At 41.4% G+C, this 144,179-nt stretch overlaps 1 protein-coding gene across 1 annotated transcript; it reads right to left on the bottom strand.

The window, feature by feature from the left end:
- Positions 1-39,501: 39,501 nt before the first annotated feature.
- HFM1 (helicase for meiosis 1) lies at positions 39,502-137,580 on the bottom strand. Its single transcript, XM_054980361.1, has 38 exons — positions 137,519-137,580; positions 136,734-136,846; positions 135,395-135,437; positions 134,373-134,641; positions 128,430-128,477; positions 125,507-125,577; positions 121,657-121,789; positions 118,726-118,877; positions 109,850-109,927; positions 109,604-109,765; positions 101,715-101,915; positions 101,536-101,624; positions 99,184-99,227; positions 98,992-99,093; positions 91,687-91,832; positions 88,309-88,403; positions 86,661-86,794; positions 78,856-78,903; positions 76,462-76,542; positions 75,693-75,784; positions 74,669-74,775; positions 71,422-71,469; positions 71,087-71,184; positions 70,849-70,980; positions 70,267-70,352; positions 69,018-69,101; positions 65,745-65,902; positions 65,552-65,655; positions 64,611-64,748; positions 61,381-61,476; positions 60,811-60,929; positions 57,124-57,206; positions 56,879-56,982; positions 55,474-55,710; positions 54,842-54,947; positions 52,345-52,459; positions 49,656-49,807; positions 39,502-39,703 (listed from the first exon to the last, which is right to left on the bottom strand). The coding sequence occupies exons 1-38, from the start codon at positions 137,578-137,580 to the stop codon at positions 39,502-39,504; spliced, it is 4,332 nt and encodes a 1,443-aa protein (XP_054836336.1).
- Between the last annotated feature and the right edge of the window lie 6,599 nt (positions 137,581-144,179).

Genomic DNA, 144,179 nt, shown 5'->3' with positions numbered 1-144,179 from the left:
AGCATATGATAGCAATCACTCCCAAGCAGACAAGCCCTCCTCAATTAGCCACACTACACACAGGGAGAAACAAAGAGAAAGCCACTCCCTTTGCAAGCTAAGTTCACCACTCACCCTCAGATCAAAAGCTCCTCTTCACACATAATGCCATAGAGTCTACCTTCCAAGGCAGTAATTTTCTCCAACGGAACTCATCTCTGTCACCTTGAGATCAGTTGTAATTCTGGGAAATCTCCAGCTACCACCTGGAGGTTGGCAGCCTTACTGGGAACAGACCAAGAAAGGAAACAAGCAGCAGCTGGGGCCTGGGTGGGCCGAGCAGCCTCTTAAAACCTCTGAGGAGGGTGGGGCAGGAGAAGGGAGGGTCCAGCCAAGGAGGCAATTGGCCCAGATTCTCTTAACTCAGCTTTGGCCCACCCCTGAAGAGAGGGCATGGGAGGAAGTCCAGGGTCCACCCAGAAAATCCTGTATTAGGCCAGCCCAGGAACTGTACAGGATGGAGCAGAGGTCAGGGTGAACTGGAACCTTTTCCCCTCCATTGCAGCTGACAAAGAGAGCTAAGGCTCTCAAAAGCTTATGCTATAATAAAGTTGGTTAGTCTTAAAGGTGCTACTGGACTCTACTATTTTGCTACTACAGACTAACACGGCTAACTCCTCTGGATCTTTTCCCCTCCAGTGTCCCTGAGAAAAGGGGAGACTGGGGAGGGGACACTTTGACCTGCTACTGTGAGAATCTGACAATGTCATAAGTTCATCTGTCATTCGTGGTAATCTTTCAACCCAGCTTGTCTCTCCCTTTAATTGATAGTGGCCAAGGCTAGGGTTCCCAACTCTGGCTTGGAAGTTTCCTGGAGATTTGGCAGTGGTGTTGGGACAGGGGAAGAAGAAAAGGAAGCTCAGCAGGGATGTGATGTCACAGAGTCCCTGCTTCAAAGTTGTAATTTCAGCCAGTGGATTGATCTGTACTCTGAAGAATCAGTTGTAATTCTAAGAGATGTACAGCCCCACTTGCCTCACATTGGTTAGCAAGCCTGGGAGGACAGTTAGAAACAGTAATGAACTAATCCTGATAATGGATAGTGCTGGACCACCAGGCCCAAATGTTATTGTTAATAGCAGATAATTGGATGCGGAGGAGAGTCATGGCAGTGAGCACAGGCCTGGACGGAGCTACTACAGGAGCAGAGCTTGGTGGCAGCAGCAAGAATTCAAGAAAGAATTTTGGGGGGCAAATGTTTCAGCTAGTAAAGAATGATTAGATATCTTGGCAACAAGCTTTCATTGGAGAAGGAGCATGACCCAGTAGTGTTTTGGGCGTAGAACGTGAACCCCCTAATAGATTACTTTGGGTAAACCAAACTGGTGTTCGGTGGTGAATCAGATGCTGAGATGTACCCAAAAGTGATTCTGCTCTTGCTGATTTGTATTTCATAGCAACAAGAAGATCGAAGGATCAAAAAGTAACTTCACTATGAATGTTTGAGTAACCACAAACTTTGGCTGGATTTTTGTAAAAGACCTAAGGCCAAAGAGAATACAAAAGAAGATAGAACAAGCATAAGATTTCACATTTTGTCCATTTAATACTACAAGAAATAACAACATGATAAGAAAATTTTTAATCCATTAATTAGGTGAGCCTGCAGGTAATCTGGCATTTGGTCTTGTCAGATACAAAACCCATTCCCTGTTTGTATACTCACACCAGGCAAAATAAAGGATAGCCATTTTTGGACCACACATTACATTATCTTACCAGCAGATGGCAGCTCACCATTATTTTAACCCAAATTGTTTTTACATTGGGAAAATGTTTGGTAAGAGCCTTGATTATCTCAAATCAAATGTTAATTAAAACAAACTTACTTGTGCCATCAAAAACCAAAACCTGTTTTAGCTATTTCTTTTCAAAACTTAAGAAAGCAATTTTTTTTAAAGATGACTTCACAATCAACCAGATAAGCACTGTTGCTGCAGATGCCTGTATTTTGAGCATTTCCAGTTACTTATTGGAATGCTGTTGTCTTGTTATAATTCCACACTATTGACATTTCAGCACAACACTTTGCACTGACAATGTCCTAGGGTAGAGGGGAGTGTGGCCCACTCAGTTCTCATCAAGGACCATTCTGGTCCACTTAATTGTTGGAGTTGTTCTCCCTTGCCTTAGCGGATGAAAAAAGCAGGTGGGGGGTGGATTTGGAATTTCAAAAGGACCAGCAGGGAATAGCTTAAGTCGGCTTTCCACACTCATTTTGCTCAGATTTCAGAGAGATGGGTGACTTGACTAAAGGACAAACTAATCATTATAAATCTCTCTCTCTCTCTCTCTCTCTCTCTCTCTCTCTCTCTCTCTCTCTCTCTCTCTCTCATGCGCGCGCGCACACACACACACACAAAAGACTCTTTGGTACTCATTGTGCAATTTTAAATGGCATCATTTTTGTGGCAGAGAAGTCAACTAGTTCCCCCTACTTCTTTACACAGAGCTGTAGGTTTTAGGAAAATGGAGGAAAGAATCATGGAACTCCACTTAAACTGTGATTTGAGCTTCAGCCTGACCTAGAAAAAAACAACCTCTGACATTGAATTTCAGCTGACTCTCAACTCTCTTCCCTGTCTCTTGGAACCTAACTGATGGTCAACAGAAATAGACTCTCTGTGCTCTTACAGTCTCTAAAAGACTCACACTACAACACTAGAAAGACAAAAACCCACTTCCTAAAACTCATTGGAATGAAAACATTATAAACTTACTAACATTCGAACATATCACATATAGGTGGCAATTGCATATAGACTTGTTAAATATTTGGAAACCTTTTATAGTATATGTATAGATTTGCCAGTAGTGTTTTTGTTTTTGTTGTCAGCATTGTTTTTCTGGTGTTTTTGTTTCTTTTTTATTTTTGCACTAATAAATATTTTTTTAAAAAAAACCCTGACCTCTCAACTCAGATGGCAAGAACAGGCAAGGATGTTCCATCATTCACAAGTTTGGCTCACACAGCCTGATCTCAAGCTGCAATTTCTATGACCAAATGTTCATCATACTGTTTATGTTTGTTCAAACAGTTCAAACACATTTAATTGTAAAAAAGCTCACTGCACATGTGCAATCAGATACTGCTTTGCCACAGCTGCTTCCCTCCCTCCAGCTGCTGCCAGCATCTCCCTGCCTACTGTTTGACACATTAGTAAAACCCCCAAACATTAATGTTTCACATTTTGCAACTTACTAATGAGATATCTATCCATATCCTTTACAGCAATGTCACTCAGTGTTCATTAATGCTTGGCAAGCCATTTGGATTGGGATAAATTTGCACATATACATCCTTGCAGTGTCTCATGGGAACTGTAGTTTCCCTTGCCCAGAACCTGTCAAAATCTTACTTTTAAACTTGCTTGACTAATAAAGGATGTATCTTGGGGCTCTTTTTTTTAACCATGGTACTCCTTAATACACCATGTCTATATGACCTGGTGTTCATTATGTGTCTAGTAAAGGCAGGCAAGCCATTCAGATCTTAATCAGTTCATGCATGTATCTTCTTGCACAGCTTCACGAACATTGTACAGCAAGATTCAAGTCCAGTAGCACCTTAAAAACCAATGAGATTTCCAGGGTATGAGTTTTCAGGCGTCAAAGCTCCCTTCATACCTGATGAAGGAAGCTTTGACTCTTAAAAGCTCATGCCCTGGAATTCTTGTTGGCCTTTAGGGTGCTACTGGACTCAGATTTTACTCTTCTACTGCAGACCTACTCGGCTACCCACCTGAAACTATGAACATTCTAGTTTTTGGGTGGGGGTGGGAGGACATATTGTTTCCTAGGTCCTAGGCCTGTGCGTAACTGTTGTTCTACACATCACAGAGGAAAGCTGCTTTGGTTGGCTGCCATCACATGTTCATGGCGCTCTAGGACACAAAATAACTTAAAGCAGGGAAGTTGCTCGACATGGTGTGTGAGGTAAACTGCAAACAAAAACATCCAGGCAATCTGGTGAGAGGCTTGTATGGAACTGCGCAGTTTGCTCACGGTACCTTTGAATGGCGATTGTGTTTGCACAGAATTTCCCAGTATCCCTGTCTGTTACAGCAAACAGGAAAAAGGCAGCTGCACACAGCAGAAGTATTTTTGTTAGTATAATTTTGACTGCTAGTCACAGCAACCACAGTTATGAACTATTACTGTTCACATTGATTCTGACAAAACTAATAGGCCGGCCACAGCTGGGCTAAAGGCGCTTCCCAAGGAAGACAAAAAGAAAAACAGTTTTTAGAAGATCTGAATAGCAGTCCTAGGTATGTTTTCTAGGAATATGTCCCACTGTGTAAATAAGGAGGAAGGCATAGCTCTGTGGTAGAGCACATAAGCTTCATGTGCAAAGACTTCGGCATCTCCAGTTAAATAACCTCAGATGCCTGAAGAGGTTTTACCTGTCAGAGGAGACACTACTGGACTAGAGAAACCAATATTCAGCCTGGGCTGAAGGCTGTTTCATGTGTGTCATGGAACGGCAACTTGCAGTGATCCTATCTGTGGCAGGATGTTACCCCACGAACAACATCAGCACACATCCCTTAACATCTGTATGCTGGTGCAATGCCTGTTCTATCCCTGACTTTTAGGGACATGGGACGAACACTACAGTTCTGTGCCAGTAGGGAAATGAGCTGTATTTAGCCATAGTTCTTTCTCTCTGCATCCTCTGATCCAAGTTATGGTGGGACGAAAATTACTCTGTTCTTCTCAGAAGAATATAATTATGAAAACAAAAACATAATAATTGAGGTATAATACTAACCATCTGCATAGAAACAAATGGAAAATGAAAATATTTATGAAGCACTAACACCTTTAGAGTCTTTGATAGTTTCAGAAAGGCTCACACTGGCAGAAAAACACATTTGAATAAACCTTCCTAGTTAATATGTGCAACTGCTTAAGCAGAGCAGCAGCCCTGCAGATCCCGACAAGGTCCTGTCAATTTTTGTTTTCATCCTGGAAGTATTTTAAATAATATTCAAAGTAGGCTTAACATCTGTGATTACTTGGCTTGATTACTGCATTCCTAAGATAATGGTTTTCAAAATTGCATTTTCCAGTTGAAGATTAAAGAGTTACTCCTGAGTTACATTCTCCTTTCTTTAATAAAAGGAGACTCAATCTATCCTCAAAAGGGGAGCATTAATATAGAAAAGGCTTAGTGGCATCTTGATTAAGAGTTATTAGTAATCATTTAGTATTCTCATTATTTTCCCAAGCTAACCAACTTCTGTGTATATTGGGACACGGAGTTTGTTCTCTCTACTACTATACTAGAAGAGGCTTGAAATTAATGTTTTATTTGGAAAGAAAAGGAAAGACACCGACATTTTTCTCCATGTCTTTCACTATTTAATTTATGCATCCATTTTCTTCATTAGCATATCCTGTCTTTAAAAGTTTTATCTATCTGTCTCTTTCATTTTGATCTCACCCTCATTTTATCCTCACAACACCCTTATGAGGTACATTAGGCTGAGAATGAATGACTTGTTTGTACTCTTAATGTACAGAGATGGGGCAGTCCCTGATTGCTTCTGTCTTGACCAAGAAATGGAAGCCAGGCTGGGGTTATACAAATAAAGTGGCAGGCTGTAGTGGTTCCCAATTGTTCTCATTAAGTTCTAAGGGACAGAGCTGGGAAGAGGAACTCATTTGCCTATACACCCAGTTTACTCATTCCTCTTAATATAATCTACAGGCCTATACATACTTGGGAGTAAGTCCCATTAAACATAGCCTTACCTCTGAGCAAGCTTGCATAAAATTGTGCTGTTAGGCATTTTGTTTACTAAATCATTGTTAATATGCACAGTGGAAGACCATCGTAAACCAATTTGAAACAGCGAATCTTTACACAAAATGTAGCGTGATGTGTTAAAAGATATTAAACTATATAATTTTGACAAAATGAGATATTAATAACGTTTAGAAAACAGTGTCAAGTGCCCAAGTATTGTAAATGATCTTGGTGCCTTTTGGACAGAACACTGGCGTACCGGAGGAAGGATACTGACTACAATACTGCCTGCATGTTTTTCCTTGTATCTCTGTGAGTAAAAGATCCAAATTCCTAATGTTTTGTTTCCAAATAATAGCTGAAAGTTCAAGGGAGGGATATGGAATATCTGTGAGGTGTAAAATATGCCCATATACCAACGTTGCTAAGATGTACGGACTTAGGAAACAAAATTTCAGTGCCCCATAGTACTGGGGGTGGGGAGAGACCATGGAACTGCACACACCATGTGATTTGTTTTCATATAATATTTAGATTGAGGGTGGGGGGTCAGGTATGCCAGAGGAAATCTTTGTCTGGAGATTCCAGGTGGCTTTTGGCAGTCCTGACCAACACCCTTTACACAGGAGGTAGCTTCTAAGGATTATGTTATGACCTTCTCTCCCCACTCCCCTTTGTGGCCCAGATTCTATACCAAGGTTGGAACCAAGCCATCATGGTTCAACTGGAGTAGCTGCAAAGTATAGATACTTGCACCCACTGTGCAAATTACCCATGCGGTTGCACAAACTTGGGGCAAACCTATGGCATTGTCAGCATGCTGCATATTTGGAGGGCTGGATGTGCTGGTCTATAGAACAAATGTGAGACCGGCACAGATTGCACAGTCTACATGCCTAGTGCCCTTCCTTTGGCATGGAGAATAACTGGGAAGGAGGGGGGGTCCTACTTTTTTCCCCAGAAACACATCCTGTGGTGCAGCACGGACTCAAGAGGGCGGGTAACTGCCACATGAATATACAAGGATGTTCCTCTTGAGTGCACTGCAGAAGAACGTTGTCTTTCACTGATGGCCACTCTCACTAACCTGGTACATAGTCGAATCCAATGAGCACCAATTGTGGCTAGAAAACAGGGAGAGGAGTAGGATATTCTACATTTTATTTTCTTTGATAATGGCAACTAGCTGCCATCTTATTTTATTTATTTTATTTTATTACATTAGATTTTTAGTCCGCCTTCCCCACCAAGCAGGGAGGATGGACTTAAACTGTCCTCATGGACTTAAACTGTACGTAGCTAAGCCCTGAAAATTTATCAGCAGCCCCCTCATAGGTGAAAAATGTGTAGAATCAACAAAGTAACGCTTAATTTAAGCAACTAAGCAACTGATTCACAAGTTGTTTTCATATTTGGAGGGCAAGGGAATATCTGTGCTTTCTTCTCAATGGCTCTAAGTATTTTTATGGCTGTTAAAAGTCCCAAGTGGATAATCTACTACTAATAAGGACAATTGCTTAGATTTATCGCCCCATTGAGATCTTGTTAAAGATCTTTTTGAAAACTCCAATTGAAATGAAAACAACAATAGGAACTTGGGAAGTTACTGTGGGACCTAACTTTTTTTTAAGCACAGAAGAGAGAATTTGCATTATTAGAAGGAGGAAAACACCAACTGCAGTTTTAAAATTTGGTTCTCTCAAACTGTTTATTATAAAGCAAGTATCTATAGAGTCAAATGCATGGGATCATCCAATGAAATATACATCTGTTAAGAAACAAAAAATTATGAATGCACAGTGCTTTGATTTACAGTAATTATCCACAGGGCAGTATAAAATATAAGGAAACACAAAACATGAGTCAAAAATACTGTTTGCCAAGACCTCCTGAGTGAAATGACTGTGAATGAATTTCTGTATGGTACTAGGCTTGCCAACTGGTCAGAAATAAAGCCAACTATATTATTATCTTGCTCAGGCCAGTTGCAAGGGAAAAAAGAGTCTACCTTCTATTATACTTATAGCTATATATTTTAAGTGAACAGATGTCATTTGTCCTAGACTCCATCCCTTAACTAACCAGTTTATTCTGATGACAACCCTGCAAGGTAAGGTACATTAGGCTGAGAAAGACTGATGTGCCCAAAGGTTAGGGTTATCCAGCAAGCTTCCATGGCAGTCCTGCATATTCTAGTCCAGCACCAGTGGCACAAACTTCAGGGGGGCAAAGCAATGCTCAGCCAGGCTGCTCTGGCTGTCAAATTCAGTCTGTCCTGTTTGTCTTTGTAGAAACGTAGCAAGTTCATGTGAGACACAGCAGGACTGTTTCTGTTTCTTTAAAGGTAAGGGGGGAGGGGACCTTCAGTAGATAACATTTTCTGTGTGAAAAAACAAAGACAGAGAGAAGGAGCCTGGAGGGGAGGAAAGAGAAATATTAACACAACTGATGAGCCATCAAGCAATCAGGCCTCAGTGGTTGGACTGAAGCAGGTATTTCCTGTAGCCTGCTACTCAAACTCTGATGTAAGTAACGGATCAAGAGAATTATGGCTTGCTTTCTCTTATGGAACAGTAATAATTGCAGTATTACTGTGTCCTAGTGGGCCCTGCCTTACACACAAAAAATGGTCCCATCTCCATTTTATCTTTAGCTATCAGAGGAGGAAAACTGGCTCCCAAGGTTACTCAACGACCTAGACTTTCCTTTAAATAAAGAAATAGTTCCACCTCGATTTTATATTTAGCCTGGTGTGTTTGGGGGTACAAAATCCTGGTAATAAATTATAATGTGAGTTGCCTGGGGGTGCAGAGGTTTGTGGCTCAAATGGTGGAAGTTAATTTTGATATTCTGGAACCTGCTTTAGAGAAAAGGAAATGGAAGAGATTAAGATATTTTTGTCTGGCTTTTGTCTATCTCTGTGCATCTATACTTGGGGGGGATGCTTAAAGCTGGTGCCTCAGATATGGAAACTGATGTGATTCTGCTGTCCTGGACCCTACCTCAGTCAAACAAATGCTCCCATTCTCAGGTCGGGATATCTGACATTCTGAGATTCATGTGGAGATTCATATGGAGCATCAAGTATGTGAGTGGTGTAGTTGTTGGAGTGTTGGTCTAAGACTGGGGAGAGCAGATTTTAAATCCCCACTTAGCTATGAAGCTCACTGTGTGTCCTTAGGCCAGTCACACTCAATCTCACCTACCCCATAGTTGTGAGGAAAGGAGACAGAGGGAACAAGTATTTCCTTTCATACACAAATAAAACATTTAGTGGTCTCATTGGAGGAGTTTTGTGACATCTTTGCACATTGTGGTGACTTTAGCACATCAAAATAAATGTGAGAACTAAGGCTCAGAGCCAATATTTAAAAGTTTGATGGCAATGTATGAGTCTCATATAATATAGTGATGATAGTGCTGATGAACTGAACTTTATTAACCTATTGACTGTTGACCATTCACTACAGGGCATGGGGTTATACTAGGCTTGCCAACTCAGGTGGGGAAACTCCTGTAGATTTGGAGAAGGCAGAGCTTGGGGAGGGGAGGAACCTTTGCAGGGTATAATTCCATAGAATTAACTCTCAAAAGCAGCCATTTTCTCTGGGGGAAGTGCTCTCTATAGTCTGGAAATCAGCTGTAAATCTGGGAGATCTCCAGGTCCACCTGGTGGATGGCAACCCTAGGTTATAACTTGATTGCAATCTTGGAAAAAATGTCAAATTCATGAGCTATTATAATTCATTTTTAGCTATTTGCAGGGCTCATTTCGAGGGGGAACATGCAGGAACGCAGTTCCAGCAGTTCCCCAAAGAGGTCACGTCAGGTGGCCCCGCCCACCTGACTCGGCCATTTTGGGCCCATTTCAGCCTGGATTGGGGCTGAAACGGCCCAGATTGGGCCTCTGACGGGTGGTAGATCACTCTCCCCCTCAACAGTGACCCGATCCTGACCATTTTGGGCCCCTTTTCAGCCATTTTCAGCCCTTTTTGACATTTTGGGCCCAATTTCGGCTCTGAATGGCCAGGATTGGGTCCAAAACAGCCAGGATAAGTGATGTCAGGGGGTGTGGCATATGCAAATCAGTTATGCCAATGACACACTTCCAGTGAGGTCAAGGGGTGTGGCATATGCTAATGAGTTATGCTAATGAGCTATGCTAATGAGTTCCTCCTGCTCTTTTTCTACAAAATAACCCCTGGCTATTTGTAAATTATAATATCTAAAATAATAATCATATTGATTACAAAGACATTACTAGGAAATATTCATCCTTACCTTTATATTCAGTTTATTTTATGGTGCCCACACTTTTAATTGTTCACTTTGTAACAGGTCCTAACTGTTATCTAGCAGGCCTTTGAATTGCCAGGCATGTCATCAAAAACATACTTTTAAAAATTTGCTGTGATGGGATGGGATGAAATGCTGGTTTTTGTCTTGTTGTTGGCTAGCTTCTAACAATAATAATATCTGAAGAAATAAGCTGTCACAAAAGAGACATTGGGCTTTTGTTTTAAATAAGCAGTCTGCCACTGCCGAGGTTTCTTAAAATGCCTTCCCTGTTAGCATGAACAACATCAGAGTCCTTTCCAGAATTCTTTCCCTGAATCACCTCCGTTCTTGATTACAGCCCTGTTCACGTTACAGTGAACAGGCGTACAATCCAGGTACTGCGTTCTTGTTCTTTATATAAGCATTGAGTAATTTTCATGTGACATTCGGTGCATGTACGGCTGATCATGTGATCTAAACCCTACACTAATACATGTACTGGTTCCCCATTTCATTTGTTGTGTTGGTGCTTCGTTACAAACAGATGTACACGTGTACACACAGTAAGTATGTGTTCACTGTATCACAGGGCTTGTATGAGCCAAGATTCAGCAAACTGGAGAGAGCAGCTAGGTTGCATAAGAGCAGAATTCCAGCAAGCAGCAGTTGATTTCATTATGGAGAAAAAAGGGTTAAAGAACCCCAACACAACACAGCTTTGTTTGTGAGTGTATTACAGCCGCCGCCCCCCCCCCCCAGCCCCTGTGCACTTCCAACTCCAACCCTTTGATAATATACATTTTCATGGCACATTAAACGTTCTTCTTGCTTAAAAAGGAGTAAGGATTGTTTTACCTAGACAAGGTTTTCAAGTAGGCAGTGCCTCTTTAAAGATTTGCATTAGAAAGGGAAATGAGGAATGAGTACTTCTTTTTAAAGGGCCTTTTCTATGTATTTTTTTCCAAAGCAGATGGAGGATTCTTCAGCATGCCTCAGGCTGGAGGTTGTTAGCATAATTAAGAAGGGAAAATGTCCAATATGAGACCTGTACAAAAGCCATATTAAAACACTTAGTGTGCAGTGCATCATGGGGTTTGTATTCCTCCTTGACCTTTTAAACAAATATGTTCTGAAATCTCTTGTTGGAATCAGAATGCAAGCACAGATGTTTACAGATGTTAGCCAGTACATGAAACAATATTACCAATGCTGTTTCCTGCCAAATATTCATTTCTCATTCCACTTGTGTAGCAACTGGGAATATAAATGTAGGGATGATCTGTTTTTACATCTTTCAGCAGAGGAGCAAAACAAATGCTATTTAAGAAATTGCATATTGTTGGGAGGGGGAGCAGGGAAACCATTTAGTTTGCTTTAAAAAAGTTCTGGATGCATCAAGGACACAGCACAGAGCTTTGCAGGATGTGGTCCTCCCTGAATTAGTCCCAAATGCTTATTTGAGAATGGTCACAGAATGCCGATTAAAAGCTTTATGAGGCATGTGGTTTTTCATAACAGAGGTACAATGCCAAGGATAATCCTTATTAGGAAAAATCTGTCATTTCATATTCCCTGCTTCTCTGTGAGCAATAGGAAGTTCCAGGGAAGTTTCACATGGTTACTTTCCTCTGGAGAAGAGCAAGAAATAGAGATTTGTAGTGTTTTTGTAATGCCAGTTGATTTATTAGAACCTGGGTCAAGCAGCCAGTAAACTAGCAGGCACACAGCTAAGGGTGGTTGCAAAGTTGCTGAAGCAACTGGAATTTCTTTGATTTGCCCCATTTTACAGAGCAGCTAGAAGGGCAGGACCTTCTTTATAACAGATAATAATCCATTCTGCCTAAAGCAGCTGTAGCAAGAATGCTGCAAATTTCTCAAGGAATCCATGTGGATCAGCTGGTCTGATGAGCAGATCACCTGATCTGTTCAGTTTGCCACCAAGTGACTGTGCTGTCTGCTGAACAGGTTTTGAAAACTGCGCATGCATGAGAATGCTGCTGATCCAAACCAACTTTAGCAACTACTCAAAAGCTGACCTGTAAGACTTCTAAAAACCATAGCGTTCATGACTGGTTTAACTGTGACCTGCTGAGCAAAGCAGCAGCACAGCAAGGAAAATTGGAAACAAATCTATAGAGCTGTATGAGAAATTGCAAAAAGCCAGTTGTGCTGTACTGTACTGTTGGGAAGGAACAGCTGAAGCAATCTGCCCAACAGCCACAAACAGGTCAACAAAATGATGAACAGTCCATCAAAAAATCAGCTCAACAGGTGAACATGATGTGACCATCATTATGCTGTGGTACTATTAATTTATTTTAATCAATGTAAAAGAATGAGTAGTGTATTTTGCATGGACGGTTTTTAATAGACCATTCATCTTTTTGTAAAAGATCTTTACAATCTTAGTGATCTTTTTTGTTTGTTTTGCAGCTGGAGAGAAAGAAAGAACATCCCCCCAAAGCAGTTCAGGAGCTCCATCCTCCAAAAATTTTCTGGCTAAAACTGTTCCTCTTAGGGTCAAAAGAGAGATGATGCTGGGAGATCCATGGATGGTTTCTTGTCCTTTCTTTTCTCTATTAATAATGTGAGCTGGAGGGGTTTGGATTCAATTGGCAAAGAGGGGGAAAGGGTTAAACACCCTCTCTTTCCATATACCACATACCTGATCCAGATGTGTACTCTGTGCGACTGCGATTGTCCTTTTAGAAAAGCTATTCAGCCAGATGGGCAAGCAGGGCAGGATCAGAGCAGAGGCAGGATTACTGTCATACCAAAGCTGCAAAAGCCACAAATGATGCATGTGTTAATACGGGGACACCACATCCGTTTTGCAGTTCCCAAGGTAAAAGAAGCTCTTGCTTGGCACAGGAACTAGGGGTGTGTATCTCAAAACATGTTCAGGTTTCCAGCTTCAGTTTTCCTGAAGTGGGAAAAAAATTCGGGTAAATCCAAATCCCAAAGTGGCATATTACGCCCCCCACCCCCAAAGAAGGTGCCCCTATCCACCAACCTTCCCCTATCCTCCTATTTCCATTATTCCCTATGGGGAAAATTGGGGGGGGGGGTTCTAGGTGGCCGGAGGTAGAATTTAGCAAGAAAAATGCAACAAATTTGCAGAGGACCATCTCCTAACCCTCCTGTCACAACTATTGGGGGGCAAATTATGCCCCCCCAAAAGGTGCCCCTAGCCATCTCCAATCTCCATTATTCCCTATGGGGAAAATGGGGACGGGGTTCCAGGTGGCTGGGGGTAGCATTTTGCAAGCAAAATGCATCAAATTTGCAAAGTATCTACTCTTACCTCTCCTCTCACAACAACCCAACTTTCAGCAAGATTGGACTTCAGGGAGCCATTTTATAGCCCCCCCCCAAAGGTGCCCCTATCCTCCAATTTAAATCCCTGTAGCATTTTTTAAAAGGCACTCTACTACCAGAGAATCGCTGGAAGGAGAGATGCTGCAGGGATTGTCCACTCTTAGAGTCACCCCTCCCTTCCCTGATCCCCCTCCCTCCTCCTCCTGACTCTTACTCCATCTCCAACCCCCTCTTCCCCTCTCCCATCGGGTAAAAAAAGGCACAAAAGTGCAGGGAAACACTTTTTCTCTGCAAGGGAAAGAGTGCTGCCATGCTACCCAAAGCTTACCGAAGCATTCCCAAACACTTTGGTAAGCTTTGTTTCAGCATTTCCGAATCGCTTCAGCTATGCTGAGGCTGATTTGGAAATGCTGAATCTTTCCAGATCAGGTCCAAAACCCAAATCCCAAACCCAAAACGCACACCCCTAACAGGAACCCTATGAAACTGGGATTCATCTGATGAGGAAGGTAATTCTGCATCCTACCCTTTGGACCATGAGACTGAACTTCAACAATGGTGAACTTTTTCACTGGAGCTATATTATGGGATCTTCATCACATTCCCTCTGGTATTTTGTTTGTTTTGTTTCAGGAACAAGAAGCTGGGTTGGATCCAAATCATTACCAGCACAGCAAAGGTCATGGAGGGAGCCCTTTCCACTCTCCCCCCTCCTCTGCAGCTCTCTGAATCCTGCTAAATTCTTCTCATGGGTGGTAAAGGGACTCTCAGAAATAGCATGTGTATAAAGTGAAGGTCTGCAGTGAGGTGGGGAAATCAGCAAAAGTCATGTTCTCATGAAATGCTGCTACACTGGCATAAATATTGTGGCAGTGGTAGAATGACAGCTGTGGATCCAACCCACTGGCTTTGTCAGGTAAAATTACTTATTCCTGCATTTTTGAGATAGCTTTGTATTTTGTCCTATCTCTCATACCCAAAAACAGTCTTCCATACACAGCTAATGCAGATGCAAAGGCAATTCTGGATACACATGTGCTCAATCAAAATACTCATCCAACCCTTTGGATGGGTTTTTTATGTGGATTTACATCCTTATCCTGTCTAGTTTATGTTATTTATAGATCTTATAAATTGTTTTTAAAAAGTTTTTAAAAGTTTTTAAAAACTTTTTAAAGACTTATAAATTGTATTTAAAAACTTCTCAAAGTGATATACAATGAAATATAACATTGTGTGCATCTCCTAGTCCATGACTAGAGACTGAGTCCATAAATAATGAAATCAGTGCAAGCTACACCATAGGGCACACCTGTGGCTCAATGGCAGAGCACCTGCCTTTCATACAGAAGGTCTTAGGTTCAATCCCCAGCATTTCCAGTTAAAAGACTGAGGTAGCAGAGGGGATGTGAAAGACCTGACACCATGGAGAGCTGCTGCCAGCCACAGTAGAAAATACTGATCTTGATAGCCCTTTTACTCTGTGTTCCATTCCTATTTTTCTACCACTTTTATACTGCAAGTTAGGAAACAATATGAAGAACATGACATCACCTGTTGGAGGAAGACACACACACAAACACACATACACTATGAAATGTTATGGGACAAAAAAAAATCACAAAATATGTACTGTTGATCTAATTGCGAAAAGTGTGACAGCTTGGAATCTGGCAACTGGTAAAGATGTAGCAAATCCCTGTGCCTTAAAAAGCTGCTCAGGCAAGCTGCATGTAGCAGAAATATTACAAATGTGGAGTGCCTACTGCTCACTGAAAAAGGTTAGATGACACACATTTTGACTCATTCAGAACCACAGTATCCTGAAATGCATGTCAGTGCAGTATTTACAGCCGAATCCAGAAGGAAGTAGTGGTTCTAACATCACTCCCATTAATGAGAAAAATGTCAGTCTCCAAGAGCAATTGTTTTTTGTTCCTGTTTATCAGATCCTTCAAAAAGCTGATAACTAGTCTTTATAGATTGTGGGAGTCAGATATAACTCTGAATCTATTATTTTACTGGAACCCTTGGGGTAAACTTATCACCTGGAAAGCATTTTACATGGACAATTTGACTTTCATATGGAGTGTCATAATGTACCCTAGATGGAAATCTAAAATAAATTATATGGCATGCAGCCTTCCTGGTGCAGGAATTTATCGTTCCCACACTACAATAATTTTCAAAACTGTATCCCTTAAGCTACAAAGATGTGAAATATTATTAACCGCCTGAACTTGAAGAACATTCTGATTGGCTGGTATAAAATGTAGGGGCTGGGATTAATTTCTATGGAACCACAAGCTTATTGCAAACTGTTTTTTCAACCATCTAAACTGCCAAGTTTATCTTCTTCCAGGACACAATGTTCATTTTATCACCATCGTCCCCAATGTATGCTGGCATTTCAGTAAAGCTGTTCAAGGAAGTGAGAATGCCTCCAACCATCTCCTGGCATGGTTCTCTGAGACAATCATACCCCAGAGAAAGCAGGCAATGTTTACTCTGGTGCCTTGTGTTCCTTTTATATGACTTCAATGTCTCAACAACTCTCCTGACTGTAGAATGCATCATCTCAAATTGGCACAGGTTGAAGCATGCCAGTTTCATTACCCATTCTTTTTCCACTGTTGAAGAAAAAATATTTAAACTATAAGAACAAAGGTCAGGCATGATTGGTCTGGGTCAACTGTGGCCATAAAGAGGACCACAAAGAGTTGGTTCATGTAAATGAAGAGTCACCAACATGGTACCTATGGGTGCCATGGTGCCCACCAATACCTTTCTTGTGGCCCGCCAAGTGTTTTTGAAAAAAGTGGGGTCAGATGGAGCTTTTGCTTCTTATTAGCCATTAGAGATCTGATTGGCTGTGGTTGAAAAATGTTGCTTTGGTAGCAACCTGCCATCATGGCACAAGGATCTTCACTGAGTGACTAAAGGTATGCTGTGTGTATGCAGGGGAAAGATTTAAAACAATATGTTCATTTAAAAAGGCATCCTGTTAAACAGAGCTTCTGCCTTAAGCCTTGAAGATTTACTATTATAGTTATGCATAACCTCACTCCCTGGCATTTTGTGGTTGACTCCACCACCTATGGCAGTAATTTTGTGGTTGTGCCCACCACCTCATGGCAAAATTTGCCCACAGGCACAAAACAGTTGGGGACCCCAGATATAAACAGTTGCTCAGCACTCATAGTTCTGGGACGCAATCTATAGAAGGTATTTGAGCTTGGGCTTCCTTTTAATATGGCCTTGATGCTAGTAATAGACCATATGGATGAACAGATAATGCTGCATGGTCCAATTATTAGTTCATCTAGCTCAGTATTGTATACTGTGACTGGCAGCAGCTCTCCAGGGTCTCGGGTAGAGCAAGGTTTTTCTTGCTTCCTGAGATTTTTTAAAACAGAGATATTAGGGACTGAACCAGGTACCTTCTGCTGCATCTCAAGCCTGTGGCTATACAACTGAGCTCTCCTCCATTGAGCTGAACATGCAGTTCACAGGTTCCAGTGCTGGCAGCTACTGGCTTCGTGCTGTTGCAGCTGTCCCAGTCCTTCTCACATCACAGTTGTCTGCATAATAATAGTTACGCTATACAAGAGGGAGACAGACAAAAGGTGACAGTGTTCCTTCCTTCATATATTTCTGTGGCTTATCTCGCCCAACAGAGCCATAGGCTTTGGTGCACAGACCTACTCCCTACAGATAAGTCTTTCTGGTAAGCTCAGTGTGGTTTCAGAGAGAGGATTGCAACAGCACTGGCACAGGCCAATCCACAATATTAAACTTCCAGTTGCATCCCACATTATTGCCAGAATTCTCACTGGAGATTCTCTTGGGGTAAAAAAAATTAATAATTTTTTCATTTGAATTATTGTGAGTTGGAGCAGTGAACAGCTACAAGCCAACACATCCAGTTTAGTGACTCAAAGAGGAATCCTTCTTGACCACCTCATTCTTACTATCAACTCCCCTCCTTGCTAGAGCTGCCACTTTATTTGCTTGTCCAAGACTGAAATACTGATTTTTTTGTTTACACAAGAGCTCCCCAGATCATCTGTTGGTCAGCTGACAATTTCAATCGGCCAAGAACATCTTTCAAGCCTACAGATACAGCAAATATTGTGCTTGGACCACTGAAATAAATATCCCTTTGTCTTTTAGACATTAGTCCTGAGATCCATTACAGGAACTGAAGTGGCCGGTTTAATTTCTTTTTGCTTGATTTAAATAATATATCTGTAACATTGCGTCCCCTTAGAACCAGAGAGAAAAAATTTTCACAGCTGGGCATTCCTGCTGCTATCTGTTCTGAGCATTTAGAAACAGCTTGGATGGCTGACCTAATTTTTTAATGTGCTTTTTTTTTTAAAAAAAGTAGTTTAATTAGTGCATGTTTAAAAATATACATCCTTTGAGTGGATACATTGACACCACCTACACACGTTTGGAAGTGTGATCAGTCGCTGCCACTGACAGGCAGTAGCTTAGGAAAAAAATTACACAATCTGACCTTAATATGCGTGGCTCTCCAGGCTTTCACCGTAGAAATGTATATTTTTCAATATTCCTCTCTGAGCTGAAATCATGTCATTTATATGCAAATGAGTCTACATTCTGCAGCTGTTTCTTCTCTGCTGAAGCCCTGGGAATTATTTGCACTTAATAAAGCCTCATAAATAGGTTTTGCCTTTAAACAGGTGGGGGAGCAGCAAATCTATCATATCTATTTGCAGTTCCAAGCTTCTTTCGTATCTTGAAAGTTATATGCATCTTTTAATAGAAAGTTTCACAGTTACAAGAGAAACACAATTGCATTTACCCAAACAAAAGCATTCGTCCTTCTTCCTTGAGTATGTTTCATTTTGCCATGGACTATAGAAAGAGGGAAAGAGCTTTTAAACATTCAATAATAACTGTTGCAATGTTTTACATTTACAAAAAGAACCACCCTATAGCGAGTCACAAAAGAATATCGCCCAAGTCAGGTTGGATAGTGATCGTCAAATCTCTTCTTGCTATGGGGTATGCATGGCTCGCCTGCTTGAATGATCTGATCAAATGAGATGTGATATGTGAGATATGTGGTCGGGGTCTCACACTTCTTGTTGTGCTGGATGTTTAAGATTTCTTTCCACTCTAAATGAAGTGTGGCATATAGGTTAGAGGCCTAGGATCTGGAAGATCCAGGTTTAAATCCCCACTCTGCCACGGATGCTCACTGAGTGACCTTGAGCCAGAATTCTCTCTCTGCTTAAAACCATCCCACTGGGTTGTTGTTGTCAATATAAAAATGGAAATGAGAGGAGAATGGTGTTGTAAGCAGTTTTGAGTCCCCGTTAGGGAGAAAAGTGGGGTATATAACTCTAAACAATTTCTAAAATCTAGATAAATGTAATTATGAAAATGGTGTGGAGTAAGGATATATATAATCTCCCCAGACCTGTTTCGCTTACTTGATTTGGGCTCCTCTTTTACTGTTTTTTTTAAAGCCCTAATCAGTGAACCTAATCACAGGTATCTCATACCACATCTATTTTGAAGTCAAGCAGAATCTTACTATATACTACTTGTATTGTTCAAACAGGGTGAGGTCCACAGAGTACTGAGAGCCAAGCTACAAGTGACGTCTTACACAGGTTGGACACTTGTCAGCTTACCTCAAGTTTTGATGGGAAATGTAGGCGTCCTGGTTTTACAGCTTGGCTCTCCATTACGCTAAGATGACTAGCCTGTAATAAGAAAGCAGGTGATGGCAGGGGACAGAGAACAGCAGATGAGGCCAACACAAAAGTTGTAATTCACAAACACATACAGAACACCATCCCAACCTATACGTACAATCTCATGATATAAGTTATTTGTGGCTTGCTGTTTTGCTTACCCAAACTCGTATTTTGAATAGTGTTGTGTTTTAGGATTAGAATAATCTGGTAGGCATTTTAGGACTGTTCCAAAGTCATTTCTCTCCTTCATCTAGGAATGTGCCAAATATATTATAAATTTCTACCCCCACATAACACAAGAACGGAACTCTGTTCTGTTAAAGCAATGAAAATGCTTGCTAAAGAATATATATCTGTATCGGCAGTGTGGCAAAATCAAAAGCATCATCATGTCTGAACTGTCACCTCACAGGGACAACTGTGAGGTGACAGTTAAGTTGCTCTGCTGAAACTTTACCCTTCATGAGGAAAGTGAAAAGGCTCTTAAAGAGATATAGCTGTAGCTTGGGACTGTATGACCCGTTGTGATAAAAATAGGTTTGCAAGCATTCAAATGGGGCCTGAAGATCTCCTTAATTACAACAGATCTCCAGTCTGCAGAGATTAGTTCTCCTGGAGAAAATGGCTGCTTTGGGGTGAACTGTATGGCATTATACCCTGCTGAGGTCCCCTCCCTTCCTCAACCCCACTCTCCCCAGACTCCACCCCCACATCTCCAGGAATTTTCCAATCTAGGTAAAGAGTTATAAAGAATGATCAGTTAGGAAAAAGTTAATATTTGAAGAGGCCATTTGCCTGGCCTCCCCTCTTTTTTTCTCCCCAGCCAGCTGAGCAGCAGTAGAAATCATGGGATGGGGTGGAGGATCCCCCATTTCCAGCAGAAGCCTGACGATCCTGGCTGGTTAAGATAGTTGCTGGAGTGGTTATAGTTAGGGCCTCTAGGCTCAACTTGTATATAAATAAAACCTGTTCAGCACTTTCACAAGCAGCTGCTATTAGTTGTTTGTGGAATCTGGAGTGATCTTCCCAAGCTCTTATTAGAACACCATAACTGACAATGAATCACAGAATCATAGGGTTGGAAGTACCTCCACGGTCATCTAGTCCAACCCCCTGCACAGGAAATTCACAACTACCTCTCCCCCCCCCACACCTCTAGTGACCCCTGATCCATAACCAGAAGAAGATGGGAAAACAGTGTCAGGATCCCTAGCCAAACTGGACTGGAGAATTTTGCTTCCTGATTCAAAAGGGGCGATCAGCATTACCCTGGACATGTAAGACAGGACCACAAGAACTAAGCACTGACGTAACCCTTCCTGCCTTCTCTCTCATGATCTGCCTAGGTTCACAGAATTAGCATTGCTGTCAGATGGCCCACCACTTCCCCAGGAAGCCTGTTCCACTGAAGGACTGCTCTGTCAGGAAGTTATTCCTAATATTTAGCCGAAAACTCTTTTCATTTAATTTCAACCAGTTGGTTTTGGTTCAAACTTCTGGGAAAACAGAAAACAACTCCATGCCATCCTCTATATGACAGCCCTTCGAATACTTGAATATGGTTATCATATCACCTCTCAGTTGTCTCCTCTCCAGGCTAAACATACCGAGTTCCTTCAACCTTTCCTCATAGGACTTGGTCTCCAGACCCCTCACCATCTTCGTTACCCTTCTTTGGACATATTCCAGCTTGTCTATGTATTGTATCATTGTCACTGACCCTAGATCCCCAGGGCCAGTGTTTTCAAGAACAAACATGCTTGGGGTGGGGGGGAGAGATCCTTACACCACAGGGTAGCACACTGCCACCAGTTTCCTCTAACTAACCCCAAGCTCAGAGTCAGAGGAACCAAAGCCTCTAGCCATACCAGGTGTTAATTAAGAAGTCAGCCTTGCAAGATAGGCCACCCACAGACTGAGTTCCACAAAAACAGTTAACTAGTAGCTGAGCCAAATAGACCAAGGAATTGGATTCAGATTGAAGGCTCAAAACCCAAGAACTCCACAGAATGGTAAAGACTAATAAATTTATTAAAAATTGTGCAAAAGATTACATACATAGAAATTGTGCAAGATAGGAAAAAAAACATTAAAATCTACCTAACTAGAACCTAAGATACTTAGCAGGCTTCTGCTATCTAATAATTCAAATGTTATCTTGTCAGGTCAAACTGCAAAGTCCAAACAGAAGTCTTAAGGCCACCAATCATCCAACTGCTGGTCCAAAAATATCCAAGAGACTTACACTTAGGGTTTCCAAGTGCCTGCCAGTGGTGGACAAATTCCCAGCAACTTGCCCCAGTGCCCATTGATTGCTGGCAATCAATTGGAGGTAGCAAGCCGCCCGGCAATCACCCACCACCAGCAGGCAAGTGTGCAGAGGGTATGCTTCCAGTGGCAGGCTTCCTGAAGTGACATAATCGCTCCAGGGCTGGGAGTACACATGCACAAAGATCATGCAATTGGTGAGTAACACCCCTCCACACACACACACTGGGAGCCTATGGGGACCTGGAAACCCTACCAGACTGGATGGAGGTCCAAGAGCATGTTGGCTAAAGGCAAAATGGCCAACAGAAAAATGCTAACTTAAAAGTCCATTTTTTTCATATCACCTCAAACATGGGCTGATTCTACAGTTAGACTGATCTCTTTGGTGGTTTAAGACCACCACAACCAGACACTGGAAATTCATAACTGAGCCTTCTGACATCTTTAAAAGCAACTAGGGGGGGCTCCTCCATATCATTTTCCCAAGGGACCCCCATCAGCTGCTATAGTTCTGGAAAGGGAAATAAACAAATGGATCTTCAGCATTTTGGTGAACTGTGAGGTCCAGGATTCAAGCTCCAAGATAAAAGACCTCCACAAAGACATCAGAGAGTGGTTCCTAAGGCAGTTTCAATCAAGTTTGGAGCATGTAGAGGTCTGATGCCACCTTCTCTGAGTCTTAGCAGAATGGATCTTAGAGCCATTGCTTGAAGTTGAGCTTATAGCATTAAGTGACAGGTATCTCTGGTACAGTTCAGCTGACTCACACTTGTTCTCTGCAGTCTGGAAGACATGGTAAAATGTTCTGCATATAAATGTGTGTGTATTAATGTGGGGGGTTTGACTATTGGGAACATCATAACATGTAACACAAACAAGGGAAAATGCCACAGATGGTGTTAGCAGTGGGATTCAAATCCCAAAGGGAAGGTGTTCTCAAGGTATGTATCGGGGTAGAGTAGAAACTACTTGAAGCTGTGTGTGTGAGAGGAGGTTGGTTTTGACCAGGGCTTTCCTGAGGTAAAAGTTTAAGGCAGTGTAAGGAGAAGAAATAAAGGTCCAAGGGGAGGGTAAAAATAGAAAAATATTACACAAGGACCAATAATTTAGGAAAGGTGAATATGTAGTAACTTGAATACAGTAGGGTTGAAGAGATGTGGTTGATCTGTGTTTTTTTTTCAGTTTCCTTTTTGACTATACCAAGATATTCTAGGATAACAGAATTGCTATACAAAATCTTGCCAGGAGGCATGATGTTTTTCTTGTGGCTCAGAATCCATTCTACTTTGTGTTTACCCCAAGCAACTCCAGATTCAATTTGGTGCTGACAGTTGGCCCATCTTCAGTTCAACTCTTCATCAGCCAAAGACAAGAAGTTGCAAAAGGATAACTAATAAACTTGATGTTATTTTCTTTGTCCAATTCTGTAAGTGCTAATAAACATAAACATAAGAAGTAAGTATGGCCTATTTGTTTTATAACAATAAACCAGCAACACAAAGTTTTCTTTTTATATCTTTTGATTACCACTTTGAACCCCATATTATAACTTTTACAATATAATCGCAGAAAATAATGCTAAAAATAAAACTGCACCACGTTGTTAAAACACCATGTCCCATTGCATTCATGATCTTATCTGATGTGTGATATTGTATGCTTCAACGTGTTACTGGAAGCATGTCTAAGCACTGAAATAATATATATTTTAGGGCTGTCCTTTACAGGTTCTGATTTTCAAGTACAAAGTAAAGATTTTTTCCCCCAGTGTGCAGGTGCAGATCTTGACAACCTCACTTTATAGTTTGAAATCAATATACTGGATAGGACCAGGAGACATATAAGGGAATGGAATTAAAATTAAAAGCAGGTATCAGCTTGCAGTTTATTATAGAGACTCAAATGAGTAAGATAGTAAATATGACTTCTTGTTATATTGAATTTTGCTTTCCCTCCTCCATTATGAGAGAAAGTATGGTTATAATGCAAATTATATAGAATCTTCTGCTGAATAATGACCACAGCATTCTACTATATCAGCTGGGAAATTGGCTATCCCATTCCTTTTCTTTCAGAACAAAGCACTCGTATGATGTTACTTTTCAGTTCAAGAAGTAATGATACCTATGATTTAAGTATCTTTGTTGCGATTCCTGCTACAGCTGAAGGCTTTTGGTTTGTTTTATTAAATTGTAGTAAAACTGACTGTGGTATAATTGTGTCTTTTAAGACCTATAAAGAACATGCTCACAGTACAGTATGATAATTGAAGTGTTCAGATTTAGCAGCTATTAATGTATCTGTAATTTCAAAGACTTGTTATCACAATCCACTATATATAAGACTGTCCTTGAAGACACTTGGAACATGGCTGTATACAAAGGGGCAAGGGAGTTCAAGCCTCCAGTGAAATTTCCAGAAGGCCAGTGCTTCCCCTGGGCCACAAGCCGATACAAGATGAACCCAGTCTGCCTTTGCTTTCTCCTGGTTTAAGTTATCTGTGAGCACAAAAGGTAGAATCTAAACACAGGTTTTCCAATTAAGATCATGCATATATTCCTAGTTCTTTTCCTGAGAGAATCTTGACTGATCCTGGCCGGCAGAAGGAATGCAATTGGCTTTTATCAATCTTTGAACTTGTTGGAATAGGTAGCGGGGCTGATTTGTTGGCTTACACTTGAAGATGTTTCTCTGTTCTACGATATATTATCTCAAAAACCATGGCATGGAGCCCCAAATGTTTCACTATGTGTGATAAAATGCATTGCATCAGTATTTAAGTTATTCTGGAATGATAATGGAATGGATTGTGGAGAATGAAGAAATGGGAGTGCCATATACTTCAATTTCAACTGACTGAATTTGTACAGAATTTGTTAAATGAAATACCAAAATAGCTAACATTACCACAAAGGGAGACTTCAGTGGCGGGCTGGAGCCCTGCCACATATCCCAAGCATGTTTACAGGGAGTACCAACATGGTGGCAATCCAGATGGAGCCTGCCCACATTACAGGGAGTACCAATTTGAAGAAGAGGGATGATTCACACACTACAGCATCCAGGTGGTGAACCCATGAACTGTCTAGACATGTGTTGCAAGTTCCATGCTATGAACTAAATTTCTAGGCATTTGTGGGCTGAATTTTGATCAAGACCATTGATTGTATGGAGGAGGGGCTTGGCCATTCCCTGGGCTGTTTTTCTGACCTTGAATGGCTCCACAGTAGAGATGAGTATGAACCACAAAAAACCCGAACCATGAGGTTCATGAGTTTTCATGAACCAGAAACCACGAACTGGGGCAAGTTTACGAACCAGTTCGTGGTTCATGGGGTTTAAATGCCTTTTCCGGCCATGTAACAGTGGCAGGGAAAAGGGCATTTGACAGTTTAAAGGACCCTTTCCTGCTTTGCAAGTGGCAGGTCCCTTTAAATTATCAGCTGGCAGGCGGCAGGGGGGATTCCCCCCCTCGCCGCCTGCCAGCTGATAATTTAAAGGGACCTGCCGCTTGCAAGTGGCAGGGCCCTTTAAACTGCCCAAATCCCAGCCCCCAGCCCCAGCCCCACCCCCACCGAGAGGATGGGGAGGACACCACGGGCCCACAGGGCAAGGTAAGTGTGGGGCTGGGGGCTGGGGTTTGGGCAGTTTAAAGTGCCCTGCCGCTTGCGGCAGGAAAAGTTTATATGGCCATTTCCCTGGGGAAATGGCCATTTAAACTTCCCTTTTAATATGACTCAAATGAACCAGTAGACCAGTTTGTGGAACCACTAGTTTGCAAACCACAAACCGGCCTGGTTCGTGCGGTTTTTTGGGTCGTAATTTGATTCGTGCCCATCTCTACCCCACAGCTCCCTCAGGGTTGTTTCAGGTTAGGAAAATCAGGTGGAAGAGGCTTAAACTGTCTCTTCCTGTGCCATCTGGTACCAGTCTAAACATAGGCCTGGGTATTTTTCCAACTATGGAATTCCCAAATCATATTTGTTTACAGTCCACATGTCTACCAAGTGAGCTTTGTAACATGTAAATTAGTTTTCAGTGTCAAATAATTCTTTCACTATGCACATTGCTTATATTTCTTCTACCTCATACACTCTAGCTACCTATAATAAAATTATTAATTTATGTCCTAGATTTGGAAGATGTCTTATAGGCAATTTAGTCCAGCCCCCTGCTTGATGCAGGAAATCTAAAGCTAGAGCATTTGTAACAGATGACTGTGCAATATCTGCATCAGTACTTTCAGCCCAGCTTTGCAACCTATTAAGGTCATTTTGAGTTTTATTTTTATTTTCTAAGGTATTGTTACCCTTCCCAGTTCTGTGTCATTTGCAAATTTGATAGGAATTCCCTCTACCCCTTCATCCCATGTTGCAGCACCCCATTCAAGACCTCTCTCCAGACTGAAATAGCATTGATAAATACTCTTAAATATGGTTCTCCAACCAGCTGTGAATCTTTGCCAGTACTATCAACTAGTCCACATTTAACCAGTTAAATTCCCTCCACTTTGGGCTACATCACCCTATTGGGAGCTTTAGGGATGCAACAACCCCCCCCCATCCCACATACACACTAATACATTCCCAGAATTCTGTCAATAAAAGGACAGGAAACAGGAGAGAGATTAAGTGTTCTCAAGCCTCACTCATCCCATCTCTGGATCTCACAAGAACCCAGTACTTAAGGTTTGGTTATGCAAACACTTCTAGCCAACATAGAACAATCAAAGGACCATTTCGCATCCTGATAGGAATGTGACGCCCAGAAGGAGACAGAGGGAGGCCAAATACTAGAGTGTATCTCTTCTTGGGGGTAATAGGAAGGACTGACCCACAGAGAGTGGGTAAACAAAGGAAATAAATTCCTTTTATTTGGGGCTGCTTCCATCTGGAGGTGACTTACACAAAGGAGCTCTCACACCTGGGCTCCATCTGGATGGCCATTACCATGTAAAGCTCTTAAAGAGGAGGCAGCCTGGACAAAGACTCAAGGTAACAGATGACTGACATAATGTAACTTTAAGTGTAAATAGCCTAGAATAACAAGTCAGGTTAACAGTCAGGTTAAGTATAGCTAGGGTTGCCAGGTGGTCTCTTAAAAAAAACAAAAAAACCCCAGGAGCAGCACCTTTCTTTGTCTCCTTGCTCGATCTGTTGCTGTGTAGAATATGTGTATGGACATTTTCTTTTAAATAAAATTTCTTATTACTTTGAATATTGGATGTGTATTCTCTGTAACCATGTTAAGCCCCACTGGAACATGCTATTAAAAGCATTTCAAGGAGGGGAGGTGGTTGGTCAAGCATGGTAAACCATCCCTATAGTAGCTAATCAGAGTGATCAGGAGACACAAACACTAGGCAGAGCATGTAAATGGCAACATGGATGGAATACTAAGAGTATTGGTCCTCTTAAAGGGAGATACTCTAAAGGACAAGTTTATGGTAGCATAGATACTCAGAGACAAGCTGATAACCTCTCAGAGAGTTAGGTGGATTCAAGAGAGTGATGCATCATTGGTAATTCATCTGACCCAGAAGAGCTGAACTCATTTAAGGTTACTAGAAATTCTTTGAACACTTAAATCTTCTTCTGCAGTCTTGTCACACTTTCCCTCCACACCAGTTTCCTTTCCTGAAGTGGCCTAAGGGAGAGTTATGCACACTTGGGGAAGCTACACGAGTTATGGTGCTCTGTTTGTATTCTTCTAAGAGTTTATCTTGCTTCACGCTTATCACTGTACAAAGAGAATTTGGGAGAACTGCCTAACTCTGAATTATTCTATCAAGCAAAATTCCCAGGCTTCCCCTATAGCAAAGCCAATTTGGACCAAGTGGCTGGGGAAAGGTTAAGATTCTTAATTTGAAGAAGAGTCTTTAAAGAGACAAAAACAGGCATTAACAAGCATCTCTCAAAAATTCTGATTAAATTTAACATCCCTGGTCGTATAATGTGCTTGCAGGTCTTGTTTTCCTATCCATATCACACATAACCATTACATTTCCCGACTGGGGAAGGGGAGGTTGCTATTTTTTGCACTGGCTTCTTATGATGTTCTGTGAACAATTCAAGGACCTGGTTTTAACTTCTATAACTCTAAGTGGTATATGTAATGTTACCATCTCAATTTCTTTTGACAGCTGAAAGCATGCATGGAACAAAGAAAAAGGAGAAGACTGTAGTAGCTGAGGGGAGAGAATGAGAACAAATGCACCTGAGTGAGGTGTCCACCTAATTAGTAGAGCTTCCTGTACAACCCTGGAGAAAGATAGCTTGCATATGCTTCCCACACAAGTTTGTCTTCAGACCTTATAATGAAACACTAACAACTGGATGTGCAGGTGACCTGACTATTCAGTTAGTGTCACTTATTTGTAACGGCTGGAGATGCATATAGATCAGGAATCTTATATGTTTACTAACATACATGAGAATCTTCACTGTGATTCAAACTTTGCTTTTCCTTGGCTGACTTTTCCTTTTGTGTGAATGAAAAAGTTAATGAACCAAACCTAACCACCAAAACTTTGAGGACATGCTTGAATGATCTCAAACTAAGTAACTGGAACAGATCACAATGTCCCCATTGTTTCACTACAAGGCAAAATTGTCCACATACATCAACTCTTCACCCTGTGTTACAAATAAGATAACGTACACTGGGTAACTGTGCACAGGATAACTGCCATTGAGAATCATTCCATGTGATTTGCATTATTGTAGCATGTACCCACTGACCCCCAGTTGTTACTCAATAAAGAGGTCTCCTTGCGAGTTGGGGGAATTAGTGTGCAAGGAGAGGCAGCAACAGGCAAGTAACTTAGCGAGATCTCCACCCATGTATACGAGGATGCCCCTGCTAGAGAACTCTTTTTAATAATGAGGCAGATGTTCAACCAAAAGGCGTTTTTATTGAAAATAACAAAGGTCAGTTGCACACAAAAACACACAGCACACACAGAGAGCTAACTAGAAAGTAGTGGTGAAACTTGGATACAGTTTGAGGGACTGGGTGAGAGTTACCATCCAGAAGAAGGCATCTGGGAGAGAGAGCACTGAGCGATCAGCACATCAGTGCGAAAGAGCTCAGATGGAGGTCTGAAGGTGGATGCTGGATCCGAGGGCATGCTCACAACTATGGCAGAGGGATAGTCCAGATATACTGTGGAACATACCATGGGGCAAGATTACATCTTCTGCCCCCCCAAAATGACTTAATGGGTCTCTCTGGAATGAGACACAGAACTAGAAGATTGTCTCAAGAGAAGGACAATAAACTGATGAGCTGTCTCCAGGGTGGGCCAATGAAACTGGTAAGGCTTGATAAAGTCTTCCTAGTGGAACTAGTTATCAGTGATGACTGACGATCTGCAAAGTATGGGTGGGCAAGGCTATCAGAGTCCTGAGGTGCCTGAGAATGGGAGAGTGGATAAGAGAACTTCGGTAGGGTGTAATTCAGGTAGGGATTGATTCAGGAACTCTGGAAAGACTCTATTGTCTTAGGATCTTTGCACATCTCTGGGGTGTGAAGGCTGAAAGGTAGCCTCACTTGACATCTCACATGCTAGTAATTGTTCATCTCCTGGCCAGGAACTGGCTTCCATTTTTCTGCCTGGTTTAGGCAGCATTTCTGTGTTTGAAACACATACAGAGAAAGGGCTCATGGCATAGCCATATTCATAAGCTTTCTTAATATCATGAGGGCAAGTCTGACCGCTAACACAGTGTCTGCACATTTGCAGATCTATCTGTGCCATGTTGCTCTTGGCTGAAAAGGTAACCTCAGTCCAGCAAAGCTTTCTCCCATGTGGACTATTTAGAAATGGCCTTAATTTCAATCAGTTTTTTTCTCTTTTATAAAATGCACTGCATGTCACTGTGTGCAAAACACTCAATGGTAATCGGTTGTTTTATCACCTTTGATCTTGATCTGGTATCACAATTACTTCAAAACCAGAAAGGTAAGCAATTGGAGAATGTATCAGAAGAGTAGATGTAATCTAAAACTTCCTTTGAAAGAAGAGTTCAGAATATTTTTGCTTCTATTAAAAATTTCAAACCAATTTTGTGAAAGGGAAAGTAGACTTCAAAAGAAACAAAAACCCCAAGTATGAATAAATGATGCAAAACAAAAATGACAAATGAAGCATGATAGTAAAAAAAAAAAACCACAAACTTTTCAGTGGTAATGTAGGCTTTGCCCTGTGCACTAAGTTTTCCTAGAAGACATCTGCATTATGAAATCAAGTTTTTGAAGATGTGAACATCAATAGTAGGAAAACAGGGTTGCACTTGCCTGTAACTTTGTTCATCAACATCTTTTGTGCAGGCAAACATTGGGACTGCTCAGGCCAGCTGCGGAGAGATCTTTCTAGCTTCTGGAAGGCTCCTAGGGTGCTCCACCCCCTGGCACGGAGAGATGCAATTTCCTGTCGAAACAGTCACTTGCTGTGAGGGAGAGACGCTTGCTTCCCTCAGTTCTCCTGAGCCACGTAAGCATACAGAATAAAACAGGGTTGTACATACCTGTAACTATTGTTCATTGAGTTCTTCTGTGCAGACAAACACTGGGACTGCGCATACACTAAGAGAAAACGTCGATGAACAACAGTTACAGGAATGTGCAACCCTGTTTTCATCAACTGTCTTCTGTGCAGTCCCACATTGGGAGAATAGGAAGCTACTCACCCAGCAGGTGGAAGTGAGTTTCTATGCAATTAGAGAACAAAGACGCACTCATCCTACTGACTAGGGGTGTGCAAAGGCACACTGTTTCGGGATTCTCGTTTCGGGTATACCCGAAATGAGAATCTGTTTCGGCAACAGCTAAATCCGAAATGGCAAGCCGTTTCGGGTTTAGCGGTTCGGGTATCGTTTCGGGTTGTTTTGGGTTTCTTTTCGATGGGAAAATGCCTCCGTCTTCCCGGACGCATGGGGGAGGCATTTCCCCACCGAATCAAGCCAAAATTGGTAGGGACCTTCCTCTAACTCCTCTCTAACAACCCCCCAAGTTTCAGACCGATTGGACTTTGGGGGGGCCACGTTATGGCCCCCCAAACCAGGTCTCCCTATCCTCGCCTAAAAAAGGGAAACGTGAATGTATTTTTAGCTTGCTGCTGCTAATCTTCATTATTTCCTATGGGGAAAAAATAAAGAGGCAGGCTTGTCTTGCCAGGGGTGGCATTTTGCATGCAAAATGCCCCCCAACCCTCAGGGGCCCTTCTCCCACCTTTCCTCCCACCCCCCACCAAGGCTCAGCCTGCTGCCACTTGGGGGGGGGGGCGCATTTCATGGCCTCTCCAAGTAGGTGCTCTTTTCTCCACCAATTCCACCTGGGGGAGGCTTGTCTTGCCAGGGGTGGCATTTTGCATGCAAAATGCCCCCCAACCCTCTGGGGCCCTTCTCCCACCTCTACTCACACTCCCCACCAAGGCTCAGCCTGCTGCCACTTGGGGGGCATTTCATGGCTTCCCCACATAGGTGCTCTCAGCCCCCAAAGTCCACCCCCTACAGCCCCACACAAACCCAACTCCCCCCCAGCAGCCACACACAGACTCAAATCCCGATTCTCCACATTAGCCCGTCACAGACCCAAATCCATCCCCAGCAGCCCCACACCCATAACCCCAGGAACAGGCTGGCAAAGGCCAGCCCTCCCCCTTTGTTCCCTATGCTGGGAACTTCTAAACTCTCTTTCCCAGGGCAATTCCACACAGCCCAGGGGTGCCACAATGGTGGGAAAACTTCTGAGTGCCAACTTGTCCCTGGGAAAGAGCACCTGACCTGACACACAGACAACCACCCCCTGACACCCCCACCACCTACAGAGAAGCCTGGCCAGCCTGCCGTACTGTTTCCTATGATGGGAACCAACTGCACATCAAAGAATAAAACACGAACAACACAAAATATTTTTTTTAAATTATTTTCTCACTTTCAAAGTACAAGTAGGCAAAGCATTATGACATATTACACCAGCAGTCCCCCACACAGAAAAATAACACGATTCACTTAACATCAGAGAATCACAAAAACACAATTCCTGTCAAAAACACTTTATTTCTTGAACAGCTTTAGGTTTCACAGCAGGGGGGCACACCAAAGGGTATGCCAGAAGTATCTTACACAAAAATAACACAACTCACTTCACATTAAAGAATCACCCGAAAACACAATTGCTTTCAAAAACACTTTATTTCTTTAACTGTTTTAGGTTACACAGTAGGAGGGCACAACAGGGCATGAAAGCAGTGTACTACACAAAATAATACAGCCCGCTTCACCTTTTTTGACAGCAATTGTGTTTGAGTGATTCTCTGATGTGAAGTGAGTTGTGTTATTTTTGTGTAAGATACTGCTGCCATGCCTTTTGGTGTGCCCCCCTGCTGTGTAACCTAAAGCTGTTCAAGAAATAAAGTGTTTTTGACAGGAATTGTGTTTTTGTGATTCTCTGATGTTAAGTGAGTCGTGTTATTTTTCTGTGTGGGGGACTGCTGGTGTAATGTATCATAATGCTTTGCCTACTTGTACTTTGAAAGTGAGAAATGTTTTTTAAAAAACTTTGTGTTGTTCGTGTTTTATTCTTTGTTGTCCAGTTGGTTCCCATCATAGAGAACAATGGGGCTGGCTGGCCAGCCATCTCTGAAGGTGGTGGGGGAATGTGAGGGAGGGTGTCTGTGGTTCAGGTGCTCTTTCACAGCGCCAAGCTGGCACTCAGAAGTGTGTCCACCATTCTGGCATCCCTGGGCTGTGCACATTTGCTCAGGAAAACAGAGTGTTATAGTTCACAGCATAGGAAACAAAGGGAGAAGGCTGGCCAGCCTGTTCCTGGGATTGTGTGGGGCTGCTGGGGCTGGATTTGGGCCTGAGAGGAGCTACTGTGGGGAATTGGATCTGTGTGTGGCAGCTGGGGGAGAACTGGGTATGTGTGGGGCTGTAGGGGGTGGACTTTGGGGGCTGAGAGCACCTACGTGGGGAGGCCATGAAATGCCCCCCAAGTGGGAGCAGGCTGGGCCTTGGGGCTGAGCCTTGGTGGGGGGTGGGAGGAAAGGTAGGAGAAGGGCCCCTGAGGGTTGGAGGCATTTTGCATGCAAAATGCCACCCCTGGCAAGACAAGCCTCTGTTATTTCCCAGCTGGAAATAGTGGAGAAAGGGGAGGAAGAGCACCTACTTTGGGAGGCCCCCCAAGTGGGAGCAGGCTGAGCCTTGGTGGGGGGTGGGAGGAAAGGTAGGAGAAGGGCCCCTGAGAGTTGGGGGCATTTTGCATGCAAAAGGCCACCCCTAGCAAGACAAGCCTCTGTTATTTCCCAGCTGGAAATAGTGCAGAAAGGGGGGGGAGAGCACCTACTTTGGGAGGCCATGAAATGCCCCCCCAAGTGGGAGCAGGCTGAGCTTTGGTGGGGGGTGGGAGGAAAGGTAGGAGAAGGGCCCCTGAGGGTTGGGGGCATTTCGCTTGTTTCGGGGTTTTTTTGGGTATCATATACCCGAATTGCACACCCCTACTACTGACATCTCTTGTCTCACATTGACGTCCACAGAGTAGTGCTGGACGAATGTATCAACAGAGGACCAACTCTGGAGAAGGCAACTGAAGATGCATGAGCCTTCATAGAATGGGCCTTCAAGGGAAAAGGACTGCAATGTGTTGGTAACACAGTTTAATTACAGAAATAATCCAACGAGACAAAGTTTGGGAAGATGTATTAAATCCTTTCCGAGAATCAGCAAAAGAGACAAATAAAGGTGAAGCCTTGCGAAAACTGCATTCTTTTTAAATAAAATATTTATTATTTATTATTTATGTATTTATTTTATTCGATTTATACCCTGCCCTCCCCACAGATGGGCTCAGGGCGGCTAACAACATTAAAAGATACATTAAAATCACAAAAAAATAAAAACAATAATAATTTTTTAAAAATCATTAAAACAGTCCAGGAGCAGGCTATTTAAACAAATATTGGGAGTCCGTATCCGGGCATAGCAGATGGCCGAGGGCAGCCCCAGAAGAAGTGGTGGTCTTAGATGAAAGAAGGAGGGCACTCGCTGGCACTCAGCCGAAGGTCCGGTGGAACATCTCCGTTTTACAGGCCCTGTGAAACTGTAACAGGTCCCACAGGGCCTGGATCTCCAGCGGGAGAGTGTTCCACCAGGCCGGGGCCAGGGCAGAAAAAGCCCTGGTCCTGGTTGAGGCCAGACAGATGTCCTTTGGGCCGGGGACCACCAGGAGTTGCTTGTCTGCAGAGCTCAACACCCTGCATGGGACATAAAGGAAGAGGCGGTCCCGCAGGTATGCAAGTCCCAGTCTGTGAAGGGCTTTAAACACCAAGGTTAACACCTTGAACTGAATCCGGAACTCCACTGGGAGCCAGTGCAGCTGGCACAGCACAGGATGAATGTGCCTCGGATTGGTGTTCCGGTAAGGATGTGTGCTGCTGCATTCTGGACCAGCTGTAACTTCCGGGTCAGGCCCAAGGGCAGCCCAGTGTACAGTGAGTTGCAGTAGTCTAGCCTGGAGGTGACCGTTGCGTGGATTACTGTGGCCAGGTCCAAGGGCGAAAGATAGGGCGCCAGTTGCCTGGCCTGTCGAAGATGAAAAAAGGCAGGCCTGGCAACAGTCGTGACCTGGGCCTCCATTGAAAGTGTGGCATCCAAGGTCACACCCAGGCTCCTCACTGTCGGCGAAGGTTTCAATTGTACCCCATCGAGGGCTGGGAGCCGGGTCCCCAGATCGATTGCCCCACAACCCAGACACAGAACCTCTGTCTTCAGGGGATTCAATTTCAGGCGACTCTGATGTAACCATACCGTCACAGCCTCAAGACCCTTGGCCAAGGAATCCAGAGCGAGATCAGACTTGCCGTCCATCAGCAGATAGAGCTGAGTGTCATCCACATACTGGTGACAACCCAGCCCAACGCTGTGGGCTAACCAGGCAAGGGGGCGCATATAGATGTTAAATAGCATCGGGGAAAGAATCGTCCCCTGAGGGACGCCACATACCAAAGAATGGTGAGCGGACATCTGTTCCCCGAGTGCCACCCTCTGTCCCCAACTGTGAAGGAAGGAGTTCAGCCATTTCAGGGCTGTTCCATGAATCCCCACATTGGCAAGGCGGCAGGTCAGAAGATTATGATCAACCATGTCGAATGCTGCTATAAGATCTGAAAGTATCAGCAGTGCTGACCCGCCCCAGTTCAGGTGTCACACGATTTAAGTTGTGGGGGGTTCATTCAGTGCTATTGGTTGAGTTGGGAAAAAATATAGGCGAGGAAATAACCTGACACAAATGGAACTGGGGGACCACCTTAGGTAAAAAAGTAGCACTAAGTCTTAAAACCATCCTCTGGGGGGGGAATGGAGTGAACGGGGAACCTGCTCTAAGGGTGGCAAGTTCTCCAACACACCTAGCGGACGCAATTGAGCTAGGAACGACACATCTAGCAGACGTAATTATGCTAGGACATAGGAAACAGATCTTGAATGACAACAAACATAAGGGGCATGAGCCCAGAGGTTCAAAGGGAGATAACATCAGATGAGATAACATTAGTGACAAATCCCACTGTGGTACAATAGTTGGCCGAGGGGGATTTAAGTTAAGGAGTCCTTTAAGGAAACTCTTGGAGACAGCATGAGAAAAACAGTCTTCCTGTCAACCAGACCATGGAAGGCTGAAATGGCTGCTAAATGGGTCAGAATAGATGTGGACGATAGACCTGTGGCCCTAATAGCCAATAAATGCTCAAGAATATCAGGAAAGGGACAAGAAAAAGGGGACAGCCCCTTGCGCAACCCATATAGAAAAACGCACTCAATTGTGAGCATAAGAAGCTCTTGTGGAAGGTTTATGAGTATTTAAAATGACCTGTGTGATCTTCTCAGAGAAGGTCAATAGGAGGGTCTGGTGTGCAGTGCTGTCAGCTTGAACCTGCTGACATTGTAGTGCAACACTGGACCTTTGTGCAGGAAGTAGGGGACTCTCAGAAGATGCAAAAGCTGATTCCTTGACATAGCTAGTAGTGGTCAGAACCATACCTGGCACGACCAAAAAGGTGTCAACCAAAATGCAGTGGGTGCCCTGAGACTTGATCTTGAACAGAACCTGAGATATGATTGGGGTTGGTGGGAAGACATAGAAACAAGCACCTGTCCATGAGTTCTGAAATGCGTCACCCAATGGATGAAGGTCGCTACTCGCCAAGGAGCAAAAAAACAGTGCTTGGCATTCTCAGCAAAGAGATCTACTGAGAGCCAGTTTGGTGTAGTGGTTAAGAGTGTGGGACTCTAATCTGGAGAACCGGGTTTGATTCCCCACTCCTCCAATTGAAGTCAGCTGGGTGACCTTGGGGTAGTCACAGTTCTCGGGAGCTCTCTCAGCCCCACCCACCTCACAGGGTGTTTTGTTGTGGGGATAATAATGGCATACTTTGTAAACCGCTCTGAGTGGGTGTTAAGTCGTTCTGAAGGGCAGTATATAAATTGAATGTTGTTGTTGTTGTTGTTGTTACTACTACTACTACCACCCAAAGATGGAAAATTGGACAGATATATTTGTCTGTTATGGGCCATTCATGATGGTTATGGACATCTGCCCATGTGTCCTTGTTTCCAGCTATGTGAATGGCATGCAATGACATCTTGTTGGTGATAACCCTTTCCCATATCACTGTTGCTTCAGTACAGAAATGCAGGGACACCATTCCACCCTGCTTGTTCAGGTAATACATAGCCGTGGTGTTGTCCATGTGTTCCTGAACGATCTTTCCTCACACAAGATCTGAAAACAAAGCAAGGGTGAAATGGATGGCCCTAAGATCTAGTACATTAACATGTAGTTTAGTCTCCAAAGACGATCAAGATCCCTGAACAGAAAACTCCTCATAGCAACCACCCCAGCCTCTCAGGGATGCATCACTGGTGACAGCCACTTCTGGATCCAAGAATCCGAAGGGAACTCCTACTATCAAATTAGGGGAGGATTTCCACTATACCAAGGACCTTATTACAGATCTGGGGATAGACAGGCAGAGACTCTGAATAAATAGTAGGGTTAAATCTCAGGATAAACCAGTTTTAGAATGACCACATGCAAAGACGAGCATGCAGAACCATTGAAGTCATGGAGGCCATGAGGCCTATGAGTTTCTGAATCAAAAGGGCTAGCTGAAACCTGTTTGGAAAAAAGTAGGAGGCCAAAGAGCATAAAATTACCGCCCTGTCCCCCCACAAACGAGCCCTCACAACTATAGAGTTGAGAGTAGCACCTATAAACTGGATGCAATTTGTAAGTTTGAGGTGAGAGTTTTCCCAATTGACCACAAGACCCAAGTCAAACATGGTCTGTAAGGTCAAGCATAGATCAAATTCAAGGTGGGCCTTAGAACTTGCAACCAAAAGCTAATCATCAAGGTAAGGATAGATGGTGCAACCCTGAGCTCTAAAGTGGGCTAAAACTACCACCATACACTTGGTAAAAACCCTTGGGGCAGACAACGACCCAAAAGGAAGAGCAGTATATTGGTAACAAGTGGAGCCACATTTGAACCGCAGATACTTGCAGTGCTCAGGATGGATAAAGATGTGAAAATACGCATCCCTTAAATCCAATTCAACAAACCACAAATTTAATTCCAATAATTAGATAACAGTAGTTAAAGTAAAAATACAGAACTTTTCAAACAGGAGACAAGAATTAAGGATAGTCATGAATCCTCCATCCTTTTTCTGAACTCGAAAATACTTAGAATAAAATCCCCGGGAAATGTCAGCATCTCAACTGCCCCCTTCTCTAAAAGATCGCTGAGAGCTGCTTAAAGTTCAGAAGAGCAGGCAATGGTAGTTGATGGTGTCAGCTGAGGGAATTCCAGGAAGCAAGGACAATAATCATGCTGAACTATGGACGGGACCCAGGAGTCGTTAATGATGGCCTCCAATTGGGGGCAAAGGAAACTAACCTGTCCCTGAACTCTAACTTGGGAACTGGAACATAGGGAGATAGTCAAAAGAGAGACTTCAAAGTGGACTGCATGGCACAAGAGGAGTGATTCTGAGAACGCTTAGATTTCTGATTGGAGGAGCCCCTCCCTGCAGGTGGCTGAGAAGCAGAAAGCACCTCTGCTGCTGGAAAGGATGTTGAAAATATCTGGAAGAATGGTATTGCGAATACTATTGCAAGGAAGATGTAGAGGTACACTGCCTATATTGTTGTTGCTGATGATGAGAGGGAGCAACAACTTCCACATACTTGGCGGTTGGATGATTTTTCTTAATCTGCATCAGGGCCTCATTGGTCTTTGCAGTGAATAACTGGGAACCTTCAAAGGGGAAATCTTCAATTTTTCCCCTTATATCCTGGGGCAAAGCTGTCAATCTGAGCCAAGAATGTCTATGTAATATGATTCTGGAAGCCATAGCCCAAGCAGAAGTATCAGCAATATACTTACAGCTGTCATCATCTGTTTAGATAACTTCAAGGCTTCTGTTTGAAGAACCCTGGCCAAGGAACAATAGTCCTCAGGTAAGGATTCCATGCAGGTAGTTGTCATCTTCCACAAGAAGAGGTTATAGGAACCCAGAATTGCCTGATAGTTGGTGATCCAAAAACTGGAGCCACAGAAGAGTAGAACTTGTGACCCAACACATCCATTTTCCTACCCTCTCTTGAGCTGCAGAATGGAGTCCTGGTCTGTATTAGGACTGGACTCTTTGGCAATCATGGAAGATGGGGGAGGCTGAGTGAAGAGACACAGACAGTCCCCCTGCTTGACCTTGTAAAAGTTCTCCACCTTCCACAAGGCAGATGGGACTGAAGAAGGCTTCTCTCACACAGTATTGGCCAAGTCAATGAAGTCCTCTAGAATTGGAAAGGTGATATTTGCAAGAGCATCAGAGTACAGAGATTGAAAGACTTTACTCTTAGGTTTTGGATTAGCAGAGGAAGCATCCAACTTAAGAGTCTGGGCCATTCTTAGCATCTACTCAGAGAACATCCTAGAATCTTCTATGGGAGAAGCAGAAGCGAAACTCTCCACTGTTTCGTTGGGAGAGGGCTTCGAGACCAACCCAGAAGCCTGGTTAAACCTGGATGCTACTTCCTTGTCTTCAGAGTCAGAATCAAGCATGCATTTCTGTTGAATAGGAAGTATCAGAACTGAAGGCAAAGTCGGAACGGAAAAGGATGGAGCCTATGAGGACATTCCCAGAACCAATGCAAGTTGCATAGAATCAAACAAAATCTTCCATGCAGCCAAAGCAGTGAAATAGCTGGGAAACAAGTTCCCGGAGCCGAGGCTGGAACTGACTGCAGGTCAGAAGGAATACTCAGTGGGTACAAAGAGGGAGCCGTAGAAGGAGGAGTTGGCTGAGATGCCAAAGCAGACCAACTCACTGCAGCCTGTGAACAAAACATCAGAACCAAAGGAGCAGGCGGGAACTGTTCTGGAACTGAAGAAGTGATCATTGGTTGATCCAGGCCTGAACTCTCGTCCCCTGAGTGGAACTCATGAAGATGAGAAGAAGAAGGTGTATGTGGTGGAACCAGGGCCACATCTTCCTCCAGCCTGGCCGATACAAGAGAGCCAAGGTAGTGAAGGTTGCCTTAGATGCCTTTTGGTTCCACAATGGAACTGACAAAGGCTTGTTTGGATCCCAAGAAAGCGCTTTATATTTCCACTTTGACTTTGCCTGTTCCAAAGATACTGATGAAGCAGTGATTAGGACCAGTGGTGAGGCGGCTCAGGAATTGGAACCAAGAAAACAGAACTGGGATGTTTAGTTTACTCCCACGTGGCATATAATTTTACTACTAGGGTATCAGATCCGTACAAAGCCCTTTCTCAAGCCCAATCAATGCAAGGCTTAGGAGTGAAGAGCTGGCACTGTTGGCAAGTGGCAATATTATGAGACTCATAACTCAAGCTGATTGATTTTTTTGTAAAGGAGACAAAACTCAAGCTGATCGATTTTTTTGTAATCACTATGTGGTAATACAAAACATTGCTGCTGAATGTAACACTGCTATATTGTCAACCAACAATGAACTAACAAAGAAAAGGGAAGTAAGAGAACAGTCTAGGGGATGGAGTTTTGCTCCATCCCATAATCAGGTTCCAGTAAACTCTTTACTATCCCTTTTACTACATCCCTCCCTCTTTAAGTTTTCTTCTTCTTCTTTAGCAATCACTTGAATATAGTCTTTCAAATACCCAGGAGGTCTTCTTGCTCTCACAGGATAGCAGTGTGCTTCTATCACATCATTATCCCCAGAAAGGCCAGTTTCTGCAGAAACTTCCCTAATTGGTGACCTGGAATAGGGCATCAAATTACAGTGGACAGCAGTCTCTGAAATGCCACAGGGACTCTGGCTTTCTGGACTCTGGTTTTCCAGGCATTCCTGTTCCTCTCCCTCTTTTCCCAACTCTTTCACATCAGTTCTCCTGTGGATGTGGTCTTGATGCTGCCTGAGGACTCGGCCATCAGGTAAACCAATCTTAAAAGATAGAGGTCCTGTCTGTGCTTGAATCCTACTGGGGATCCAGATAGGTTGGGAGGTACTAAAACTTTTGGTATAAACCTCATCCTATACTCCCATGTTGGTTCTATTTTAATTGTATTTTATTTTGCTATTCTAATAACTGTATTTTATGCTTGTATGATAAATTCCTACTTTTATTGTTCTTAACTTTGTATTGTGACGGCCTTTGGCCATATAACCTCATACTCATACTCCCATGTCTCTATCTTTAGCATGGTAATCATGGTTACTTTTTCGAAGTCTTTTCCCTTCGCACTTCTTCTTCTGGTTTGGGACACATTAAATCCAAATGGGTTCGTACCCACCTTCCCATCAACAACTGGGCTGGACTCACCCCCATGGTGGTCTGGGTGGTGTTTCTATATTTCAAGAGAAATCAAGTCAACATGGTCTTCACAGTCCCAGAAGTCATCTTTTTCATTCCTTTGAAAGTTCTGAGGGCTCCCTCTGCTAAACTATTTGAAGCTGGATGATAGGGGGATGTTTGGATGTGTTTAATTCCATTCTTCCACAGGAACTCCTTAAGTTCCTGGCTGGTAAAATTTGGCCCATTATCTGTGAACAGTACCACTGGAAGTCCATGACAAGCAAAGGTCTGTCGCAGTTTGTCACATGTTAGAGCTGAGGTTATGGAGTTCATTGGGTGAACTTCCATCCGCTTGGAATGGGCATCTACTGTAATCAAGAACATCTTCCTGAGAAAAGGTCCTGAAAAATCAAGATGTATCCGAAACCAAAGTTTTCCAGGCCACTCCCATGGATGTAAAGGTGCCAGTGCTGGTGCCTGCTGATGTTGACATTGGACACATTGCTTGCAACCTTGTTCTAAATCTTCATCTAAATGTGGCCATCAGATGTCACTGCGGGCTAAAGCCTTCATGCAAGAGATCCCAGGATGGGCTTCATGCAGTTCTTGTAGAATCTACTGTCTTCCTTTGGGGGGGGGGGATCACAAACCTAATACCCCATAATACACACCCATTTTCCGCACTTAATTCAACTCTTCTGCTTCAATAGGGACAAATTGCTTCTCCTAGATTCTGTGAGGGCCAGCCATGCAGAATGAACCGTGTCACTTGAGACAGAATTGGATTCTGCCAGGTCTAGACTCTGATCTGAGAAGCTTGTACTGGTGTTAGATTCAGATGCTCCATTAATAGTACCACTTCCTCAGGGGTGTCTTCAGTTTTAGGTGCTCCTGGTATTAGTAATCTGCTCAGGGCATCTGCATTTCCATGTTGGTTACCAGCTCTGTAGGTTATATTATATTGGTACGCTGCTAGTGTCAGGGCCCAACATTGTAACAGGGTGGCCACCATAGAGGGCACAGCTTTATTTTCATTAAAGAGTCCAATTAATGGTTTATGATCTGTGACAATTGTGAATTGTTTCAGATGGAAACCATTGTTTTCAGATGGAAGCAGATGCTGATGGAATTTTTTTATGCCAAAGATAATGGCTAGGCCCTCTTTCTCCACTTGCGAATAACCTCACTCTGCTTTATTGAGTGACCTTGAAGCATATGCTAGAGGCTGTTCTTCATTATTTCCCATGTTTTGTGACAATACAGTCCCCATGACATAAAATGAAGCATCACAAGACAAAATCCATTCCTTTGTAGGGTCAAAATGGACCAGTAGATCTGAAGTTTTCAGCAGGTTCTTAGATCTTTGAAAAGCTTGTCATTGCCTCTATCACCAGCACCAGACACTGGCCGAATCCACATTACCTCCGCGTGTCCCAGTGTTGCGCTAAATGTCCGCGAAACACCCGGAAGTATAGCGTCTTTCAAGCGCGATTTCTGAAATCGCGCTTGAAAGACACTATACTTCCGGGTGTTTCGCGGACATTTAGCGCAACACCGGGACGCGCGGAGGTAATGTGGATTCGGCCACTCTCTTTCCGCAAGAGGAAATGTAAGGGTTCCAGGAGGGCTGAGAGGTTCGGAAGTAATCGATGATAATAATTCAACATTCCCAAACAGGGTCTGAGTTCTGTTGTATTTTGTGGTGCTGGGGCCTTTTCAATAGCCATTACTTTATCAGCCAGAGGCTGCACCCCTTCTTTGTTGATTTTACATCCCAAATAGTGCAGGCTGCATAAAAAAGCATTTGGTCTGTCTTAAGCATAGGTCAGATTCCTCTACTCTTTGAAGTACTCACTCAAGCATCAAAAGATGTTGTTTATCATCTGGGCCAGTGATGATAAAATCAATTCTAATCATGACCCCAGGAATCTCCTTCAACAAATGTTCCATAGCTCTTTGAAATATGCCCAGAGCTGAGGAAATGCCATAGGGTAGTCAGTTGTATTGGTACAAGCCTTTATGAGTATTTATTGTGGTGAATTTCTTGCAATCCTCTTCCAGTTCCATCTGTTGGTAGGTTTGGGATATGTCCAACTTGCTAAAACGTTGACTTCTTCCCAACACAGCTAGTAGGTCTTCAGTACATGGAATTTGGGTAGTTTCTGATTTTGAGGATTGATTTACTGTAAATTTATAGTCTCCAGAAATGCAAATGGTTTTATCTGATTTGGCTTCAGAGACTATGAGAGTTGCCCACTCTGAAAACTGCACAGGAGAGATGATGCCTTCCTTCTCCAACCTGTCCAGTTCCACCTCAATTTTGTTCCGAATAGCACATGAAACAGGCCTAGCTTTAAAATATGCTGGCTGAGCCCCCTCCTTTATATATATCCTGGCTTTAACACCTTTGAAGGTCCCCAGTGCTTCTTAGAACACTGCTGGATGAGCGCTCAGGACTTTTTCTACTGCTGGCATTCCCTTCAAATCTAGTTGACATATTTCTTCCCAGTCTAATCTCAGTTCTTTCAACCAGTTCCTGCCCAGTAATTTTGGTTTATCACCCTTTATTACTACGGCCTGTAAATCTCGCAGTTGCCCTTTATAATTCACAGGGATCCACACTGATCCTACTACTGGAATATTTTCCCCAGTGTATGTCTGCAATTCTACTCTTGCATTTTCCATGGCCTTGGAGCCTATTTTACTCTATCTTTTCATTAATCACCATTATTGAAGCCCCTGTATTTATCTCCATGCATACAGGTTCATTATTTAGTTCCATAGTGACTGTATAGGGTTCCACTCTTTTTGCCTTTATAGAATACATTTTGTGGGCAAGGCCTTCTTCCCTCTCTGTCTCCTTCAAATAGCAAGCGTCCAGCTTCTTTTCTTTGTCTTTAGGAGGATGTGTCTCTTTCTCTGGGCCTTCTTGCACTCTCTGATAACTACCTCTACATTTTCTGGCTAAATGTCCCACTTTTAAGTGACTTCCTCCACACCTGAAACATCCCTCTAGGGCTGGAGTCATTTGTTTCTGGATTTGGATTTTATTTCAGAAGTTCACCTGAATGTCTTTGCTGTCTAGGTGCAAATTCTTAGCATTTCTCACTGCTGCCTCCACGGCTGTCACCAGTTCTACAGTTTTGGCCCAAGTCAGGTTCCCTTCTGACAATAACTTCCTTTGAATGTTTTCATCTTGCACTCCACACACAAATCTACCTCTTATCATATCCTCCAAAACATTTCCAAATGAGCAGTGTTCTATAAGTTTTTAAAGCTCTGCTATATAGTCTAATATACATTTTCTTTCTTTCCTCATTTGATTATGGAATTTAAAACGTTCCACAATGACGTTAAGTTTAGGAGTATAATGTTCAATCAAAACCTTTTGCAAATCTGTTAAACTTTTGTCTCCAGGCCTCGCAAGAATGCATGGGTTTTGCAGCCACAGATACTGAGAAATACTGCTTTCTGCTTTGTTGACTCTGTGATCTCATTTGCCTGAAAATAGTGGCCCAGTCTTTCAATGTATTGCTGCCAATCCTCCTCTTCTAGATTACTCTCTCCAATTTTTCCATACAAGGCCATGTTTAGAATCCTACCTCGTAGCCAATTTTGTAATCACTCTGTGGTAATACAATAAATCGCTATACTCACAGGAGCTGCTGCATGTAACTCTGCTTTATTCCCAACCAAAAATGAACACAGAAAAGGAAAGTAAGTAAGTAAGTAAGTAAGTAAGTAAGTAAGTAAGTAAGTAAGTAAGTAAGTAAGTAAGTAAGTAAGTAAGTAAGTAAGAGAACAGTCTAGGGGATGGAGTTTTGCTCCATCCCATAATCAGGTTCCAGTTATCCATTTGAATACAGATCTGAGTTATTTTGGTGGAACAACAAATGCATTTCTTAAACAAAGCTTTTGAGCGATGAATAACTTTTCCGTTGATAGGAAAACACACACCAAAAAAGAAGCAAAAACAAGCTGAGGTAAATTGAAAAACTAGAAGACAAACACTACAGGTGCTGTCTTGATGGCAGGGAAAGGAGATCTAAGGGAAAGAGGGCCCTCTCCCTCACAACATGTGAACTGTTTCGGCAGGAAATCGTGTCTCTCCATGCAGGGGGAGGGGCGTCTTAGGAGCCTTCTAGAAGCTTGAACTCTCTGCAGCTGGCCTGTTCCTGTGCAGTCCCAACATGGGACTGCACAGAAGATAGATGATGAATGCTGAGTTGCTGTGAAAAGTAATCTTATGAAAGGCACAGAGTATTTTAAATAACTCTTTAAAGTAATGGAACTAATTTATTTCAAAGTATTTCTTGGACATAATCTACCAGGATAATTTTGCTGCTTAGGACCCACTGAAACATAAGGGAACATGAACTTCCTGCACATTGTGCCCTTAGTCTATGGCTAAAAATAGAAATTAAAGCCTCTTAAAATCAAAAAGAACAGTGACAATATATTGCAAAAAGACCTGAAGCGATTCCCCAAAGTATGCAGGACAGATTATTGATGAGCAGCATATGAAAAAATGAAAGGAATATTACACAAGGAGAAAATATTATAAGAGGAAACTCTGAATTTAACTTTTGAAAATTAATCACTTTTAAGATTGAAATAAAAAACATTAATAACTACTAATCCCCTCCCTGGGCAAAAATTTAATTTAAGAAGAAAAAAAAGGAAGTAACTTGGAGAATAACTTTTTTACATGATGCTCTCGGCAGTAAAACTATCCACTTCATTTAATATTAAGGTCCAAGCACACATTATTGGTTATTACAAAAGTCATAAACAATGGAACCAACTAAACTCCAGATAGCCAGCAGAAGGTTCCTAAAACTTTTAAGTTGGCCACTTCGGTGTTTTCTACACAGGAGAAGCATGTGTAGTTTCCTCATTTCTCCTGCAGGTGCCAATGCAAAAGAGCAGCAGTCAGGGCCGGAGCTAGGGTTGCCGGTGCCTGGTGCAACTCTTGTACGGCCCACTGTGTGCGTATGCAGTGCGTGTGTACTGCAGTGCATTGGGGTGGCTGAGCACAGGGCTGGGAGGTCCTGTGCGCGTGGCAAGCCAGCCGCCCCATCAGCGGGGTAGGCGAGGGCCTCCCAACCCTGTGCTCAGCATCCCGCGCAGCAACCCGCGACCACTCACAGCCGCACCAAGTGCCCCCTCTTTGGCAGCACCAGAGGCAGGCTACCCCCTGCCCCCCCTCGATCCGGCTCTGTCCCCCTGACTGCAAACCCCCCCCCCGGGCTTTTCCAAATTTTTAAAAAATCAGCAAATGAATATTGTCATATTTTTACAATGTTATAACAATATCTGTAACAGGTTCTCTGAATTCCTAGTTTTTGTTTTTTAAATGAAGTCTCTAGCCTCATATATTGTGGTGATACATATTAATGTATTTACTTTGTTTATACCCTGCCTTTCTCCAACATGAGGCACCCAAAGTGGCTTATATCATTCTCCTCTAGTCCAGTTTATCTTCACAACAACCCTGTGAGGTAGGTTAGGCTAAGTGTGTGTGGCTGACCCAAAGTCAAGCAGCAAGCTTCCATGGCAGAGTAGGGAGTTGAACCTGAGTCTCCCAGATTTTAGTCCAATACTCTAACCACTGCACCATACTAGTGATATGCCTTTCCCATATCTCCACAATGAAGGTGCGTTACTTTTTTTTTTTAACATGAAATCTGGGAATTCAGAGAAACTGTTATGCATATTGTTATGACAATATATCTATATAAAGTTATTTGGCTGCCAATTTTTTAAAAAAGCCCCACTGTTGGAGGAGGAAGGAAACGGCTGCTGTGGGGAACCTGCATGTTGTGTGGGTGGGACTGAGAAATTTGAACTTTCCTGACCACATGACAACCATCCAGAATTTGCTGCAATCTTTCCCCAAACCTGGCAGCAAAATAACAACAACAACATTTAATTTATATACCACCCTTCAGGACAACTTAACAGCCTCTTCGAGCAATTTACAAATTATGTTATTATTATCCCCACAACAATCACACTATGAGGTGGGTGGGTCTGAGAGAGCGCCAAGAAGCTGTGACTGACCGAAGGTCACCCAGCTGGCGTCAAGTGGAGGAGTGGGGAATCAAACTCGGATCTCCAGATTAGAGTCCTGCCACTCTTAACTAGAGATGGGTACGAATGGCAATACGAACAAAAAAAAGCCATGAACAGCCCAATCTGCTGTTCGCGAAGAAGCTGTTCATGAGGCCCCATTCTAAACGAACAGGTGATCATTGCAAGCCTCGTTCGTTGTTGTTTGTCAACCCAGTATGGCACCTGCAATCAATTCCCTTGGCAACTTAGGCAGGGACTGTCTGAACTCTGTCTGAACTCCTGCTGTTGCCCTGGAAACCCCAATCTAAGCCCAATTTAGCTTGATAGGCAGGTCTTCCTTTCAAGTGTGGAGCTCCAAATTTGTTACAAAGGAGCAAAGAGCAGGGGGGAGGGGGGCTCCCAACTCTGGCTTAGTTTGCAGACAGTGGAGAGGGAGAGAGTTGCTGTTGGTATTTTGACAGAGAGAGTGCATTAGAGCTTGAATTTTCTTTCTGTGTGGTGGGATAGGGATCTACCCCTTCAAGTTCCAGGGCTGCTGCCAGGCCCTAGGCCAAGCTATTATTTATTAATGGTACCTTTCCTGCTGTCTGCTCAGGTAAAGTTTCTGTGAGTGGTGCAGTAGGGATCTACCCCTTTAAGTTCCAGAGCTGCCGTCGGGCTCTGGGGTCAAGCTATTATTTATTATTGGTACCTTTCCTGGTGCCTGCTTAGGTCAGGTTTCTGTGAGTGGTGCAGTAGGGATCTACCCCTTTAAGTTCCAGAGCTGCTGGCAGGCTCTGGGGCCAAGCTATTATTTATTATTGGTACCTTTCCTGGTGCCTGCTCAGGTCAGGTTTCTGGGAGTGGTGCAGTAGGGATCTTGACTTGGATGATGGCAGGAGGAGAGCCTGCTGGGCCCCACGAACAGCCAACCATGAACATGTTCATGAACAGGGCCATGTTTGTGGTTGTTCGTGAGTCCCTGTTCGTGGATAGCAATGAACAACAAACATCATGTTCGGGTTTTTTTTCTGTTCGTGCCCATCTGTACTCTTAACCACTACACCAAACCGGCTCTCACCAGATCCGAGAAAGATTGGTGAAAACCCCAGCAAATCATGGTAGGTACACAAATACTGTGGGGAAGCAGAGGGGGAAAGCCTTCTTTTGGAGCTAATAACCTGTGTGGAATTGTGTGCCAGAAACCATTCTGTGAGTCCACTCACACACACTCAGCCTAACCTACCTCTCAGGGTTGTTGTGAGACTAAAATGGAGGCAAGGAGAATGATGTAAGTTGGTTTAGGTCCACACGGTAGAGAAATGTAGTATATAAATGAAGTAGATTAAGAAATATAGGTGAGAATGGGGGGGCAGATAAAAAGTAAGTTTCTTTAGTGGGTTTGAAGGAGAGGACATAGGGAAAGATGAGTAAATGGAGGCTACCAGGAAGAGATAAAGAGGAAATAGTGTGGGGAAGGGGATACAGGGAAAAGTGAAGTGCCCCCCTTAAGTCCTTGCAGGTTCCCCAACTTGCAACAGGGCCTGGCTCAACTGGCACTACACATTTTGAGTGGCTGCTGGAGAGGGGTGCAGATAGCGGGGCAAAGGTAGATGGGAAGGAGAGAAGGAAGCAGGAAAAGGGGGAGAGTCTATGGGGGGCAGAGAAAAGAGGACATGGTGGGGGAGAATAAAATAAGATGTCCCCCACAACTCTTTATGGGTCCCCACTCCTTAAAGTCTAATTTACAAATTGATGGACCAAATGAATACAGGATATGGCTCTCTCATTTCCTTGGCTACTTAGACACAGATGCACTTTGGTACAAGGTTTGAATTTTGAGAAACTAACATTCTGGGTTTTAATTTCTAAGCAAATTCATTTATAGTCCTCATACTCAAACAAGACTGTTTGAACATGTAATGATAAATTCTCAACGTTCAAAAGTGAACTATGAAATATTTATTAACACCATCTTAGTAGCGTCATAACACAGATGGAAGACTTCACCAACCATTCACACTGGCCTATTCATAAAACCATCCCTGAATATCTCTAGAATTTTCTGTAATGCTGCATTGTATGACCTATATAAAAACACTGAAGCCACACAATCAATTATTGGGATCCAAAGAAGCTCATACATACACATAAAGTGCTTCTGCAGATGCATAGGAAGTAAATAATGTAAATAAACAAACAGATGACTTTTCCTTGCAGTTATAACTCCTTAAATGTCAACGGTGCTGCTTCAGAGAGCCTTCAACACTGGAAGTATTTTTTAAAGAGGATTTAGGGGCTGCCCCTGGAAAAGGGGAGGATGAACTCACAGGTGTGTATAATATTGCATGTGGTACTCTGTATCTAAGACAATATCTGGATGCCCACTTCTGTATTTAGCTACTTAAAAACCACTGTAGTGCTACCATTTTTATGTGGCAACGTTCTCTTTGGCAACCTAAACACAGATTTTGCAGTATTTTGGGAAATATTTTCCACTTAAGATGTAAGCATAACACTATAGCAAAAGAACATAATGCAAATTTTGTTTATAGTCTGTTAAAAATTGAATACTGTAAACTAACATTGTTCCCTTTTATTTTGAAATCTTATTGTTTCACATACTATATAGGCAGCAATAACTGCAAAATATTTTGCAGCAATAACTGCAAAATTTAAAATTCCCACATTTTTCCAGATATAACATAGTGGTTATTTATTTAAGAGATGCATATTACAAAGATAATCTTATTTCCCAGAGCAAAACAGGGTATAATTTGAAACGAACAAAACAAATAGCTTGGCTTGAAACCAATCCCCTTTAATAATAGAGTTTCAAAGAACCTTATCTCATACAATATTAGAAACAGGAACTCATATAAGCAAAGATATTTAAATAACTATTAAAGATGCATTGAGCAGTAAATACCAGAAGAAAACAATATACCATTTTGTGTATGTGTATGTAAGCAAAATTGTATATTAATAAATGTATTTGAAGTCCTCATCCTGAAAATGAGTGTTTATTTCTCATCACTGGTGATGTGGCTGGTTTATTTTAGAAAATGCCATCAAATATTCCAAGAAAAGGCTTAAGATCATCATCAGAGAGATGATCCCTAGAAAAATGAATAGGATAAAAAAAACCTTTGTTTAATATATCAAACCTTAAGAAAGCATATTATTTTATCTAGAGTGAAATATAATTAAACCTAACATGTTTTAGAGTACTGTCCTTGCCCAGAAATCTGAAGGCAGCTATACATGTGAGCTCGTGACCTTTCTGAAATACGTGTTTAGATACAATTATGCAAACAGCCGACGAAGCTCCAGCAGTACACACACAAATCTTTTTCATTACCTGAGATCAGCTTCTTTTGTTATTCCTTTGTTACAGATAAAGAAGTCCTCTTTTCCACTGAATCTGTAAGATCCTGAGACGGCTTTTGAGGCTGTAGTCAACTGTGCATTTTTCAGCTGTGGCAGAAGATTGTTTGTTTCTTGAAAGCCAAACTATAAGAGTTATAAGAAACACTGAGAATTCAAAATAATCAACTTAAACAGAGTCTATCACTAAAAATAGCTGTTTTAACAAATGTAGGGTAGTATCAGGTGTGATTCAGAGTGCTAAAATAAAAAATTTACATGCATGGTTTTTAGGATTATACGCAATAATAAGTGCTTAGGAAGAAGTACAGTGACTCCATGTCACAATTCATGATGACCTATTGGCAGCTTTATAATTTGGGTCAGTTGCTGTGATTGACCAGACTGCTCTTATAAGTGCCAAAGCCAAATGCTATTTGATGAGCAAGTTACACTGTTATACTAGCCAAACACAGCATGAAGTGAGATGTGCGAAAGAGGATAGGTTTCTCAAAGGCATTTATGCCTACCACCGTCTATTCACCTCATCTGTTTAAAATAATAGTTTATAATTGATTTAAAGTGTTTGGAATTCCAGAATATAAGATGTTACTACAGCTTTGCTGGTGCAAGACTCTCTGTGCATTGCCAGTACTATACATATATTTAGCAGCAGGCTATTAAGGATATAATAGGCTAAACCGAATCACAACTGATTCTGAAAACATTTAAGTCAATAGGAAGCTTGGTTTTGCACTTTGCACTTATAACTGATCCTCCAAGAAAAGAAGGGGAAAAAATCAACAGAAGGAACATAAGCTGAAATTAGCTTGTTTTAATAAGTTTTAAAATAATTGGTTTTTTTAAAAAACCTTCTGGAAAATAAACTCCCAAGCATTCCCAAATAAACAAAAAGGACATAGAACCTTATCACAAGGAACTGTGTATGTGTCTTATGTGCCATCAAGTCACCTCCAACCTATGGTGACCCTATGAATGAAAGACCTCCAAAAGGTCCTATTATTAACAGACTTGTTCTAATCTTGCAAACTGGAGGATGTGACTTCTTTTACTGAGTCCAGCCATCTCACTTTGAGTCTTCCTCTTTTCCTACTACCTTCAACTTTTCCTAGCATTATTGAATTTTCCAGAGAGTCTTGTCTTCTCATGATGTGATCAAAGTACAATAGCCTCAGTTTTGTCATTTTAGGTTCTAGGGAGAATTCAGGTGATGTGATCTAGAACCTACTTATTTGTCTTTTTGGCCATCCATGGTATCTGCAAAACTCTCCTCCAGCACTACATTTCAAATGAATCAATTTTCTTCCTGTCAGCTTTCTTCAATGTCCAACGTTCACATCCTTATATGGTAATGGGGAATACCATAGACTGGATTATTTTGATCTTGGTCCCCAGAAAGACATCCTTATCTTTAAGGACCTTTTCTGCTTCTCTAACTCTAGCTCTTCGAAGTCTCAATTTTCTTGGCTTCAATCTTCCTTTTGGTTGATGATTGAGCCAAGGAATAGAAAATCTTGGATTTCAATTTCCTTATTTTCACCTTTAAAATTGTGGAATTCCTGAATAGTCATTACTTTTGTCTTCTTGATGTCAGGCTGTAATCCTGTTTTGGTGCTTTCCCCTTTAACCTTTATCAGGAGTTGTTTCAAGTCTTCAGTATTTTCTGTCAGTAACATGGGTGTCATCAGCATACCTCAAATTGTTAATATTCCTTCCTCCAATTTTAACTCCATCTTCTTCTAAATCTAACCGTGCTTTCCTTATGATATGCTCTGCATAGAGGTTGAACAAGTGGGGAGATAATATGCATCCTTGTCTGACACTCTTGCCAATTGGAAACCATTCTGTTTCTCCATATTCTGTCCTAACAGTAGCCTCTTGTCCAGAGTACCAGTTACGCATCAAAACAATTAGATCTTGTGGCACCCCCATTTCTTTTAACATCATCCACAGCTTTTCATGATCCACACAGTCAAAAGCTTCACTGTAATCTATAAAACATAAGATGATTTTCTTCTGAAATTTCCTGGTATGTTCTATTAGTTATTGTACATTTGCAATATGATCCCTAGTGCCTCTTCCTTTTCTGAATCCAGCTTGAATATCTGGCATTTCTCACTCCATATATGGTAAGAGACTTTGCTGTAGAATTTTGGGCATAATTTTGCTTGCAAGGAAAAATTAACACGATGGTCTATTAATTGCTGCATTCTTTGGCAGCCCTTTTTTCCGAATTGGAACGTAGACAGTGTTTCCAGTCAGTGGGACACTGTTTTCTTTTCCATGTTTGTTGACAAATTCTTGTTAAGATTTGGATGGACTCAGTTTCTGTAGCTTGAAATAGCTCTATTGGTCATAAAGAACTAATAACAAAATAATAAAACAAAATATTCAAACTATATATACTTACACAGAAGAACTGATCAGGCTAGCCCAATCTTGTCAGATCTTGGAATCTAAGTAGGGTTTGAGCTAGTTAGTACTTGGATGGGAGACCACCAAGAAAGACCAGGGTTGCTATGCAGAGGCAGGCAATGGCATATCACCTGTGTTAGTCTCTTGCCTTGAAAATCCCAGCAGGAGTCACTACAATCAGCTGTGACTTGACAGCAGCTTACACTCATGCACACTGACTGGCAAGAAAGATTTGTATTTTTACTTACAATGTTTTTATTTCCATATTCTGCAGATGATATCACATCTGATGACGGTGGGCTCAATGAGGAAAAGTCAGAATTTTGTAGGCATATATCAGGTTTCTCTTCCAATTCAGAAAAACTAAAACAAGTGTAAAACAATAAAAATGTCAGAAATAAAATCTGAAAACAAGGAAGCTTAAACAGTTTTACATTTGATGATCCATTTGTATTTGATGAGTATCATTTTAGGGTGATTTTAGTTTGAACATACAAAAAAGGGATATGTATTGTGCATTTACACAAATGCAAACATTTCTGCTTCTCATACCTCTGTATGCATTGTATACATGCATCTCTGCTATTCCTGAACATTTAAGATGTTCAGTACATTAACTGAGGAGATCAAAACCATACAAAGTTCTGGTCCTTTATTTAGCCATAGAGGCAATGTGGACCCTGCATGACAGATTTCACAATGCTGGCACATGCACAGCTCAGGTGTCTAGGGACATTTCTTGAATATGCAAATCTTCTTCTAAAGCACAGAATTAAGAATAGAAGAATATTCTGTACAGCCTTTTATCATTATTAATCTTTTTAAAACATTCCGAATCTCCAAGGAAAGTTTGAACATATGAGGTACATTTCATACACGACTGTACAGAGATATATCTTTCAGTCCTTCTAGGGTTCAAGAAATATTTATAGATCTTGATGGCTACCACAGTGCAGTTAACCACTTTAAGTAGTTGTGTGAACTGGCCTTAACGGAGCCAATGTTCAAGTGGTTTTAAAGCATCAGTTGGGCTGCGTGACATAATGCACTTTAAAGGTTTCCTAAGTGCAGCAACCAGAGTGCTGGAAGGGAAGGAGTTAACAATTGCCTGGAATGAGAGCTTGATTGACAGGCTGCTCCCTTCTCTTTGGTTGACCAGTCAGAACCAGCCTTCAGGATGACAGTAGGTTGAGGACAGGATTTTGAAAAGATTGTGTGTACGAGTTTGAAAAGAAAGGTCAGACAGGTTCCTCCTTTGGGGTGAGGGAAAAGTAATGTTTTGCCCTTACTGTAATATCATTGTCTTGAGGAAGAATTCTAGTAGAGAGTTTCAAGTTTAAAAGTTAGCACCTGTTTACACAGCCACAATAGAACTGGGTGGGGGAGGTGTTTTTGGCAAAGAGTGATTGGGTAGTAAGTGGAGACTCCCATTCAAGCCAAGTGAAGAAGAGTTATATCTTCTTGGGAGAAGAAGAAGAACCTGCCCAGTGTCTAAAGGTGGAGCTGGCTCGGTGGTTGGGGGGACCCCAGGTCTGTTGTAAAGGGAAAACAGTTTTGAACTAACGTCAGGAAACCTGAGTTGTTTGACACAGTGTATAAACCCTTGAGAGGACAAAATACTTCCCAGTGTCAGCAAAAGGAAGGTATTTTCAAGCTGCATCTTAGGTTAGTTAGTGAGTTAACAGGTGGCAGATATAAAGGAAAAGTCTGCATGACCAAGAACAATCCAAAATAGCAATCATTGCTTCAATAAGAACAAGGCTCACACCTTCAGAGGTCTTCTAACTATCCTGGCCTTAGATGAGAATTTATGGGGAAAGAAAATTCTCTGACAGCTGATAAATTTATGTAGCAGTGGGTTCAAATTCTTCACTGAATTACTTGTCTGAATTGTCTCAGCATCTGGAGTAATGGAAGTCTATGGGTTGTTTTCTATCAAGTTGTACTTTGAATGGGCTCTACGACTGCAGGCCTTCCAGGGCAGGCTTTTCCATTTTCAAATACAGCAGTCCACAGGTTGGATTACAACAAATCTGGCAGTATTAAGCACTGGTAATGACATTCATATTAATAAGTTCAACAGAGCCAATTTGGTGTAGTGGTTAAGAGCAGCAGGACTAATTTGGAGAACTGGGTTTGATTCTCCATTCCTTCTCTTGAAGCCAGCTAGGTGACCTTGAGTCATTCACAGCTCTCTCAGAGTTCTTTAAGCTCCACCCACCTTACAGGGTGACTGTTGTGAGGATAATAACAGCACACTTTGTAAACTGGTCTGAATGAGTGTTAAGTTGTCCAGAAGGGCAGTATATAAATCGAATATTGTTCTTGTTGTTATTCTGCAGTGTCTGTTGCCTTTGGTGTCAATTAGGATGAACCCTGTTAACATTTTAGAAAAACCTAATTTTTAGAGGGGGAACCCTGCCAGGACTCTACCAGGAACAAGAAGAATAAGCACTGTATACATATACATATTAGTACATGTATACAGCACTTATTTTACTCAATCCAAGTATGGTTGTTGTCACATGAACTATCTCATTTCTTCAAAATTTAGTACTTCCTCAACTTTTAGGATTTTTCTTTTTACTTCCTTATATTAAACCTAATATAAAATAATTCTATTAACACTCAAAGTTTTAAATGCCTACTGTTCCAGCAATGAGCTTTCCAACATGCAGGTGAAATATCAGCCACGTAGAATATACAATGCATGGTTTGTATGTACTATCACTACATTATATTTACCTTTTCAAATGCGCACCTGGGTATTTCCTCTGTGTATCACGGAAAAGGGATTTAGTTTTTCCTGAGCTCTGAAGGTATGCGTTTATAGATCCCAGATGAGAAGGTTCTAAAATATTTTAAAAAAAACCAAAACATCTTGCAAGAGTTTAGAGGAATCCAAATACATTTCAAACATGTTCTTAAATATACCCGTTAAGGTTTTAGTATTCTTTTAAATCTACCACATACAATCCACACAAAAGTTAGGCAATCAGAGTTGAACCTAAGTTGTTTCTTTATCAGTATCAAACTCATGGGATCCAATTTCTACTCGTTTATATCCATAAATTCAATAGTTAATTCAGAAAGGGAGAGCAGTAGCTAAAACAGGCTTCATTGTTACAAGGGCCTGAGGATTTCAACCCCAGTTCAAATAGTCATCTTCTTTATGAGTGGGCACAACCAAATTACATTAAGCTGCAGAAACTGTGCTTTATCCTCCCCAGATTCAAAAGTGGTTCAAAGAGCCTTTTGTGTCTTTTGTACAGTGGGTTTGGGAAGAGCTTTTCTGCAGATGCTGGAACTGCGAATTCTGCACATATAACAGAAATGGTTTTCTAGAAACAGTGTATATTACAAGCAGGCTGCTTTACCTGAATTCTCTATATCATCAGTAAAATGGCTGGCATGTACTAAACTCTCATCATCATAATCATCCCAAACCTCATCTCCTAATTCAAAATTCACGTTCAAAGGTTCTGAAAACAGAGTGTTGCTTTTATCTGCATCAGTCAAGTTATTCATTAAAGATTTTTTGAAATCATTGTTTGAAATTATTTTCTGATGTCTCTTTTCATTTAAAGTTGCAGGTTGCTTGCTAACACAGAAACCTATAATTGAGCATAATACAGGTGAAACAATTAAATGACTTTTTAAAACTATCATAAAAAACTAGGGAATTTGTTTAGCACAAACTAGAAGAAAGTGCTATCTATTGTTTTCTCAACATAGTTTTTGGGGATAGGCACCCAGTATTTTAACAGGAAGTGGCATTATTTTAAATGTGAGCCACTTTACTCCACACTAAGGGTGTAAACCTGAAAAAGATTTGGGTTTCCCGCTTTGGGAAACCCTCCTCCCCCTACCATTGGGGAAAAAAGTGGTGGGGCAGGAAGTTTGAAAGCAAGCAGCACTTTTCCTGCTGTTTGCAACGCAAAAAGCTAGAAATGTGCTGCGGGTGTGGCTACTGCTGCTTTGCTGGAAGTTTCCCAAAGCAATACAAATCGCTTCAGAAAGCTTTGCTTCAGGATTCCTGAAATGGCTCAGCAATGCTTGGGCTGATTCGGGAATCCCGAATCTTTCCAAATTGGATCTGAATTGGGTTAAACACGCAAATTGGAAACCTGAAGTGCACATCCATACTCCACACCTAAACAGCATTTGGATTTTATGGATTGTTCAGTTATCCATCATTAATCTTAAACATTCAGATACACAAGACTGATTAAGAGAGTGATCCTAAAATTAGGAGAAGTTTAGCATACTGAAATATATCACAAACTGTTGTGAGCTGGGTGTCTAGTTACTGTGAATTTATTATTGAATAAAAAATAAAAATCACGCAATATCTTTTAGCAAGTTTGATGGAAACAGAACAAAACAGTGTTCAAGCTTCCAAGTTCTGCACAGCTCTTCAACAGGCAAGATGCTAAGGAGGAAAAAAATATTTCAGATCATGATTTTGAGGCCACTTGTTTGTAAGATATGTTGCAGGCTTGGTTAAATTGTCCTGAGTGGTGCTGGTAAGTGTACACTTGGCATGATCACCAGAGTACTGAAGTTTCCTCCCCATCATCAACATCAACAGGGGATGTTCCAGATACTACAGTTGGGGGGAATGATGGAGGCTATGGATGACAGAGCAATAATACCCTTCATTTTAACATAAGTCACTCACTGATTCAATTCTCCAACTAAAATCAAAAAGGCTTAAAATCAGTTAATTTCAGTTTGACTGAGTCCAGGGGGAATAAACCTCAAATATCATTAGCAACTTACCAGTATCCTTGAAACCTTCAGCTTGCAGCTGAACTCTTCCAAGAACATCAGGTTTGTTTCCCTCATCTAATAATGGACGTTCCAAATGTGGTGTATATTCTGACCTTCATTAAAATGAACATCATCACCAGAAAGTTCCAAATTAAAACTAATTTTATATTAAAAACAAGATCACCTATGTTGAAACCAGAGGTAACAAGAAAATTGGATGATAAGTAATTGCCATTGTTTTGGTAGTACTGTACCTTGGCAATCTTGGAAGTAATGATTTAGGAGTATAACCAAATTGTTTAAGCTGCACATTCTGAGATTTATCTGACAGATGCATCTAAAAGACAGATAAATTACAGATTATTACAATGCACACATATGATGAAATAAGTTTGGTATGTATATAGAAATCAAACTCAAAAATGATTAATTCTGGCACTTTGTCAGGAATGGAAAAGTTACATATAAACAACATTGTGAAGGATTTGGACTGCTTTCAGCTTAACTTTTTAGTAAGAAGCCACTGTTTAACTGACCAAGTTCCCCTTGCCCCCAATGTTTTCTGGGTAACTGTTCATACTAAAAAGTATGCCTGCATTCTTACAGATACATCTCGATGCTGTTAATTTACCCCAGATGCAAGTTCTCTTGTCACTCAGAGGGAGTCCAGAATTTAATTGAAAAGTTTTAGCCCTCAAGGTTAAAGAAACATTCCTTTTAATTATCTTAACTGGGTTCAGCCTGGATTCTAAAGGGAGGATGAGTCATGAGGATGAGGCTTGCAGCTGCTGCAGAATTTCATACCTTGCGGGGCCAGCTCAAGGGGGGCAGGGCAAAGGCACAGAGACATCAAGTGGACTTAAAAGGCCACAACTTTATTGATTACAGCTTGGGAGTCTTGGTGCAGCATGGGGCACAAACCGAAGCATTACCTGACTTGCTTGCCAGCCAATGACCCCCTCAATCAACATGCTGGGGGGGGGCACCATAGGGTGACAGCTAATGGGATTCCACATGGGCATAAGCCTCAGTGTAGATCCCCTGCCACCTGAATCTGTGCCAAATGTTCAAACTGCCAGCCCTAATGTTGTGACAAAATTGGACTCAGTTATTACAGAAACTGCACACTACAACCCATGAAACAGCCAACTGCATGCATGCCACTAATGGCACTGATGCCCCAGAACCCAGGCTGAGGAAGGGATGGGTGGGATGTTGCCTGAAAACAATTGTGCCGGAAGCCCAGCAATTTAAACCCTGCCAACAGATCTGACTGGAGACTGAGCTCTCCAGATCCGCTCACAGAGCACCCCGCCCCCCCAGGGCCTGGCCAGCCCTTCACCAATTGGTTGGCTGGGAAATTTGAACTGACTGGCTCCTGTGCGATCATGAGGGAGCCCGCCCAGGCCCATACAAGATGGCGGCTGTCCTGCACTGCACCTGTTCCCTGCAGCCCGCAAATTAAGGCCCCAGTTGAGTCTGGCACTAGGAAGTTGGCATGATTGCTTAACTGTGATTTGTTAATTTGTCTGCCCTCGCTGTTGGCAAAGCGGAATAAAAGTTGATCCCATCTAACTTTTTTATTCTTGTGATAGCCCTGGATATGACTACTGATTGCTCCACAGTGCCTTGCAGTGAGCTGGGACATGGCTGCTATGATCTTCAACTGGGAGAGATAAGGGTTGGCTCTATCTTTGACCTCGCTATACCTTTGGAAATCACATTAGTGTTTTGCCTGCTACTGATCTTTTTATCAGGTACATTTAGAGTTCTGGATTTTTGGCTTTCTTATTTTATTTTTTATGCACACGCATTCTAGCTTGTATACTTTAATTATTGCTTAATAAAGACTATATATGTTTTATTTGTATGGTGATAACTCATTATTGGCTTCAATCTAATAAGATGGCCAATCTGCTTACTGCTATTGTTAAAATGTCTTGGCTGGGATTCAGCTTTGGAGGTCTCATAGGTTGGGTCTGGGTAAGTCTGAGACTTGGTTCCCCAATCTCAGTATTAAGACTTAGTTGGAGAACTGGTGGCAGCCCTACTGGTCAAAGGACAGGTGAAACCTTGCTTTGGCTTCCCTTTTTCCCCATGTTATGAGAAGTGTTTTTATATGATTAAAAATGTGCAGCTTAAAAAAATGAATTAAATGAATCAATTTAATCAGTGACTTCTTAGAGCTGTGCAAGAATCTCAGCAAGTCCAGGCTTGCTATAAACTGTAAGTTTGTTAACCACATTTTATTTCCTATTACCAATTTTCCAAGTCATTCTTTGTGGGGAGAAAAGTCCTACAGCAAGAGAAGAGCTGTACCAAATCCATATGTGCCTAATTCTATCAAGAGGAGACTGATCATTATGAAACATTAAAGAAAAATATAGGTTTCTAAAAAATATTTTAATCCCAAATTTGCTAACATGAAGACAAGACGTCTTAATTCTGTCAAAATATTAATTCTACTGTTTGTTTGTCTGTCTGTCTGTCTCTCTCATAACCACATACACATATTCATACAAGTATTCATGTATCAATTTAGTTATTGCCTCTCTACCATCATCTCAGTTCCCTATTCAGTCAAACTTTGCATACCCCATACAACTTAAATCAATTTGCTACAGAAAAGCTCCACATTTCCAAAGAATTCCATGGCAGCTAGATCTACTAATTCCAAACAAAAAATAAGCAGGGGAGAGAAGGGGGAGAGACCCTACAAAGTACTAGAAAGTTATGTTTAAAGGAATCCAGTAAAAAGATTACAATTCAGGCACCAACAGACAAAGCTCATATATGTCATTGACATTCACAACATATCTATACAGTGAGGTTGGAGCCAAGCCAACCATCCTCCAAGGAGCCTTCCTCCAGCCTAAGGAGACTTCCTCCATCTTAAGTGGCTTTTCCTCCAACAGAAGAGCCACTTAAGTTAGAAGTTAGGCTCCAAAGTTTAACCAAAAGTAAAGGTGGGGTGTAAGTATTTTAATAAATAAAATATTAAAATAAATATTGAAATATGAATAAATATATACACTTCCAAATATAAGTAGTGTTGTGATCTAGGAGATTTTTTCATATATCACTATTTATTATTTATTTCACATATCACGATTGATGTCACTATTTTCAAAGGTGACACGATCAAAACAATTCTGACTAATTTTCAGTAAATCATTATCTATATTGTTAGCTAGCATCTACATTCTTCTGTATGTCCTACCCTTACCCTTGGCTCCAACCTCACTGTATAGATATGTTGTGAAGGGAGTAGACTGGATTATTTCCTTGGGTTTTTATCCTTCCACTGAGTGGAAGGATAAGGATAGGACATATATGAAAACAGTCTTATTGGAGTATTTAGGGTTGATTTTGGAATGTTAACATTTTTAGAATAGTTATTTGTTTACAATGCTTTGTTTTTAACACAACTCAAATATGTATTAAAATGTTTGATCTATGCTATTTATCAATATCTCCATTATTATATATGCATTATATTCACGTGTTGTACTTACTCAATCATCAATCTACACATGTGAATTTCATTGACATATACGTACTCCATCTTTTAGTGTTTGGATGTACCTCCTTTAATATTTATTTTTATACATAGACATTCTGGGAGTCTGTATTCCCCCCCTCCCCACAATTTGATCTATTTATTCCAGCCTTTTGCCCCAATTCTAAAGAAATCTGCTTTGAAGTAAGTTGTAATGATTTCAGTCAAAATTACTTCTAACTAATTATGCATGGGATAATTTCTATTATCCTGCTATTTTTCTAGAACTATTCTTAATCATTTTATACTATTTTGCCTCTCTGGCTATTTATTTACAATAAAGATTTGACTTGTGTGCCCACATTTCACTAACAAAATGCATCTGCAAATACACAATTTAGTAGTAAAAGTGCAGGAACAAAGTATTCCTGCAGTTGTATACCTTTAATCGTTTGACCGGAGGAACAGCAGATACAGCATCCCGGTTCCTCAAATCAGCAAGATACGAAGAAAAATTAGACTCTTTCCTCAAGTCAGATTTCTTTGAAACTCCAATTTTACCTTAAAAAGATAAAAATTTCATTTAAAATGTGTTACCTAATACACACAGATACAATCATAAATGCATTCGGATCATGCATCACGCTGTTCATACAAAGAGGAAACTTTATGTACTTCACAAATATGGTTTTCATGTTTAAAAGCAATATAGTGCAATATACTATGGAAGCTACAGACCTAATTATTTTCCCAGTGACATGCTCTACATGGATAATCCTGTCCCCTCATATGCTTCTTTCCTTCTCCTGTATGTCCTGTTCCATATGCAGATTTCCTTCCAACAACTCCCCCTCCCCTCACATTTAATGGTGCATGTTTGAAAAACTACCTATATTTCTATCTGTAGGGAGTAGATTGGATTATTTCCTTGGGTTTTTAAAAAATTACATTTCCATAAGTAAGTAGGCCATTCCTTCAAAAACAAAGGTTACCAAAATGGGATGAAACTCACAGCAGTCATGTCCACATATTTCTTTATTTTTACAGTGATGGTTGCATTTTCTGTTCCCATATTTTATGTTGAGGATCTCTCGGTTACAAGTGGCTCCTAAATAAATAACATGTTTTTAAGAAAAGTTATTTTTATTGATATTCTTTAGGTTTCATGTGGAAGAAAGAAATTATGCTTGTTGATATTTGCTCCTCACTCACCAGTTATGCATTCTTAAGTTACGCTATTTATGTGAACACATGATTATATGCTTTAATTATTGGTCTATCAAGGTCAATACTATTCACTCAGTTTGGCAATATCTAATCTGGATTTCAGGCAATGGTCTTCCACGTCACCTACTACTTGATCCTTTTAAACTGCAGATGCCAACGATTGAACCTGAGGACTTCTGCATGCAAGAGAGTTCTCAGACTTACTCAGGGGCCAGTTTATGGCACGGGGCAGAGGCAGGATGATGCTCCCCCATTTCCCCCCTTTTCCTCAGTGGCTATTCTCACTGCCCAGAAATGCATGGAGAGCCTTGGGAGCTGTCTCTTCCACCTGTGCCAGAGCAGCCAGGGCAGCACATTAAGGGGCTTTTGGTCAGTTTCCAGTTTTTGTCACGCTGTCCTGAGGAGGCAGAAGCAGAGCTGGCCGGAGTTTGGAATGACCCACAGACATGCTGGGGACCCAGTCTGCTCTGACTTCCTCACCCTCCCTTTTTTCTCTGTTGGAGCACACAGGTACAGGGCAATTCTGCTGTTACTGGTTAATTGCTTTATTATAACTTTTCTGTTGGTGGTTTTGGGCATTGGATTGGATCCATTTAGGGGAAGACAGCATGAGTGCCATCTCACCCCATTTTGGGGGTCCCCTTAAGGGATCTTGTGGGGAACCCACTCAGGGACATGACCAGTTTGAGGACCCTTATTTGGCTTCACTCCCAGATAGCAGCGGAACCATATACTGGCTCGCATCCAGGTGGGATTACATCACTTACCATCCCGTGGTTGGCTTCCGACAGGCTGGGAAGGGATACTATCGGACAGCAGGCAAGTCATCCAGTGCTATGCTATATAACTGAGCTGTAGCCCCATCTCCATAGGCACAGCCACATCCACAATAATTTCAATTATTATTTTAAAAAGTGAATGTGTGAAACAACTGCCTGCTATAATGTCAGTCAGTTACCTAACATAAAAGTGATAAACCTATTGCAAACTTAGGGAGAAATGTGAATTCTTTATTCTCCGGCGGCTGGCCTGCGCCTGCGCAGTCCCCATGTGTGGAGGCACAGAAGAACGAAGATGAACAACCTGTTCTTAAGCATCATTTAAATTAAGAACATTTAATTCAGGACCAGGATATCGATTTCTTGTTTTTTAATTTGTTATTCATTTTAATGATTTATCCTGACTCTCCAAAAAAAGGGTTAAAACAATTAAAAGCAATAAGAGAGCCACAACAGAGGAATCTCTAAGAGCTTGCTCACCCCAGAAGCAGGGTTGCCATCTCCAGGACAGGAAATTCCTGAAGATTTGTGGCTGAAGCCTGGGAATGGTTTTTAAACACAAAGAGGCCTCAGAGGGGTATATTGTCATAGAGTCCACCATTTTCCACCACTGCCATTTTCTCCAGGCAAACTGACATCTGTAGCCTGGGGATCAGCTGTAATTCAATGAGATCTCCAGGCCCAACCTGGAGGTGCCAACCCTATGCCACAATCTAAGATATGCTGAAAATGTTTGATTATCTTGTAATAAAAGAACTTTGAGCTAGGTCTAGTCTACTGAGATAAAGGGGTGCATTCAGAATGAGATTACCTGCACGTTCTTTTCCTTGTATTCAACATCTTAGTAATTAATTTACACACTACACAACTGCATATATGGGTGTAACACCCTATAGCAAATTGTACCCAGTGATGGCGCTCAGATTAGTGATTCTGCATCAAATACATATTTGCAAAGATATGCTTGTTTGCCACACTTTATATGTTTTAAAATACACTAAAAATGTGTAAAGATGTCCTTATACATAACAGAAAAGTGTTTAGTATATCTTTATATATTTATGACATGTATTTAATGTATATGTTGATTTTGATTTCTGATCCTGGATCGTCAAAATACATACATACATACATACATACATACATACATACATACATACATACATAATAGAAAAGTAGAAGTGTTATAAATCTTTGCCCTGTTTATTTGAGCTAACACACTGGTCTCATGTTTATATTATAGGAACAAAACACAGCCCAATATTTAGGCTGCTTCTATAAGAAGATGATTCCTTGTGGGGTGCTCACTGCCACCGTGAATATAGCTACATCAACACAAGACAACAGAGCATCTGCTCAAGGGAGGTTCTCATGGTTTCCTTAGGTCTGCCCTTGCTCCCATCATTCCCTCTGCTCACATGCTGTTGGGAAGCTTCTTGGTTTTTAAAAACTTGGTATTTGCTATATTGCTATAGCTTTAGAAGGCTATAGCAATATAGCAATCATTTTTATTTTTTAAAGAGTGCCATTAGCTCTTGCAATTTTAATAAAAAGGTGCTAGCCAGGTGGCCACTGTGTCTGTGCTCTTGCCAGGACTTTCTAGTGATAACTGGTAAGGTAGAAGCGCTCATCATTGCACCTGTTCATCCTAGCCCAGCTGGAGGTGAGGCTGGCTGGTCAGCACACAGAGATTTCCTCCAGCTCTTTAAGCATCCAAGTGGAACTCTCAGTACCGGTACAAATTTTTCTCAAGATTCCATACACACCCCTCCCAGACCCTCTCTTTCTTTTCTACTTTTCAGCTCTTGCTTTCTCTTTCCTTCCAAGTACCTGCCAAGTATGGCTCTGCTGAGATGCCACAACTTTTCTTCTTTCTGTCCAGAAGACACTGGGAGTTAAGCAGAGTGTGCACAAGGTTGGGGGGAGAGGCGTGGCCAGGTGACCCCCCCCCCCGGAACTGATTTTAAAAAGGCAAAAAGACCTCAATCGGTGGGGAGAATGAGGCGTCTTGGAAAATGGCATTGATGTGAATGGAGAAATCTGAAAATCAGCACCTTCCCATCCTTATGGTGACTAAATATGCATTTAGTACAATCTTTCAGGAAAAAATACAGCAAGGAAAGAGAAATACGGAAGGGAATTGATGAAAATATTGAGTGAAAGCTCCCAGGATGGAGCAGGACGGAGAAAATCATCCATGTAGAAGCAGCCTTAGCAGAGATTTGGGAACTCTTACCTTTATTAATCCTTGCTGCTGGCAAGCTATCAGATGAACATTCATCTTCTAAATTTCCATGTGTACTGAACATTTTGTTTCCATACCTCTTAGGTCCAATGTAAACAGCTTTAAATTTTTGCTGAATATCTAGCCCAACTTTTACAGAAAAATGCAAGTATTCAATTTTACAAATATTTCTGCATTATTTATCAAATGTATCCCATTTCCCCATGAAGCATAAATAGTTGAACATAACGAGCATAATTATAACTGGAAATGAATTTTAAACATGAAGTACTAGAAGTAAGTTGAAGTACAGGTTTCAACATTCAGAAGAAATTTTTGATTAACTTTTTATTTTCTTTCTTCCCACTGTCAAACTTCCACAAACTTTATATTGAAGGCCTACATAATGAAATGTATTTTATACCCCTAAAAAGGTTGTGTGAAACATTTTTTTTGTTCTTAAAGCTTCATTTAATTTTTCATATACTTTACCAGAATAGCCATCATCCAAAATATAGCATTTGCAGTAAAATACTGTGTGTGTTGAATGTGGAGTGAATGAGTGGGTTTGGAAGCCAATTTAAGAAGTTATCAAAATATTTATTCTCACTGCCAAGATTTGATAAGCACTTCTGTTTAAATAATAGGTTTCATTTTCTTATCTACAGGAAACATAGGTTTTGCACTGATGAAATTGGAAATGAATAAATAACATACATTCATGTATATACATATAATGCAATACAGATCAACACTTACTTCAAAATTAATATTTTTATTTTACTTTTAGTAAAGTAAGCGCTTGTAATCATGCTTATATTGAAGTAATTCCCACCATATTCAATGAACTGGATCCCTGAGTACTAGGGATTTCAGCCTAAAGCAAGAGCATCTCAGTTTAAGCAATTAGCAGCGCTGGGTTTAGGAGGACATAATCACTTAAATTACCTTACCATATTCAGAACTGATTAGATTAATGGTAAGCTCCTCAGATTTAACAGCTCTTCTTACTTCAACCTTTTTAGTCCAATTTCCAATTTTTAGCATAGCAGAATCCCTGCAAAGTAGATCAAGTATCTATATACTAACATTAAATAGACACAAATGGAGAATTTAAAAAAATTCAACATGATTGAAAATACTTACGTAATCTTTTGCTTAAAAACCACCTGATCATCATCATCTCCTATTATTAAAGTTACATGGTGATAATCCGGAGCAGTTCTCTTTATCTGCAGCTGCTCAAAGTTGGTTAATATGACTGACACTAAGATTTCAGCTACTGTTTCGCTATATTTTGGCAACTTGAAAAATAAAAATGAATGTTACGAAAACAAATAACAAAATATACCTTAGTTTTTCACATGTTATATGGTGAATTCACTTATAGATGAATTCACTGGATATTCATGGGGTACATAGACAATGTCATATAATATATACTAGAATTAGCAGAACTCCTGGGTAAAGTCACCGATTTCCACTCCTAGGATAACATAGTCTCATTAAACTGTTTACTTCTCCACATTATTTGCAGTGTTTAGATACACAACACAACAAACTGCCTATTCCTGTCAGCAGGTTCACTTTTGGAGAAAACTGGAGCTCTCCCACAATAGCTGCTGCCTTCCAGTTCTGAGTACAATTCAAAGGACTTTCATCTTTAACATCTGGGCCGTTTCTAGATGGCTTACCTTCTGCTGCTCCATGCCACAACGTCGCGGCTTGTCCTGGGGCGAACGCGAAATATCGCGCGAGTTTTGTGCGACGTTGCGCAAAACTTGCGTGAGAAAATGCAATATTTTGCATTTTCCCCAGCACGAGCCGCGACGTTGCGGCATGGAGCGGCAGAAGGTAAGCCATCTGGAAACGGCCCTGGAACAGTTTAGGTCCAAAGTACCTAAAGGATCATTGCCTCCCATATCAATTGGCCAGAGCAACACAAAGATAAATGGATGGAGCTGTCCATCACCAGGAACCTGCCTTGATAGACAAAGACTTGTTAGAACACCTTTTCAGCTACCACAACCAACTCAAAGGACTCCTAGCCCTAGACTGTAGAGCTGGCATCAAAACTGAAACTGTTTCTGTTCCAGAAGGCCTTTGGATTAATTTTCTGATGGGTGGTGCTTTTTACTTCTTTTATTGTTAGCACATTAGTTTTAAATATTTTAATTTGTTTTTAAATTATCAGCTATTTTGGAGGCCCCAGATGGGGTCAAAAGACAACATATTTATTAACTAAACATATAAAGAATAACTCCTAAAGCATGCCAAGTGGTTGACTATTCAGATAGATCGGGGGCCCCCAATTTTTTTGAGTCTGTAGGCATTATTGGAATTTTTACAAAGGGTTGTGGCACCACCCCAAAAGGGCTACCACAGGAAGTGGGTGTGACTTCAAAATGCCAGAGTATGCATAACTCTGATAACTTTGATAAAATGCCAGAGTATTCATAACTCTGATAGAAGCTCTACAACATGAGAGCCAACATACTATAGTGATTAGACTGTTGAATTAGGATCTGGAACACCCAGGTTTGAAATGTTAATCTGCCACCCAGCCAGTCACATACTAATAATGTAACCTACCTCACAGGGCTGTTGTCAGGATAAAATGGAGAAGGGGAGAAAGTTGTAAGTCACTTTAGGGTTCCACTGGGGATAAAATTGGGGCATAAATGAAGTAAATAAACATTTTGGGCAATGGTCTTGGGAAGTGCTGTTCAACAGGACACCAAGCCCGCGGCTTGCTGGTGAGCTATAAGCTCTTCCTGTGTAACACAGGCTTTCCAAAATGATAACTTCAGTAAAAGTTCCAGTTAGGTGCATTAAGGGTCTCAGCTGTATGGTCCAATCCTGTTTAGTCAAATGCAAATCCCACTATATTTTTTAGTATATCATTTCAGTTTTGGATAAGTAAGCCACATTTGTATATAAAGCTGCTAACAGCATTACCATAAATATCAAAAACTTATACCAAGTCTGCACCATGATATATTGTTATGAAGATTATACAATAAATCCTCACAAAAGTAGTTTGCATTGGCATATATAATGGGGACAAGCCCAAGAAGATAATGAGATCTCTCTCACTCTCACACACACATAATTACACACACATACAAAGGAATCCCGGGGGGGGGGGAGAACACACACTCACAGGAAGCCTATGTAGATGTGAGTGTGTGAAAAAGAGGGATTAAAAAAACACAATGAAAAAACTCAAGGGGGAATCTCTCTCTCTTACACACACAAATGTACACTCAAGACTGGGAATTTAAAAAAAACAAGCACACAGAGGAAACACGGGGTAAGAGGAAGAAATAAAAATGCACAGAGACAGAAGGAGAGATAAACCCATATGAAACATGCTCAAGGCAGGGGGAGGAGTGGGGGTGAGAAAGAGAGGAAATAAGGGTTTCTGCTGTCTCTTTGGTGCATGGCTTTCCTCATACTTCTGCCAAGTTCCTGCTCCCCTATTGGCTTGCTTTTCTCTTGTGATCCCTACCCCATTCATGATAGCAACCCCACAAAAGTGATCTTCTTTCATTCCCAGTGGAACCCAGGAAGAGAGCAGGCCAACTTGCACTTGAGGAAGAGACCTCTCATCCCCAGCAGCAACAGCAGCAGCTTAGCCAGTTTGCATAGCAGAGGGAAGGGCTTTTTGCTCATTCCCAGCAGCAGTGGATTAGATGGGCCACTGATGTAATCCAGCAGGGCTCCTTTTATTCTTTTTTATTATCCTTTATTCCTGGATTATTTCTATACTATCCTTTGTGTGATTATAATGTTACAACCATGAAAAGAGTATCCAGAGATAACTAAAAAAGAAGAAAGGGCAAAGGACAATGGTACAGACACAGTTTTAAACAGATAATAACTTCTTAGGCTTATTTTGTTCATTTATAACAAGAAAACCTTGGGTGTCTATTTTGGCCCCTTTGCCCTTGATTCCTATGCAGGCACCATAAGGCTATAGATGATTCGCTTGAGCGCCTTATTCAGGAAACAAACATGGTTACTTTGTAAACATTGTGTAAGAAAAAGGTTTTTTTGGTTTTTAAAATTAAATAACCAATCTTTGTGAAACATAAGGCTGGAATCCAAAGGTTCCCTCTGAAAATGAAACTTGTTTTCTGCACAGAGAGGAAATATTTTGCACCTTGTGTTGTAATATTGCAAAGAGAAGTTAAATTAAATCCAAAGGTGTTCTTCTATTTTTTATAACACTATATGAACTGTTATATAAGTCCTTGCACAAGATCTTATAGAGGTGCTTTCAGAAGAGTACTGGTGATGTCAGCTTTACTTCTGCTCATGGCTCCACAGAAATAAGCTGTTCTCCTAGAAGGTTTTTCTCCCATTACAACTATGGGGGAAGATCACAAAAGCAGGGAACTGGAACAAAGAATTTACCTGTTCTACAGTAAGTTCATATTTTGGAAGATGAGCTATGGATTCTTTAATTTGATTTCCAAAAGGAGGATGCCTATTCAAAATCTGCAGATGAGAATTCATATTAATTCATAGATTGCTTTAATTTGCAAACACCCTAATAAAACACAGTATCAATTCACAAAAGATACTATCAATATGTTAACGAAATTATCATTGTTAGCATTTCCTCTGAATCTACCCAAATGCTAAGTTTGGGACAATCTAGTATCTGTCAGCTGACCTATAACCAAATGTCATAAATTACCTAAATCACAACTATGTTTTCACACTAAAAACAACTGTGATTCAGAGTTCATATGATCTTGTAATGCACTATGCCCAGTGAAAATGCATATTAAATAAATAAATGATTAACAACAACCATCCCTATTCAGTCTGTTATGAGATCATGCTACCCACTTATTCTCCCTCACCCCATGGTCTGGCATCATTATTACTTTCCTCTTCTGCTAATTATGTCAATTTTAATTGTTGCATATAATAAAAATTAAAAATAAATTGTAAAACAATATTTATTGTAACACCCGCTGTAGATTTCACCCATTCTTCATTACGGGCTCTATTTTTCCTTACAATCCAGACATCCTTAGTACAGATATCTTCAATATTTCAAGAACCTGCTATGTGCATGGGAAACCACTTTTATATGTGGCTATAAAACTATACCCCATTATGCTGGCTATATATAAGGAATACATGTAATTCTCAATGTGGCCAAATCTGTAGATACTTAAGCCTAGAGATTGGCGCCATTAACAGACAAGACATCTCTTTCTACAAACTGGAAGACTGGGAGCAGATAAAGGTAGGGTGGGAGGTGAGTGGGAAGAAGCAAAGAAAGCAGGAAAGGGGGAGATGTTAGGGGAGCTTTCAGGTAATGGAAAAAGGAAATCAGGGGAAGGGGAAAACAAGATTCCCCCAATAAGTCTTCGCAGGCCCCCTGCTTGTACTACATATTAGCCACATTTTTAAGTATTGCTTAGATGACACAGTATATTTCCTTTGTACAGAATGCTAAGAATATATGTCTTTTTAAAAAGTAAAAATTGAGGTTTCATTATTTGGCTTCCTGACCTATCTTCTGGATGCCCAGCACTACCTATATGCCTAGTACAGAAAATGGCAATTTCAAAATAAACATGAATCAGTATTATAGATTAGTACTTTTAATACAACTATAAAATAGGCAAATTCAAAGAACAAATACCAATTCAAGTTCCCTTGCATTTGTATCTTCAATTTTTTTAAAAGACGTCAGCCCTGCATTCACCATTACATTTGACAATGTCACACCTGTTGAAAATTGCACGCTGTTAGTTGATATGTTCTTATTACTAGCATTTCTTTAAAAACTTTAACTTCTTCACAAATGACAAGTAAATATAAAATATGAGCACACATTTCTCTTAAACTAGGTATGAAGAGGCCTCTCCCCAACCTCTCTCTTAAAATACTGTCATGATTTCCTTTTCTTAAATTCTATTTCCTAAAAGAATAGTTCTACTTACATAAAGTTTACACAACCCAAACAATTCCTGCGCTGCAGCACATGCACTGATGCCCCTACCTTTTCCCTGCTTCTTATGTATGTTGGTGACTACTCTAGGAAGTCACCTCTCTATTGAAAGTAGCTTTTTTGGAGAGTTAAGAGTATCAATGAGAACAAATCTCTGGTGAGCATGCAGAAGCTTCTCTGTTAACCCTCTGGATTCTACTTCAATTGTCTGAAAAAAAAAACCCCATACAACTTAATTGCAGAAGATACTTTATATTTAATTGTGATACTTACCAATTTTTTCCAGTTGTTTGGATACATACAATGAGTTTTCCCACAGTCTACATCTGAAGCACTTTGCTAAAATCAAAGAGTTTAATAATACAAGGAAGTTGTTTTGCTGGGTGGCCAGAAATTCAGATAACCCTACATGAGAGAAAGAAAAATTAACATGTAAATTGCTGCCCCCCAAAGGTTTGGAATAGAAATTATTATTAAATAGTTCAAACATAGTAATTAAATTTTACCATACATTTTGTAATTCTTATGCCATTTCTGAAAATCTTGCCTATGTCTTGTGTCAATGTGAAATCTTGTATGGGAATGCATCCTAGCTGTGCCTGAATAAGACTAAAAAAAAATACTGAATTCTTCAAAATGTCAAAAACATTAGAATGCAAACTACAAATATGATATTCAGGAGTGCTACTGAGAAAAAAAATAAATGTCAGAACAGAAGCCATAGAATAAAGGGTGTGAAGAAAGGATCCAAGAATGAAGTTACCAACATCTTTATCATACTGTTAAATGGCAGCAGCCAGGACTTTTACTTCAATGTAAAAAATGATAATAGGACAAAATACTTACCAGTTCACCTTCATTTCTCTTGTTTTTATTTTTCCATCCATTGGATATCTGCATAGAAAAACCATATTTGATTTCATTTGGGCTGGAACACCACATGCAGTATAAGTTCCAAGGGGAAATGAAGAGATTTATGGATTCAAATGTGACTAATTTCCTACATGGAAAATACATGCAGATTACCCATGATTATCATTGCATATATTATTTTGTTGCATTATATTTGAAGTTATTCTTAACTAATGTTCTTAGATTGCTTGCAGGGCTTACAATCCACCAATACACTAGGGGCCAAACCCTCATGGCCTGACTTTCTACCTGGAACTGAAAAGACAATGGGAATACCAAGCATCCTACAGATCGCAATACATGACCAGTATGCTACCTTTATCATTGTTAGTCGCAAGCTGTACAGGCCTGTCCCTAGAAGAAAATTCCATCAAAATAAGTAGAATTATTTTTAAAATTCCACTATCCACATGGGTTAGATGCCTTCAGCTGTCTGTAGCAACTGTTAGTTCTGATAAATGCTATAATCCACCTCTGTTAATCTCATACCTTGAAAACCCTATGATGAGACAATCCAAAATGAAAGAAGATATAGTGCTGGAAAACAGGACCCCCCAGGTTGGATGGCATTCAATTGGCCACTGGGGAAGAGCGAAGAACAAGTACGAATAGTCTTGTTGTTCTTAATGATGGGACTGGATTAAAGCTGAAAGGACATCCAGTTGCTGATATGAATAGATGCAAAAGGAATGCCCAAAGTATGAACATGGAATAATAGGAACATGGAATGTGAGAAGTATGAAGCCAGGTAAGCTAGAAATTGTAAAACAAGAAATGGAACGTTTAAACATTGCAATCCTGGGTGTGAGTGAACTAATGTGGACTGACGGAGGACATTTTCAGTCAGGAAACCACGAAATATTTTACTGTGGAGACAACAAACTCAAAAGAAACGGTGCAAGACATAGCGCAAGCAGTCAAGAGCTACAATGCAACATCTGACCATTTATATCAATCAAAAATTCTCTGATAATATAACCAAGTTTATGCCCCAACTACAGATGGTAAAAAGGAAAAAATCAAAAAAATTTATGCATATGTCCAGGAAGAAATTGATCATACATCTAAAGAAGATATGCTGATAAGCATAGATGACTGGAACACAAAAGTAGGAAACAAAGCAGAATCAAACATGGTTGGAAAATTTGGACTAGGATCACAAAATGAAGCAGGAGAGCAACTCAATGACCTCTTAATTGCTAGCACTTGCTTCAGGCAACCAAAAAAGACAATTGTATATGTGGAAGTCACCGGGTGGCTAATACAGGAACCAAATAGATTACATAATTGGAAGCAGAAGATGGAGAAACTCTATTCTCTCTGCTAAAACAAGACCAGGAGCTGATTGTAGTATAGATCATAAATTGCTAATATTAAAAATTAGAATAAAGCTGAAGAGAAACACAAACCATGCAATCCTAAATGAAGGGGTGGAAAGCGCACAGGAAAAGAACTAAGACTTGCACAGGTGTAAATGGCACTTATGTGGACGTAATCCTTTTTTTGCTGGAAGCTGCCCGAGACGTGCTACCACGCTGGGTCACCACCGGCGGGTATGCTTGGCGGCCAGCTGGACACAGAAGAGCAGCACAAGCTCCCGTGTTGCAGGAGGCAGAGCAAGAGACAAGTTATTAGGCTTCCTAAGCTGCCCCAGGCCCATGAATGCCCCCTGCAGTGGCGGCAAGTTATGTCATGAAAAAAGGAGGCATAGCCCATAGGCACCCAACTGAATGGGAAATCTCAAGCCACCCTCCCGGTGCCCAGCCCCAGCCATGTGGCCCAAACAGGGCATAGGATGGCAGCTACCACAGGAACCAATCCGTGTGCACTTTGGAGGTGGGCGAGCTTCCCTCCTCATGCCCAATCAGCTGCCCAGGCACCCTATATAACCTCCGACTGCACTGCCAATACTCAGGTAAGTAGGAAGGGGGCCAGAGGCTCTGCCCGGCAGCCCCCTGCCGCAGGGACTTTGTGCACAAGGCAGGAGAGTGGGTACTCATGGTGGTGGACCACGAATGCACTTGGGGGACTTAGTGGAAAATTGGGAGCACTTTGCACTCACTCAAGGGAAGAAGAGCAAAGTCCAGAATGTCTGACTAACAACAACCACCCAAGTCCCCTTGCAGGTTGTCTGACTGGAGTCCCAGCTCGGGAAGGGGCAGGGGAGCACTGACAGGTATGAAGGAGCTGGAGTGGCAGCTAGTCTGGCTCGCGGATCTGTGCCAGCTGCTCCCCCACCTGAACCCTCCCGAACACCAACCTCTGCAGGTGAGGCTCACCAGTGGGAGGGGCGGCGGCAGCACCCGCCTGCACAGAGACAGTGGCCCAGAAAACTACTCTTGATGCAGCCATTGGGGGTGCCAGCTACCCATTTGGGGGCTCTATTCAGACTCCCTTAGTCGTGGCCCCTCCCAGCAGAGGAGATATTCTCTCTGAGTATTCATAACTCCCTGTTGCTGGACAATGATCAGCCCCTTGACTTTCTCCCTCACAGGACAAGACCATCCCAATGGAAAGCACTTTCTCGCCAGAGGGTCATACATCATCTGGTTGTGAGCTGCACCTGTGACACTGGAGCTGCTGCTGCTTCCAACCATGGATACCCTCCCAGAACACTGCAGATTAGGCTTGGCCTTGGCCGTGGACCAGGCTGGGTCACTTGCAACACATGTATCTGTTTCTTTTGCAGGCAGGTTGCAACTCATCTGGGAGACCAAGGAGCATGGCTGTTCCAGCCTCCAGTGATCCTCTGCGAGTGTCATTCAGGTCCAGCCCAGGGAGCAGTTTCCCAAGGCAGGTCACGTCTCAACCTCGCCCCTGTGAGCGTAGGACAGGGGATGGATTTTGCAGCTCTGACTGCTGCATGAACTTCCGGAGAGGCATGTGGGGGGGGGGACATTATACCCTGCCAAGGATGTCTTTCTGGGGACCAAGATCAAGATAATCCAAACTATGGTATTCCCCATTACTATGTATGGATGTGAAAGTTAGACAATGAAGAATACTGACAGGAAGAAAAATGATTCATTTGAAATGTGGTGCTGGAGGAGAGTTTTGCGGCTACCTTGAACAGCCAAAAAGACAAATAAGTAAGTTCGAGATTAAATCTGTATGAGGATAGCAACAGCCTTTAATTAAAATAATGCTTTATTATAAAATAATCTGGTATGTCAATTTGTACCTTATGCTTATCCTGTTCTTGTCTTTATTCAAAGTATTCAGTATTTTTTTCTCATTTGTTCTTAACTTGATATCTGAAAATTCATTACAGCTTGATATCAATGTGACCTGCAATAATTTGTTTCATTAGTTTTAAATTCTTCTATCTTAGCCTTTTCCAAAATATTTTAATACTATTTTAAGCACCTGCATTAGAATTATCTAGTCACTTTGACGTAGCTGTTTAAAAATGTGTGATGCTTCCAATTCACTTGTTCCAACAGTATAAGAATAGTAGCATTACTTATGTTACCTCATGAACAGGGGACTAGACAGGAGATCAAAATATACTGAATTAGAAGACTTAAAATGTCACAAGCATTTAAGGCAATAGCTCCCTGTGAAGGTAGGCGATACGGTGGTCATGCAAAACTAAAAGACTCTTCTGTGCTGCTTCTCATAATGTTTGCAATGGTCCACTGATCAGGAACAGCTTATTATATGGTGTTGGGTTCTACAGGAAACCAGGAAGCAGGAAGAGCATTTACTGAACATAGCTCTTCTTGCAGTTCTCTGGATTCAGTCCAATATGTTTTGTGACATATGCCCCTGCCAGCTCACCATTTCTAGCAAGAAGGGATTCAAGTGACTGCTCAGTGGCATGACTAGAGTTGTAGAAGTGCACACATATCCTGTGTATAAGAATTTTTTTTTAAAAGGGGAAAGGACCTGTAAGACGAAAAATACACCCTTGCTGAAATTATTGTTATGGCTGATTTTAAGGGGTTTTCATGGGACATGCTGCAATATCTGGATTAAGGAGTTCCATCCATTTGACAAATGCAAACAAGAACTATGTATAAAATATTATGCCATGGCAATATCTAAGTATGAAAGGTGACACATATAATGTGACCAGTACTATATGTATCTCTCATTATGGATTTATAAACCTTTCATAACTCACAAAACTATAAAATAAAAGAAGGTATCAATTCAATCATAAGTTGAAATATATTCATAGTTTATTTGAATAATGAAATTACCAGTTCAGATAAAGTCTCTGTTCCATTAATCATGAAACACTTTTTCAAGGTATCAAACGCAATGTAATACCAAGCCATTAGTCTCCCAGTTTCTATAGGAAAAAAATAAAGCAGCTCATTTTAGAGAAACAGGTAAATAAAGAATCATTTTTTTACATTATATACATGTTACAACCCATAACAAACTTCTCAGTCTTTTAGTTGCTCCCATTTCTAGACAGAACACATCAACAATCACCATTAACAACAGAACCATTATGGCTTGCTCATTAGTTGGACTTCATAACAGAATTTTCAGTGTTTCTGTGGATGGGGGGGGGCTTGCCACCAATTACTACTACTATGCAATTACTCAAGTGATACATGAAATCTGAAGGAGTGCTTCTAAGTTCAATGAAGGGTTAACCTCTGCTTAAGATTGTACCATGGAAATGTTCCATGATTCTACCTTAGTATTATTTATTTATTTCATTTATACCTTTCTTTTCTCCCCAATGATGACACAATGTGGCTTACAATATTCTCTCCTCTGTTTTATCCTCACAACAACCCTGTGAAGTAGATGAGGCTGAGAATGGGTGACTGCCCCAAGGTATTTTAAGAGACGGTGCTCAGCTGGCTACAGGAAAACATAGTGGGAGATGGGAAAGAATCCCTAACTTATCAAGGGTATAAGACATTATGGTGATAAGGACTTACTCAGAAAGCATTCTAAACCTTACAGAATTAAGTTTCTTTTGTAATAGATCAGTTATTTAATAAGTATTACCTGTTGGTTTGAAATAAAGTTCCTCATCCATCTTGATTAGATTAAGTGATGATAAATCATTCAGGTTCTTCAAACATAATTCTGTTCAAGTTGAAATGATAATTGCACCGTATATCAAAAAACTACATTTTGTATATAGCAGCAGAGGGAGGGGAGTCATTAAAACCAAGATAGGGCATGAAAACAGCATAAAGCAAACACTGAACAGCTTAAGATGCTATTGATAAAATTATCCTTAGGCCAGAAGCAGACACAGTACAGTTAAACCCCTAAGTTAAAAGCCTGGGTAAAAAGAAATGTTTTGGCCTGGCACCTAAAGAACAGTGGGGTAGATCAACATTCCAAAGGTGAGGGGGCACCACTGAAAAAATCCTGCCTCTGGTTGCCACTAGGGGGGTGCAGCAGGGAAATATTCGGTTTTTCCTCTTCGGGTTTACCCAAAGCGGGAAAATGATCCGGAATGACCCAAAACCCAAAGTGGCAAGCTGCTTTGGGTTTTGGTTGTCAGAAATCGCTTCAGTATGCTTTGTAATGATTTGGAGCATACCGAAGTGAGATTCCCACCTCCCACCTGAGCCCCCCTTCTCCCAATCCCACTTACCTTCGGAAGGCCAGAGAAGGCGCTTCTGCTGTCGCCACGACCAGCAAGATGGTGGGGAAGGCTGCAGCCGGTGCATCCACTGCCCGCACCGCCGCTTTGGCCTCAGCAGTGGCCAGCAGGGCAGCAGGGAAGGCTTCCACCGCCAGAAGGATGCCCCAGGTAAGTACGGTGGTGGTGGAATGGCGGGCACCCTTTTAAAAGGCCCCGAAGCTTCCCGAAGCAATCCAAATTGCTTCAGGAAGCTTTGATTTGGTATTTCCGAATCAGGGCCATCATACTGCCCAATTCAGAAATACCAAATCTTTACGAATCGAGACCAGTTCAGGTTTTTCCCCCGAACCTGGAACCCGAAGTGCACACCCCTAGTTGCCACCCACTTCACCTCTGCAGGCAGGAGCACAGAGAGCAGAGCTTGAAAGATGGATCTGAACCGATGCAGTAGACTAGAGTTGCCCTCCCCAAGTGTCTGAAGAAGAGAGCTCTGACTCTTGAAAGCTTACACTCTGAAAATCTTGTTGGTCTCTAAGGTGCCACTGGACTCAAATTCTGCTATCCTAAATATAGTTACAGCCTTCAAAGACCATTGACTTTAATAGAATTAGAAGTAGGGTTGGCAGTTTGCCTTACCCTTCGTGCAGGAGGCAAAAAAACCAGGCACTCTCCTGTGTAAACATCTTCGGGTGCATGCGTGCTCCTGGACTGAGCGATAATGTCATTTCCAAGCAGTGACATTATCGCACAGGGCCTTGTGCCGCCCCCAGGAGCAATCCAGTGCTCTGTCCCCAGGAGCAATGCAGTGCTCTGCAGTGGGCCCAATCGGGCCTGTTTGCGGCCTAAATTAGCCCTCTGTGAAGCACAGGAGCTCTCCAGGGCCATCTCGGCAGTGCTCCCACACTCTGCAATGGGCCGAATTGGGGCTGTTTGGGACAGAAATCAGCCAGCTGCGGAGTGCTGGAATGCTGCTAGGGCAACATGATGGGCCTTGGAGTGCTTCCATGCTTTGCAGCGGGCCGATTTTGGCCCCAAATGGGCCTCATTCAGCCCTTTGCAGAGTGCAGGAGTGCTGCTGGGAAGGCCCTGGAGAGCTCCTATGCTTCACAGTGGGCCAATTTAGGCCCCAAATGGACCTAAAGTTGGCCCAAATCGACCCACTGCAGAATGCAGGAGTGTGCTGCGCTGCTTAGGAACACACCCCAGGTGGCATGTTCCCCTGCCTTTTCCCCCACTGGCCAGGTAAGGGGGGGTGAAGGGTGGGAGCAGGGGATCCCCTGCCTCCAGCAGGGGACTGGCAACCCTACAAAGAAGGGCTTAAGCCTGAATTGTTCAACTCTTATTTGACTCCACCATTAATAACAATAATAATAATAACATTCAATTTATATACCACCCTTCAGGACTTAACACCCTCTCAGAGCGGTTTACAAAGTATGCTATTATTATCCCCACAACAAAACACCCTGTGAGGTGGGTGGGGCTGAGAGAGCTAGAAGCTGTGACTGACCCAAGGTCACCCAGCTAGCTTCAAGCGGAGGAGTGAGGAATCAAATCCGGTTCTCCAGAGTCCTGCGCTCTTAACCACTACACCAAACTGGTACTACACCAAACATTGATATTAGGTGGGTTAATTTTGTCTGGATAAACTAGCATATAACTCAGTAACTTGAGCAGTTAAGCTCCAGTAACTTAAGGGTTATTGGATTCTGATTTGTGACTGAATATCTACATACACATTGTGTCCTATTTATAATGCATTACTTTCTTTGTGTTTTCAAGTAATGCAAAAAGCATCTCACCTTGTAATTTTGCTTCAATTCCAGCTCTGTCCAATCCAACTGAAAAACCTTCATGAAAAGAAACATTAACGTTTGATTATGGCTTAACTCATAGCTGTTTTATTGTACAAACATATGCAAAATCCTAGATAAAATGACCGTCTAATTTCAACAGATCTATATGATGAACAAATACAGAGAGTTATTTGCTATAAAAAGATACATAGATGTGGGAGTTTATTAATTTTGTGGATATATTTTAAGCCTGATAAAAAAACAGATATGAACTGAGCAATTACTGTTAAAGTGTGCAGACATCCATGATCAAATCAAAGCACAAAATCTTTAATCTAATCAAGAAAGGTAGGTTCCTGCTTGCTTCAGCATGTCTGATATAGGTTGTTTTCATCTGGGTGAAATCATGTGAGAATTTTTAAGAGCTCATATCTCCAGCATATGCATGCTGCAGTCACATAATTTAGTCCTCACTTCTGTCACTAGAGATCTAAGCTTATGGTGAAGTGATCAGATGACTTTACTGTGGCAAAGCTGCAATTTATATTAATTCTACATGCAACATCATTGCAACTTCGCAGTGTTTCTGATGGCTGGTCAACTAATGGCCCAAATATGACTGAGGTATATTGTGACAGTTGTTTCTGTAGCTCTAGGGAACTATGGTAATTGAAATATGGAAAGGGAAGGCATTTGTGAACATTGATCAGCTGAGAAAGCACTTGTCCTTTCTCTTTTCAGGTACTTTCAAACATCCAGAGCTTGTCAGAGGAATAAACTAAAGGGAAAGAGTCAATGGACTCTTAATCTGTGGTTTATCACCTGTGGCCAGGTTCAAGGTGCATTAGCAGGAGGTCCCTGGAATTTCTCTGGGGCAGTGATGTGGCTGCTCTGACTGCCAGATCATCAATTAGTGAAGAGGACGAATTATAGCTGAGGCCGTCTGGACCAAACTATTTTTGCTCACTATTAGAGTTTCTGAGGCAATCTGAACACCATTCTAACATCTTGGAGCAGGGGAGGGAGTGATGTCATCTTGCTCCTTCACACCATATTTTTCTAAGAACTGTGTTTTTTATTTTATTGTAGTATTTTTTAACCTATGCTGTTAGCCACCTTGGGTCCCACTTTGGTATGGGAGAAAGGCAAGATATATATATATTCAAAATAATAAATAATGAACTTGTTATCACAATCTAAAGATGTGGATACATTACTTGGAGAAGTGAAGCCTATGTTTCACTCATCATATCTGGCTTCACTCCTCATATGTGGCTAACAGAGACTGCTTGATTAAGTTCTGAGTGTTGTAAAAACTTAATTGTGAGAACAAGTGGTTGTGAGACTCCTCCTAAAGAAGTCCTCTTTGGACCTTCAAGATTTAAACAATTATCATCCACATATTCAAGCATGTGGAAGTCAATGAAATGGATTATTCAGACCCATTTCAATTCACATTCAGGTGCAATTTTAGGACTGAGACGGCCTTTTTGCCCTTTGTTGGGAGCAGGATCAAGTAAGGCAACCCTTTTGGCTCAGCAGGACTTCTTGGCAGCTTTCTGTACTATTGTACTTTCCTGGTCTGGATGGCCGTGAATTGGTGGTACCATGCTCATATGGTTCTGATATTATATATCAGACCCATTTCAGAAGGTGGTGCTGGAAGACAACTGTTCAACACTATAACATCCAAAATAAATGCAATACCAGGTTGGACTACTATATTACACATTAAGTGGGGTGCCTTTGAAAGCTATTCATAAGCATCAGCTGGTCCAAAATGTTGCAACTAAGCTACTAGTAGGTAAGAAATAGAAGAACACTATCTCATCAGTTCTAAAGGTCTTCATTGGTTGCTGATTTGCTGCTGGGCCCTATTCTACTTGCACCCACTGACAGACCGAAACAAGATGGGTATGTGCACCAGAGTCAGAGATATCTCTATGGTGGCACTTAGGCATCAGATAAAGTATCTTAATGGTACTAATCTTTCAGATAATTATCCTTTGAAGCTTTTTAACCATTGTCCTGCTTTTATGCTTGGTGTTGTTGCTCTTGGAAATTTTTTCATTTTTAGTATTGCTGTTTTATTTTAAACAGTTTTGAACTGCTCTTTTAAGCTTTGGGGTATATTGTGTTTTTATTTTTTCTGTGATTTTTATTGTTTTAATAGCATTACTGTTTTTATTTTGTAACCTGCTTATATATATTTATAGAAATGTTTTAAACAAATAAGGGAGGGAGATGGTTGAGTCAAAGCTGTAAAACGGTCATTTTGTATTACATATTGGAAAAAATATGCATTTATGAATACACACAGCATGCTAACCAGGGCTTGGGATGAAAACAAAAATTAAAAACACCCATTTGTAACCATTTTCCCCAAGTTTACAACACTTCTGACAACAGCTGTTTCTCCTTATCTCCTTCCTCCAAACAAGGATTTCACTTCCATTTCCCCCCATTTCCTATTACACAAGAAAGCAAAAAACTGGATTTAAGCACAAGCATTAGTATTTGTCATGTTATTCTACTGGCTCTGACAAAAATATAACATATGTTGAAGAATATTTTAATTATTTTGAACATTTCGCATTTATTTGTACAATGGTTTTATCAGCATCTTAAGGAATCAAAGACAAGTTCAAAAACAGATGTATAGAAAGGTGTTAAATGTCCTAACTCTCATGATTTAAGAGCATTTCAACAAAGTAACTATTCCGTTTACCACTTCTACCCTTTATTTCACAGCTCTGCAAAGCAACTGTTCAGTGCTCAGAGAGATCCCACTGTGCTGAACAGAACGCCTTATGCTGCAAGTGCTGACAGCAATTGGGATCAGTGCAGAAGCAGAAACTCTGCCTTTAGGGGGGAAATAGGTCTGTTTTCATTCAATATGAAATGATTTTCTGAATTTTAATGTTTCCTCTGACCCTCAATAAAACAGATCTATTAATCAGAAAACTTCAGGAAACCCAACTGGTATTCAATAAAAGTGAACTGTTTCCTTTAAAAGTAGCCTCACAATTTAATACTGACCAGTGGAGATGATGTAGTTAACAGTAGCACCTTTCATAGCACTTCTGAAGCTTCCTTATTATGGGATATTGTAAAAGCCCTATTAAAAAAAAAGAATGCTACTTTAAAAGTAGCATTCAATCAAAATTCTATGCCCTACAAGAGGAAGCAGATGCAAAATTCTACAGGCTATTTTTCACCCTCCCAAATCTTTCTGGTTTAACATTGGTTTTTCAGTTCAGATTCTAGATATATGCAGCATGCCAACCATACATATCATGATTGATCTATCCTTGAGAAAACTCGATTTCTTGGCCTTGGGCCCAACACAGTAATTTTACTGAGCATCTATAAGGCTCCAATATGGGACTGGGACGCAATATACAGTTGAATAATTGCAAACCTGCAAATGTTCTCTTAAAAGGTGCCACTAGATCCTCAACATATCCACTCAACAATACATCCTACTAATTTCAGTGGAGCTGAATTCCTTAAAACTACGATTAAGGTGGCCATGGCCAACCCCTGGCTGGCGATCTCCCAGAACTGATCTCTATACAACAAGGCACAGTTCTCCTGGAGTAAATGGCTGCTTGGGAGGTAAACTTTATGACATTATACCCTGCTGAGGTTCCTCCTTCCCCAAACCCTGCCCTCCCATGCTCCACCCCCAAATGTGCAGGAATTTCCCAACTCAGAGTTTGCAACCTTACTTATGACTAGACATGGGCACGATCTGAATTACGATTTCAAAAAAGCCCCGATTTTGGCATTTGCGCTATTGTGACTCAGCTAATCGGTTCCGTCCACGGCAACCGATCCAGCAGTTGGGGGTTTGCTTGTTTGGGACTTGATCGGATGTATCGGTTTCTGTTCGGAATTGCAGATACTCTTGCGCCAGTATTTTATTCCCGGGGCAACGGAGCCAGGGGAATGAGCTGTGTTTGCCCTCCTTCTGTCGCCCTCGAAACACGAATGGAAGCCCAGCTTTCCTTGATTAGCAGGCTTCCTTCCAACCATGGAGCAGCAACCCAGGGGAGGGAGGGAGAAGGCGGTGTTCTGAAGCCATGGGCACAAAGGAAAGGCAAAAGGCAGTGCAGGAGGCTGGGAGGCTGCCCATGCCGTTCGTCTTTCTCCAGGACAAGGGGCGTGTGGGCAAGCCGGCCGCCCCTTTTCCTGGGAAAAGGCAAAAGGCAGCGCGGGAGGCTGGGAGGCTGCCCACGCCATTCGCCTTTCCCCATGACAAGGGGCGTGCGGGCAAGCCGGCCGCCCTTTGTCTTGCAGGGCAGGTGAAGGCATGGGCAGCCGTCGAGCCACTCGCGCTGCCGCCAGCTCCGCAGCGCACCGGGACAGCCAGCTTGCTGCGTGGGTGGGTGGGGGGACCCAGGAGCACACACGCGCATGCAAGAGCCTGACTACGGTTGCCCTGGGCGGTGGCAATCATAGATCCGGCCCTGGGAATGTCCCCTCCCTGAGGGGAGGCGGCTCATTGCCAGGTTAAAAACTCCCCCCTCTACTCTTAAGTGTGTGTGTGTGTGTGAATGTCCCCTCCCTCCCTGAAGGGAGGCGGCTCATCGCTGCTTCCCCCTGCCCGCCAGGCCTGGCAGCCACTGCCACCCACCACCATTCCTATATCGCTAGAAACAGCGGGGCGCCCTCCCGCTTTGGCCTTCCCGATTCCGGATCAGAAAAGGGACTTGATCGGTTAGAATTGGTGGCCTGGGTTCGGCAGCAGCCCGGATCCATGAACGGCTTAATCGGTATTTTTTTTTTATAGTGCCCATCTCTACTTATTTTTTTTTAATAATTTTTTTATTTTTCAGTATACAAAACACTACACAAGACTATCACAAGGGACGGGAAAAGATGGAGAAAAGGGAAAGGGGCGGGGAGAATAGGAAAAAAAAGGGAGGATAACCTACAATCAACACTACACTTCAATGTTTTCCCTTAATACTGCCATAATAAAAAAAAAAGCTCAATAAGATAATGATGGAGTGGTTAATCATACAGAATACACATTCCAAATTCTAATTAAACTTTCCTCCCCCTTCTGGGTCCCGGACGCAATTCTCTCTGAGCAGCCGCAACTGCGGTGCTCGTCTCCTCCCCCCCCCCCCAGACTTCTCCCTTTCTTCCTGCTTGGTGCACTGGAATTCCGGGTTTTTCTCCTCAAAATCCCTTAGTTGATCTTCTGATAATATCTTATAGGCTTGATCTTTATGTCCAAACCATATTCCTTCCGGAAGTAACCATTTGTACTTTATTCCGCGGTCCCTCAGAAGAGCTACGAACTTTTTGTACTTAAAACGTCTTTTCCGGACTAGAAATGGAACGTCCTTCAAAATCTTGACTTTATTACCCATAAAGTCCAAATCCGCATTGTATGAGTTATATAGGATAGTGTCCCAAATCTTTTTAAATGAAAAGTCAATGATGATCTCGCGAGGCAGCTGTCACTTTATTGCATATTTTGAAGAAGCCCGACGGACCTCCAAAATGGCGCTTTTGACCTCTTCTTTAGTTGTCCTCGTGGGTGTCGCCAGTAGTTCCGAGACCAAACCCCACAGATCCTCATTTTCCTCCTCTTTCACGTTTTGGAGGCGCAAAATTGTCTGCGTTCGTTCCACCTGTAGCCCGATCAGCTGGTTCTCCACCAACTTCAGCTCTTTTTTCGTAGCCTTCACAAGTGACGCACTTTCCAGAGCAGACTTCTCTGCCCCCCCCCCGCTGCTTCCTTAATGGTTTTCACTTCGCTTTCAATTAAGCCCACCCTTTGATCAGTTTCGTTCAGCTTGTCAACAAAGGGTTTTATGGCTTCCACCACCGCCCTGCGCACCAATTCTTCGAGCGACTCTCCCTTCTGCAAGGTAGCCGAGATTGACTTACCCAGAGCGGGACTTTGCTTCTTTGCAGCCATTTTAGGGGGGGGGGGCGCCAACCATGCCCATCTCTACTTATGACTGCAGCCATAACACTGAAGGTTAAGAATTACTCTATCCATAAATGGGCTTAGACTGGAGGGAGTATCTCTACAAAGCAACACTGCAGTTTTTAACCTACTGTTAAAAGGTTTTAAGGCCCTGCTATCAGAGCTCAAATGGGAGGTCTGACTGATATATTCCGGACCTGTTGCTCCAATTTCCCTGATGTTCCTCTACTGTCTAATCTGCTGGTATGTCTATAGGCTCTCTCAGAGGAATTCTAGCCATTTACCAGCTTGTGCAATTTTCCCAAACAAAAGACGCAAATGCAGCATTCGTATATGATGGCATTTAGTATCTATAGGCAATCCTCCTACAGCTGCTTTCTTTGGTGAAAAAACCCAGAGGCCCTATACTAGAGTCAATTTTCTTCTTCTGTGGCTTCTAAAGATGTAAAATTTTCATAAATTTTGAAGCCAGGCGGGGGGAAATCGTTTAGGAAAGGGAAATGGAAATTTGGGGGGAAATTGAAATATATGCAATATTTACTCTCTATTAAATCTAAACTAATTTTACAGCTTTATCAACAGAAAAAGCATCTTTTATAACTTTTTAGCATATACAACTGCAATATTTGACATATTTAATTTAAAAGTTATAAGTGCCTTAGTTTTCTACATGTAACATTGCAAATCTACTCAATACTTGAGAGAGAACTGCAAACTGATGCACCCTATATTACCTTAGCACATGCTATCTGAAGAGTAGAAAAAATAGTGATAAACTGAAAACACAAGTTAACAGCATATTTTATATGTACTTAAACTTTATAACGTTATAGCATATTATCAGCATATATGTTATAGCATTTTACCTATGTACAAAATTAATCACATTTGAAAATAAAAGTATCAGCAAGTCTCTGATTAGAGAATCAGTTTCTGAAACTTTGGATTCTGAGCCTTCGCATTTATCCTCATGCAGCTCTTCAGAAAACAAGGTTTGCATGAACTGAAACAAGCTTATCTACTCCTTAACAGCTTCTAGATGCATGAATACATCTTGGATTTAAGAGCTATATAAGTCTACAGCATGCCCACCTTGTCTTTAAAAGCATTTCATTTATTGTAAAACAGAAAATATTTCATAGAAGTTTTCCCCCAGTATTCGCCAAAATTTCCATTGGAAAAACTAGGGGGAAAGCCTCAGGTAAAAAGTGGTTTTTCCCCCCTCACATTTTCCATTTTTTTTCTTGGGCCTTCACATCTCTAGTGGCTTCACAATAAAAGGACAAAGAAGAAATAAAGTAAAAGCAAATGAGAAAAAGTAAGTAAAAGTATATAAGACAAGTGCTAAAACAATGGTTTCAAGCATGAGGATTCATTTAAAAACTGAGAGAATATACTGAAGCCATTACAGCATTCCATACCTGCAATAAAGACACCAGAAGTTTTCAGATTTATACCATGCTACAAAAAAGCAATTGTAATGTTGCCAATCATTTATTATTGTAACTTTCAGAAGGGACAAGTGAAGGAGGGAAAAGGCAATGAGTGGCCTCCATTCCCCCCACCCCCACCCCATACACATACAGGCATACATAAGACAAGGGACTGAAAAACTTGATTCTTTCCCACACAGACACATATCACCATAACAACTGAAAGAGGTTTGCCTACAAATACTACTGAAAAGAAGAGCCTGTGCTAGACTAGAGGAAATACAACTTATCTTTTTTTGTAGTTTTTTTTCTTATTAAGAAATAATCTCCCAAAATATAGTTACTCCACTGTAACCTATTTTATTAAAATTGTACCACAGCATATTTTAACTGAGTGCCAGAGTCCATAAAGCTTAAGAGCAACCAACCATAGTGAGCTGGATTCTTCAAAGCTCTGATGTACAGGAATGTTGATCGTATCCATTCTAAAGCTATGTTCACATCAGTGATGGTGTGGAGCACTATTTCAGCATTTAAATGTTCAATAAGATGTGTGTGCAAACTAAGAAAAACAGAAAACAAGTTAATTTTTAAAAAGTTTATCTATAACTATGCACCTTATTCTTACAATGCATTCAGCTCCTCACTCTCACAAGCAGGCCAATGCAGTAAAGTAGGACCGAGTAGCTGAAGTGTACAGGAATAACTCTGCAAAAACAATGGTCACAGTCACCACTCACTCTAGAAAATGGTAGAAAAAATAATGGCTTGTATCCTTCCTAACACTCTGCTCAGCCACTCCGAGCACAGCCCAAGGAACAGTCTCTCCTGTCAAAGGAAGGCTCCAAACTTGGCTGAGCAAAGCAGTAGAAAACAAGGCATTATATCAAGAAATGCTTTAATGCCACACTAGGTATCTGACTATTGCAGTGAGTAAGTTTCTCCTTCTCATTTTCCCTACCTAAGGAACAGTAAAATCACCTGTTTGGTAGTATACATATCTCAGTGTAAGATTTCTTCTAGCAGTAGCCAATTGCACACGGACATGTTTCAGGAATGGAAACATGTTTCCCCTCAAAATGTGGACACGGAGTTCAATCAAAAAAAAGTTGATTGAACATACAATGACATTTTATTGCAAACTGTGGTTTGGATGATTACAGCCCACATACAAAATACTGAAAATGAGTTACAAAACTTAAGTATAGTTATGCTGCAGTCCATTATTTAGGATTAAGCCCTACTCAAAATTCCTTTAAGTAAACATGCTTAGAATCAAGCTATTATTAAGAAGTTATTCTCACAGAAAACAGTGGGGTTTATTATAAGTAACCTCATTAGGATCAGATGTAGGTTATGGGATTTTCAGTATTAGCCTCATATGTTCTCCACATACAAAATAATTTTGACATTCTCTGCTAATTTTCCCCTGAATATTCAAGACAGAGTATTTTATATCTATAAAATGGCAGACATCTCGATATTTGAAAGTCAACTTCCAATTCTACCATTATCCAGTAGTAATTTTTCATTGTCACTGAACTCGCCTATGTTTTAACAAGGATCTACAAGTACACTTGCCCAAAACAGGACAAATGTAAGTAAACATGAAAAGCAGAGCTACCCCAAAACATGCAGGCAACCTGAATCTACCTGGTTTCTTCTCTCCTGCCTCCCACCTTTCTCCATCCTCTATCATATCTTTGCTATTGTACCAGTCACCTATTTTTTTTGTAAAGATGCAAGTTGTGAATTGTGTTAAGATTTATTTTACAGCACATAAGGATTGCAATACTGTACACAATTACACCAGCATAAGTTTAATTAAAATGAATGGGAAGTAGAAATATGTTACTATCGCCTGAATTGCAATCAAAGCTAACTTCTGTTCTAATCAGATTATTACAGTAAACATTCATGAAAAACATTACTATAGATTTTTTTCTTGATCAGTATTCTCCTACATGAAAGGAAAATAAAGTTTCTCCATGTCTTGCCTTTCCTCACAGGCATCCTTCTAAATAAACAAAGATGTTACAGACAATATTTCCAACAGCTTGGAGAAAAATGGGTTACCTGCTTTCTATTGTATCTGCCCCACTTAACATCTGAACATATTTGTCTCTTGTATTTAGCCTGGTCATGATAACTGCTGTTGCTGTTGTATCAAACTGCAGAAATACATATTGAAGTACAATTTAATCAGAGCAGGAAGAGGCTAAAATATAAACATTTATTTTTGGTAACCCTAATAGCACCATCCTAAACAGAGTTATATTTTAAGAATGTCAGTGTCAACTGGTATAACTCTTCTTAGGATGGCACTGTAATGTCAGAATGTTCATTATTATGTTCAATTACAGAGCTATTCTCACATTAAAATTTCTCTAAAAAAATGTATTAGCAAGAACAAGTTAATAAGTTTACTTTGTGAGAAATACACATATATGAAAAACCATGTTCACAATTCCAGCATACATGTGATTTTCTTACCAAACAAATGAGTACAAGTTCTCTCTCCATTATTATTTTCCTAACAGGAATGGCCTGTGGGATAGGTCTGCTCCAATCACAGCTTGGAAAGCAGTTATAAGAGGCAAGTCCTGGCAAAGAAAAATCTATGTACATGACATCAACTACCCATTTCATGTTTTTTTAAAAAACTGTAAGGATCATGGGTGCTATCCACATGCCTGTGGGAATAAGGCTTGCTTACTGTTTGGGTCCAAATTCACTCTAGGGACCAACCACAAGACAGAAACCTTTCTTCTGCCATCTCTCATTCTTCCTCTAAAGAAGAGGAGTGCACACTGGGAGTGCTCACTCTGTGGGCTTGCCTGAGAGGCATTTTGCCTTCTGGGCATGTTCCACGCCTTTCCTCCTTACCAACCAAGTGAGTGGTGGTGGGGAATGGAGGTTGGGAGTGGGGGATCCCCCACCCCTGCTTGGGGACCGATAGCCCTAGACCTGTAAGATGTTGGAACCATGCATGGCCCCCCCAGCTTTTCATGTGCCAAAACAGCCCCCATCATGACTGTTTCAAAACTTGAAATGTGTGGGAAGGAACAAGATCATACGGTGCTAAATTTTCTAAAATAGCATAGGTGGCCACAGGTTGGACCACAGGTTGGACCTGTGGTCACAGTAACATCCATTTGGCTCTAAGATAAAAACAAAAGCAAGCCTTGAGATTGGTTAGGAGATAGAAAGACCCTGAGATGAGAAAGAGATGTGTCCAGGAGAGATTTTTAAAATGGAAAGCTTTCCAAAAATTACAGGCAGAGATCACCATAGGGAGGTGCTTTAGTAAGGCAATGGTGCTCAATGACACCTTGATCAGATCAAAATACTTAGCATAACTGTCATAGGGAAGACAGAGCCCAAGTTAGTCACTTCTCTCTGGATTTATCTTTTGTGCCAGACAAAACCTTTTCATGGCTGATTTAGTTGGGCATAAAATTCAACCATATCAAATGGTTTTTTCTTGCCTGTTCTCCTGGCCAATCTTGCCTCCTTTGTCCTGCACATACATACACATACGCACACATCCTCTGATTTAGGGTCATTTGATTCTCTTGGCAAACAGTTCTTAGATTGGCCAGACATTTCTAACGTTAGCAGGACAAGTGGACTGGGTATAGACCAAAGAAGTAGGGACTAACACTAAAGGTCATAAAAAATGTTCACAAAGGTAATTCCAGCAACAAAACTGCATTTTGTTACTCGTTTGCATTAACAAAACTGCATTTGCAAAGCAGGGTTTGTGTCCAATGGCTCCTTAGAGATCAACATTTTCAGGATATAAGCTTCTGAGAGTCAAAGATCCCTTTTTTAGATACTTCTTCAGGGAGCTTTGATTCTCAAGACCTGATAATCTTGCCTTGATGGTACCACTGGGCTCAAATTCTGCTGATCTACTGCAGACCAACATGGCCTACCTGAAACTATCTGCATTTGCAAACTTTAATTAGCATCACTTCAAGAGATAGTATGACAGAAACACCACTTGAGTTAATACACAAGGAACATGAAACAGAATTCTGTTTTCAGAATTCTGCTTTGTACAATGAGTACTAGCTTCACAATTACTAAACTTAATGTCTGATCTACCTAAAATTATGCTGATCACAGCAATCTTACTCCTTCTGTATTAGGCTCCTGCCAGCAAGCTCTACTGCCCACTATCATTCCAAGCAACAGTGGGAGAAAAATAAAAAATCCAGCAACATCATCAACATCACTATGTCACTCCCAGGTACAATCCAGAAGTAGAAAAGGGTAGCCCTAGGAATCACTGGAAAATCCATGTTTTACCACAGAATTTCCAGTAATTCCTAGAGCTACCCAGAACTGACATACTGATATCACTGATGGCACACACACATACACATCCTTATCCCCACCCCCAGCCCTCCTACAAGTACCTTACCTTGCAAACAAAAAGTAGAGTGCAGTCTGATCATTTACTTTACATCAATGGTTCCTAAACTTTTTGAGCATGAGGACACCTTTTTAACATCAAAGAATTTCACAGCCTCCCCCCATGATAAATAATTTTACTATTAGTATCCCTTGGTTGAGAAAATACATAATGACAAAAAGATCACAATGACAATGGTTAGTGTGCAGATGGATTTGTGGGATCTCTTGCAAGAACTTCACACTGCCCAGAGGTCTCTGACCCCCAGGTTGGGAACCTCTGCTTTACGGTAAAGACTTCTTACAGTTCACTTTGGCGTATCCAATAGAAAGCAGCCTATTCTTAGAAGAAGCAGGAGTAGCACTGCTAGTAAGAGCCTAAGGAAGAGTAGGCCTAGCTGCAATGCAACAGTGTGCATGGCATAGGAGCAGCACATCAAAAGAGGAAAGAATTATTCTGTATTTGGCAGCCAAAGGATGCAGGATTTCAGCTTACAAGAACAAAACAATAATAACTTTATCATTTAGAGCCTGGAAAATGAAGGAATCTAAGCAGTTATATGCATTGTTTTAGTTATCTAACACTGTTGTTGCAAGATGAAAAAAGGTACAGAAGCCCATTTAGGCAGATATGATTTTTCTTCACAATAGTTAGGTATTCCAGTACACAGGAAAAAAGCAAGGACAGCTCATAAAGTAAGCCTAGTGGATAGATATGCCATATTTTGAAACGCAGGAGATAAATTGATGGTACAATGAATTGTTGATTTTGTATATGAGCTTTCTTCTTTTTATATAAATATTTGGTAGAAACTCAGAACCCAAATCAGCTTTCAAGCCTGTAGCATCAACTTTATAGGCTATCTAGTAAACACGGCTGTATTAATTATTCAGATATAACTGCTGCAAACTAAAACTTCACAAACAACTATGAATATAGAACTTTCAGCTAACATTTTTCTGCCCCTATTACTATAAAAACAGGCAACTTGTACTATTGCCATTTTAAAATTAATCCTTAAAAAGAATACTTACTTGAGGTCTCCCTGCTCTTCCAATCATTTGTAAAATATCAGTTTCACTGTATTCCTGAAATACTCCTCCAGCATAATGCATAGTTGATTTTATAACAACAAGGTGTGCTGGTAAATTTACTCCCATAGCAAGTGTACTAGTAGTAACTGCAAGCATTTAAATAGGACTGTGTATTATAAATATGATTTAGAAACCCACAAATATGAAATACAGTTGTGCTGAACATTCTCCTCACTAGCCAACAAAACCATATCCATTAATCTAGCCCCATTATAGAAAATGATCTAAAAACTAGCTGACATTGTCAACTGCTGGCTCAAGGGGCCCCATATCACCCGTGGGCACCATGGCAGCAGCCAACACCTTTCCTGACATCCACCAAGTGTTTTTAGAAAATGGATGGGGCTTATGCCAAGCAGGGCTTCTGATAAGCTATACAGATTTTTTTTTTAAATGATGCTTTGGCAAGCAGCTGCCACCACAGCACAAAGATCTTCACTGCATGACTGAAGATAAGCTATGTGTATCCAAAAAAGGGTTTTAAATAATATGTTCATTTTAAAAGGCACCCTCTTAAACAGAGCGTCCACCTGAAATGTTGAAGATTAACTATTAGAGTTAGGCATAACATCACTCCCTGACATTTTGTGGTTCTCCACCTCCTGTACTATTTGGCATATTTATGGAATTTAAAAGTATAGATGTATTTGTTATCTTGAGAAACTGTTGCAAACTGCAGCTCTCTATGCTACACTAGCAAATGTACTTTATTTTTTTCTCTCTGAGAGGTAGGGAAAAATAAAAGTTGAAGGCAGTAACAAATGAAAGGGTATTATCTGTAAGTATGCTCTCATGCAGTCACAAAAGGCAGGACTACCCCGAAGATCTGTTGACCTGTGCTCTACTTGTACATTTGTAAACAGAGTAAATAATACAAGCACTCCATAACTCTCCTCTGATGTAATAACATAACATTCATTCAGTTTATATACCGCCCTTCAGGACAACTTAAATGTTCACTCAGAGTGATTTACAAAATATATCATCATCTTCAGAACAATCATCCTGTGAGGTGGTTGGGCACAGAGAGCTCCAAGAAGTTGTGACTGACCCAAGGTCACACAGCTGTCTTCAAGCAGAGGAGTGGGGAATCAAACTCGATTCTCTTGTAAGCACTGCTTCTGGAACTTCTTACCACTTGGAGAAGATAGAAGATACTACTTGGAGAAGATAGAAACTACTAACAATATATTAGTAAATAACTACTTCTGCTTTGCAATAACTAGTTGCAAATAATTGAATTTCTCTGCTGATGAAATGAGTGGGATTCTGTCTGCTTAAATGCAGAGAAGTTAGCCGTGTTAGTCTGTGGTAGCAAAATCAAAAAGAGTCCAGTAGCACCTTTAAGACTAACCAATTTTATAAAATAAAATTGGTTAGTCTTAAAGGTGCTACTGGACTCTGTCTGCTTAAATGAGAGCCAAACTAGACATCATGACATACATGAGCTCTACCATTTTAGGAACGAAATTCCTTCTGTTTAGGAAAGCCAAGGGGGCATAATCTTCATCATGACTACAGCATGGAGGGAGGAGGGCATCTGTTCCCTTCACCTACGCACCGATTTCAAGAGTCCAAACACCAAAGTCTTGAAAATGGCATATTTGGGGGGGGGGGGGAAACGACAGGAACTCCTCCTTCCCTCATACTGTGGTGCTGATCAGGATCAGGCCCTTACAGGTACTGCAAACGGAGAATTTCATTCCTAAAATGGCTGAGGCATACCCATTGTGGACCCAGGGATGCTCTCACATCTGGTCTGGTTCTGAGTACTAGGCCATATCAAGGTCTTATTTTTTGTGTTTCATATCATGTAACGTAAAATAGTCCAAGTGCCTAGCACACTGTTGGCACTCATGTTTTAAATACTACAAGTTCTAGAAAAGAGCATCAGTAAATTTAGCAGAAAATCACAAAAATTACTGTCTGTTAACATCCTTTTGCAATGTTTCTTTAAAAGTATGCATCACTAACTTTCTCAGAAAGATAAGGAGTAAAAAATGATGTTAAGTGGTGTATCAGTTCCCTCAGTGTTATGTATTTGTTCTAGAAGAAAAATAGAAAATTATAATCAATAGTCCTTAACGGATTACTGTGTTGGCCTCGAAGCACACTGGCCCAAAGGCAAGGCAGTAGATACTTACAAAAGGGGTCCATGCCCCAAAAGGCCAGCAGGAGAGAGGTTGAAGAGGCAGCAGCAGCAGAACCATGGCCAGGGCCACGTTCTGGCCAACCAACAGCTAGCTAGTGGGCATGGAGGTGCAGTTTTGGCCCCTGTGGGATTATCAGAGGCACACAACTGACCAAGGATGGACCACATAGCCAAGAGTGCAGAGGCAGGCTTGAGTGCATAGCTACAAGGGCAGTAGTGGGCACTAACAGATCTTGGAGAGAGGGCCAGAGATAAAGGGATGGCAGAAAGAGAGCAAAAAGGAGGAGGTAAGGGGGTGGCTCAGAAGGCAGAAGAGGGGACAGGAGGGAAAAACAGAAGCAAGCAGAGCATGAGAAGGACAACTGCCACAGCCAGTAGCTGGCATAAAGTCAGCCCACAGGTGGCTGGATCTAAGAGCAGCTCATGAAGAAAGTAGGCTGGCAAGAAGCCAGAGCAGCACCCAAGCACCTGGGTGAAGTTAACTGCAGGCCAATGTCTTAAAAGTGCCACAAATAAAGCAGGATAAGCAGAGCATCTGGTCTGTGAATTGGTATGTGGCGCAATGGAAAGAGTTTTTGACATGCCTCTCCCTCCAGGCAAGGCCACAATCAATTGAAAATGCAGTTTTATGTTATATTGGTGAATTTATATTGAATCACATTTGTATTCTTCTTCTAATCAACGAAAAGTCCAACCTCACTTTATTCTGCCTTCATAGATTTGAAGGCAGCTTTTGATTCTGTCACTAGGACCAGGGCTTTTTTTCAGTTGGAATGTGGTGGAACGGAGTTCCGGAACCTCTTGAAAATTGTCACATGGCTGGTGGCCCCGCCCCCTGATCTCCAGAAAGAGGGGAATTTAGATTGCCCTCCGCACCGCGAGTGGCGCAAAGGGCAATCTAAACTCCCCTCTGTCTGGAGATCAGGAGGTGGGGCCACCGGCCATGTGACCATTTTCTCCGAGGGCAACCCACTGAGTTCCACCACCTCTTTTCCCAGAAGAAAAGCCCTGACTAGGACTAAATGGTGGGAAAAATTAGAGAGGACTTCAGTAGATCGTAAACTCTTATACTTAATCTGTGCATTATATAATAATACCACCCTTAAAGTTAGATGTAATAGGAATGGGCACCTCTCAAACTTAATTAACACCACTAAGGGAGATAAACAAGGCTGTATTTTGCCCCCCCCCCCGCTTTTTGTTTTCTACATCAATGACATGGTTAATTTAATTTAATTTAATTTAATTTTAGTTTAGTTTAATTTATTGTATTTATATCCCACCCTCCCCGCTTTCGCAGGCTCAGGGCGATTAATTATTTAACCAGGTTATTGACCCAGATTTCCATTCCCCTAAATTATTGAATCATGAAATCTCCATGCTACTATATGCAGATGATGCAGTAACTTTATCAAGGACTCCAGTAGTTCTAAAAAGGGCACTGAAGGCACTTGCTCAGTACTGCAGCAGAGATCATTTGACAATAAACTATCAAAAAACCAAAATCATGGCATTTGGGAGAACACCCAAAATTCAGGTGTGGAATATAAATGGACAGCTGGCTGGTTTTAAGTACTTAGAGGTGGTACTACAAACCTCTGGTTCGAGGAAGGCACAGTGTGATTACATAGCTGATGACAGACAAAAATCTGCCTGTAATATAATTAAATTACTTCACACTAAGGGTGGTCATTATATTCCAGTGACCCTCAAACTATTTCAGGCTAAAACATTAGCACAGCTATTATATGGAACCGTGCTTGGGCCACCTTCTTCCTGTTTTATACCGTTGGAATGGGTACAAACTAAAATTTTGAGAGCTGCTCTTCAATTGCCCTTTGCGTTTCAAATGCCAACTTACGACTAGAATTTGGCATACTAAAAGTGGAGGTCAAGGTGTGCCTTGCCTTGTTTAATCTCTGGTTAAAGTTGGATTTATGGCCTTGGGGCTTAACTCCTTTCATCCTCGAGGATAATTATGAATAGAGATGGGCACGATCCGCATTATGATCGAAAAAAACCCACGATAATGGCGATCGAGTGATCGTGAACCGGTGGATCGTGATTGTCCACGGCCAATGATCCAGCGATCGGGAGAGGCCTGGATCGTTGAGTTTGGGCTCGGATCGGGGATCCAGACACTCAGGCACCAGCAATCTATTCCCCTGGCAACGGAGTCAGGGGAAAACCTGAGCTCTGTTTGCCCTCCTTCTGTCGCCCTGGAAACCTGAATGGAAGCCCAGCTTTCCTTGATCAGCAGGGCTTCCTTCCAACCACGGAGCAGCAAAGCAGTCACAAGTGGGAGAAGACACCCAGGGGAGGGAGGGGGAAGGGGGTGTTCTGTAGCCATGGGCACTCCAATCTCATCCCTGCAAACCCTGATAGGCAGCTCTGATGGCCAAACACAGACCTCCTGTGTTGCTGAATGGGACCTGAGGGGAGACAGCTCGTCGCCGCCTCCCCGTGCCCGCCACGCCCAGAGGCCGCCGCCACCACCCACCTTCCCACATAGCTGGGAATAGCAGCGCAGCCCGCTTTGGCCTCCACGATCCACGATCCACGGATCGGGAATGGGAGATGATCGGTGTGGATTGTTAATTCGGGATCGTCGCTGGCGCCAATCCACGATCAGCTGGATCATTAATTTTTTTGGGATCATGTCCATCTCTAATTATGAATCTGCATGGCTAAAGACAGTCAAAAATAAGGGTTTTTCCTCTCACTCAGTGTTGGAGCTGGGGTACGAACAGGCAAAACTAACCCTAAAACAAAGGATGCAGGATACAGAGCGGCAGATAGATTTAGAAAGGTTGCCAACTTTTTTATCTGCGGACAGCTCTAGATATGTAGCCCATCTCCAGATTAGAGATGGGCACGCACAGCAATACGAACAAAAAAAAGTCACAAACAGCCCAATCTGCTGTTCATAAACAAGCTGTTCGTGAGGCCCCATTCTAAACAAACAGGTGGTCATTGCAAGCCTGGTTCATTGCTGTTCGTCAAGCCAGACCGTCTGGCACCTGCAATCAATTCCCTTGGCAACTTAGGCAGGGATTGTCTGAACTCTGTCTGAACTCCTGATGTTGCCCTGGAAACCCCAATCTAAGCCCAATTTAGCTTGATAGGCAGGTTTTCCTTTCAAGTGCAGAGCTCCAAATTTGTTACAACAAGGAAGCAAAGACCGGGGGGAGGGGGGCTCCCAGCTCTGGCTTAGTTTGCAGACAGTGGAGAGCAAGACAGTTGCTGTTGGCATTTTGATAGAGAGAGTGCATTAGAGCTTGAATTTTCTGTTGTGTGTGGTGGGATAAGGATCTACCCCTTCAAGTTCCAGGGCTGCTGCCAGGCTCTGGGCCAAGCTATTATTTATTATTGGTACCTTTCCTGCTGCCTGCTCAGGTAAAGTTTCTGGGACTGGTGCAGTAGGGATCTACCCCTTCAAGTTCCAGGGCTGCTGCCGGGCTCTGGGGCCAAGCTATTATGTATTATTGGTACCTTTCCTGGTGCCTGCTCAGGTCAGGTTTCTGGGAGTGGTGCAGTAGGGATCTTGACCAAAATTGGATGATGGCTGGAGGAGAGCCTGCTGGGCCCCACGAACAGCCAACCACAAACATGTTCATGAACAGGGCCATGTTCGTGGTTGTTCATGAGTCCCTGTTCGTGGATGGCAACAAACAACAAACATCACGTTCGTGGTTTTTTTCTGTTTGTGCCCATCTCTACTCCAGATGCTTATCTATCTTGACTGGAGGTACCCAACCATAGGAGGGCATTCTCACTTGCAAGATATCAAGCTCTCCCCTCTGCAGTTCGAAAGGGGGATACAAAAAGGTCCAGATGGAAGATAGGTTGTGTCCTTGTGGTAGAGGGGAAATTGAAACTACAGAACATGTTTTATTACATTGCTCCTATTATCAAGAAATTTGCATTAAGTTTGTTTCCCCTATAATCAATAGGCACCCTGGCCACTCAGAATTTGAGTATACCAGAATGCTATTAATAGATGAAAACCCAAAGGTTACAGCATGTAGCACAAAGTTTTTCACGGCAGCTTACAAAAAATATGTGATGAAATGCTGATATCATATTTTAATTTTGTGTAATATTTTTAGTAATGTGGGAGCTAATAATTTTAACCTTTGTCCTCTTGAGAATAAGAATTCTGTTGTTTTATGCTGGTCTAAGACTGTTTTAATAACGACATTGATTGATTGAGTATTCTTCCCAGGCATCATAGGGTTATCTCATTTTATCTTAACAATAATTCTGTGAAGTAGATCAGACTGATCAAGTAACCAACCCAGTTACCCAGTGAGCCTTATGGCTGCATAAGGATCTGAATCCAGATCTCCCTGGCCTGCCACTCTACCACACTGGCTCTCTATTCTGGCAGCTTCCTGTAAAAATTATTATTTATCTTATGTAAAACTAACATTTTCTGTTACTCAAAAAGGGAACCATTTGACACTGAGCTGGAGGGCCTACACAGAACCCTTGGAAGCCAGTCAAGCACTAATGTTGTTAATGGGAATGCCATGAAACTGTTTATCACATATCGTTTCTTAAAGTAGTATACCCATGAGATTATTAGGGGGGTAATAACATGTTGGCTATCCACAATTAAAAATATGGTGCTTTAAAAAAAAAGATAGGCTGGATCCCACAATCTGTCAGTGGAAGGCCCTGCTTCCTAGCTTTCTCCTCCTCCTCAACAGTCCTTTTCAATCCTGAAAAAATTTATTCCCAGGGTTCTGCTACCCATTGCAAATAATAGCCCTGTGGGTTAGGAGGCTGAAGTCAGGAAGGGCAAGTGGGAGAAATCACTCCCCTCTGCCTCTTTTGTGAGCAGACCTCCAATCACGGAAGAAATAAGAGACGGCAATTTTGCCCCATTCCTCCTCATTGCAACCCCTTAATACATGTAGCTACTAGTCTACACAAGTCCCATAAACCTGGAAATAAGTGTTCCTGGGGTTGGAAAGAATAACTAACGGGAGAGGAAAGCCAGGAAGATCCATGGTTCTTGAATGATTCATGAGGTGGATCCAACATAACATGGTAATAACATTTTTAATTTTTCAAATGTTTTTACTTACAAAGCACTGGTATGTCTCCCATATTAAAAGTGGTTTCAATTATTTTTCTATCAGACACCTCAATTCCAGCATGATGATAAGCTACTCCACAGACCAAAAGATCTACAAATGAAAGTCAGAACCAAAACATTACCAGATTTTCTCATCACAAACACACAATCATATTTCCTCCAATTAGCACATCCTACATACCCCTCAGTCTGGCTTCCTTTACTGAATTTGCAGACTTTTGTAACCTGTACAAAATAAAATTATTAATTGTAACATTGTAATAATATACTAAAACAAACTACATTACAAAAAATAAAAAGTTCATTGTGGATGCAATCATGTAATCATATTCTTCATACTGTATAGATATGAAGCACAAAATGTCCTTAGTGGAAAATGTGCTTGCAATACCTTTCACCACCTTCCCTACTTAAACCAATATTGTGGTGCTAAGCAGAGTTACATCTTTCCAAGAATGCCATCCTAAGCAGGTCTACTCAGAATCCTTCACAGGTCTACTCAATTAAGATTGCTTCTAGGAATGTGTTAAGATAGTACTATTAAGTTACTGTAAGGATCTGATTAGAAAATATGTTAAACATGAGTTGGGTTGGAGGAAACTCAACTCATCTTTCACTAGCAGAAAAGGGCTGGCAGGGGGGGGGGCGGGAATGATGATGCCCTTCCTGCTACCAAGCCATGCTCAAGAAACTATTCCCCCTGCCCCCCCACACACACTATTTTTATGGTGATTCCCAAGCCACATATTAAACATGAACTGGATTGGGGTTTCCCACAACCCAACTCAAGTTTAATGCATCATCTAATCAGATGTTAAGTCTATGGGCTTAGAAGGATGTAAATCTGCTTAGGATGGCAATGTAAGCAGAATGGATTTCTTGGGTAATAATTATAAGATTTAATCATTCTGCACTGAAATTAACAATACAAATAATTACTTATGAGAAATGCTTTGAGATTTTTTGCCCCAGTTACCAGGGAGGCCCTGACAGAGACATAGGATTTCCTATAATTAAAAACATCTTGGCTTCTATAAACTGATGAAAAGCTCCCTGTCTACATGACCATCCCAGGCTGCTATGATTCATCTCATACCAGCAATGAACAGCTCATATCAGAAGAGTACCAAAGTGTAGAAGTATGATTTTTCCAGTCCCATAAAAACTCCTCCAACTATGCCTTTTCTACAGCTGTCCTCTTCACAGCTTGCAGTGAACACATTGTTTTCCTTTATGGAAAGGATATACATATATGTAAAGTATTTTATTTACAAGAACCTTACATTTGTTGAATTACCTTATGTTTGATTTTAATCAACATTTTCCTACCTAGAAAATGCTCTGTATATGAATGATTCATTGCCCCTCAAGTCAGGTGGTATCAAACTAGTGATTTGCAAAGGTGCAGCAGCAAAATGCCTGCCAGGGGGATGGCACAGCATGGTAAATAGCTCCTGCTGTCTCCCCACTGATTGGCTGACCTTAATACCTTCTCTACCAATGATGCTTCATCTCACATCTGGGTTAAGGCGGGCTGAGGCAAACTGGTCCCATGGCCCTTGAGGCCATGAACCCCCCATCTGCAAGGCATCCTTTTTGGCCTCCATTTACCCTTTAATGTATGGACAAGAGTAGAAATTTAATCCATACTATAAAACTTCAACATTATAATATACAAGTATAAACTGAGGATGGATAGTTGAACAAATCTTTCTCATCAGAAATATAACTTTCAGTTCATGTAAGTGGATAGTTTGATAGTTTTGTGGAGACAAAAACTATGGTGGTAGAAGGTACCCACACTTCCACTGCTAATCTGTGGTGCAAAGAAAGACAATACATAAGATCATTGTTGATACGCAGATCCCGCAAAGAAAATTAATTCTAGATATTAAAGAAACAAACTGAAAGAAAAACAACAGCGCACCATATGCAGTGAAACTTAACCTATATTTTCCAAGGAGTCACTTGAAAAATATGATAAGTGAAATTATCACTAGCATAATCACTTCTTGTGATTAAAGTAGTATCAGTATGAGTCTCACTGTCAATTAACTCAAAAAGCCTCAAGCTACAAACCTTGATGCTGGTGATTTTATAAACTGGGTGGAGACTACAACTATTGCTAAATATGACATTGACTACAGAAAGATCATTACTACATTGTAAAGCACAGAAAGCTTGGGATGAGACTGCAAATCAACCTTTCTATCAATCAGTTGGGAGTATAAATACATTTAAAACTGCCTTTTTGTTTTTCACATGTTCATACCAACAGAGAGGGACAGGCTAAAAACCAGGGCCGAATCCACATTACCTCCGCGCGGCGCTAAATGTCCGCGAAACACCCGGAAGTATAGCGTCTTTCAAGCGCGATTTCTGAAATCGCGCTTGAAAGACTCTATACTTCCGGGTGTTTCGCGGACATTTAGCGCAACACCGGGACGCGCGAAGGTAATGTGGATTCGGCCCTGTTAAGTCATATGTGTGAATTCACTCACATACTAGGATGAATCCTAGGTTGAAAAATTACCTTTGTTTCTGTTCTATATTCATAATAAATTTAGCATCTTTTGCTAGGACAGAAGCGGCTTGCTGAACTCCTTTCCTTGTGGCACAGAACTGTAAATAAGAGAATTCACTGTTGGTTCTAATAATGCTAAAACACACACAAGAATTTCACAATCACAAGGGGAAAGCCAAAGTATATACCACAAGTGAAGGTTTTTGTTCAGAATACGTTTGAATAACACTAGCTACTTTGTAGTTAAGTGTTAAGTCAAATTTGAATTCCGTTTGGTTGCTACTGCAGGGAAATCCAAGAACTATTTTGCGAAGCTTCACTGGTCGGTGTTTTTCATCTATTTTTAGACATACAGCAGGGTTCTTGCCATCTGAAAGCCATTCTGCAATCTTTAAAGAGAAAAGAAAGCTTGTTAGGCTTGAACTGGAAAACAGTGCCCTGGGCTGAAATCTTGAAAGCACTTGTCCAATCATGCTCCACTTAAGACATGGAAGTTTCAGTGAAACAAATATTTTTAGGTCCACAGTATTGTGTTATTCAATGTGCTCTTCTTGCCTATGAACATAAAATATTGACCTGATATATTTTTACTATATTTTATACCACATAATGCTAACACAGTGGTTAAATGGTAAGCATTTCCATATATGAGTCAAGGCTGCTTTATATATTATGATAATCGGAGAGATATCTATGATAGATATTCATAATCAGAAAAGAGTTACATTCTGTAATTTTTCATTTGTCACATTCATGCCACGAGTATATCATTCAATATAAAATATTTTTCAATAGAAAGAAATTTCAGAGGTCAGTTGCACTGATATGCTCTGGCCTTCAGTTAAAAATTATATAAAAACAATTGATATGAACATAAGAAACTGCTTGATACTGAATCAAACTATTTGTTCATTTGGCCTAATACCAACATGTTGAGCCAAAATAGGGAAGGGGGTTCATTAAATCAATATTTCCTATCTGTTAAAAATATTCAACTTCCTCAGTAAATTTCTCTCTCTCTCTTTTTGAGAATGCGTGCAAAACAGTTTACAAGGCAGGTGTTGTGGGGGAAAGAGAAAGCATGAATCGCCTGATGGGGAAACTGGGCCAGTACTTATTTACCCTGATCTAGTCACATATAATTAACTAGATGGGAGAGGATGTGAATGGAGATAAATCCTTATGTACACTTGCTGTTAAAAACATGCAACGTGATTAGACTACATCCATGTGCAAAGTACATCCACATCCTCATTCTGCTGCAACAACTAGCTATGTGTAACTATGCATAACTAAAGCTAGAGCAGAGCAAAAGTCTTGCCCGGGCAATGAAATAATGGGTTGCACCTTTCTGTAACTGTTGTTCATTGAGTGTTCTTCTGTGCAGGCACACATGGGAACTGCGCATGCACAGGTCAACCCAAGACGTATCAATGCTCCAAAAGGTGCAAGACGCTCGCTTGGCCTTTTCGCGTGCTTTTTTCAGAGGACACAGCTATAAAAGGCAAGGTGAGCAGATCCCTCCCATAGTTCACTAAGCCGCCAGTAAAGAAGGAGAAATTGGCATATTTAAAGAGCACACAGCAGGGAAAGGAGGGAGGGATGTTCTATGACCTGCGGAGGGTAGCCCCGTGATCTAAAGGCCCCACTCATGGTCCTAGCTTCCTTGATGTAATCAAAATGATTAGTGGCATTCCTCCTAATTCTTAGAAATTGCCCATAAGGTATATTGCGTTTAAGGACGGAGCGGTGATGCGACGTAAAATCTAGGTATGATAATTTGATAATTAAAGATGCAGAGTCAGTTATACCATTAATGAGTTGGATCAACACCCTGGATCCCAATATTCGTTTCATACATCAAGGCAGTTTGGACCAGGTCACTTTTTTAGATGTAGTGGTATTCAAGAGATCAGCCAACCTATTAGGCGTCAGGCCCTATCGCAAGCCCACGGACAGAGCAGCATACCTAGATTTTACGTCTCATCACCGCTCCGTACTTAAATGCAATATATCTTATGGGCAATTTCTAAGAATTAGGAGGAATGCCACTAATCACTTTGATTACATCAAGGAAGCTAGGACCATGAGTGGGGCCTTTAGATCACGGGCCTACCCTCCGCAGGTCATAGAACAGGCGAAATTACGAGCGGAGCAGCGCTCCCGGAGGGACTTACTTACCTACAAGTCACGGGAGAACAGACCCGAAAATAAAATCACGTGGGCTATACATTTCTCTCCCCTATCCGGGGGAATTGTAGGAATTATTAGGAGAAATTGGCATGTCCTGACTGATGTTCCAGGTTGCGAGGCCCCTCCACGGATCGGCTTTAAGAGAACCAAAAGCCTGAAGGATGTCCTTGTGCATTCGGATTTAAAAGATTTGACCACCATTAGCAATGTCCCACAGGGGCATTTCCCCTGCGGCCGTTGCAATGTTTGCTTCCTTTGTGTAGATCTTAGAACCATTACCCATCCGGTTCACAACAGTCCGCTGGAATCTAAAAGCTTTTCCACCTGCTCCACACCAAACGTCGTTTACTTGATCCAGTGTAGTTGCAAACTGGTGTACATAGGATGCACCACCCGTCCGGTCCGTCTGAGGATTCAAGAGCACCTCTCTAAAATACGGACTCGGAGCGAAGAGGCTCCTCTTACCCAGCACTTCATGAACCATCACGGAAATAAGAGAGAACTAGTCTTTACGGTCCTGGAAATAGTTAACAAACCTGGCAATGCAAACCGCTTTTTACTACAGGCAGAGGCGCGTTGGATTTTCTGCCTCCACACAATGTCTCCTGGGGGTTTCAATAATGAGCTTGACTATTCATCTTTTTTATGACCGTCCTCCACACATTGGCTTGGAACCTGTATTCAGCTATGATTTTCTAACCCATGTACCTTGAATCTTTCCATGTGTTTACCTCGCTCCAAATGGTCATAAGCAGTAGGTAACGAAGTCTCAGTCTCAGTGCGTTTTAAGGTATTTATTGTATGTATTGTATTTTTGGCATTAGCATGTATTGTACAGCGTTGCAGTTGACTGATTTTGCAGTAGATCCGAAATTGGTGACTTTCACTTTAATTTACATGGAACTCTGACCAGCCACTGTATAAATCATGGGAGGGGCCAAGATTCTTTATCCCAATAATTCGTCATACTCACTCTAAGGATATGAATTTTAAGGTGTAGAGTGGTTCTTTGTAAGTAAGCCTCCTATCACAGAGAATATATTGTTTGGTGAAATGTTTGGGGAAGTGTGGAAAATTTCTTTTGTGATTTGTTCACAGAGATTTTGGCTTGAAGAAAGAAGAATTTACTTCTGAAACGAGTAGTGAACAGGTTGACCCAGCTCGTCGTCCACCCTCTTTTTTTCTGCACTCCAGTTTGGCAGACTGATTGTGCTGTCTGCCCTCCCCCGGTTTAGCCGTTTGGACTTATTTACGGACTGCCAGCATGTTTGGGCTTATTCAAGCCACTTCACGGATGTATTAATTTTTGCCCTATATTGGCTAATTTTGTATTGTATCCCATTTGATTTCCACTGTTGTATTGTAGTGACATTGGGTATTAACAACGATAACATTCAGACTGGTGCCCCTTGGTGTTCTTCCTCGAGCCCCGCGGCTCCTTGGTTTTTGTTTGTCCGTTCATCATTCCACCAGGTTAGAGATCTGTGTATAACCCTCGGAACCGAGAACCGCTTGTACGGGTTCCGGTATTGCGGATGCAATACCTTGACAAACCAATTTTGTAATGGCTGGAGCCGCAGCCTGGCAAATGGTACTATCAGTGTCAGAGAGGCCATGAAACTTAACAGTTTTTTTGAACTGCCTTGCCCTTTGGTGCCTGCAAGAACGCACCCTGCTTAGAGTGACTAGGCACTGAGTTATTTGTTCTGTGGTGGGAAAAACCTGAGCTAATGTGGAGTCCAACACTGCTCCCACAAATGTTACGTTCTGTTGTCAAACCAGGGAAGACTTTTTGAAGTTGACCCGTAGCTCCAATTGGTGGAGGGTCGACAGGACTAAGGAACTGTGATGAGAGACAGACTCCTTGGACTGGCCTGCAATAAGCTAGTCATCCAGAAAGGAAAATATGGTGCAACCTTTTTCACTGAGGTGACCAACCATATATATATGTTATATGTCATATGTTATATAATTTGGTTATATATATATATATATATATATATATATAAATAAAATTAATATCAATGATACAAACTAGAAGAAACCATAAACCTATAAAATACAGACAAAAAATCATAAAATTAAACATAAAAGGAGTAATCGAAACAATGCAATCTGTTACAAACACAAGAATCACAATAAACAAACACCTAAACTTCATTGCATTGAGGGGATTACATCTTTAGCACATTAAAAAATCCAGAACTGGTTTCCATATTTTATCATACTCAAATTAAAGAACTACCAAACGTAGGTCACTAAAAAGATTATGCATAACTCTACCCATCAAATATTGCTCCCAGATTTTCTGGTACCATTTTTTAGCAATGATCCCGTGAGGGATTTCCAGTTCCTAGTAATGACTAAGTGAGCAGAGGCAAACAACATCGAAACAAGAGATTTAGTATTTCTATCCAGCAAAGAATCGGCCCAGAAATCCAGTAACAAAAATTCCAGGAAGTATGGCAATGAAATACGCACCATGTTGAATATCTCTTTATGAACTGCCCTCCAAATTCCTGAACAAAATTCCTGAACAAGATGGCATTCCCACAACATATGCAGAGCCGTGCCTTCCTGCTTACAAGATCTCCAACATAGTGGGCTCAAAGACCTGTTCATCTGATTCAATTTGTGTGGCATTAAATACCAGTTGGACAACAACTTGTAAAATTAGAATATAATATTCCAATAACTATATTTTTTGGAGGGAGAGTTCCATATCTGTTTCCAATTAGATTCTGAAAAGACCAGTTTTTTTTAATATGATAAAAGGTCTTTATGTGTCACCATTAATAATAATTTGTAAAGGGCAGAAATCATGCCCTGTTTACCATAATTCCCATTCCAAATTATTTCCTCAAAAGGAGTTAGTGGCCAAAGCAAATCCTTGGACCTCATCAGATTAGTGATCAGATGCTTCAACTGAAGATATCTAAATCAAGCTATCCCAATTCCAAATCTTTCTTCCACTATGGATTTATCCAAGATTGCTCCATTTTTAATCCAATTACTAATTATCAACAACTCAGAGTTTCTCCATTCCCTAAATTCACTTAAATCCTTTCCTGGGAGAAACCAGTCTTGATTAACATTAACATCCGCCCTGAGCCTGCTCGCGGGGAGGGCGGAATACAAATACGATAAAATAAACAAAACATTAGGGGGGAAATACCCAGAGCTAAAATTTTCTTAGATTTGTCCCAGATTTTAAGCATGTTGTCTAATAGGGAGTTGGAGGAAATCATAACCGGCCTGTTTTTAGCAGAGGACCAGATGGTTACTGGTAAGGAAAATAGTCAAGAAAAGAAACTTTCTACAGAGATCCAGGCTTCAGTTGGGTTCAATTTTAAAGCCTGAATCAATGGAGCCAAAGAAGAGGCTGCATAATATAAAGACAAGTCAGGGACGTTCAGACCACCTAGACTCAAGGGCTGATGTAATGTCTGAAACCCAACTTGGTTTACGATGAGACCAAATAAACTCATTGAGAGCCCTTTGCCAGAGCTGTATTTTCTTTGGGAGTATTTTAACTGGGAGGGATCGAAACAGAAACAGAAACTTAGGGAGAATGAAAGATTTAACCAGTGAGATCCTATCAAACCATCAATAATCTTGTTTTTTTTCCATTTAGAAAAAAAGGATCAACACAGATTTTAAAAATTCATCAAAATTTACATGGGTGATGTCATTCATAAGTATAGGGATATAAACTCCTAGATATCTCATCTTCTTAGTAACCCACTTGAACGCAAATCATGTTCATGTAACTTAGCTACTGAACTAGAGGTCAAATTAATGGAAAACAGCTCCAATTTCGATTTTTAAACCTGAAATAAAACTAAAAAACTGTAGGGTATGCGAGATTGATTCTAGAGAGTCAACTGGTAAAGAGGTAAAAATCAAGATGTCATCGGGATAAAGCAAAACCTTATGTTCATAGTCCCCCCACTTGAATGCTGTGGATCTGAGGATTCTGCCTAAGGGCTTCTGCCAGTGGCTCCACAGCAAGTGCAAAAAGGAGAGGAGAGATCAGACAAGCTTGATGGGTACCTCTATTTATAATAAATAAACCAGATTTCAGATTGTTAGCCTTGACTTCGGCTTGAGTGGAAGAGTAAAGAACCTGTAGAGTATAGAGAAACCTAGGGCCAAATCCCATATGATGAAAAAGGGAGAGAAAATAGGACTTTTCTATAGAATCAAAAGCTTTGGTTTGTTTGGTTTTATAAAGGTTGTCTAACTTCCTTGATGCTGCTGGCACGGATGCTAGAGTCGACCAAACTTCTTTTGTGACGTCTATCATTCCCTGCATGATGGGAAATACAACCGGGCCTGTTGCTTTGGAGTGGAAAACTTTAAATACTGGATCCACTGATGTTGGAGCAAAGCAAGTTACTTCAATCTCCAAGGACCTTGTCATCCTGGCCAATTGTTCTGAATAAAGGTCTTCAGTAGGAGACACAGCAGAGTCCTCCTTTATGCATTCGGGAGGAGATGGCTTGGATGTCATGTCAGAACCAAAGTCAGATCCATCAATTGATGGATCAAATGCTGATTCCATGGGCTTGGGATCTTCAGGAACCATTGGAGGAACCGAGGCTGGTCTTGCCTTCGTGACTGAAGGACGAGGATCAGGAGGGTAGTATTTGAGGTCTTCCTGAAAATAGTAGTGTTGTGGAGAGTAGAGACCTGGGGAACCTATGGCCATAGCCATAGTAGGAGTATGGAGACTCGTAAGGGTATGGAACCCATGGGCGTCTATGGCTTCTGACCACCTTTAGACAACTCTCGGTGGCAGTTGGAGCTGAAGAAGCCACTTCCTTCTGTGCAAGCCACACTGGGGAAGGTGGTAGTGGAGATAAAGCTGCTTCTAGTTCAAGGAGGTCTGGTAGAACGACAAGAACCAAAGCTGATTGACGCGTAGGAGTCGGCGAAGGAGTTCTTGGAACTGCAGGTGGGCTGGATGCCACTGAGGCGGATGAAGCCAAAGCTGAGGATTGTTTTTCCTTCTGCAGTCTCAGAGCCGGGTGCTTATCAGCATGCCTCGACTTCAGCTTGGCTTTTTTTGATGCTAGGTTGGAGAAAGACTGAGGTGGGCTGGAATCTTTAGTAGGAACCAACTGATTAGTATTATTGGCACTTGGAGTCAAAGTAGAAAGAACTGACTGGTTCGTATTACCATCACTTGGAGCCAAAGCAGGAGGTACTGAGGTGGCCCATTCTGGGTTCTGCAGTCCTTTCTTAGCAGTTTTAGTCACCTCAGAGTTGGAGACACCCTTCAGGGCTGACTCCCAAAGAGTGACGACTGTTCATTCCGGGCCTTAGGTGTGAACTGGTTACAAATGCCACATCGTACAGAGTTGTGGACCTCGCTGAAGCACATGAGGCATTTTTTATGCCCATCAGATTGGGCCATCTTGGAACCACATCTGAGACACTTTTTGAAAAGCACCCTCAAAGTCATATCTTCTTCTTTCCTTTTTCTCTTTCTGCTTGGAGTCAAAGAGGAGCTCCTGTACGATGTGGCATTTGTAACCAGTTCACACCTAAGGCCCGGAATGAACAGTCGTCACTCTTTGGGAGTCAGCCCTGAAGGGGCTGTACCACAAAGCTCACTAGAATAGCAAGTAAAATAATTTGGATATTAGTGTCTAAATTTCATTTGTGCTCACCAATTAGAAATTAATAAACTAAGGAGAACTAAAATGTTTGTCTTTAAAGTGCATATTTGCATGACTTCTTAACGCAAAAATTGTCATAACAATGGGAAAACTCCAAAGCAGTACCCCCCTTTTCCTTTAAATACAAATATATGCACATATATATTTTTGTACAGAAAAATACACACAGAAACAAACAAAACGTAATTAACTTTTCTTACATCTTCAGCATTTGGGATTGTTGCAGAAACTGCCACAAATCTCATGAGATGTACACTGTCATGGTTCTCAGAGCTACGTGAAAGAGAAGACTGAACTGTTTTCATCCGGCTAACCACAACCTCAAGTGTTGCACCACGGCTTTCATCTTTCACGACATGTACCTTTGGAGTAAAATTAGAATACAAGTGAAAGAATATGCACTACTTATAATCTCTTACATTAAGAATAATTTGATACTGCTATACCTCATCAATAAGAAACAATTTCACTAGCTGAACTAAAGAGTTATCTCTCCACTTTCGAGTCATGCTGTCCCACTTTTCCTGCAGGAAAAGAGAAAGAAAAAAAATATTATAAATATTAAGCACATTCCATTGCTACTGCTCCTCTACTAACTTAAATGGGATTTTAAAAGGGATGTGTGCATAGGTATAGCCTGTTTAAAAGTATACCCAGAATATACCTTATTGGTATTTTACAGGTATATTCGGGAATCCAGATCAACGGCCTAGATTCTCAGGTATACTGATATTCCTATTATGATTAATCCCAAAAATATTAAGAACAGCTTGTTTTTCTGCCTTTGGAAGGTTTCCCAGGTAAAAGAAGGGTGGTGGGAAGGAGGAGGATCTCACAGGGCATTAATGGTTTGGCATTGTTTCTGTTGGGCTTCGTTGGTTCTTTTTACATTGGGAGGCTTTTGGCCAGTGTGTGTTTTGTTAAGACTTCTGAACCCTGGAGAAAGCATTGGATTTTTTCCCATAGAAAACAATTTTCAGAGGCCCATACAATTGGACTCCTTGACCCAATCTACTTGAAACCTGGGGGGGGGGTGTTTAGACAACAGGCAGCCTTCACTCCACTGCAATTTTGGTGTAACTTTCATGAAAATAGTCCATCCAGCCTCCCCAGAAAGATTCTACCATAGAGCATAATGGACCCAGTTTTCAGAATCCCACCCCCCAAAAAACAAGATCTAAATACAAAACCAGTACAGGTGAACTCAAATCAGGAATACCAATATTTATGGCCTTCCCAATACCTAAATAAAAAAATACTATTTTTAGCACACATCTCTATCATAGTACCACTGTTCTACTCATCATTCCCCAAAATATTTCATAGAAATACAATGAAACATATTATTTAAATATCTTTTTTCAACTTTTAAAAATTTGTTCTAAGTAGTACTTGCAGTTAATATGGTAATTCAAGAAAATTGTTCCCTCATACAAAATAAATCTATAGTGTATATGGACTAAGAATCCAAAGCTCGATCAAACTCATTGATACAAGTAAAATATTGTGCTTTGTTTAATTTTATTTTACAAAATGTATAGCCTGTCATTCTGCCCTCATAAGGGCAGAAAAGGGGATTACAGAGGAAACACTGATTAAAACAAAAAATTCTTACCTCACTGGCAAAAGATGACAACAGAAGGGGTCAGTTGAGTCTTCCTGGAAAAAGAATTCCAGCGTTTTGGTGCCATGAACAGAAAAGTCTTTTCCTGCGTTGCCATCTATCTAATCTCAGGAGGTAAGGGCAGGGCTTTTTTTCAGGGGGAACAGAGTTCCGGAACCTCTTGAAAATGGTCACATGGCTGTTGGCCCCGTCCCCTGATCTCCAGACAGAGGGGAGTTTAGATTGCCCTCCGTGCCGCTGAGTGGCACGGAGGGCAATCTAAACTCCCCTCTGTCTGGAGATCAAGGGGCAGGGCCACCAGCCATGTGACCATTTTCTCCGAGGGCAACCCACTGAGTTCCACCACCTCTTTTCCCAGAAAAAAAGCCCTGGGTAAGGGCAACAGAAATGGGGCCTCTCATTTTCTCCTTACTCACTATTTCATCTTTCCCTTCCCTGGAAAGTCCCCATAGCTTTTCTACTTTTCCTCCTTCCTTCTCTCCTTCCCACACAACTGCCAAGCTACCTTTTATTTGCTCCCTTTTCTTCAGCTCTCCCTCATTTCCACTTCCTGGGAGCAGGGCCTGCGCCACCGTTGAGGCAGCGAGGCAGGAGCCGCAGGCGCCGCAGGGCCGGAGGGGGCCCCGGGGGTGGAGGCACGCATCCTGCGCTGCCGCCGGCCAGCCCCGCACCGCCGCCGGCAAGCCTTGCGCCACCGCCGCCGCCCGCCCCCAGGTGGGCGCAGCAGACACGGGCCAGGAACGACAGGTGGCCGGGGTGGCGTGCAGGTGGCCTCCTCGCTCCGCCCCAGCCACCTGCCGGCAGCACTGCGTAATGAAGTCATCATGTGATGACATCATCACACAGTCCGGGGCCGGCTCGCCTCCAGCGCCAGAAACCCTGGTGCCGGGGCTGCCTGGGAGGATCTCCTTGAGAAAACTCTGTGCAGCTCCAGCTGCCAGGCTGTAGCAGGCCCAGCTGAATGGTGACAACTGCTGTGACAATCTGCAATTGGGAACCTGAAAAGACCTGCAGAGGACACCTCGCTTTCCCCTGTATCCCCCTCCCCACACTATATCCTCTTTCTTCCTGATCAGCTCCTATCTACAATTTTCCTTGCTTCTTTTGTCCTTCCTACCCATCCACCAACCAATCATTTACCTGCTCCCCATCTTCAGCCATATTTATTATTCTACTTATAACATTCTCCTCTGTTCTATTTTATCATGGGGCCTAGGTGAGACAAGTAAACTGGGTGGTAGTGGCTCGTCTCTCCTCCACCAGATCAAGGGCATTCTCTGTGACGGCCCCATCCTGGTGGAATGCTCTGTCCAACAATATGCATGCCCTGCAGGACCTATCTAAGTTCCACAGGGCATGCAAGGCAGAACTATTTCAGCAGGCCTTTAATCAGTTATGATGCATCACAGAATTTTGTCACCTGGTTGTGTATGTCTTTTTTTACTCTTGGTTAGAGATGGGCACAAACCGAAATACTAACCAAAGCTTGTGATGAACCAGGCCGGTTTGTGGTTCATGAACCAGTGGTTTGTCAGAGCCCATTTCTGATGAACCGCCATGAACTTTAGGCTGGTTTGTTTAGTTCGTTTTTTTGGTTTGTCACTGCAGCCAGCCTGGCGCCGATCAATCAGTTTCCTAGGCAACAGGGGATGGACTTCCTGCAGACCTTCTGCTGACATGGAAGTGGCATTCTGCTGGCCGGAAAGTGACTTTCTTCTGATCCTGAAGTGATGATTTGCTGACCTGGATGTGACGTTTTCACAAACCAAACGGACCGGTTTGCTAATCAGAGCAGATTCGGGAAATGCAACGAACCATGAACTGCACAATTCATTTTTTCCCCCAGTTCATGCCCATCTCCACTTCTGGTTATATTCTTATGGGACTCCTCAATTGTAGTGATATGTTTTTAGTTTTAATATATAATAGGTATTGTTGTTTTTAATGCTGTAAACCACTTTGGGCCTCGTTCAAGGGAGGGGCAATATAAAAGTCTAAAAACAAAATAAAAAGTAAATCACCTGGTGGTTGTTGGTGGGTCTGGCCCTTTGAGGCCCTTCCTCAAAGGCCGAAACAGCCCTGGAAATGGCCCTGCCTCCTCCCTCTGTCTTTTACCAAAGCTTGAAGGCTGGCAATATTGTTGTGGTTGCCTAACAAAGGCCGCAAAAGACACAAACAGGGCATTTGTTTCTTAAAGGTACAGACCCTGTTTCTATTATTCAGGGGGGTTTACTCTGCCAATTATTTTTTTTAGATTTCAGATTTTTCTGTAAACTTCGTTTTTTTCCCTCAAGTTTGTAGAAAGATCAGTCTTATCTGTTCATGGCCCCAATCTCTGGATATAAATATCCACAGGTGGAACTGCAGATTTTTCCTTTTTTCTTCTCTTCCTTCCTCCCCTTTCCCTCACCACTTCTCTCACTTTCTTTCTGTCTCTTAGTCTTTCTTGTTGGAATATATGTTGCAAAGTCTGACATTCAGTCATTATGGAGCTAAATGTATTTACTCACTGTGCTATTGTTTGTATTGATCTGGAAGAGAACCTGGCACAGAGCCAATAGTGTGGAAGCCTGGGAAACTGAGATGTGTTTGTAAACTGTTATTGGTCAATAGGTCAGGTGATTTTCTTTCAGGGTCAAGAAGACAGAGGAAGAATCCTCAATGTTGTTCTTCTCCTTGCTCCTCGTGGTCTAAGTATGTAGCATGAAGCAAGATGTAGCTCATAGGGTTTCTTATTTTGTAGCAATCCTGTGTACCTTTTCCTTTAGAAGTAAATACAAGGTCTGACATTCAGTCATTATGGAGTTAATAGCACTCACTGTGCTATTGTTTGCATTGACCTGGAAGAGAACCTGGCACAGAGCCAATAGTCTGGAAGCCGGGGAAACTGAGATGTGTTTGTAAACTGTTATTGGTCAATAGGTCAGGTGATTTTCTTTCAGAGTCAAGAAGACAGAGGAAGAATCCTCAATGTTGTTCTTCTCCTTGCTTCTCATGGTCTAAGTATGTAGCATGCAGCAAGAAGTAGTTCATAGGGTTTCTTATTTTGTAGCAATCCTGTGAACCTTTTCCTTTAGAAGTAAATGGTTTTAAAAGCAAACAGACATTTGACTCTCTATTGATTCAAGATTGATTGGTTATATTTATAGCCCGCCCTCCCCGCAAGTGGGCTCAGGATCCATTGCACCTCTGATTTTAAACTATTTCAACCCATTTTCCCCAACATTTCTCACTTTATTTCTCTCTTCCCCAATGCTCACTGTCTCATACACACACTCTCACTTTCTTTCTCTCGTTGTCCTCCCTCATCATAACTTTTTCGCTCTCTTTCATCCACCAACTTGTGTTCTTGTAGTCCCCGAATGCCTTCTGTCACACACACATTCACTTTCTCTTTCTCTTTCTTGCTCTGTCCCCCAATGCCCCCCCTCACACACACCCATCCTCAGAGCTTTGGCTGCCTGTCCCCCCAATATTCACCTCCCCCCAATCCTCTCCACTGTTTTGACAGGAACAATGACAGCAGTAGGGAGCTCCTGCCCTCCCTTCCTTGCTTGCCCCTGTCTTGTTCACACAGGGGGATCCCCTTCCTCCTTCAACATCTGCTTCACACAATGTAGAGCGTGGATGCTGCCAAGCAAGCGCAGACAATGCTCCTCCTTTGGGAGGAGTTAAAACATTTTCAGATTTTTTTGCAAGTCTGCAGAGTCCCCCCCCCCCCATTTCCAGGAAAATCTTCTTTCTCTCTAAATGCTGCTGATCTGCCCCCAACCCAGCTGATTCCATGACTGCTGGCTCAACAGCAGAAGCAGTGTTTCATGCCACAGCAGGCATGCCAACCCCAATTTTGGGAGGGTGATGGTGGCTCTCCCACTACCTGCCTGCCTTAATAAAGGTTGCAGTGATAGCTTTATTGTTGTAGCTGTAGGCCATAACATCCTCACATACACACCAACATAAAAACAGTGTACCACGGCAAAAGGTTAAAACATATTTACATAAGAAAACAAAACATAAAAGTTTAAAATCAAGATGGTAAAAAAGATAAACATAAAAGCCATGAAATGACATGGAATTATAATTCAGATAAAATTCTTACAGGATCAACAGGTACTAATTCCTTCCTTATATTTATAGATAAAAAGATAAAAGTAGCCACTTGGATAGTAACAAGAGGAAAAGCATCAGCCAACACAAATTTAATACATTCCTCATCTGAGCCAGAAAAATGTGCAAAAACTGATTCAGCAGTTTATTACAAACGGACCCATAAAAAGGACAATGAAAAACAGTGTACTATATCTTCCATCTGATTAAGACCACAAGGACAGAGATGCTATTCCACAGGTAATTTCTGATATCTGCCCTGGAAGTACTAGGATGGCATAATTTGAAAGTGAGCACTAGTAAATGGGTTTCTTAATGTAGCATTAGAAAGGACAGCTAAATAGCGAGAGAAGAATTTATTTTTCTTGATCCGGGGATACCACAAAGAAAATTTAGATTGTTGGACTATACCTATACCCAAAGGGCATCTTTTACAAAAAGCCAACTACAAATTTTGCTTGGTTCCCAAGATATTACAGCCTCTGAGGGGAGAAAGGTATATAACTGCAAAATAGAGGTCAGCAAGTTGAACCACTGATTCCCTCCCTTTAGTACCAAAGACAATTATTTTACCAGATGGTCTTTGATAATGCTATGAAATATCCTGTAATATTTTAATAATTTCAAGAGGGCTCTTGTTGTAAAAGAAGGTAGTTCAGCTTCTAACCTTAAGCATGCAGCAGAAGGTCCTTGCAGAAGACTGAAGATTTTCCTTAAGAAATTGTTCTTAATTATTTCAAGCTGATCAAATATTTTCTCATTCTACCCTAAATTTCAGCCTCATATAAGAACTGCATGATAACTTTGCCTGGAATACTCTGAGAGCCAGGGCTATTAACTGGCCACCCTTTGAATAGAAATTTTTTTAAATAGATCCCAGTGTACTGAAAACAGTTGATAAATTGGCATTAAAGTGTGTCTGCCAAGTCAGAGACCCATGAAATACTACACTATACCTAAATATTTAAAAGGGGACATTGTTCTATTTCATGAGCATTGACAGTCCATCTGTGCTTGGATCTGTTTTTGATGAAAACAAAAAATTTAGTTTTATTGTATTTAATTCTTAGTTCTCCTCTATCACAATAATCAACCAACCTAGCTAGCATCCTACTGAACCCAATTTTGGTGAAAGTCATAATTGCCATATCATCTGCATACAGCAGGACTAAAATTTTTCAACCAGCTAATGAAGAGAGGGAAAGGTTCTGGGATTCCATGGTCTGGACAAAATCATTAATGTAAAAATTAAACAGAAAGGGGGCCAAATAGGCAACCCTATTTAACATCCTTCCTTAAAGGAATAGGATCTGTAAGAGAGCCATGAGAACCCACTCTTGCCCTCACTGTGAGACTGGAATGTAGTTCCCTCACTATCCTAAAAAGCCTTCTGTTGATATTTGTTTTACCAAGTTTGTCCCATAATCTTGATTGCTCAATAGAGGCTCATTCTGCATGGTACACTTTAAGCCCAATACTGTGTATTCATGCCAATCAGCGCTGAATGGGCTTGGGTTCCTAGCATTCTGCACTGCAGAAACTTGAGGGGATTTGGTGTCTGTTTTCTTATTCCAGATGAGTTGAGAAGTGTCTGTTTCAAGCGACCTTTTGTGAGGGCTGGAGCTGACGTCATTTTTTTTAAATTTCAGAGCATGCATAGTAATGTTGCAATGTTGGAGCCCAGTTTGTTCACCACCACTCCTCTCTCCCTGTCCCTGTATTCACTGATTGGGTAGTCTCGTGCCCACCGGTTTTTTATTTTCAAATATGAGCCCCAGTTGTAAAGAAAATAAATAAAAAGTAAACCCAAGAAGAGATCAGTGGAGAATGTGGATTGCCATGAGGGAACGGGACACACATTGTGCTTAAAGGGGTAGAATGCAGGAATGTCTCACAGCTTTGCAACTCTCCCATAATTAAAAAAGGTGGGGTTGGATGCTCATTTGCTTGGGACTTGTTTCAGGCTTCTCCTAATGCCAAAGAGGAAAAAAAATAAAGACGCATGTGGAGGGGGGAGGGAGGAAGCAATTTGGACACAACACTAGTACAATCCTTCTCTGAAAACTTCCCAGTGTGCCAGCCAAGATGCATTATGATCGAAAAAACCCCACGATAATGGCGATCGCGCAATCGTGACCCGGCGGATCGTGATCGTCCATGGCCAATGATCCAGCAATCGGGAGAGGCCTGGATCGTTGCGTTCAGGCTCAAATCGGGGATCCAGACACTCAGGCGCCAGCAATCTATTCCCCTAGCAACAGACCCAGGGGAAAGCCTGAGCTCTGTTTACCCTCCTTCTGTCGCCCTGGAAACCCGAATGGAAGCCCAGCTTTCCTTGATCAGCAGGGCTTCCTTCCAACCACGGAACAGCAAAGCAGTCACAAGTTGGGAGAAGACACCCGGGGGGGAGGGGGGAGGGGGTGTTCTGTAGCCATGGGCACTCCAATCTCATCCCTGCAAACCCTGATAGGCAGCTCTGACGGCCAAACACAGACCTCCTGTGTTGCTGAATGGGACCTGAGGGGAGGTGGCTCGTCGCCACCTCCCCGTGCCCACCAGGCCCAGCGGCTGCCACCACCACCCACCTTCCCACATAGCTGGGAATACCAGCATGCCCCTTTGGCATCCACGAGCCACGATCTACGATCCACGGCTCGGGAACGGGAGATGATCGGTGTGGATCGTTAATGCGGGATCGTCGTCAGCGCCGATCCACGATCAGCTGGATCATTAATTTTTTTTGGATCGTGCCCATCTCTACTGAAGAGGTAGACAGCGGTTTCCACAGCCGTTTGAGAGAGGAGGATGCAGCCTATGATTCTTCTCTGTAAAGTTCCCTGTGTGCTAGCCAAGATTTTGGTGTTTTTTTAGATTTAGAATTTACAAATTAGAAGGAATATAAGTGCAGTAACATTCTAGCGTTACTGCCCTTTTAAAAAAGAAAACACGGCGGAAAAAAGTTCGTGGAGCTGAAGATTCAGCTCCTGGGGGGAAAGAAGACAGGAGGATAAGAAGCAGAACAGGAGCATGGTTTTTCACAGAGACATAACACGCTGCAGCATTGACTAGGCTTTAAAAATAAATTGTGGAATGTGCGCAGGGGGAAAAAATGGAAGATGGACAATGTCATATCTGCGTCCCTTGCACAAGTGGAACTCTGAAGAACATGGGGAGTAGAATGGAGTATGAAACACTGTAAAATGGTCATGTGGAAAGGGCCAGAGTCAAATGCAGAAGAGAGGTTAACAAAAGCAATGTAGAGACACCTTCTCTAATTTTTGGTATATTTCTTGATCAGGGCCTTTAATGTCATACAGTGATCAACTGTGCTAAGACTCTTATGAAAACCTGCTTGTTCAAGATTTGTGGATTCTGCCCCATCTTCCAATTTGATCTGTTTTGTTCCCAAGTGGCCCCCATCAGCAGGTTGAAGTATCCAGGTGGGGGGGCACTTAGCTATTAATATACAAGATAAAAAATGAAGTTCATATAGAAGTAACTAGGACAATAACCGTATGAAATTATTATCTACAACAAAGCATCTTTTAAAAAAATAAAAACCATTAATGGTAAGGTGTGTGTGAAACCTACTGGTGTGGTCAGAATAACGTGAGCATGTTGTATTTCAAATAAGTCATCCATTGCTGTATCTCCGGTTAGTTCCTTACAGACAAGTCCAATGGGTTCAAATTTTTCTTTCCAGTCCTCAAAACGTTGACTGCAGAGAGCTTTTATTGGAGCCACTAAAAATAAATACAGAAAAGAAGGGGGGAAACAGAAAAACAAGACATGTTTAAACAGGTCTCCAAACACACTATACAATGATGAGTTTTTCAAAAAGTCTCCCATTCTTTCTTCACAATCTAACTTTTCGTTCCTATACATTTCAGCTGCTCTTCTTCATACTTGCTCCAGTTTACATTAATCTTCTTTGGACCTATACTTGGTTGAATCTATACACAGTATTCTATCAGAGGCCTTAACAGTTCTCAACATAATTACAAATATTTTGTTAAACGTTTGAAGATTTACATGCAGATATATATTATCAGCTCTTGGACACCAACCTAGCATTGGATAAACAGGTGGCAGCTGTGGCCAGAAGAGCCTTTTATCAGCTTTGACTGATTAGCCAAGATGAAGCCTTTCCTGAGCTGAAGAGATCTGGCCAGTGCGGAGCATGCCCTGATTACATCTTGACTAGATTACAAGTAAGCACTCTGTGTGGGACTTCCCTTGCAAATTGTTCAGAAACTTCAATCAGTGCAGAATGCTGCAGCCAGGATGTTGACTGGAATGGGTCGTAGAGACCATATCACTCCAGTCTTGGCACATCTACCCTGGCACCCAGTATGTTTCTAGGCACAATTCAAGGTGCTGGTATTTACCTTTAAAGCCCCATATGTGTCTGCCAGGTAAGTCACCACCCAGCAACAAAAGTATTTATTTTTATTTCAAATTGTTACCAATTTTAATTACCTGCACATTTTCTTAGGATTTGCGTCCATTTGTACAGATGAGATTACTGATGAAGTGCATAATTAAAATACTGATTCTTAAGGGGTTCCATTAATTATTCTTCCATGACATTTAAGACCACTTTTTATAGTGTCCTTCAGAGTCTACTCTACATCCAGACATAGCAACTTTACAAGGTTACAACAAGTAGAAATGGCATTTCTACTGAAGTCAGAATGGCATATTATATGTACAAAGGTGCATTTCCCAAACATGTTTTCTCATTTATGTGGATGGCTGACAGAAGGGAAGAATTTAAGTTTTGGGGGGCCTGTCAGTTCTCCCCTACAAACATTCCATCTCAAGACTGTTTAACCAGATTCTTCTGGTTTTGTAGCCCAGACTGGGGAGGGGGTAAAATTTTTGAAAAACAAGGTGAGGGCTTTTATAGAGGAGAATCTGTGAATGGTAGAAAGTTTAAGCACTCCCCTACCAGATGATTTTGCCCTGCAAATGTCCCCCACTCACATATTAGCATTATTATAAAAGTTTAGGAGCCATATTTCTCCATGCCATTCTGCTTTGAGAGATGTGTAGGGGAGGGAAAGAGCCAAGAGTCTAGTCAAGGATGGCTGGCAAGGTTGGTAACACTTCTAGAGAAAAATGGCCTGTCTCTTTAACAGAAATTTAACATATGAAAATGTGCAGGTAAAAGCTCTTCAGTGGCAAGGAGATAAATAACATCACATAGTAAATGTCATTATTTCAGCCCCTGACAGACTTTATTTAAGCCTCTGATGGACAGGACACTTTTTTCCCCAGTAAGCTGGCAATCTTCATGGCTGGTGAGCTCTGCGTTGAAACTACAGTTGCCAATCTCCCAGTGAAGCCCGGAGATCTCCCAGAACGACAACTGATCTCCAGAATTCATATAGCAGTTCACCTGGAGAAACTGGCTGCTTTAGAGGGTGGACTTTGTGGAAGGGACCCTGCTGAGGTTCCTCTCCAAGTAAAAAATAATGGCTATTCCCGTAATAAGTCCAAGCGGCAAGAAAACAGAGGAGAAACCCTCTACGGGAAACCACAAACACTTGCATCGCCGCCATCCCGGAGTGTAAAGACTATGATTTTTCCTCCTGATTGTTGTTAAACACGCTCCTGAGGAAGTGGGCACGAAATCTGTTCATTGTAGCCGGCCCCAGATTGAGCGTGACGGGGAGCCTTCCATCTGCCTCATTACATCTATGCTTGTGCGGAGGAAATAAATGAAATAAAGAAGAAACAAACGAAATAAAGAAGAAAGATACGACTACAAGGACCTTTATATAAAATGGACTTTTATCACACCCGGATTGTCATTGCACTCTTTCTATGTTAAATTATGTATCTGTAGAGAATATGGAATGCTTTTGTATTCATGTAACCAATGAATTATTGAGAGGTATTGAGTGTTGAGCATTTGCACTTTAAAATACACTTTGGTATAGGAACTCATCAGTTGAAGAGGTTCCTCTCCAGGCTCCACCTCCAAATTTCCAGGAATTTCTAACCCCAGAGTTGGCAAACCAAGTGGAAACTGAAATAGCAGACAGGCTCTATTGAGATTCATACTGCAAGACAAGGAGAAAGTGAGCGAAGGGGTCCCAAAATAAGTTCAGATGAATACATGGCTCACAACAATAAAATGTAAAATTAAAAATAACACATGAATAAGAAAGCCCGTGGGGTGTAATGGTTAGAGTGTCAGGCTAGGATCCAGGGGACCCAGATTCGAATAGCCACTCTGCCACAGAAGCTCACTGGGGGACCTTATGCTAGTCACACACTCTCAGGCTAATGCATCTCAACAGGGTTGTTGTGAGACTAAAATAGATGAGAGTGATAAAAGCCAATTTGGGTCCCCATTGAGGAGAAAAGATAGGGTATAAATAAAGTAAATAAAAATAACAAACAACCACAAATCAACAATAAACACTTAAATAGCCATGCAATGAAACTAGATGAAAATAATTTCTGTTCTTGAGTTTAATAACAATATATATTTCAAAATAGTAGCATACTTACTATATACAATTTTAATATTTAACCAAGGTGTTGGCACTTTGATTAATAACCTGATAATTGCAAGCTCAAACATCACAGTTTTTCCAGAACCTGTTGGAGCACAGACTACAAAATTTCTGTCTGTATAAAGGAGCTAAGGGAGAAAAACACAGTAGTAAATGCACCATATACAGTCAAGGTACATGAATTTGACTAATCTAATGGGAAATATTTGTGCACAAGAAATTTACTGTTACAGCAATAAATACAACCCTGCTCAGTTTTTCAAAGATGAGATTTTTGAGTTAGCATGTGTGAACTTTTTATTTTGTATAAGAGCAAAAGAGGAGGGAAAGGTAAAACAAAAGCAAGACTTTCTTCCTTGATATCTGCCACTGAGCAATTATGAAGAATGTATGGGTCAGTAGCTAATGCCATTATGCAGCGAAGACTACTATAGTGTTGCAAATACAAAACCATTTCAAATCCCAGAAAGAAGCAGCACTTATAGAAGAGTATGAGCACTGACTGCACTCTATCACTCTTCAGAGGAAATTTCAACATGCTTTAGCAATTTTACCCAAATCATAAGAGTAACTTGAGAGCTCACTTGTACAAAATTCTAATATTATAAAGAAAAAAACTATTTAAAACATAATGCTTTATCAATGAAATAAGGTACCAATCCATAAAAGACAACTCTACAGCATTCTCAACAGCTAAATGGTGAGTACAAAGATTTTGGAACCTCTATCAGTGGATACTGTTGAGATGGTTACCCAGTTGGAACCAGTGACGGTTACTGTGGGACAACTGAGCGGGGAAAGGATTTTTTACTGTTAATTTAAAGCTCTGGAAAGCACTGATGGAAGCAGGAAGTGCCAGTCAGTGCTGTACAAGCATGTAGTTGACTTTATAGCTTTCCCTGGAACAGGCACAGGCTGTTGCTGCTGGCAAAATAAGGTATCTAGTCAGCATCTGAATGCCTGCATGCCTGTATAATGCTAACAGATACCTACTCTTCTGCCTTCTGTTGCATACAGGTAAGAGGTAAAACTTCCTCTTTACAAGGCGACCAGCATCTCAAATCCTAAGACTCATGGGACAAGGCCTGCTGATGTCATAGCAGGAGCTAGTGATGTCATATTGTCATGGATATAGCTAGAACTATTGGAGAAAAATTGCTAGATATGACCAAGAAATAGAATATGACTTTGCACATAGAAACCAGGCTAGCCTAGCTCCATAACTAGACAGGCCACAAAGGGAATCCTGAGGCCTAGAATAGAACCACCTTGCAGAAGGGCATAAAACAATAGAGTTACACAGTTGAATTGCCATGTGTAGATTAAAAGAACCATCTAACTCATATCAATATAGACAATGTACCAGGGCCCAAATCCAGGGAGTATCTGAGAATGGCAGGAATGTTTAACTTCATAAAAGCTGGCAATATTGTTCAAAGATAGATGTGCTGATGCTAGCAGTCAGACCCTTTTCTCACACTGAAGGGGCAATTTATGTATATGGAACATCATAAACCCCTTTTCCTCATGTGCCTTAAGCACAAAACATGGCCTGGCAAGGCAGAACAAACAGATGCCAACCCTGGCTGGAGTTGGAAAATTACCAGGTGGGTCAGATTGACTAGCTGCCAACATCCTAGAGAAGCCTTTAAGCAAAACAATGTGGTCTTCCAAGAGGCTCCTGAGTTTATCTCATCCATGCCCTTTCATACTTCTCTCACCCATCTTTCTAATCAGAGTGAATCAAAGACCTGATAGCTCTTCCTATCTGATAATAGCAGGATAATCAAGTACTTTTCGCATCTATAGTCCACCTTAGGAAGCCTCTTCCAACTCCATTGCCCACCTCTGGAGATAGCTATGAAGCTATTCTTTCTGGGGTAGAGATACATCAGTCTGCCTCAAGGCATGTTTCACTCTATAATAGGATTGCCCTCAGTCATATGCAGTGTGTGTGTTCTGGGACCCATCCATACCCTCAGATTATGTCTGAGTGCTCCCTTCTCTTCCATGAAGCACTGGTCATTTTGCTGTTGTTCTCGCGGACCTCTCCTTCTCTTCCGGACTGATAAATATCACCCCATCCCAACTAGTCTCTCCCACTTTCCTCCCTGTTTTCTAGCTAGCCTTCTATGTGTGCTCTGTGTGTTTTATGGTATGCTTGACTTTTATTTCTCTGTTAATAAAAGAAACCTTTCCTGTAGAACATCTGCTGGTTTATTTGAGAGTTCTCTACGGGAACAATCCTGACATACATCAGTAGAGATCCCAGTTACCAGCTCCCACTGCGTCTCCTTGAATGCTAATTCCCCGAACTCATAAGGAGACCTCCCATTAGGGTAACACTGGTGGAGGACCAAAAGATATTCAGATGTATGAGAAACTTGTAATCACTAATTTTACACAGACTTTGTTAAGATAAGAAGTAGCAAGAATGAACTATTGTTACATGTTTTAAGATGTTTCAAATATCCTCGTCTGGTGTTTTAAGTTATAACATAATAAGTTAGCCAAGAATGTGAATCTCTTTGAAGCAAGACAGACAGCTATTGTAAGGAGATGGTTTTGAAACCCTATAAATACGACAGACTAAATTGATTGAGAGCTTCTTAGACTTCTGTATCTTAGGGTAAGATACTTTTTTTGGGTTCATGTTATTGCTCTCCTTTAATGATCTATGTAGTTATAATGGATGGTATGATTTTCTGTTAAATGAGTTGATATGAAGAATGCTGATTAATTATTTTGTAATAATAAAGGTTTAAAATGGAAGCAGAGACTCCATAATTGTATTACTTGTGTATAGTACCTGATAACAAACCTAGAACATTATCTGTCATGTACCTCTTGCCAGAAGTTAAATGATTTGATACAGGAAAGCCAACTAGATGCTCAGAGCTTCTTAAGTGCACACCTGTATTTGAATCAGGCCTGACCAGAGTTATCCAGAACAACACTGAATAGCACCACTAATGGTAGTACTTCTACACACCTGTAGGAATTGTACCATATGCTGTCTGAATCTGTGAAGTCACAATTGTGTGTTTGAAAAGAAGGACAATTCACCACACACAAACTCACACACACCACACATAGAAATCAACTGTGAGGTAAAGTTACCAGTTAAGCATCTAAAAAAGTAGTCAAACTATCAGAGCTAGTTTATTGTCTCCCATTTCCAGTGTACACATGTATCACAAACAGCCATACATAAAAGTCTTAAAAGAAGCCCTCAAGTGTTTGAGCTACCTAAGATTTTGACCTGCTACCATGAAGCGCTGATTATAAGTTTAAACATCTGAAAGCCTGAACGCAAAGCTTGAGATGTGATGATCCTAACTCTGTCCATCAACTGTAGTGCATTGGTGGTCAACTCCCACCTTGGAAATTGCCTAAACAACTGCCACTGGGTGCACCTTAATACATTAAGTATTTCAGCTTGTCTATCTCTATCCAGTAGGCTGAATTAATGGCATGGTTGGTAATTATTTGGTGGTGCACTGCTTCATATGCTTTTCTTAAGTACATATTTCATTTGATGGTACAGTGAGCAAAAGGATCAGACACTGCAATCCTACACGTCTCATTTTGCAGGCAAAAAGGGAGCCATACGTATAGCTAGACTATCAGCACAATCCTAAACAGAATGATAGTCATCTAATTCCATTTCAGTCAAGGTTTAGAAAAGTGTAGTTTCATAGGATTGCAGTGTATGTTCAGTTTAGTGTATAGGCTTGATTTATAGGAGCAGGACATTGATATTTTATGAAATTATAAATGAACACTTATACATTTGTCATAAATATATGCATAGTAATTAACACTTAAAACTTGTCTATACTTACATCATCCAGAGCCTTGGACTGAATATAATTAAAATATGGGAACTCTTTGAAAATATTTCTGAACTGAGCAGCTTAAATTCATAGTAAGGAGTCAAACTATTAAGTGAAAAATGGATAAAACAATAACTTTTACAATGTGGATTTAAGAAAAGATTTTCTACTGTTACATATTTGTTAGAGTGAAGGCTTGGAAACTTTTTAGTAGTGACAGAAAATTTACAGGTACTTGAAGCTAATGATTTCTTTTTCCAATTCCTACAACAGAAATGTGTAGGAAAAGCTGAAATATATGCAATACTAATATACTTATCAAACCTAAACACTAGTTATCACTTTAAGAACATGAAATCCATTATGCATATAATTATTGTATTGTGGTTATGATCTAATGCTGGAGTGACCAATAGGTAGCACACAAGCCACTAGTAGGTTCCTTGGTTTTAAACCTGTGTCTGTTGACTTTATTTTTTAATTGATTTTAATTTGTAGTTTTTTTAAATGTAGAGCCATAAGGCCCCCATCCAGAATGAGTGCACAAAGAGGCAGCCCTAGTTGAGTGTGCTTGCTGACCAGCTAGCTCCCTCAATGAAGAAGCAGGAGGAAGATGGTGACCCAACCCTGCTGCCCCTCTCTACAGCTCTCTAATCATAAAGCTGATAAGCAGTGCCTGCCTGCCTCACCTAGCCCAGCCTAGCATTGAATCCACATGCAGAAAGGGGACGCTCAGAGCCAAGCTACAAGTGACTTTTTTCACGTGTAGAACACTTGATTTTTCTCGCAAGTTTTCCTGGGAAATGAAGTCCGAGAGTCCTTCCCCTCTCTGTTAGAATCACTGCCTGAAGAGCCAGAGAAGGCTGGCAGCAGCAGCAGCTTTTGCAAATCGTTCCTCCAGTCACAATCCTGCTGGACAAGAGGGCTCCCAACGATTGTTTGGGGGCGGGCAGCTGCTACTTTCTTCCTGGGCGTCCTGCTCCCGGGGAGCTGCTCTGGAGAAAGCTGCCGCACGTCGGTGAAGCTCCAGCCACAGCCACAGCGGAAGAATCTGCTGCTGCTCTAACATGCCCTTCTCCTGGTCCTGAGCTCCTGGAGAAAAACTGGAATGAGGGCATGTTTTTGCCACTGTGAAGAGAAAGTGACATTAAAGGGGGAGACCCATGGATCATGCCTTTCCCGGGGTGCAATCTCTCTGAAACTTGGGGGGTCTTCAGAGGACAGTGAGGACTATGTCCCTTGCAAATTTGGTGGGTATTGGACGTTGGGAAGGTCAGTTTGTAACCCCTCAAAGTAGCTTCCAGCAGACAGCCCAGTTTTGCCACTGTAAGAGAAAGTGACATTAAAGGGGGAGACCCATGGATCATGCCTTTTCCAGGGTGCAATCTCTCTGAAACTTGGGGGGTCTTCAGAGGACAGTGAGGACTATGTCCCCTGCAACTTTGGTGGGTATTGGACATAGGGAAGGTCAGTTTGTAACCCCTCAAAGTAGCTTCCAGCAGACAGTCCAGTTTTTGCCACTGTGAAGAGAAAATGACATTAAAGGGATCATGCCATGGATCATGCCTTTTCCAGCTCAAGTTCAGCTAAGTCCCAAGGGGGCCGTTCTGGCTCTCATGAACCTCCAACCACGAACATGTTCGTGAACAGGTCAGTTCACCGATGTTCATGAATCCCTGTTCATGGATGGCAACGAACAACTAACATCGTGTTCAGGTTTTTTTCCTGTTCGTGCCCATCTCTACTTGTGAGCTACCTGTTGGTGACTCCAGCATTAGATTATAACGACAATACAATAAACAGTTTCCTCAATAAACTTTCCTACTTTACTGATACATGGAAATCCCCCAGAATTGTTTCATTTCCAAATTTATAAAGTATAATAAAAAGCACTGTAGCGTACATAATGGAATAAGGCAGGGGTGGGCAATTGTTTTGGCTCAGGGGCCACTTTGTGGGAGCGGAGGTTAGTGGAGGGCCGCACCTTTTAAAATGATTGCATTCATTAGTTAACTTTGCATTTCAGAAAAGGTATAAATTGTATCATAAAAATCAATAAATATGAATTAAATAAAATAGTGGTAGTTTTATTCAATTTATTTATTGTGCTAATTTCATATCATCTATAGCTGCAAGCTATGTGAGGGAGAAAAGCTGCAGAGCGTTGTTCTTTCGGTGCCAGGTGCCCGGTAGGTGACTGTCTTGGCGGGCCGCATGTGGCTCTGTAGCGGGCCGCAATTTGCCCACCCCTGGAATAAGGGATACTATGATTCAGCCCTGGTTAGGGATCTTAGATTTTGGGGGAAAGAGCAACTAATAGTTTGTGTTAGGATGCAATGATGACATACTTAGCCACAAAAACTGTATCAATTAACATAGAAGGGAAGCAAGGAGAAAGCTCATGAGCCTGGGTTCTTTTCTATAATGGCAAGCCATGATCTATGGCAATGAGATTAGGTGGGTGGCAATCCAGGAGAAGGTCTTCTCGGTAATGGTACCAAAACTCTGGAACTCTATCCCCACCTGTTCTGTTGCCATCTTCTGCCAGTGGGTGAAGCCTTTTTTTTCACTTGGCATTCCCTCAGTGATCCCTCCTCCCTCCCTATTTTTGTCCTTTGTATTTATTTTAAGTTCTGGTTTTAAATTATTTTAATGATATATTTGTGTGCTGGTTTTAATGGTTTTTACATTTTTTTAAAGTTATATATTTTAATTTGTTAGCTGCATGGTGGTTCTGTGAGGGCAAAAGGATGGGGTAAAAATCTTTTAATAAATAAGGCAGTATCTGAAGCACTGATAGGGCTGAAATCTTATACACACTTATTTGGGAGGAAGCCACATTATTCTCACCAGGATTTCTGAAAAATACAGGTTTAGGATTATGCTTCATATCATATTTTTAAAATGCAGGTCACATTATATAAAAGGATACGAATTTCAGTAACAGGTCTCAAAAACATTAATTCTTTTTTAGGTGTTTCTAATGAATGGATATTTTTAAAATTATCTACAATAAAACCAGGAAACAGAAATATAAAATTCATTTGCAACTTGGAAAAATAAATGTGATATTCTTTTCTATACATGTTATCTTATGACTGAATTACAGCTCTAAGAGAAACATCAAGTATAGAACATACTTTCCTCTGATACACCAAGTCCTGCTGCAAGTAAATACACCAATGCAAGTATTTAAAGCTGTTGTAGAAGCAGGGCCGGATCTAGAGGGGGGGCAGGGGGGTAGTCTGCCCCTGGCGCCGCCAGGGAGGGGGCGCTGGAAGCAGCTCCCAGAGCGTGCAGGCAGCAGCATGGGCAGCCGTGCTGCCTTTTGCTTGCCCCGCGGGACAGGGGGCGGTTGGCTTGCCGCGCACCCCCTGTCCTGCAGGGAAGGAAAAGGGTAGTGCGGCCACCCATGCCATTCACTTGCCCTGCAGGAGAGGGGGCAGACGGCCGCCCCCTGTCCCGCAGGGCAGGTGCATGGCACGGGCAGCCTCACAGGCTCCCGCGCTGCCTTTTGCTTGCCCTGCGGGACAGGGGGCGGCTGGCTTGCAGCGCACCCCCTGTCCTGCAGGGCAGGCAAAGGGCAGCGCGGCCACCCATGCCACTTGCTTGCCCCGCAGGAGAGGGGGCAGCCGGCCGCCCCCTGTCCTGTGGGGCAGGCGCATGGCGCGGGCAGCCTCGCAGCCCCCCGCACTGCCTTTTGCTTGCTCCGCAGGACAGAGGGCGCGCAGCAAGCCGGTCGCCCCGTCCCACGGGGCAGGCGAAAGACAGCGTGGGGGGCTGCAAAGCAGGCAGCTTCTCAACCCCCCGCGCTGCCTCCGGCGTGCAGCGTGATGACATCATCAAAATGACATCATCACGCCGCGTCAGGAGCACGCGCACAGCGGGCCGGCAAGTGTTGCCCTGGGCACCAGGAGCGCTAGATCCGGCCCTGGGTAGAAGGTTTAAATGAGGCCCAATTTTATATGAAAACTGCAGTCTAAGAAAATTCTGAGCTACAAAATTTTACAAGATGAAAAAGAAAGAGGTGGCTTAGGTTTACTGGACTTGAAGTTATATTTCCTGCCTCGTGTTTAATGTGGATGAAGGAACAGATGCTTCTAAGAAATGATAGGCTCTCCCCTAGCAGTTATATAAATACAGCAATAAAACATATTAAGACAGCAGTCTAAGAAAATTCCCACCTGACATCCTTAACATCCATGGGGCAAGGTGGCTGAGATTTAATAAATACAGGTTGGAGGGGACATCCCTCCCACTGGGAGCAGCCAGTTGGATGATTTGCCTGCCTCAATCCCCATAAGCCCGGCAGAACATCTCCATTTTACAGGCCCAGTGAAATGATAACAAATCTTCTTGAGACCGGGCCTCCGCAGAAAGAGAGTTCTACCAGGTAGGTGCCAGGACCGAAAAAGCCCTGGCCCTGGTTCAGGCAAGGCAAACCTCCTTTGGGCCAGGTATCACCAGTAACTGTTTGTCTGCTGATCGAAGCAACCTCCAAGGACTATAGGGCGAAAGATGCTCCCGCAGGTATGCTGGTCCCAGTCCACTAAGGGCCTTGAAGGTCAAAACCAAGAACCTGACCTGGAACTCCACTGGGAGCCAGTGCACTTGGCCCAGAACAGGTGTAATATGTGGCCTTAACGAAGTCCTGGTCAAAACATGTGCCACCTCATTCTGGCCAGTTGTAACTTTTGGAGCAGGCCCAAGGGCAGCCCAGCATAGAGTGAGTTACAGTAATCCAGGCTGGAGGTGACTGTTGCATGGATCACTGCCAAAAGATCACAGGTCGACTGTTAGGGGGCAAACTGTCTGGCCTGGCAAAGGTAAAAAAAAAGGAAACCTGGCAACTGCCATAACCTGGGCCTTCACTGACGAGGAGGCATCCAGCATTATGCCCAGACTGCTTACCATCAGATGAAGAAGTGCGCCACTGAGGGCTGGGAGACAGATTCCCAACCCTGATAACCCGCAGTCCAGATGCAGGACCTCCATCTTTGTAGGGTTCAACTTCACTTGACTGTTTTAACCACCCAGTCATGGCCTCCAGAGTCCTGGACAGATTATCCAGGGCAGAGTCCAGCCAGCCAGCCATCAACAGATAAAGTTGGGTGTTATCAGTAGATAACAAGCCAACCCAAAACTCCACACTAGCTGGGTGAGGAGGCGCATACAGATGTTGAATAAGATCAGGGAGAGTATCGCCCTCTGGGGGACACCACATACCAAAGGGTGGTGTGGCAACTACTGCTCCCCAAATGCTACCCTCTGTCCCTGACAATGGAGAAAACAGATCAGCCACTGTAAGGCTGTCCCACATATCCCCACATTGGCAAGGCAGTGGGCCAATAGATTATAATCAACCATGTCGAATGCTGCTATAAAATCCAGCAATACCAATAGCGCCAACCCACCTCGATCCAGGTGCCTGTGGAGATCATCTGTGAGGATGACCAATGCCGTCTCCATCCCATGGCCAGGGCAGAAACTGGACCGGAATGGATCCAGGACAGAAGAATCCTTCAGGAATACTGCTCACTCAATCACCTTACCCAGAAACAAAAGGTCCGAAACTGGGCAGTATTTGAGCGGGTCAGTGGGATCCAAAGATGGTTTCTTCAAGACAGGCTGTGCCACCACTTCCTTTAATATTCCAGGAAAAATCCTGGAGCTTAAGGAGAGATTAACAATGGCCTCCAACAGGGCCCGAAGCCTGTCAGCACTGGGCTTCACCAGCCATGATGGGGAAGGGTCCAAGGGGCAGGTGGTGGGCCTCACTCCCCGCAGGATCCCGTCAACCTCATCCCAGGAGAGTGGACTGAATTGATCTAAAACAGAATCAGAAGATGGCCAAGGGGCCTCCAGTCCCACTACTGTATCAACTGTAGGAGGCAGGCTGCGGCAGAGAGACAAGATCTTACCCACAAAATAGCTCCCAAAAGCCTCACAGCTAATACTTGAATTCACAATTTGGTGATCTTCCGGAGAAAGGGAGGTCAAAGACCAAACTACATGAAATAATTTGCCAGGTGTGAGCTTGCATATGCAATGGAAATGGCATAGAACTCCTTCTTAGTCGCTTTCACTGCCATCTCATAGGCTTTCATAAGCATCCTATAAGATGTTCTTGCCTCTTTGTCTCCACCCCGCCTCCACACCCATGCAAGCCGTCTCAACTCCTGTTTCATCCGTCATAGCTCCTCAGTATACCAATGAGCCAATCGGGCACAGGGGCAAAGAGGGCAATGGGAGGTGATTTTATCGATGGCTTCAGAGAGACAGGCATGCCGATCCTCTACCAGCACATCCAATGAACCTCCAGGGGGCTTCGGATCACACAGAGCATTCAGGAAACCAATAGGATCCACCAGTCTCCGCAGGCAAGCAAAAAAGCACTCACCACCCATGCAGGGGAGCAGGCTGGTTTGCTCAGACAAGCCTACAGAATGAAGTGGTCCGACCATGGCACCGCTTCAACCACATTCAGGTCCACCTGAATCCCCATCCCAAAGTTCAGATCCACATGTGGCCTGCTTGATGCGTGGGTGCTGATAAAAACTGATAGAGTCCCAGTGCTGCCATGGATGACACCAGGTCCGCAGCCTGTGAGGAGGTGGCATCCTCGGCATGGACATTGAAATCCCCCAACACCAGAAGCCTGGGGTGCTCCAAAGCCCAGCCAGCCACCACCTCCAGCAGGCTCGACAGGGTATCTGCTGGTGCGCTGGGCAGTTGGTACACCAGATAGATAGCCAAACTCTCTTCAGCATCCTACACCAGGCTGACACAATCAATGCCAGTGATCTTTAGGGTGGGGAGCAGCCTGAAGGAGAAAGACTCAAATGAGCAATGCCACCCCTCCCCCCTCCCAGCCACTTGTCTGGGACTGATAAAGGACCAAGAAACCTGGGTGGGTCGTATTTTCAAGGCAACTTTCTCACCTTCCCTCACCCAGGTCTCAGTCACACATACCAGGTCCATATTATTTACTGCAAAAAACTTGTGCAGAGTCCTGGTCATATTGTTGATGGACCTGGCATTGCACAACATCAGTGTAGGAGAAGGGCTAATTTTCCTAGCCCCACCATCAACATGCCTCAGGATGAGGTACAGGTTTTTCTGTGTACCTTACAATTCAATTTCTCCACAAAACAGGAGTCAGAAAAAGGGAAGTGATGGAAGTACATGCAAGTCAACGTAGTATAGTAGCAAAGAACTAAACAAAACCTACTGCTTCTATAAAACTTATCAGTAAAATTGGCCTCCTTGCCAGAAAACTGGCAGATAGAACACATTTTTTAAAAAAAAGAGTCTGGCAGAGAGCTAGGAAAATACAGGCCATTTCTGGATGAATGGGTAGAAAATGTTATTAAAGATAAAATTATTAATCACACAGTCGAATGTGCCTGCTAAGGGAAAATCAGCATACTTTCTGCAAAGGGAAATCCTGCCTAACTAGCCTTTTGGAGTTCTCAAAGAGGATTATGCATGTGGATCAGGGTGTTCTGAAGACACCCCTTTGGACAAAGGCACTCACAGAAGACTCTTGGTAGCAGTTATAGGATAAGATGATGAAACCAGGATGCAATATCAAGCAAAGGACTCTATGCCCTGCTTCTTGGGCCTCTAGAGCAATTAGTACAGATAAGAAGACAGGTACTCATGAATTAAAACTTGGTTAAACAAGAGAAAGCAGAGCATAGAAATAAATGGACAGTTCTCCCAATGGAGGTAAGTAAGCTGTGAGTCCCACAAAAGTCAGTATTGAGACTGGAACAATTTAATTTGATTCAGCAAGGATCTTCTTATACCCTTAGTCATTTAGGAGACATGGGAGGCAAGAGTTTAACACTGGCCATTTCCACACAGCTTACCTTTTGCCAGGATACAGCATCTTCGTGTGTGAAATCGCGCCAGGAAGATGCTGTTATCGCACGATTTCGCACGAGAACACACTGCGTCCTGGGAAAAGGTAAGCTGTGTGGAAACGGCCACTCCTTAATCTTCAAAGAAATGGCATGAGAATATAAATTAGCTTGCAAAAAGTGAGTATTCCTTATTATGGATGGCTCATATCACTTATATTTTAAAATAAAAGAGGATAAGCAGCAATCTCTGAATTTCAGATTGTGTTCCCTTTCAGCTCAAAAGTATGAGAAGAAAGACTTCTCCCTTCTTCACATTATTTCTAGACTTCTTCTATCCAGTCACTGCTTACTGTAATCTCCCCTTTCTTTGGCCTCTCTGATCTGAACAAATAAATGCCCTTGCCTAACAAAGGGATGTCCCTCTCTATCTATTTTCCTAGTGAATTCTAGTACTTTCTGTTTCTAGAAACTATTTGTACATGCCATTCTGCTGGCTCTCAGAAGAGTTATTTTACCACATCCCTTCACCACATCAATGTATAAAAGAGGAGGAACAGTTTCGTAGGGAATGACAAAATAATTTTAGACTGCACAGTACAGCTTGATAAAATTTAAGAAGGACTCAGAGAGAGAACAAATAGGACAATGGAAGATACAAAGACAATACAAAGCTTCCCCCTCTCCCATCATTTCCCATGATTCTACCTGCCAATCCTATTGTCCTCAAAATAGCAGAGCATTAAACTCTTTGAAACATGCATTTAATTACAATTACTTGTGTCTCATCAGCTTTAGGTATACTTTTTGTGATTCACATCTTTTTTTTCTAATCTGCTTTTGCTCTTCTACACGGATACTATGTTACTTCCTTCATATTACTCAAACAGATTTAACTCTTCTGTCTACTGTTCAGTTCATGAATATACATTATTCATAGATATTGCACAAAGACTGTTGTAATATACATTTGTGTGGAAAAAAATTACAGAGAAAATTCGTAAATTTACCTTCAGCAGCACTAAAGCTCCTTGAAACACAAGGAAATGACTGTACTTTTTCAATTCCTTTTCCATTTGCAGAAACAGAAAAAATATCATTTACACTAAACAGATTAAAATCTGAATATTGTGCGATTTGTGTATTATTTTTCCCTAGCTCTCCCATTTTCATCCCTTTGTTGTTAAAAATATTACAATCTGTGTCCATTCCTCTCTTGGCATTGGTGTTCTCCTTACAGTCTGTATTTATAAACGTATAATCAGGTGGTTTAAATAAGCTATAACAAATACAGAAAGTTTTTTCATATTATTATATACATACATACAACACACACTTTTATGAACATTACAATTTATATTGTGTAATTTACAATATCTATTAAAATCAAAAATAGTTCTTTGTTGCCCAACAAGCTAAACATTGCCCACAAGCCCTGCATGGCACCATTCTCGTTACATGACAACCAACTCACCATCCTGTTTCTGCAGTCCCAGGTAAAAGCAAAACTCAGAACTAGGAAGCTCATTCAGTACTTGCTAGCCAAATATAAAAGACTGTTGGGTATTCTGAGACAGTCATAAGCGATAGTCTAGAATATGAATTCCGTTCCATTCAAGTAATGTAAATTCTGTGACTGACTTTTACAGGAATGAGATAACAAAACTATAAAAATAAACTAGTTAATGTGTAAGATGCCCCAGCACTATGTTTTCTGCAGGATTTTAAGAGCAAATGAAGTCAGCTAGAGTCAGCTAGCTCTTCACTAAAATAATAAACTAAATCCTGTGTTTAAATCCTTGTAAAAAGTGTTGTGCCGAGAGCAAACCTAATTACTGTATTAAACATTGCCAAAAGGAAGCATTCTGTTTCTTTTTCTTACATTCAAAAGAATATTAATGCAAATGCCTGGAGTTCTATTAAGTGTTTTCATTTTAAAGATCAAAACCTCACATTTTAACAAATGTTATCTAAAACAATACGGTTCCAATATTTGATGAATTATTATAACTGGCTACAAACAAGCTCTTACCTTTTCCTGAATGCTGAGCAGATGCTTTCATCAACATATTCATCTAGAAAAATTAATTATTTTGTGAAGAATTTTTACATAACAAGGACTTTTTTCATCTAGATCAAGGTCAAAATGGAAAACAATAAAATTTATTCCATTTATTGGCTCCTGGGTTTTTTTGCTCATTAGAATTCATAGCAAAAGGCATGTATTTAAAAGTTTTATGATTTGATCCCTCAATAGTACTGTAATGATTTGTCATTTTCCATGTATACTGGCAGAAAAACATGCAGAACATGGTGCCTATCAATTATCTGTTAATTTTAAAAAACTACATTGTTTAAACTAAACATATTTTTATTGTGCTTTCCCAGTTGCTCAGTGCTATCCGTAAAGTGTGCCTCATTTGTAATTTCTGTCATTTCATGGGGCAGGTGCCCTCTTTAACATGTATTTAAATGGTACTTTCCATAACAGTTCCTGGGCCTCTGGTTCTCACAATAAATATATAATTTGAATATATTCCTACTTCTTATTACAAGTACATCTAACACAAATACTGTATACAAAAACCTATCTCAGGAAAACCAAAACAATTTCTACAGTTTTAAATGTTAATAATAAATTTATTATTTAAAATTGTAAACTAAGATCATGCCACAAAGGATAAGATCTAAAATCAGAATCTGGACAGAGAAAAACATAACCTTGAAGCACACATACTTCGTACTCAATGGAGTTCTTGGCCAGAGCCATAGTCTTCCTTCGTATTCCATTGAAACAAACACCTCAAGTTTGATTCCCACTAGCAAAAATTAGCTTTGACCACATGGCAAATTCAACGCACAATATAATCAGCATCATAGTAAATTGGTCATCTATTTTTTTCCATCACAGGTCAGGCATGAGTTTTACAAAGTGATGAGGTATGTGGCGTTTTACTTTTTCATGCACTGAAAATCTCACTGGAGCCATCCACACAAGGCAGTCAGCTATTCCTGCGCCCAACTAGTGGTCCATCGTGTCCAGCATCCTGTATCACATGGTGGCCAACCAGTTACTCTTGAGGGCCAACAACAGGGCAGTGAGGCCAAGACCTTCCCCCCACCCCCTGATGTTGCCTCCTGGTACAGACATTCAGAAGTTTACTGGCTCTGAATGTGGAGGTAATTTTTAATCACTGCAGCAACTCTCAGTGGCTAGGCAGCTGGAATGGACTGCTTCATGGGAAAGACAGCCCAGATTTGATTCATTCTGGAGCAATACCCAAAGGCTGAAATAGCTGAAGTAAGGAATTATATATTAGTTTATAAGATTTAAATTTCTTCTTATTAAAATTAAAGGTAGAACATTTTACCTTGTTGATTATTTTTTTCGAATTCCATTTGTAGCTTTTGAGATGGTGGAATTTCAAAAACAGATGGAACAGGTGCAAGATACCAGTTTGTTGGCGCTTCATTTTCTAGATATCTGTTTCCAACATATTAACATGAAACAAAAAACATTATGTGTTTCCAACCAAATTAATGAAAAAACGCAAGGGAACATATTGACTGTTGTGTCACCTCTAAATTATCCCTTTCAAAGTTATGCTTTTAAAAATGTGTCAGATTTAAATATAAAGCTTCTGTCAACTTACTTTGTGAGTTTGATATGCAATGGAGTACAATTGCACTACTACACAGCAATCCTATTATGGTCTACTCAAAAGTAAGTCCCATTTTATTGAATGAGGCTTACTCCCAAGAAAGGGTTCTTAGGACTGCATGCTACAGTTTTAGTACTTTGAGATGATCTGCTGTACACTACACAATCTTACACAATTTAGTAATGTATATTAAATTTCTGTACACTAGTTTCAATGCCAAAAGCCAAAGGCAGTACTATAAAAGAACTGAATATGTATAGCAATTTAATATATCCCCCAAACGTTAGGTAACTAAAAAAAAAATCTGGAGAAGGAAAGTTGAGGGATTTGCAATTATTTTCTATGGAACATGAATAGTGAAATTTGGGATACCATTTCTTCAAATGACAGAGCTATTCTGGATTAAGAGATGCTAATTTATTATGGCAGGGTTAAAGAAAATTTATTTTATTGAAATATTGTGACAGGGCCAAGAGAAAAAAAAAAGCACTTACTTGAGTTTTTCATCTGGTCCTTTAAAAAACAAACTATCCAAAGAACAGGCAGTGTCTGTCATTGTTTGAAAATTAAGATTTCCCTCCTAAATAAACTGTAAAAATAATTAAATTGACTTTAATATTTACGATCTGCTTATAAGTAAATAAAAGCTTTTTGAAGGAATAAAGGTTACATAAAATATTGTTTCAGGTGGGTAGCTGTGTTGGTCTGCAGTTGAAGAGCAAGATCTGAGTCGAATAGCACCTTAAAGACCAATTTCCAAAGTATGAGCTTTTGAGAGTCAAAGATCCCTTCATCAGATACACAGATATTATTTAGATTTTTTTTACATGATTAGTTTCTTTTCAACTTCCATCCAAAGAAGGGAGTCTTACATGTTTCATGGAAAACACCTGTTCATTTGTTCTCCTCAGAGTCAAATAAGAACCAAGCAGCCATCAATCTAGCTATTTTAAAAATACTTATATCTAATTAAATGACTATGGATAAACATGTATATTTGCACTCAGTTTATTAAATATTTGGCTATAGCTCTTCTAACCCCCATCTCCTAAATCTTCACCTCAGGATAGTCAAATCTCCTCTGATTATTTTGTTGGCCTCTACTGGCTGCTTGAAATGGTTAAATCATTTGGTGAAAGGCTGGAAAGGCTTCTACCTCAGCCAAGCACTATACATTGATTTTTTTTCCTTTTTAAAATTAAGTTTCCACCTTTTCTCCCTTCTGAAAAAGTAAGCACTACCTTCATCCACAAAAGAATAGTCAGTTAATTAGTTCCTACACATCCTTTTAAGTAACTTTTAAAAGGAGTCAAAAAAAGGGAGATCAATGAACAAACAAAGGACAAGGGGATTCTGGGAAGTGTAGTTCTTTAGGAAAAACAGTTCTTCCAAAATCCTTATTAGACTGGAAAGGCACGTTGCCTTGTTTGCATTTGTAGTTTACATCAGGAACACATTTATAATTTACTTTTATAGCTTCACAAATATAACTGAATTCTTAGCTATTCAAGTGCTGATAAGACAAGCCAAAAAGGCACAAGAAAAGACTGCATTATTTGAAGCATGTTGTGAATAATCCCTTTAGTGTTAAAGTTAAGAGTGATTTACTTTCCAGAAAATCCCACTTATCTGAAATACAGGACTGAAATGAACAATCCGAGCACTGTATGAAATGAAACTACTTCATCATTGGTAGTTGAACATGATAGGATTGCCAGCCTTCAAATGGGCCATGGAAATCTCCCAGAATTACAACAGATCGTCCAAACTACAGATATCAGTTGCCCTGGAGACATGGCTACTTTGGAGGGTACACTCGATGGCATTATACTCCACCTAAGTTCTTCCCCTCCCTCCCCAGGTTCTACCCCTAAATCTCCAGGAATTTCCAACATCGAGTTAGCAACCCTAGAACATGGTGATCATTGAAATGAAGTGCAGACTCTCTTTTTAATGTTAATTCCAAATATACAAGCAGCTATCATTACAGATGCTTTATGGAGGGCTATTCTGTTCTCCAGCTCTAAAAGGTCAGCTTTCATTTAAACTGCAGGTTAAGCTTTAGTCTACAAAATATTGCAATAGTGGCTAGGGGTGCCAGGCCCCCTGAAACCAGGGGATGTGGGGGTCTTTGGGGGAGAACGCCAAAAGGATGATGACAAAATTGGCCCCATTCTAGTGCTTGTGGCTGATTTTTATCACTTCAGCACTATATGCACTCTGTCACTTCCATGTTACTCCTGGCACAATGAAGAAGTGATCCAGAGCACGTGGGAGCGCTGAAGAACTCCTAGGCCCATTCCTGTACCTTTCCTCCCACCAGCCAGGTAAGAGGTGGGGGTGCTGGGAGTGGGGGAATACCCTGTCCCCACTGGGGGAATGGAATCCCTTGTAGGGCAAAGTTTTTCACGTTAATTTGCTGAGCTGCCATGATGGCATGGAATATTTCAACTATTCAGGAAACAAAACTGTCAGCAACAAAGATTGATGGTCCAAAGAAAGTTGTCACTTTGGCCCTCCTAGAGATCCTATGGAAGGAGGTGCTACTTGGGCTGGCTAAAGTCTGGGAAGCTGACAGTGGCAGGAGGGAAGGCCCCAGAAGGCAGAGGAAGGGACAGGCGAAAAAGCAGACAAAGGCAAAGTGGCAGAGCAAACAGCGGATTCACCATGAACCAAAGGGAAAGGTAAGGAAGGGAAAAAAGCACTTTTAAGAGACATCCAACTTGTACTGAAGAAATTAAGATATATACTAACATGGACAAACATAACCAGAGACAAAAATCAATTAAAGGTATGGACAAACTGAAAGTAATGAAAAAACCCAACATCCAAGATAGGACAGGTGATGCACTAGATATGGAAGTTCTCCTGGCTTGCTTAATATGTTGTTACCATACAGTCATTTTTCCCTGAGCAGGAAGGGATAATAATGACATGTTACTGTGTGCAGATGGTGAGAAATATATATCTTACTAACACAACCACAGTCTTTTCCAGAAGTTACACCATGCATATTGGGAGCCCACCAATGGCAGCTTATGCTGACTCCAATGCTAGTTTATTATCAGGAGCTCGGGCAAGGATGAATATTACTCCCGTTTTGCAATCATTCCACTGGCTGCCTATCAGCTACTGGACTCAATTCAAGGTATTGGCTATCACAACCAAAGTTCTTCACGGACTTGGTCCAGTGTTATCTGTTGCTGTAAGTATTATCCTACTGAATAAATTATATGCTGTTTAATATGTCAGTCTTAGAATTGCTTATGCTCTTTTTAGTATTACTTCAGATTCCTGCTAGTTTTAAAGCTTTGTAAATTTGCATTTATATACTCAGTTTGCATTTATATACTCAGTTACATTATTTATTGAAATGACTTTGAAATTGACCATATTGACTCACAGAGTGGGGTGGACTAACAATAACACAAATAAATACATAAATACATGTGATGTATTGTCGAAGGCTTTCACGGCCGGAGAACGATGGTTGTTGTGGGTTTTCCGGGCTGTATTGCCGTGGTATTGCCAAGACCATGGCAATACAGCCCGGAAAACCCACAACAACCATAAATACATGTGGTTGTCATTTCATGTGAATAGGGCAATACATGGATTTTCCATGCACATACAGCTTTATTCCCTGCAAACAAGAATGGTGCAGAGATGCAATACCCTATCAGGAGCATCACAAGTAACACATCCTTACATTAGCAAAGCCCTGGAACTCATGGATGAATAATCTGAAAATAACTTTTACCACCATAAGTGGGGCATTTTACTCAGCTTTGTGGTTAGGCCACCTTGAGGGCTAGAGCAGAAGAAAACAATTGAATAATTAAAAATGTATTAAACATACCAGTGAATTCCTTCTCAGCTCATAAAATTCTATCAATTAGAAACTTCTTTTAACAGTAAAATGCTTTTACACAGGAAATCATATTATGTCTACCTAATGTATACAAATATTCCTGACAATATCCAGTAAAAGCACTTTTAACTCTAGAGATTGCAATGGCATGAAATTAAGCAGTTTCCTATGAAATCAATGAGATATAGAAGAGTTTTTACCTTTGATTGGATTCTACTCAATGCACTTTTGGAAACTACCTTCCCTTTTCTTACCATTAAAAACTCTGCTCTCCAATTCGTTTGGCCTCAGGCAAGTTTCCATCTTCGTTTGCAACATCTGCTTTTAGCTGACCAGACTTTAAAGATTAAAGCAACCATACAAACTGTTCATTTTTCAGAGCTTTTTTCCCCTTAGAGTCTCTTCCCAAGATGGCATCTTTCTCAACATACACACACACAAATCACATAAAATATATAGCAAAGCAGCCTCTCAACAGCTCTGAGACAGTTTAAATTTTGATTTCCCCCAAGCCTAACAGCTGATCAGCCATATGTTTTGAGTCTTTTCAGCTCACAGAGATCACATAACAAGCCATAAACCTGCATGTTTGGAGCAATGTGCCTAGAAAAATCACGAACACCAGAAAATCATGGATCAATGATCCATGCAACAACAGAATAAGATATGTCCCAGTTATGTACAAATTTGTTAAAAGCCTGAGAAGTTTCTATGGAAGTTTTCCACTGAGTAAAAAAACATTACAGAGCAATCCTAAGGCTTTCTACTCAGAATCCTAGTCAAGTCTATTGAGAGGAGCTTACTTCCCATAAAGCATTCCTAGAATTGTACTACAAAACACTAAGTCTCAATTATCATCAAATATTATTATGGAAAGCGGACAAGAAACTGTCTCCATCTTTTTAGACTGATTCAGAATCATTGGAGTTATGCCTTTATTCTTTTGTCAATGAGAAAGTTATTTTCAGTGGCTGATAGTGCCATCCTAAGAACACTTTCCTGGGAACAAAACATATTGAATAAACCTAAGAGTAGGATTTTGAATAGACCAGTTTAGGATTTCTCTGAGATTATAGCTTTTAAAACCAAGGGTAGGATTGCTATCTGGTTTGCTTTTTAAAGTGCCAAGTTGCCAATCAGTTTTTTTAATGCTCAGGTTCTTTGTTTAATTGATCTGTTCTTTAACATTACCTTTTTAAAAAATAAGAACAGTAACCCCAGTCAATGTTTTTAATGTAAAACTGTTCCCAGTTTTTCCGATCATTGAGCAAATGAATTACGTTGTTTAGAGTGTACTTCACTTTACATAAATTTACTGACCTCAGTCCAGTCTTTTTACTGTTGTGTCCTGCAAATATTCATATACCTGAATAAGCTTACTCATGCAAATAGTTCCCCTGAAGTTAGTCATGTGCAAAGTGTTTGCCAAATTGGGCCCTACGAGAACTAAACACAGCTCCCTCTGGACCCCACCAATACTGTTTGTATGTTAGCCAGAGGGAATCTCCCAAGAGTGATGCAAACCTCCACTCTCCAGAGGCTGAACACAGATTTTATGCTGCACTGCACTAACTCATGTCTGCTCAGGAAATTCAAAGGCTGAAGTCTGTATTCCAAATGGCAAAATACTTTTCAGTTAATCTTATTTCTCATTTTGTTTTTGTTTTTTTTTACAACTTCAGAATCAACTTCAGTCCCTCCTCTGTCAAAGCAACATAAGCCCTTTTAACTACAAAATTGTATTTCCAAATAATACATTAAGGATGCAGTTCTATGTACACTTCCCTGGGAATATGCCATCCTTAAACATAGTAGGACTTACTTCTAAGGACTTACTAGGATTACACTGTAAGGGATGTTAACAGTAATAAACCCATAAATAGAAAAGTTCAATTTTCTCTTTTACCACCTTTAGCAAAATTTCATACATCTAGATGCTACAATACATACCACTAAGGATGGAAATGACAATATTTTTGTATATGCATACACTGGCTCAATTCAGACATCAAAATTATGGTTTGAGTTTGAAAGCATAAGTGCCTTAGCCTTCAGAATCAGAGTACCAATCGTAACTATGGTTTGTGTTCATGGTAAACCATGGGTAGCAAAAGGCATGGTTCATGAGCCCATTTCAAGCCGCGGTTTCCAATTCTAGTTTGGCAACTTAGCAGAATGCATGGTTCATCAATTCACATTCAAGATTCCTTAACCTGGGTTTGGCATATCTGAATAGGGTTGCTATCCCCTTGGTTTGTGGGGTGGAGAGCTACTGACTACAGCTATCAGTCTGTAGTCTGAAAGGAATAGCAACTTTTGTGGATGGATTCTATGAAATCACATACCCGCTGAACATTCTCCCCTCCCCAAACTCCGTCCTCCCCATGTTCTATCTGCAAATTCGTAGGAAATGCCCAAGCCAGAGGTGGCGTCCCTATGTCTGAACTGAGTGCTAATATTTAATACATACACTAAACCCTATCAAAGTCCTCCATAAGTTGCACTCTTATCACCTTGCAGGTGCCCATAGACGTTCTATTGATTTGCACAATCCTGTGCTGATCAGAGAAAACAGGTTTCAGGACAAAGTTGTGTTATGACCTAGTTCAAACTAAACACTATATTTTCTCTACCACTACTCCCTTGACCTGTTGGTTCTCAAGGTCAAATGTGCATAAAGAACTAGTTACTTAGACCATCAGACCTTTATGAAAATGTTGCTATAGAATTGAAAAGTTCTAATCCTAAAATCTAATATATATATAGCTTCATGAAATATAGTATACTTTAATTCTAATATTAACTACTATATAGAGCTTTTCTTTCAAAGCTGATTCTTACATTTTCTATGGCGTATCATAGATGTTCACATATAAACTCACCTAATATCTGGTGTAAAACTGAGCATTGGGTAATATGACTTCAGATGTTCAAATCCTTATTTTTACAAGCAGTTTTATGCAAATAATGAAAGTAGCTGTGATTGTTTTAAGTAGATCTAGATTTATATCCTACTGTCATATCTTTGGGATATATTTGACACTGGAGGTCATTCTGAGCTCAGATGACATGAGCTGTATGTAAATTCAGGTGTCCTGCTTTTCCTCAGAAAAGTCTGACAGGATAATGAAGCGGGTATTTCTGTCAAGCACACAACTTAAAGAGGAGATACTGTTTGCTAAACAGAGATTTGCCTAGCTGTTCTTGTAAAAACTGTTGCTCTAAAAAAGTATGAACATTACTCAGGTAGTACATTGCTCAATGGTATATTTTTGGAGGAAAAG

Source organism: Eublepharis macularius, chromosome 5 (assembly GCF_028583425.1).
Source record: "Eublepharis macularius isolate TG4126 chromosome 5, MPM_Emac_v1.0, whole genome shotgun sequence".
NCBI classification, from domain to species: Eukaryota; Metazoa; Chordata; class Lepidosauria; order Squamata; family Eublepharidae; genus Eublepharis; species Eublepharis macularius.
Note: the sequence above shows the minus strand (reverse complement) of the source record. Positions and strands in the feature narration are given on the sequence as shown.

Coding starts and splice junctions, on each gene's coding strand:
- HFM1 (XM_054980361.1), bottom strand. CDS start 137,580: ATGACAGACACTGCCTGTTCTTTGGATAGTTTGTTTTTTAAAGGACCA. Junction 109,928..118,725: donor ACGTTATTCTGACCACACCA/GTAGGTTTCACA, acceptor CTTTTCCTGCAG/GAAAAGTGGGACAGCATGAC. Junction 88,404..91,686: donor GAAGAGCAGGGAGACCTCAA/GTAAGTATTCTT, acceptor GTATTTCTGCAG/TTTGATACAACAGCAACAGC.